At 35.9% G+C, this 144,179-nt stretch overlaps 2 protein-coding genes and 1 long non-coding RNA gene across 5 annotated transcripts in view; 2 read left to right on the top strand and 1 right to left on the bottom strand.

Moving 5' to 3' along the window:
* The window catches only part of tmx3a (thioredoxin related transmembrane protein 3a), an 11,654-nt gene extending 10,805 nt beyond the window's left edge, over positions 1–849 (top strand). Inside the window, exons 15-17 of one of the 2 annotated variants that reach the window (XM_087239435.1) lie at positions 26–155; positions 237–305; positions 475–849. In XM_087239435.1, the coding sequence (XP_087095561.1) occupies positions 26–155; positions 237–305; positions 475–699 (424 nt within the window). In that variant the 3' untranslated portion in view covers positions 700–849. 2 annotated transcript variants of the gene reach the window in all.
* Positions 850–3,359: 2,510 nt separating this feature from the next.
* dsela (dermatan sulfate epimerase like a) lies at positions 3,360–9,027 on the top strand. Its single transcript, XM_087240918.1, has one exon. It carries the CDS (start codon positions 4,117–4,119, stop codon positions 7,690–7,692), a length of 3,576 nt encoding a protein of 1,191 aa, XP_087097044.1. The 5' UTR covers positions 3,360–4,116; the 3' UTR covers positions 7,693–9,027.
* A 29,509-nt stretch (positions 9,028–38,536) lies between these two features.
* LOC147846376 (uncharacterized) lies at positions 38,537–119,336 on the bottom strand. 2 transcript variants are annotated; one of them, XR_015478534.1, is made up of 6 exons: positions 119,198–119,336; positions 118,008–118,097; positions 92,398–92,567; positions 81,991–82,070; positions 41,207–41,341; positions 38,537–41,124 (listed from the first exon to the last, which is right to left on the bottom strand). It is a non-coding gene; the product is annotated as an uncharacterized LOC147846376 (long non-coding RNA). The 2 variants fall into 2 exon arrangements; XR_015478533.1 differs by lacking the exons at positions 38,537–41,124; positions 41,207–41,341 and having other exon boundaries at positions 81,357–82,070.
* Positions 119,337–144,179: the final 24,843 nt, after the last annotated feature.

Genomic DNA, 144,179 nt, shown 5'->3' with positions numbered 1-144,179 from the left:
CCACAAATGTGTTCCATCTTCTCAGGGAACTTGCGATGCCTTCCATTATTGTGCTGAACATGTCCATTGATGGATACTATATACCCGAAAGCAGCATTGAGACCATTGAGGATTTACTTCAGTTCCTCAACAGTGTTCTGGATGGCAGCACAACGGTATGAGCAACAAGAACGCTTTCCTCAGTCTGTTTTGTCTTTTAATTTTCTCAACGCAATTCCCTTTTTCTCCCTAATTAGCTCCTCGGAGGAAATGGATTTTGGCAGTGCGCTAAGAGAATTTTCTATAAGGGGAAGAATACTGTGATGGTAAGTCTGACTAACACTAGATTTACACTTTCCCCCAAATATTTACAAAAAGCTTAACACATCAAAAACCAAAACACACGGCTGATCACATCCTCATCAAATATTTACTTGAGGCTAATATTTAGGTCACTGTTGTCCTAGTAACTAACATAACTCTCCCTGATCCCAGTCGATGGTCGAGACAGCACCGGTGTTCTCCTGTTTTGTGCTTGGACTGCCAGTGGGTGTAGTTGTATTGGTTATCTATGCTACATGTACTGCTGTACCTGCGGACGATGAGAAACCTGAGGAAGAAGCTACAGCCAGCCCTGCGTTGGATACACATGGAAAGAAGGCAATAGAATCGCAGCCTGAGAGCACAGAAAAGACCTCCGAAGCAAAGAAAGAGGATTAACATGGACTGTTTGTTTACTTTGTATTGTGTTAATCTTTACAGTATCATAATATGTAATAAGGTTTTCATTTTTTTATGAACTTGTCTATTAGTCTGCATTAAGGATATTGTGATTGTTTTGTTTATCAAATAAAGTTGAAATATCTTGGATGAAGCAGTATTTTTATAAAATCCATCATATGAAACAAGCAAATCAAATTAATATATCGCCTACCATATTTTTGATGGGATGTGTTCATAATTAAATTTGTTACATTTTACAAAAGTAATTTATTTTAGAGCTCCCTGTGTGTGTATCTGTGTGCATTTTTCTCTTTAGCATGTGCAAATGTGTGTGTACATATACAATTCAATTCAATTCACCTTTATTTCTATAGTCTTTTAATGTAGATTGTGTCAAAGCAGCTTAACGTAGACATTCCAGTAAACTGAAAAAGTGTCAGTCCAGTTTTCAGAGTTGAAGTTCAGTTCAGTTCAGTGTGGTTTAAACTACACTGCTGAAAGTCCAAACACTGAAAAGCAAATCCATCGATGCGCAGTGTATTTATGTGTATGTGTTGTGTGTATATGTGTGTGTTTGTTGTAACCATGTGTACATGCCGATGTGTATTTGTGATTATTCATCTACTGCGTCAATGTGTGTATACTCAAAAAACCAAGTATGAAAGCCCTTCACACACAAATTCTGCAGAATGATCCTAAATTACAAAGAAGAGCACCCAATGGTGGGTGCCACGGTGGCGCAGTGGGTAGCACAATCGCCTCACAACAAGAAGGTTTCGCTGGTTTGAGCCCTGGCTGGGTCAGTTGGCATTTCTGTGTTCGGTTTCCCCCACAGTCCAAAGACATGCGTTACAGGTAAATTGAATTAGATAAACTGGCCATAGTGTACAGGTGTTTTCTTGTGTTGGGTTGCAGCTGGAAAGGCATCTGCTGCGTGAAACATATGCTGGATAAGTTGGCGGTTCATTCCTCTGTGGTGTCCCCTGATTAATTAACTTAGCCGAAAATAAAATGAATGAATGAACACTCAAAACTGCATGTAGGGCAGAATTAGGCAGATTCTCATTGATTATTAATATAGAAAAAAAGATCTCTCTAATTCAGGATGCATCTAAAATCAAGTCCCACAGAATCGCTGCATTTTAAGGGTTGAATTCTGACCAGTACCAGACCAGCACTGCTTCTCACACAAACATCTAAATAAATCACATTATCAAACAATCTAAAAATACATATTTGGAACATATGGTCATAGAAACTAAAACACGAAGTAAATTGAAACTCTATCTGATGATCAAATTAAATTATGAATAGAAAGAATATCCACAAACAAAAAGCAAAGGCAGATCCTGACCAAATACAAGCTCAGTGAACACAGACTGGCCATAGGGACTGGTGTTGTCCTCGTCAGATTGTCCTACAGTACCTCCCATTTAAAAAGTAGGTAGCAAATTTTGATGATGCATCTTGCTAACGATCAGATTTTGCTACAAGTGTAATTTTAATGTGGAGTAGTGTGATATGAACTATAATATCGCCCTAACCTACCTAATCCCTAACTCCAACCTCAAATCCATTCGAATACAGTGTTGGTAGCATAATCTGATGGGTAGACTAAAATGTCAGGACACCAGCAGACACAGAAAGAGCTGGAGACCCACAGAACAAAGAGTGTGTGTTCATAAGGACAGGTGAGATCCAGACAGAGGTGCACTTTCTCCTTCACTGCCAACACTTTAAAGCAATCTGAGACACATATTTCAACAAACTACATTAAGAACCTTTCTAAAAATGACTGAAGAGAAACAAATGAAACAGGCAGGGACAGACAGCAGCACTGGCCGCTAGATACTTTTACACAGATAGATACTTTTTCTAGATACTTTTACACAGCTTAAAGTGACATTTAAATGCCCAACAAAGTTAATTAGGTTAACTAGGCAGGTTAGGATAATTAGGTAAGTTATTCTATAACGATGGTTTATTCTGTAGACTATTTAAAAAAAATTAGCTTAAAGGGGCTAATAATTTTGGCCCTAAAATTTTTTTTTAATTAAAAACTGATTTTATTCTAGCCGAAATAAAACAAATAATTCTCCAGAAGATAAAGCATTAGACACACTGTGAAAATGTAAAAAAATAAATAAAAAAATAAAAAGGGTCTAATAATTCTGATTCAACTGAGTGTGTGAATGTGATGTCTATGTACCACAACGCAATTACATTGCATTACATTTTGCAATAACAATGTGCACATTTTTATTCCTTACATTGTTTATTTAATTTTTAAATCATTATGATATTTTGTTTCTATTCTTTTATTTTGATATGTTATTGTAGTTTTATATTTGTCCTTCTATTTTAAGCTTTGGCAACATTGTATCAATTACAGTCATGCCAATAAAGCAATTTTGAATTGAACTGAAACAATTGAAAGTGAAAGAGGACACACTCTCTTCTTCAGAGTCAACATGACTCTAATACAATAAATCATACCTATTAAACTACTTTATAGTAGATAGTAATTCCATTTGATTAATTATTTATAAGCCAAGTGATAAAAATAGCGAAAATACTGGCTAATAGAGCCACTCAATGTGATATTACGACGCCATCTGTTGACCACATTAAAAATTACCAATGCAGAAGCAATAGTTAAGCTATTAGATTACTAGGAAGATAGGAAAAACGATTTGTCTTGATGAAGATGAGCCAGTTCTGTGGCGGACGATGAATATGATGGATAAAACCTTATCATTAAACCTACAAAGAGACATTGAAATGGCCGGTAAGCATTCTGAACTCTGCTTATGGTCTTTGGTCGTATGCTTAAAGAGGAAACATCACTACATTTGGATCTTCCCAGCAAGCGGTTTCCCTCACCTCAAAGTGGATTAATGGATTATCTCGCTTTTCGTGTCACAAGTTGAGTAAAAGGCGCTAACAGTGACATGGTGTTGTGAAGAGTTACTGACGAACGCAGCAACTTTCTCTGGAAAACTCCACAGGACTCGCGGGAAACAGGATACTAACAACGGAAGTTTATTTAACACATCTGCATTTATGCGATTTCCGTTGTCACTTCGCTCAAATAATGTTTTAAATATCCGCGAGGCTGATGACATTTCTATTCAAACAAATACAGCAGCGTTCAAACAAATGAGGAAGTTTTGCGTGGGTACATCAAGTTTTCACGGATGTCCATATATGGGAATGTAAAGCATGTTTTCTCACAGAATTGTGAGTAGTTCCTATTCACTGCCTATTCTTCTGTATTGACACTTTTTGTGCATGAAAATGAAAAATATCTGCAGCCCGACATGTGAGTTCAAATTGGACTAATAAAAAACATTTCTGGGCGCTTCAGAGGAGGAGCTTTCGAAGAGAAAAAGCACCACATCTGTTTCTTGGATCATGGAGAACATGCAGAGGTCTGCGTTTCTGCTTTGTGTCTTGGCAGTGGGACTTGCTTTCTGTGGAATTTCATCTGCCTCAGACAGATATGTGTCTCTGAATGAGCACCAAAGAGACAATGCCACATTGTCAGAACACCTTCACCCCAAGCTATACTTTGATCATACTGAGGTGCGTTTAATGAAAAAGAGGGCCAGCACTACACATAGACGCATATTCCAAGTGATTCGAAATGCTGTTTCTATTATGTTATCTAATGCAGCTGTTTACCAGCCTCCAGTGAACCATGAGGATTTCGGCAAGAAATGGAATGAGATTTATGGCAACAATTTGCCTCCTCTTGCACTATATTGCCTGCTTCAACCTGAGGATGCTGCCGCCTCTCAGTTTTTGATTGAGTACATGGACAGAATGGTGGAATATCCAGATTGGATGGTGTCCAGTGCTCCAAATGATGAGGTTCCGATCGCCCACTCTCTCACTGGTTTTGCCACAGCATATGATTTCATCTACCCCTTTCTTGATACCCAGAGAAGATTGCGATATCTCAAAAAAATACGTTCTGTTACCGAGGAGCTTTTCGAGCTCTCCAAGCACAGGGGATGGGGAAAGCAGTTTCTGCAGAACCACCAGACAACTAACATACTAGCCATCCTAATTGGTGCTCTTGTGGCGGGGGAACATAATGATCCCGAGACAATGATATGGAAACAAATATCAGTGAACTACATGGAAAAGACCATGTTTCTCCTCAGTCACATCGTCGATGGCTCTCTTGATGAAGGTGTTGCGTATGGTAGCTACACGGCAAAATCCATCACTCAGTATGTTTACTTAGCGTTGCGTCATTTTCAGATAGACAACGTGCAGAACAACTGGCTTAGAGCTCATTTTATGTTTTACTTCGCCACTCTGCTTCCTGGATTTCAAAGAACTGTTGGCATCGCAGACTCTAATTACAACTGGTTCTATGGGCCAGAGAGCCAGCTTGTGTTTCTGGATGCATACGTGCTCCGGAATGGCTCAGGAAACTGGCTGGCAGAGCAAATTAGGAAGCATCGTCCTAAAGACGGCCCCATGATGCAATCAGCTGCTCAACGCTGGGCTACTTTACATACAGAGTACATATGGTATAATTCTGAGTTAGCTCCGCAGCCTCCGTCTGACTTTAACAAAGCAGCCATGCATATTTTCTCCAACTGGGGTGTGGTGACATATGGAGCAGGGTTAACTCGAGCTCAGGGTAATACCTTTGTCTCATTTAAATCTGGAAAATTAGGAGGACGAGCAGTCTACGATATAGTCCACGCTCAACCTTACTCTTGGGTAGATGGCTGGATGAACTTCAACCCAGGGCACGAGCACCCTGATCAAAACTCCTTCACTTTTGCACCAAATGGACAGGTGTTTGTCTCTGAGGCCTTGTATGGACCTAAGTACAGCTATCTTAATAATGTGCTAGTATTTGCCCCCTCACCCACCAGTCAGTGTAATGAGCCATGGGAAGGACAGTTGGGGGAATGTTCAAAGTGGCTACGATGGGGAGAAAAGGAAGTCGGCGATACAGCCGGGGAGGTCATCTCTGCTGTGTCACATCAAGACATGTTATTTGTGAGTGGAGAGTCTGTGTCAGCCTATTCATCTGCCATGAAGCTAAAGAGTGTGTATAGGTCACTTGTACTTCTCAACTCTCAAACGTTGCTTGTACTGGATCACATCGAAAAACACGAGCACTCTCCTCTCAGTTCTTTTAGTGCCTTTTTTCACAACCTAGACATTGATTTCAGGTACGTTCCTCACAGATCATTTGGGAAATACAATGGGGCTTTGATGGATGTGTGGGACGCACATTACAAAATGTTTTGGCTGGACGTGCAAGGATCCAGTCCTGTTGCCAGGATACAAGAAGCTGAACAAGCTGCCGAATTCAAAAAGAGATGGACACAGTTCATAAACGTGACCTTTCGCATGGAGAATCCCATCACAAGGGTGGCTTACTTGATGCATGGCCCTTATGTCAAGGTCTCAGCCTGCAGATTCATTGACAACAGTAAAAACGGAGTTAAAATATCAGTGACTCTTAATGACACAGAGACTGTTGTGTCAGTTGTGACAAACTATGCTGACATTGAGGCCAGACAGGGCTACTTGGGATTTGCAGGATTTGCTAAAACAGAGGACAACCAAAGAATAGTTCAGTTTGGCAGGGGAATTCAAACCTTGGCAAGTCAAGTCGCAAAAGATTTTGTGTTTGACTTCGGATTTCTGGTTAATATCTCAGCAATACTGACTTTATGTTTTGCTCTAGCTTTTGTAATCAAAAAACGGAAGCTTCATGTGTCATTCAACATGCTGATTCATTGCACTCTTGTCTGTGTGCTGTTTTTGTGGGTGACTGAACTCTTGTCGGTCTTTTATGGCTGCGAACAGCTCTTGTGTAACAAGCCAAAAGACAGCAGCATATATCATGCATCAGACTCTAACATCCCTGATGTCCTCCCTGTAATCACAATCACATCCATGCCAGGCTCGGGAGCAGAGATCCTTCAGCACCTTTTTGATAACAGCTCAGACTTTTTATACCTCCGGATCCCTTCTGCCTACCTGCGGTTGCCTGTTTCTCCTTTCAGCTCCCTGCTTGATGCTTGTGAGTGGTCCAGAGAAGATGCGCAAAATGGACGCTTTCGAGTAGTTCAGGGATGGTTACACTCCATAATCCACAATGTGAAACTTCACTTACAGAATATTCAGTTGCACCAGATCAATGATGAAGCAGGGGATGATGTCAAAGTGAAAAGACAAAGAAAGAGAAGAATGTTGCTTTCAGAACGATCAAAGACTGAAGGAGGGAAGGGTGTTTCTATGGACATGGTATACATACAAGAGCTCAGGCAGCACCTGGTTAAGTACCCAAACGCAAGACCAGTGCTGAGCTTGGGCACTGGCGGCTGGTTCCTAAAGCTGCCATATCTTCAAGAGGTCATAGGTCATTCACTTCGCTCACTTCATGTGGTCAGAGACCCCCGTGCATGGATTTATCTAATGCTGTACAACAGCAAACCAAGCCTGTACTTGCGTAAGAATATAAAAAGGCACATCACCACCCTTTTTAAGCAGAACACAGATGGTGTGGATCAGGGCTGTGCTACACTAGATTCACAGTTTCATCCTTTAAAAATGATTCTCTCCCAGCCAGATCCCAACCCTGTACAACTGCTGGCTCAGCTATGGCTGGCTCACAATTCAGCGGTGCTCAAGGTGAGCTCAGGCCTCCCCACACAGACTTACCTTATAGTCAAATTCGAGGACATTGTACGTTTTCCCGAAGAGACGGCAAGAACGATACATAACTTTCTTGGAATACCAGTTGCACCAGCTGCATTAAACCAGCTGACATATGCTACTTCCACAAATTTGTATAATCTGATATATCAAGGAGATATATCACCAGCCAAAGTCAACATGTGGAAAGAGAACATGGCCGCCGATGAGATTCAACTCATTGAAGATACATGCTGGCCTGTGATGGAGAGGCTGGGATATAAAAGACACACAGTCAGTCATTCTTTTTTATAAATATTTTAAAGGTAATGCTGATTTATACTGAAGTGTCTGAATGATTTATTCAAAGGCTGTCTTTTTTGCAGACAGATTATTGCTTTCATAACTAATTTGTTTTGAGCTGTGATTCCAGTATTTTTAGGTAATGTTTAAAGTGCTCAGCATATAAGTACACCCCTCACAAAATCTATTTTTTAAATTAATATTTTTTTAAGAAGAAGCTATGCAATATTACAGTGTAAAAAATGCTGGGTTCTGCACAATTCCTTCATGTCCCAACACAAATCGATTTAGTTAACTTAATTGTTTTTACAAATTTAAGTTGGTTGAAAAAAAACTGATTAAGTTGTCCCAAAAAAAATCAAAATTGTGTTGTTTTAGCTCATTTTAAATAAGTAGTTTGAATAAAAATCAAATGTAATTTTTTTTCAGTGTATATAGTCCATATACATTAAATTAGTCAGTACTGAAGCCAAATCTGGAGCTTATCTAACAAAATAACTTAGATAACTGTCTAAAAACTAGTACACACAAATCTAAATGTTACAGAAAAATATTAAATACAAATTTAAATAATAGGAAAAATCAAGAGAAGCAAAAAAAAAGGAAAAATTTAGTTGAAATTTGGCGGTAATTTTTTTTTTGTTGCAATATTTAGCTTCAATTTAATTGTATTATCTTTCGATTTCTAAATATGTTTGGTGACTAAAATATTATTGTAATAAATATATCTGTTTAAGAAATCTGTTTTGTTTAAGTGCACCAACATACATTGCCTATATTCACTGAGAGATGAATAAAATGGGGTGTTTTCACATATGCTGAGCACTATACATATTCTGTAATCTAACAGACTAATTTGAGACTCGAACGTTTAGAAGTGTGAAAAGGACAAAAAGATATTGCTCACCATTGAAGATGAGAAACAGATGCAAGTCTTGGATCACCAGCACATTCAATTGAACTAAAAACAAAGATGATAGTTTCCCACCAGATGGGTGGCTAACAGTATTTTACAGTGTTATGTTGTGAGATGCTTGCGATTGTAATTATGCCATTGTGAGTGAACTGAATGTATTTTTAAGTTCTCTACACCAAGAGACTGCATTGTTTGCATTTAGAAGCGTAATGCTTGTAAGACTGCCTTATGATTCCTAGAAAAAGTTACTGAGCTACTGTATTGTAGGAGTAGATGATTACAAATGCAAACAGTGTTTACTTTGTGACTGCACAATCAAATAACTTCTCATTTGAAGGGAACATGTTGACACATCTATCGTCTTTTTTGCTATGTGAATATTTTCCTGTTGTTTCTATGCATCCCTATATAAAGTATATATCAAATATTAATAGCAAATCTGTCTTACTGTTCCCAAATGGCTTCTTTTGCTCACGATATGATCATAAATGGAACATTTAACATCCCAAACAAGTAAAACCACACAACATCATATTTCTTATCTTAATGTGGAACTATTTAAATGCAGTTTAAAGAGACTACTAATGTGAAATGTTTTAAAAGCCACAATGCAAATGGATTTTCCATGGCACCACATGCATATGGAGTGTAATCATCACCGTGGGATAACTGAAATGAAGGAAAATAATGACAATTCATACTTTTAAAACATTTGCAAAGCCTGTAGTCTAGCATTTGTGTCGTTTATTTCCAGCGTTATTCCTTTACGCACAGCATGCTTTTTAAAATAAAATGGTATTGACTGGCTATTCTACATAGAACAGTTTATATTGAGAATATTAGGTTCAATGCTAAATGCAAGCAGTCCCAGCATATCTAGAATATGGGTACTGAAAAAAGGAAGTGCAAGAATGGTGCAATGGATGTGATATTAACTGATAAGTCTTTAGCAGATGAATGTGTTTAACAGTATCAAACTGTACTAGTGGCAGTTCATTAATGAGCACATAGTTCTGTATGGTACACATGAACGCTTCAAAAAATTCTTACGAAAAAAGCTGCTAATGGAGTTTAATCTACCTTAATGTTGTAGTTTCTTAAAAATAAAGGTGCCAGGATGAACCAGGGTGGAGGGGGGGTTGGGGGGGGGGGTCTTTCTTTTAGTGAAAGATTCATGGATATCAAAGGTTCTTCATGGAACATAAATGCAAATAAAGATTTAAAAATGCAAAATAAATAAATAAAAATGTGATTTTTTAAGAGTGTAATATATTTAAAGATTTTTTTTTGTGCTCATAAAGTTTTAAAACCATGTAGGAGAGTAAATTATAAGGTAATTTGGTGGTAATCATAAGGTAATAATGGATATTATTGTATGCCATGTTTATATTTTAAAACATTCTTGTACAATTCTTGTACTCTCAGCTGTATAGTTTTGTTGTGTCATTTCTTTCTTTAAAAAAATTATTTTTTTCTTTCTTTTTGTGTATGTGTGTGTGTGTATGTGTGTGTGTGTGTGTATGTGTTTGTGTGCTTTTTCTTTTAGGTGAATAACACTGTTTCTTTTTCACATTTATGATTTGTAAATTACATATTCCCTAAGTACACTAGAGTTAAAACAGTGTTAGATAGTGGTGCTTTCTAATGCTTAAAATGGGTTAAAATTCAAGACCTCACAAAAGAAGAACGCACGGTTATTAGGTTCAAAACCTAGATTTCCTCATTAAAAGTTTCCAGCATGTTGTTTTTACTGCATATTATATTTATACTAATAAATGTATAATACACATCAGAAAAAAGGTACATATTTGTACCTGAAGGGTCCATAATGGTACCTCAAAGGTGCTTTTTAGGTACATTTGGGTACTAATATACACCTTTGAGGTACCACTGTAAACTCTTTGGGGACAAATATGTATCTTTTGAAAAGGTACTGCCCCAGTGACAGCTCCTGTACCTTTATTTCTGAGAGTGTATGATAAAATTAGTGTCTGAGATCAGACATCAGGGTTCAGGCCTTTTTGTTGGGAGATATTCGTTGAGATTCATCAAGATTCATGGATATAAAATATTCTTCATATAACCATAAATGCCAAAGTAGAATCTTTGTTTCTAAGATTTAATATATTTAAAAAATATATATGTTATTTGTGAGCTGATGCGGGGCCATGAAAAAAATGTATTTTGTGATCAGAAGTCATAAACCATGAGGGAGAGTAAACTTAGTCCCTTTATTAAACAGGGGTCGCCACAGCGGAATGAACTGCCAACTTATCCAGCAATTTTTTTTTTACTGCAAATGCCCTTCCAGCTGCAACCCAACACTTGGAAACACCCATACACTCTTTCATTCACACAAACAATTTAGCTTGTTCAATTTACCTGTATTGCATGTCTTTGGACCGGAGCCGAAGGAAACCCAAGCCAACACAGGAAGAACATGCAAACTCCACACAGAAATACCAACAGACCCAGCTGGAACCGGCACAAGTAACCTTCATGCTACCCACTGTGCCACCGTGACACTCTGGGAGTAAATTATGAGGTAATTTGATGTTTATAATACACTTTCAGGAAAAAAAGGTACACGGTGGTACAATAATGTTCCTTAAGGAATAGTTTTGTATTTGTAAAAGTTGTACCTTATATACAGAAAAGACCTCTTATGATACTGTTCTGTACTTTTTATTGTACAATTATTGTTCTCATAAAATGGTACATAAGTGTCGGACAAGTCCTTTATTACAATATCTATGGAAATAAACATTACTGGAAAGGCAAAGTGAATTTATGAATAATTTCCATATTAAAACACAAAGCATATGTTTAAATGAAATTCGTAAACATTAATTATTAAGTTCTATAATACAAAACAACTGGTGAAACAAAACCAAAGGTATTGTAAAATAAACATTTAAGGCATTTTGAATTAACATTTGGTAAGCATTTCCTTTAAAAATACATTTTCATCTTGATTTGATCTCCACACCCTTTGGCATTTGCTTTCCTTTGTTTTATTCTTTTTTTTTTCTTTAAAAACGAAGATCTTTTTTATTTTCCGTACATAAATGTTTCTCTTATTTTTGTGTGTGTGCTTTTGCTTTTAGGTGAATAACACTGTTTTTTTAAAATACACATTCCCTAAGCACACTAGAATTAAAACAGTGTGGTGGTGCTTTTATACTAATATAGGGGTGTCAAAACTTTATCCTGGATTCATGGAGATTCATCAAGATTCATGGATATTAAATGTTCTTCTGAATGAAATATAATCATAACCATCTTGTAAGCTGTTCAATCCTGTTAAATATTTTGTCTTCTTTAAAAATGAAGCTCTTTTCTGCTTTCAGTAAATGTTTCTTACATTATTTTTTGTATGCTTTTGCTTTTTGGTGTGTAACACTGTTTTTCGTTTTCACATTTATGATTTTTAAGTTAAACATTCCCTAAGCACACTAGAGTTAATATAGTGGTGCTTTCTAATGCTTAAACTTGGTCAAAGTTCAACAACAGACCTCACAAAAGAAGAATGAATGGTTAGCAGGTTCAAAACCTAGAATTACTCATAACAAGTCGCCAGCAGAGGGCAGCAGATAAATAAAGATCCCACAACATACGCATGACCAGAAATGTTTTATCAGTATCCAGTAATTCACTACAATCAGCAACAAATCACCTAAGAACTGGGGGGAAAAAATCTTGTTCATTGGTGGTGCCAAATCCACGTTTCCTCTTTGCACTCCAAAAGACGTGTCATTTACACTAATAAGGCTGAGATGAGTCAGGCCTTGAGCGGTGTGATGTATTGTGAATCTTACCGTAGTTTCCCAGGCGCTAACCTGATGCTTTGCAAATGTGTTTAATTCAGAAGGGCCACACAGTGACTGTGAATTACATTCAGCGTTTCAGTAACAGCTTGTGCATTTAAATGAAAAAAATAAAAAACCATGCCTTGATGTTCGGTAGCTCACTAGATTTTGCCAGAAAATTGATTCGTTTTCGGATTATTGTATTGAAACTCTAGAACCGTGGCCTTTTAATGCATCTCATGAAAGGGACTGATAGTTTTCCTGATTAGCAGACAGTTCTCATGCCTTCTAATGCACCGGTGCCTTCAGCATGAGCCAAAAGCCCAGCCAGTGTTTGATCATTCACACTGGGCATGTACCCGTGGCAGCGACTTTGATGAATTAGGTGGTGTTGTGAAACCAGTGCTATTTATTCTTCTTAATGTCAAGCCCTTGGAAAGAGCATACTGATAGGAATATGTTGTAGAATTATGCGTTGCGATGAAGAATGCACATGGGCTTCGGGAAGGGGAAGATGAACGAACTTCATTTGGTTTATAGTCATGCGGTTTTTAGTGGATGTTATATTTATACTAATAAAAGTATCATATGATAAAATTAGTATCTGAGATCAGACGTCGTGGTTCGGGCCTTTTTCCCAAAAGAGGAATCTCTGATGAAGTAGATAAATGGGCTGTTGCTACTATGAGCTAAAAATATTAATGGTGAGTAATGGCAGGACTTTAGATAACAGACCCGGGTCCCTTATTTAAAACAATGTGGGTTGAGGATGCACTGGCTTAAAAGAAAACAGGAACGAGTTGCGTGTAAACGCATCCAATTACTGACAGTTTTCAGAAATCTACTTCTAAATCTGCTGCTTTCGAACCATCTGTAGCCTCTCCTCCTTTGAATCAAACTAGATACAATCTAAATGCTAATCAATTTCAGCAACAAGCTCTTTTTAGGGCTGACGGATTTTCTGCCGCACTCTCTGGTGTCCAGGGGGAACCAAGTGATGAGGCTTTGTTGGTGTACTAGAGATCAGTGGACCTTTAACCCTTTCTCTCATGGAGAAAATAAAAAAGTTTCCCTACATGTGTTACAAGCTTATTCAACCCTGTGATGCATGAACTGTTAACACTGCAATTTTAAAATCATTAAAAATTTTTAAAATTATAGCTCACTACACTAGCAATGAAAAATACTATGGTTTCATTTAATGCTCATTTTACTATTTACTAATAAGCCACATCATTAAAGTCCAGTTGTATTTGTTAACATTAATTAATGTTCTGTGAACTAATATGAACAATTTCATTTCTACAAACAAAAATAAATAACTGTTGTAAAACTGTATTGCTCTATTTAATTCATTTAGCTAATGCATCATCTAACATTAATTAATGTTACCCTTTAAAAATGTCATGGTATTGTAGGGATGGATTTAAATATTCCTTGCAATAAAACGACAAGAACTCTGGAATCTGAGGAAAAAGGCACAGGATAGATTTGGCCCAATTCCAATTCTATTTTTGTACCCCTACCCCTTTCCCATGCCCCCTGAAACAGAGTGTAAAAGGGAAGGGTTTTAAAATATACCCCTAAGGAATGGGATAGCACTACAACATCTGCACTCTTTTTTTCTCATGAGATCAAAGGATCGCGACTGGCGTTGTGTTATTTTTTGGTATTTATCTTCAGGAAATCAAAACTGAAGGCAACTGAAGTTATCAAAATGATATAATGTGACAATAAGATCGTAACTGTACTGCGCATTTACACCGTGGCCATATTCACCTATGTAAACACACCAAAAACAACATTAACATTATAGCAGACACTGTTAAAAACTCATTCCCAGCCACTAGACTTTTCTGAAAGGTTATTCGAGAGTCATCAAGTGACAGAGCACTGTGGGACTGCTATACAGGAGTTATTATTAGGTTGATAGATAGCCAAATTTTGCGTTGTTTTTTTAAGCATGATGGTAAAACACAAACGCCGTTATAAATGTATAAAACATTTGCTTGTTTGTTGTAAAAATTTGTTATAATGAGAAAAAAACAAAACTAATTTGTGCATCTCATGACTTCCCTCTGCAGCCATGCTGTCATTGTAGATGGTGTATTCTGGGAAATTTTCATACCACTTAGTTTCAAGTGTGGTCCTGAAAAATCTCTATTTGAAGAGCCCTTTCCTTTTGCCCTACACCGTAAAGCTAAAGAGAATTGGGACAACCCTGTCCCTGTAACAACAAACAACAAAACAGCTTACAAAAGTGATTTAATGTACATTAAGTCAAACCAGAATAATGCACAAATATATATACAAAAAAGGAATATTTACAATAATAAACATAATGCAATAATGTAGCAAATTCAAACAAAGACTCAAACAAAATTAGCAAATTAACTCAAGAGTAAGGGGACGATAGTGAAGCCAAAGGAAATACAAAAATATTACAAAACAGTTCTAACTCATAAACAATCCCTTACCTCGCTAGAAACATGAAAAAAAAAGAAGTCTTTAGCGCCAAGCACCGTATTTTTCCCTATACTGAACTATATAAAAATGTGCAAAACAAGGGGTAAGGGTAAGGGCTAAGGGGTAAAATTGGGATTGGGCCAATTTGACATATTCTTGCCCTCTCTCCTGAACTTTCATTCCCCTCTGGTATTGAATACTCAAGTGTGACTGGTAATGTGATTTTGTTCACCATCTTTAATAAATTGATAAAACCCCAACTGATGGGTAAATCTTTAGGTCACTGGTTAACTTTGACAAAATAAGAATTCATTGTTCTCATAGGGTATTTAAAGAGAAGGACAAAATGTCTTGGGGTCGCAATTTTGTATCCAGACCAGCCCGTATTGCAGAGCTCTCAAGCTTAACACTATGTATAAATCGGACATCCATCTATACTCTTAGATTTATCTTCAGGGTCGGATTTAACTAAAAAGTATAAGGTAAGCAGCCGCTTAGGGCCCCAGGAAATCTGAGGGCCCCCAATAAATACCTAGAAGTATAAATGATACCTATAAATTATTTATAACATTGTTTTCTAGCATATTTTGTATAGTGAGGGTCCCCCACCTTCAATCATGGACCAGACCAGCAGTCAAATCAGTGAAGATTTAGTTTTAAAAATAAAATCACTCATTCATTATTTTTAGTTGCGAATTTATCTTAAGAAAACAATTGTTTCAAAAGTTACATAAGGTGTTTTATGTTACATTAAGATAAAAATTAGAACAGGAGATTGAATGATATTAGAAAAAACAGCAAATAATAATAATAATAATAATAAATTTTAATACAAAAAGGTGCTTTCTTGAACTTTTGGGCCCCATGGCTGGAATTGCTTAGAGCTCCAAAATCACTAAGCAATTGATGATTTACTTCTGGATTGGCTTTTAGTGTTTTATTCTGTAATTGGCATGATACATTTTAATCTGGAAAATAAAGTGTTAAGTTTTGATTCATTCCGAATTCTCCTGAAATCTTTTATATCCAGTAGATTAAGTAGAGGCTGGTGCTATGTTGATCTCTGTACATGATATCCAAACAAATTGCACAAAACGTTTGGAGCAGTTGGCACTTCAGCTCAAAGACTATTCGATTTCTGGTTATCGCTGATTTAGCAAGTTGTATGGAAATTACTAAGTTAACTACACTTTTAGTATGAGTGAGCAGGAAGACAACTGGACTAATTGGGTATTAGTTAACCCTGCAACCTCTGTCTAACCTCAGAATGTCGAGATCCTGTCCCCCGGGGCGTGAAAACTCTGTGTGGCAATAAACGAATAACTGAAGTGGATCAGATATGAATCAAAACTTTAACCCATGAATGACAACTGTGACCCCTTCCTAATTATAAATAGTCTAACTTTTCACTTAAAATTGGAGTCAGATTAAATTTGGAATTGAAAACAAATATAAATAAATTCTATTAAATAACGCGTAAGAAAAGGCTTAAACGCGGTCAACCTTACAGTAATTAATCAGACTCCATCATTAGGTCAAAAGAATGGGATCTTACGGTATTGATTGTGTTACCCATTCATTTTTACAAATGATTTAAAGATATATTTTTATATAGTATTATAATATAATATATTTTATATAGATTTTTTTTTTATTGTGATACATATTTTAAAGTGTTCTTTTATTATGTTCCTGTGACTCAAATTTAGTTTTGTCACTCATAGATGATGTACTTGTTTCTATGGTTACATTTTATTTGCATCTCTCTCTCATTAAGTTTACCTTGTATATACATTTATACATTTTGTTCTATTTTGTTCTGTTCTCTGCCAATTACCATCTTTGTTTTAGAGATATTGCTTAGTATTTCATGTGATCTCCTTTATGGCTCAGTGAACATATTTCAGTCAGATTTAGCATTGTGATTCCTATAAGCACAACAGACATGACAGCATTTCTCTTTCATTTCAGTTGTTGTTTTAATAATTTTAGAGCTTATTGTAAAATCATAACTAGTGGGTCATTCGCCCAGCCACCAGAGGGCACCCTCTTCTGAATATTAAACTATATGTGGGAAAATTGCCAACTTACTCCAATCAAAGTGACATGAAAACACCTAATGTAGCAATACAACTCTCCAACTCCAAATATGAACTTTCCAGAATTACCTAAATGCATAATTCCAAATGTATCCATTCTGAGAGCGTTAAACATATAGTGGTCACCAGAATCCTAGCAGGTTGACTATTAAACACATAATCATGAATTGTTTTGCATCCGAATCCCCATTATCACATAAGCAGCTCTGAATATCTAGTGTCGATGAAGGAACAGGCAGAACACACAAGGTGAGGCAGAGCTGTTGTAAGACAGTGGATAAAGTGGGATCCATACTCCATTTTGGAGGATCAATGCTCCAGGAGACCATGAGGAGAGAGGGATTACGTTAATAACACTAATAACCACGGCTGGCTCTTTAACTATGCCAATCTTTGAAACACAGGCCGGCACACATATAAAGCCCCTTTATAGTTGGACTGTATGTTTAATTTCATCTGTGCAAATGATGAACATTAATCTGAAGAGCTGTTTACACTGTTCAACTTTACGCCATCGATTTGCCTTCATTGTTTCTTAAATATGCTGTTTAATGGAGATCGCCAGCATTATTATTACCTAATGACTCGTCAAACCCCCCTCTGACATGGTGCATAACACACCCAAGCATTAATTAAATCAGGAGCCATGTCCTCCGGGCACTGTAGTCCAGCTCGGTCTGTGGCAGAAGAAGGGCAATTTGAGCATAACCTCAATCTGGGATTTTTCCCAAATGAAATAGTGAAACCTCCGCACACAGTAATTAAGGAGACGGTGCCCCCTGAGTGCCCTCACCCTGGCCCTGCATCAGCTCACAGGCCTTTAATATTTCATCAAGATCTCTCCAGCCTTCACCTGTGCGAGTAGAGACTATTGCAGGCACTAGAATAACGCTTTTCTCTGACACTCTCTCAAAACCACCGGATTGACCCCGGGGACTCAAACTGACACCCCTCCAATTTGACAGCAATTACTTGGTACACACATCTACACACACCTCTCTAACAAGACACACTTGGTTCTGTAAACCTTGATGACATATAGCTGAAAGACAGAGGTTTATGAGGAAAAAGTCAAAATAAAATGATAGTGAGCTCAAGTACTCACAGATTAAATGATAGGGAGTTCAAATATTCACTCAATTATTTACTTGTTTCACATTTTGATTCATCCAGGAAAAAATGAATACAAAGTTCTGTTGCTCCTTAACATATTAATGCTCAGTGTTGTACTACACTTTAATGTTGCAGGATGATTTTCAGAGACCCTCCTCCACCCCAGCTCCACCTGTGTTTAGATTTGCAACAGGGTTTTATATATCGTCGAATTATAAGGTTCTATCTGCTATCTGAATGATTTTGAGATAATGAGCTTTAAAGTTTCATAGGAAACAATATGTGTGTAACATTTGTCTTTTAAATAAAAAGTCTTCAAATGTAAACAACTTCTAAGAAACATCCCATTATGTAAAAAAGTTGTCATTTAATAAGAATATGAAAAAAACTCAATTTTGACAAAAATGTCAGATAGAACTTTATAATTCTAAGGTGACAATATTTATACAAGTTTGCTGATAGCCGTGCAGCATTTGTAACACCTCTTCACCCGTCACCCTTGTGTATTACTCCACTCACATACAACGACAAGCAGAGGACACTCTACAATTTGACAAATATTGCTGCTGTTGGGCAACATAATGTACTTTTGAGGCTTTTTTAGTGGAGTATGTAGTTGTTTAGATAGCAATTATGGAGTTTATTTATAAGGATTTAATCTATTTTAAAATATTTACAATTTTTAAGCAGCAGATTCAGTGCATCGGCCGCCATCAGCATGTCTGAGCTTACCAAAGAAAGTGACGTAGAGATTCCGCCACAAGATAGCGACATAGACCACATAATAAGTCCTTAGATAATAAAAACTGCATTTTTTCAGTGTAAGTTTTAAACTACAGCTGAAGAAATCATTATAAATCAGGTAAGTGACATTCTGAGTCGATTGCTCTCTTTTGTATTTTGTAGTGCTGTATTTATACCACAGAAATTGGTAGTGATTGCACTGCTTTGGCTTTTTTGGGTTAATTTTTGTGATATCCTGATTGCAACAGAGAAATACTGGGAAATCTCTGTATATTGATGGCATTTTTATGCTGTTTAGCCTTATAAACATAAAATATCAGCAACATTCATCTTTTTGTCAACACTTCAGATATTATGCTATAGAATCATTCAAATACTAGCTCTAAAAAGACGTTGCTGAATTAGTAATTGCTTCTCCTGTTCTGACATCAGCTGCAGATATGAATGTGTGACGGAAGAAAGTATTTCCTCAAAGGACTTTTGAGGCTCTCCGTGTTTGATTTAAAGACCACACACATCAACAAAACTGTATACATATTTACAACCATACTAAATCTCTATGAGAGTTGTCATGACAGAAATAAATATATTTTTGTGGACTACAGAATATTGGACTCACTTATTGAATCATTTATTTACTAAAAATGGAACAAAATTATTACTTCTTAACTCAGTCAATAAAAATAAATGAATAGATTTATGCATAATAATAATAATGATGTTGTTTTTAAACAGTAAGTGGAAAGTACTCAGGTGCATCTTCTGAAGAGATTGTGAAGTATGCAGTTCAGGGTCATTTCACTGTCACATTGTCAATGAAAACACAAGTGGCAACAGGACTATAGTACTGCCAAATTGCATACACACAGTTATAGTTGATAGGCTTATGATGGTATCAATTTTCTTGTTGCAGTAAATTTTATCATGACATAAAGAATTATCTTGACATAAGCTGCAAAAAAAACAAAAAACAAAAAAAAAAACAACAACGATATTTTAACAGATGTAGTAACAAAACCACAACAAAAATAATGCTTTATTGAATATTAATATTCAGAGTAAATAAATGTTTAATTAAATTGCCAATAATTATGTAGGATAATCAGTAACACTTTATAACAATGTATCATTAAACCTTAAATAATGTGTTAAAATTCACAGTAAAAAATAAATTACATTTATTACTGTTACTATGTTAGTTAAAAAACCCATTTGAATACCTTAATAGAAATTTACTAAAAATTAACATCACATTTAAATAAATGCTTTTGCAGTTTTCATCATGAGTTTAGTTCAATTAAATAATCCTAACAAGACTTGTTGTACAGTGTTAATGAACTAGAGGCCCTGATATACTGGGATGTTTCCACAATCTGAAATATTGCTATGGCTTTTTATTCTGTAGTCTTCATAAGATGCTTTGACATAATCTACATTGAGAAAGCGCTTTAGAAATAAAGATCACTTGACTTAATAGTCAGAGCATTTTCAATCAGTATCTATTACAGGTTATAAGGTAGAGCAACTTTTATAAAAATTACTTAGATTAAAACTTTACTGGTGTGTATCTTGAAATTATTCTATGGCACTGGCATCCATTTTGTTCATGTCACTCTAAGTTATTTTTTTATTTAGCTCTTACATGCAATTTTGTCTAGGACTAGCCCTGAGCCTTTTCTTCTAAACCAGGGCTAAAAGTTTAAATGATAAGTGTTGAAGTACCAATTTCCACTATTAACTTTACTGGCTTACTGCCTGCTTATTATTATAAGATATTGGCTACATTAATACTTACATAGTATGATATTATTATACACCACTAATCCTACACATTACCTAAACCCAGCTACTACCATACTATTAATAAGCTGCAAAATGGTTTATTGAGTTAAAAGTCTTAGTTAATGGTTTGTTAATAAAATAAAGTGTGACCCAAGTAATTATTCACTGTATGTAAGTGCTGATAACAATATAACACATGTTAGAATGTGTACACCCCTACTCTTTACGAGAAGTGCCATAGAAATTTTTAATGACCACAAAAAGTCAGGATCTTGGATTAACATTACATTGAAAAGACGGCTCTCACTGACAGTATTTTGTTCCCTTCAATCTACCGGGGCATTAGGACTCACACAGACCGCAGGTTTAGCGCCTCCTGCTGGCCTCACTGACATCACTTTCAACACCAACCTAGCTTTCCCACACAGGTGCTGACCAGGCTCAGCCTTGCTTAGCTTCATTGGATAAACGGTCTTGGGATGCAGGGTGATTTGGCTGTGGTTCATTACCACAATAAATTGCACATTTTAATTATGCTTTATAGAACAAACTTTTAAACTGTTTGTGAAATAAAATGTAAACCAAATGCAGTCTTGGTCTTTTATTTCCAGCACTGAGAGCATCTTTTTGAAGAAGTCACAATAGTTGTGCCTAAATTCAGAGGTTGTATCCTTCAAAGGACACAGACTACAGAGGTGTTTTCTTCGAAGTCCACAAAAGCTGAACTGAATGTTATGAATTGGGACGGTCAAACCTGTGGAGGACAGACCTTGTCGCCTAGCAACTGTGACATTTGACTTTGATGAGCAGCAATAACGTTTGTACTGGATCTAAAAGTAATGTAAGCTGAAATAAAATTGGCAGAAAACAAAACTGGATTTAAAACTCACCTAAATTTGTTCACCTTGATGAATTGATATTCATGTTAAAAGTATAAACAGTTTGTATTGGTAACATTTGAAAAATGCATTTTCCGCTGGGATGTTGAGAACTGTCCATTGTTGACCACTATATCACACATTATTTGAAATAAACAGATTCTTGCATTTCTATGCCTATTGTCATTTCCAAATTACCAAAGCACCCTACATCAAATGGTTTGTGCCAGAATCAGGCTGATATCATGTAGTCTGAACCCAGAATTAAGCGTGACATTTTTAGAATGCATCATGTGCGAAAAGTGAACAGAAAGGTCAAACACATCCATCTAGAAGAGTGCATGTTTACATAAAAATGCAATGGGAAAGTAGAGCAATGGGATGTAAATATGTTTAAAACATGAGATGCAGGGTAGTGGAATGAAGAAAATATTAGGTCTAGCATAGAGGTGCGCTTTTAAAAACGGTGAGTGCTGTGTCATGAGCTAGACCCTCAAAAAGACACGAGACAAACATGTCAGCTAGACGCATGTTTATACAGATACAAAAACAGAACCCCAGTGAAGTGGAATGCAGAAACGCATTGTGTCAACAAACCCTTAGTCATATGATACCTCTGCCATGATTTCTTTACCCTTTCATTTACACTTTTACAGAACACAAAAGGAGAGATGAAGAATGACTCTTTTCCATATAATGAAAGTGAATCAGTAACCATCAGTGGTTTTAAGTATCAAATGACAAATTAATGTAATGGAGTATTTCTCAGGATTTGTACTTATATAAATAAATTAAAAGGTGTTTTATTTTAGTCATTTTTAGTTTATTTTAGTGTTTTTTTTTATTTTAGTCAAGTATATTTTTAGTTCTGCTGTCATTACTTTATGTTTAATTTTTCTTGTCTACGGTGATTGGCTAAGTAGAATAATCAACCCTTGTGATCTGTCCAATCAAATCTTGCAAAGAAAAATTGCATCAGACAGACCAACCTCATGGATGCTTTATAAGAACACATACATTGTGGAAGCATTAAATGTGTTCAGGAAAACGCACAATCATTACACTGACTTTTGTTACTGACGAGAAGATTAAAGATGCCTACATGACCAACATAGTGTCATATTAAAAACTTACTACTATATACATTTCTGAAAATCGCAAATTATGTAACCAGAGGAACATATGACTGCATTTCGTCTATAAAATGAACGCTACAGGGCTGTATGACACTGTTCGGTTTCTTGTTTACCAGCTGACTATTAACCTCCGTATGGATGGCTTTTCCGCTGTCACCAGTTTAAGTCCACCATCGGTGGACTTAAGACGCAAAGCGGAGTTGATCATGATGAGAGGGTTTGAGTCTAGAGAAAAACGGTTCTAGCAGGTTAGACAGAAACAAAAGCTAAAAAATAAAACAAGCAGGTAAAAGCAGGGCGAGAATGTGGTAAAATCTGAAAACGTGGTACAAATCAGGCTGTTGCTGTCATGGAGCAGACGCAGATGCAGACAAAACACTGATGGATCCAAATGCAATTTATTAGTCGAGGTCGTACAGACAGAGGTCAGAAACAGGAGCAAAACAATAGCACAAGGTCCAATTCCAATAACCGTGGTCAAAATACAGGCAAGAGGTCCAAACTAGGCGGGAAGGATCAAAAAACACATATGTTCATAAAGAAGCAAGACTCGGCAATGTGTGAGTGAAAGTGACGTGTATAAAAAGTCCAAGTAATCAGTGAGGATAAGCAGCAGCTGTGTCTCTGTGTGAACGTGAAGATTATTATCAGCTGTTAAAGGAGTTGATTGGCACAAAGAGTTCTGGGAGTTGTAGTTTGGTGAAATGTAATCTCTAACAATGAAAACACCACTGGCGATTACAAGAGACTTCAGGAAGTAATCCCCAGAGGAGACAACAGCGCTGGCGATCACAACAGCCTCGTACAGCCCCACACCAGGGCTTTTCTTTTTCTGGATTGCTTTTGAAAACACTATCGGTTGAGTTTAGGGAAGGAGCAGGGTGGGCCAGTTGATCAGTCAGTTAGTCAGTCATACTGTGAGTTAGTCAGTCAGTCAGTCGAAATCGCCTTCTGGTTGATTTATGCTAGTGCTCATGTAGGTGCAAATGGCAGAAATTTGAGACCTCAAAAAGCGAACACAGCGGCCTCTGGTAGATTTGGAAAAACAAGAGCAGCAAAAAACCAAGCTCCTGGGACGTATTTGGCGCTCTCCAGAAATGTATTTACTGGTACATAATCAGAATGAGCCTGGGTTATACATGATCTATGCCTGTATGATGACTGAAATTGCAAGATGGCCTTAAACAATAACAATATATGCACTACAGAATGTTGCGTTTTCAAATATATCTACAAATTGCATGTGTATTATCAGTGTTGCACAAGTTTGGATTGCAGTGCCAACTACTGGACGCAGCATTTAAAATGCTAATTCAAAGCTTTAACATATTAGCACAGCTAGATTTTTGCCCCTTACGCTTCTAGGATTTTGCTCATTTCTCAATCTCCTCTCTGTTGGCACCAAAAGCAGCACGTTTTAAAATGAATTTAAAAACTAGTTTGACTATTGTTGTTATCCAGGAATTTTCAAATGTACTTTTTGAGTACCTTTTTGAGAGCCTAGAAAAAATCGTGAAGCTCTACATAATTTTTATTATTACTATGTTTAAATTTGTTTTAATTCCAATTCTGACTGAGGAAAGTTGAATGTTCTGATCATTTGTTATTTGCCTAACAAATGACAACCGGCTACAGTTTTTAATTGAAAAACATTAACAGATTCCTATTTTTTCCCTAATGACACATGACATGAAAATGTTTTTGGTTCAACAAAAAGTGTGGTTACACTGCAAAAAAATGCTTTTCTTTTTTGTCTTCTTTCTTGTCCAAATATTTTAAAAAAGTTATGTTAAGAAGCATTTTCTAGGCAAGTAAAACATATTGTCTGGTTTTCAGAAATTATATGCCAATATTAAAAAAAGGAGAGTTTTTTCCTTAAAACAAGCAAAATAGTCTGGCAATAGGGAAAGCAAAATAATATTGTTTTTCCTTTTGACATACAATTATTTTGCTTATTATTTTATTTTGACAGAAAATTCTTCTTGATCTAGAATGTTTAGATATTTGGACTAAAAACAAGACAAACAAATCTAAGTAAGAAACTAATTTTTTGCAGTGTATGATGACCACCAGACAAGCTACTCCAGCTAAAGATAGTGCTTAAAATGCCACTAAAATGCAACATTTAAACATTATTAAATAGAAAATCAGGTGAATAACTGCAAAATGTCCACTTTTTGAGAAAAAAAAACACCCCTTTCACCAGGCTGCCTACAGACCTCACTGGTAACCATATTTAACAACACTCAGGAAAGAAAGAAAAAATATCTTGTGCAAAAATAAGTTATATAAATGATAGCATTGTCATCAGATCTAAAAAAAGGAGAATAATAATAGTAAATGTATTCTAAAATGTTCTCTAGACTCTAGACAAAATATGAAGCATCACAGAAATGAGTCACCCTGACAGGTATTCTGCATTTGGTGAGCTGTAAAATGTCATGACAAAGAGCCACCGGTTGGTAATATTTATACAGCAACCACACAGCAATTTGGGGATCACAAGCGTTTGATCTCTAAACTGAGCTCTCTAAAAGCTTTCCGTTTGAAGAGAGCATCGGGTCTCAGCGGTGCAGTGGGAGCTAGTGGCGTTAGTAAATCATAAGAGTAAACAGAGATGCTGTGGGATGGCAGTCGTGTGAGTGAGAGCCGCACTCCTCTGGCCAGAACTACTCCGGTGAACCTATCAATCACCGTCTGTGATGAGTGCTGAACGCATCCACTCACTCAGTGGTGCCTCTGCACATCAAAGTTATGGGTCACTTGTATGGAGCACTCTTTCTTGAGAATATTGCACTTTGGAGCCATAATGCTGGCTTTCCCACATATGGTGGAACTGCCTGGCTACCGTTTAGACATATATGACCCAGATATTTGATGTTTAATGGAGAGAAGATTATTTCCAACTTATTTTTGAACATGATTTAAATAACTACTGTAATTTACAATTACCGATATATTTTGTCTTTGCCATGATGACAGTACATATTATTTCACTAATATTATTGAGAATATTGAGTTATTGAGTTGAAAGTAGACAAGTCAACCAACTTTTTTTAATCAAAGTATCTTTAATGTTTTCTACATTTTAAGAACACAACCTTACAAAAGCAACACCCCACAAATGGAGACACTACATGTATATCTACAAAACCTTGCCTTTGAATATTAATACTCCACTAGACATCTAAAGCATGTACTGCCAGGAAAGCATGTAATGGCCAGAGTGTCCCTTGACATCTTAAACCATCTCTGCGTGTTTCTGTTTCTCTAAAAGTGGAAAGCTCATGTCCTACACTGTCTCTGTGGGAAGCATAACCTCGGCCTGCTGTGCGACTAAGAGTGGGGCTGCAAAGACCAGAATTATGAGGACATGCTCTACAAGCTTGTCAATCCACAATATTACGAGCAAGCCTGCCTACTGCGTTTCAAAATATTGGAGACCTTTACAGTTTCAGTGCAGTGGAACATATCACAACATTTTGATGCTTTCGATGACATATGGTAGATTTTGTACATTTATCGCTTCAATTTTAGAGTGCTAGCTTATGGTGTCATGTTTTGCACATGTAGTTATAAGACCTTTAAAATATCAAAAAGACTTCATGTAAGAATTAAGTTGATGGCACTCATAGACTTCAACTGTTTTTATGGAAGTCGATGATTACAGAAATCCGTCTGCTTCTTCAAAACATCTTGTGTAACATAAAAGGTGAAACTTAAAGAGTAAATGAGTAACATTTTTAGTAATATGTCAAGATGAACATGTACTGAAATGAACCACCTTGGGTTAATGACCCATATATATTCATTTATTCATTTTATTTTCGGCTTAGTCCCTTTATCAATCTGGGGTTGCCACAGCGGAATGAACCGCCAACTTATCCAGCATATGTTTTGCGGATACACTGCCCATATTTTATATATACATATATATAAATATATAAATATATATATATATATATATATATATATATATATATATATATATATATATATATATACACACACACACACATACTAAATATATAGCATACCATTTTTTAAATATTTGTAGTGCCCCCATAAGTGAATTCCCAGCAAGCATTTTTTTGTTTGAGTTAAACATACACCCAATATACATCTAAACAGATATCTTAAGGCTAAATTTTGGCTGACAGTGAAAATTTAATAGACATCTAACAATATCAGTATTCAAAAAAAAAAAATAGACTAATTATCAAATACACATTAATTAATGACCACAGAGTTTGTGTAATCTGTCTATTTGATAACTAGTCTATTTTTGGACTATGGTTAGATGCCTATGGATTGGACTATAAGATACACAGCCCAAATCTATACTTGATTTAGCAAAGAATTTTTTTTGTATTTCTAGTAGACATCTTTTGGTGTGCAATTTTGTGTTTAAAAATTCCGCTGTTGTGGTCAACTCATCTCTGCGTCTCAAGTCTGCCTACGTACATGGCTGAGGAAAATCATGTCAGTTTTAATAAATTCATTCATTTTCTTTTCGAGTTCTTGACATTCTTATTAAATGACAACTTATTTACATTATGGGATGTTTTTTATAAGTTGTTTACATTTTAAGACTCTTTATTTAAAAAACAAAATGTTACACACATACTGTTTGCTATGGAATGCAAAAACTTTGAAGCTCAATATCTAAAAATCATTTATGATAGAACCTTATAATTCCAATTTCAATGTTCAGTTTTAGGTTTTTTCAATACTTATGCTTTATTACTATTATTTATTCAGCCTGTTTATTTGCTTGTTTATTAAACTAGCCTCATTTAACATTAGGGTAAAAAAGAAGATTTGCACATTGTCATTCAGGATGAACTCACAAATTGTAAACATTTTAAACTTTTTGAAGGGCGTTACAGTGGCTCAGTGGGTAGCGCAATTGGCTCACAGCAAGAATGTCACTGGTTTGAGCCCCACCTGAGCCAGTGGCATTTCTGTGTGGAGTTTGCATGTTCTCCTCATGTTCGCATGGGTGCTCCGGCTTCCCCCACAGTCCAAAGACATGCAGTGCAGGTGAATTGAATAAGCTAATGGCCGTAGTGTATGTGTGTGAAAGAGTGTGTGTGGGGGTGTTTCCCAGTATTGGGTTGTGGCTGGAAGAGCATCCGCTGCATAAAACATATGCTGGATAAGTTTGCAGTTTATTCTGCCGTGACCCCTGATTCAGACTAAGCCGAAAAGAAAATGAATGAATGAATTTACTTTTTGTACACTGATATATAATTGTAAATAGGGATTTGCATTTGCAAAATGTATTTTATTAATTTATATTTTTATTTTGAGCATGTAAACTGTTTTTGTGATATATATTTAAATATTTTGCACACATGAATTAAACTTTATGCATGTGATTTTGGCTCTGCATGTGTACATCATGTCTTTTGAGTGAATTACTTTTGAGACTTTTCTACCTCCCTTGAGATTAGTGGCTAGCACTGTTGTTTCACAGGAAGAAGGTCAGCGGTTCAAACCCTGGCAAGGACAGAAGGCCTTTCTATGTGGAATTTGCATGTTCTCTCTGTGTCAGCATGGATTTACTCGATGTGCTCAGAATTCCTCCTGCAGACCAAGGACATGCAGGTTAGGTGGACTGAAGATACTGTCCCTCCCCGTACGTAAAAAAAGAAGAAAAAAAAACACACTTTCAAATTGATTTTTGTTGAGTTGTTTCTCACCATGGATAAAGCAATAGATGCTTTTGAATTCAGATTTTTGACTTGTTATTTCATATTTCAGGCTGAAGCCAGACAGTTAATATATGTGGCCAGTCGCCACGGGTAGTTTTGCTTGCACCACTTTCTGTAATCATTGTTTTATTTTCATTTATTTTCATTATTGTTTTTCTCTCCCTCAGTTTCTGCTGTGCTGCTGCCAATTACCCAGCATGCCTTACAGGTGAGTATGTTTTAACCGGTTTGAGTCCAAATGCTGTGTATGTGTGTTCTTTTTCATGTGAAGGTGCAGAATGTTGTGTATGATAATGTTGACTGATTATGTTGAATATTTATTCAAACTTGTCATTATGTCTTTTTTATCACTGTATTCAGAATATTGGCACTATCAGTAAAATACATCCATGACGTTTCAGTCTTAGTTGCTATTATTTAGTCTAAGTTGCTTTTATTTTATAAACTATATGCTTTTTAAATAATGGTGGGTTAAAATAGTTTGGTTATAAATACCCCAACATATAACCCAACTTTTATTTTATATTATAGCACTATTATATTATAGTTATTATAGCACCTTCCCAACTATGGGTTATTTTAACACAAAGCGCACATTTGAATCATCAATTATTAAGAGTGCGTGTGAAACGGATAGAAAAAACATGACATGGAGAGGTAATTTAATAATAAAAAGCTAAATAAACTTGAGCTTAAACTTAAATAAATGTTATAATGCAAAAACAACATTGAGCACGCATTTTAATACAGCTGTTCTGTCAGTTAAATCTGTTGAAATTCAAAATTCTTAACCCAACTGCTTAAGTTATCAAATAAATAACCCAATAAAGGTTAAAAATAACCCAACAGTTGGTGCCAGTGGTGTGGCTGTGCACTCCGGTGGTCACGGCGACCCGAGTTTGATTTTGCTTTGCGGTCCTATGCCAATCCGTCCCCTCTCTCTGCTCCTCATGCTTTCCTGTCATTATTCTCTACTGTCTTATCCAATAAAGGTGAATTGTATGAATAATAATTATTGGGTGAATAATAATTATAAAAAAAAATGTAAATAACCCAACAAAGCACCAAACCCAACTGTTTGAATTATTAATAAATAACACAATTCAGGTTCAAAATGACCCCCAAAAAAGCATCACATATTTTTAACTCAACTATTGGGTTAAATTAATCAGCATTTTTTAGAGAGTACTTTTTGATGAACTATAGGATGTCAACCTGGAAAATATGAATAGGATAGTCACATAGGAATGATTGTCATAGGAATGTGTGTAAATGATGATTCTCTTTTAATTTCTAGTAAAATTATCACTTTAAACTTATTTGTTTCTGCTTATTTATAATCGCTGTTTGTTAACAAGCAGCCTGCAGGTGTGGCAATCATTTTGTGCAAGCATCATGGGCCGCAGGAAAATTGTGGATAAAACCCAGTCTCCTGCAGAACCCAGCAGTTCACCCGCTGTGGAGTTTCATACACTCCTTTAAAGCCCATCTGTAACGGTTGGGACTTTATCTGCTCTGCAGTGCTCAGGACCCTTCAGGTGATGACTCACCCAACTTGTAAAAATGAAATCTTTTCACAAGCCGTCCTATTGTCACAGAGAGCTGGCACAGGTGCTTTACTTCTGTGTGGTGGAAAAGTTGCTGCATCAGGTGTAGGCTACACGTGTTAGCAGGGCATCGTGTTTCTGTGTGACAATTACTCTGCCAAGACTTTTTCATTTTAAAAATGTGTGCTTTGTGCTTTAAAATATATTAAAATATCTAAAAATTAAAGATGTTTTCAAAACTACACTGTTATTTCTCAGTGAGGGTAGAGATTGTGTTTAGCATTTTAGCATCTTAGCATAAAGAACAGCTAACTGACAACAGGGTCATTAATCCTCTTGATAAGTTGGAATTAATGCAAAACTCCTACCTAGTTCAAGCTTGTTTAAACAAAAAAAAGCTCATTAACTGTTTATGACCACTATTTATTCATACCACACATTTAATTTGTTAAGCATTTAAAAATCACACTATGCTCTCTGTGCTTGTGGTGCTCTGGACACCAGTTTTTAACGATTCATAAAAGATGAAACACTGCCTGGCCATCTGAGATTTAAGTATGGAGATTAAAGTTTAGGATATTATTTTTTGGGGGGTTGTATAACAGCACACTGTTTATAGAAGCAGTATATTAGCATCATTTTTTGTTTGATTTTGGCATCTGGACCCAGAAACAGTGGCATCAGGATAAAAGGGAAAACTCATTCATTCATTCATTCATTCATTCATTCATTCATTCATTCATTCATTCATTCATTCATTCATTCATTCATCTTTATTCAGCTTAGTCTCTTTATTCATCAGGGGTCACCACAGTGGAATGAGCTGCCAACTTATCCATCATATTTTTTACACAGTGGATGCCTGTCAAACGGCAACCAAGTGGTGGGAAACACCCACACACTTTTATTCCCACTCGTACACTACGGTCAATTTAGTATATTTAATTCACCTACAGCGCATGTCTTTGGACTGTGGGGGAAACCAGAGCACCCAGAGGAAATCTTCTTGCTCTGAGGCGACAGTGCTAACCACTGTGCCACCATACGTCACCAGGAAAAACTCACTTCATTATTATTATTTTTTTGTTAATTTACTCACCCTCGAGTCGAGACATGCAAGATGTTGGGGACGTTTTGTCAGTGAATCAATGAAGGACATTTTTAGCTGAAACTAGTCTTTGGTGACTCATATAATGTAAGTCAACAACTATAAGCCCTTAAAGTGATAATTAAGCCAACATTTTTAATTTACTCAATATTTACTAGTGGTTCCAAATCTTTCTAAGATTCTTTATGTTGTTGAATATTGAAACATATTTTGAAGAAAACAAAACTACAACAAAAAAAGCATGAAAACAATATTATTGTAATCAATAGTTACAGGTTTCCAGCTTTCTTTCTAAAATCTTCTACTGAGTTCAACAGAAGTAGGAAATTCATACAAATTTGAAACAAGTGAATTATTATTAAATGATGGGAGAATTTTCAGTTTAGGGTGAACTAACCCTTTGAAACAGCTGATTTGAATGTTATCTGAATAAGCATTATCAGCTGATAGATGTGGGCCAGTAGGGGTCTTTTGCGCCAACTAGTGGGTTCAGAAGACTGTTATCATCCATCCACATGGTTAATCAGCTATAGATTACATACGGCTGAGTCTGTAAGTTACGGATAATTATTTATATTATTGATTAAACTTCCCATTATTGCATTTTATTAACGTCTACCTCTACCCCAACTCTAAACCCTACCATCACAGTAATGTAAAAACAGATCTGAAGTCTTCTCAGTACAGCTGATTAACCAAGAGAATTATTTATATTATTTATTAAATTTCCCATTAATTATATTTCATTAATGTCTACCCCCACCCCACCCCATAACGCTAAACCCAGCTGTCACAGTAATATAAAACAGATCTGGATCTAAAGCCTTCTCTATTAGTATAGCTGATAAACAAAGATAATTATTTATATTATTTATTCAATTTCCCATTAATTGTATTTTATTAACGTCTACTCCTACCCTATACCTAAATCCAACCGTCACAGTAATGTCGAAACAGATTGACCAAGTGGATGAATAATAACTAGTAGTAGGCGCAGAAGGCTCCTACTGGACCATATCTATCAGCTGATAACCACTGATAATGCTCATTCAATCGAGTCGCAAAATTTGATGCGGGTGCTTTAAAACTCATGTGAACTGATTGTGAATCAGTAATTATTCTTCATAAGAGTGCCAATGCTTCATAAAACCCCATGGTAACCCCTGGATCCACATGAATTCATTTTGTTGTCACAATATTTTGTTTTTGACAGATTGGTTACCATAACTTTTTTTAAATCAAGGATCATGATGTCTCTAAAGTAAAAGGTAATCTTGAATGATCTGAATGAGGTTGAATAAATTAACAGGAGACTCTATTTAGGGTGAACTGTCCCTTTAACAACCAGACAGGCCTTTTGCAAGATGAATTACTATACACGTATACAGAACTAATTCACATTCAATTAAGTACAAAACAGCAAACCACTTTACCTCATACTATATAAAATGTAATAAACATTTGACCCTAAAATAGACATTCAAGGTTAGTATAGCTTTTAAACCCTCAACATGAATGAAAGCAATAGCTGTGCAGTAGAACAACGGAGATTAAAACCTAATGTGTCTTCTGATCTGTACATCATGAATTTTACATTATTCCTTCTCTCTCTGGAACTCTGACGGTTGCATTTTTATATGGCATTTTGATTGGAAATCTGACGACTCTACAGCTTGCTAATAGGAGAATTTAGATTCTAGACCAATGGTTTCCCCAGAGCTCTTCATCGCTTTAAATATTTTGTCTAGTTTGTTCTCCATTTTGCATTGTTAGTCATGTCTTTCAGGGCTCAGCTCAGGAAATATGCCTCTATATATCTTGAGCTGCCAGATTATGGTCGTTCATTATGAAAATATGCATTTCATTCCGCTTTTTAAATCAAATTTGCTTGAGTAGCGAAATAACATCCATCCTGAAGAATGGTCTGAAGTGTGATTTTGCAGATGGAGTAGTAAAGACATCTCTTAAAACGCCTCGTTCCTCACAACCCGAATCAACAGCGAGCGTGCAGAGTAAATCAAGTAAGTGTCATCGCGCTGGAAGATGGTGCACAAACCCCAGAGGATAAGCAGCTACTCCAATAGATGCATTTTCATAAGTTCACAGCAGCTCTAAGCGACAAGTCTAATAGATTTGCTCAATCAATTTGCAGAGGCAGAAGATATTATCCTGAAGAGCATAATCTTATGAACTGTGATATGATAATAATGGCTTTTCTGTCTTATTGATCATCTGATACGTTCGGGCTTAGGGAGTAAATATAGAGAACAGTTGGTTTCCATCTGTTAGCGCGCGCACATTGGATCACTCAATCTTACAGTTCGACACGTTACACCAGAAACTCGAGACTTGGGATGGAGTTGCTTTACCAGTGAAAGGTTATTTATGAAATCAATTATGTTTTAAGGCATTATACGCTCTGTTAGTCTCTTTTGTGGGAGGAATTTTGATGCAGGCTAATGAACAGCGCTTGAGAAATGTCAGTGGTGAGATCTGGCGAACGCAACGCTTATTATACTGATGTGGCACCGGCAAAGAAGCGGTCGGTGTTTGTCTGTCTGACCCTTAACTGAGATGATTTTCATGCGGGTTACACTTTTAATTAGAGAGATTATACTGTAATTGAGCTGCTACGGGCCGTCACGTCCCTCAGCCGCAGAGCGCGCAGTGCAGCTTGGGCAACATTGCCCCTAGAGACAGGGGCAAATCACAGGGCAAACGCTCTAAATCCCCTCCAAAAAAAAAAAAAAGAGAAATTTAGACAGAAGGTAAAAAATGGGGGAGACAGAGAAATGGCCTTTGGAAAAGAAGGAGAAAAGCGAGGCACATGTAATTCCATGTGAAGTCTTGTACTTATTTCTATCAGGTGGCTTGTAAACTAACAGCTCCAGGGGGCAAAGAAGATGACAAATATTGTTCATAATGGTTGAAAACTAATGAAGCGTGAGATGCCAGCAAGAGCTTGGAGGGGGCCAGGGGCGATCTTACTCTGTTGTGTGCATCCCTCCTCTTTCTCCCTCCCATTTTCTTTACATCCCCCTCCTTTTCTGCATCTCTTGAGAACTGACGTTTCCCTCTCGTTTTTCATCTCCTTTCACTCCACCTTCACATGCAGTGTTTCTCTCTCCATAAGCAAGCTGCTTAGAGTGTAGCGCACCAGAAATGAATCGAGTAAAGCGTAGACAGCAGGGATTACCTTGCTATAATAACCATAAAGGTTATGCAGTGTGTGTGTGTGTGTGTGTGTGTGTCTGTATATAATGGTATATATTACCATGTAGAATATCATTCTTTTATTCAACTGAGAGTTCTGACAAAAAATGTAATGTTATTTTAATGCTGTCTTTGTTTACTTGCATTTTCATGCATTTTTTTTACCTGCAGAACTCAAAAGAAATATTATCTCATAGACCATACACTCACTCACTCACTCACTCAATCCCTCATTATTCCTCGGCTTATTTCCTGGTCCATCAGGTACCCACGGTGGAATGAACCACCTGTTACTCTGGTATATGTTTTATGTAGTGGATGCCCTTCCAGCCACACTTGACCACAAGGAAAGATATTTACAGAAAAAAATAAAAGAAGGTACGCATGTGAGTGTGAGTAAAGGGTGAGTAAATATTACATAAATAAAGGGTGAGTAAATCGTTCATACACACATGCTTGCACACTCATACTCGCACAAACACACAGATATGTATAGCGGTTAAAGTCTTGAATGCATTTTGTATTTTCCTGGGAATAATATTTCTAAAGGAGCTGTTGACATTGAATTGAACCCGATTTTGGTAAAAACCCAAACAATACGGACAAATTTGTGTGTAATAACAATGCAATGATACCAGGAGAAAGTACTGATCTACTAAAATGTATTTAATACGTTATCTAAACGTTTTCTTACTGATGGCAGTTTAAAGATGCCTCTGATATGGAGAATGAAGTCACATGCATTGCTCAGGAGTTTTTCACAGACTTCAACATAGTGTAAAAATCTGTATGGTTCTGTGGGTCTTGTCTATCCAAACTGATTTTTTAATTTGTATTTTATATTGGATTCAATTCAGGTGATTGGCTGGGCCATTCTACAGTTGGATTTACTTACTCTGCATTTGAGAGTTTCCTTGGCTGTGTTTTGGACATCATAGGCTCATTCTGAAAACGTAGCCCTATATAGGTTTCTGGAGATTGTGAATTATGTAGCCAGAGCTATGTATGGCTGCATTTATTTTTTAAGATGAATGCTACAGGGCGGTATGACGCTGTTCCTTTTCGCGCTTACCAGCTAACCGCTTACCTCCATATGGACGGCTTTCCTGCTGTTACCAGTTTGTCCTGTAAATACATCGGCGGACTTGAAACGCAGAGAGGAGTCCGGTGAAGAGCAGTTTGAGAAAGCAGGTAAGAAAAAAAAAAGAATGCAAAAATAAAATAAACAAGTAAATACCAGGGTGAGAATGTGGTAAAATTTAAAAATGTGGTAAAAATCAGACTGGATTCCTTGAAAACTGTTGGTTGGGTTTAGGGAAGTAGTTGTTTGGGTCAATCAATACAATTGTTGGGATTTAGGAAAGGAGGAGGGTGGGTCAGTTGATCGGTCAGTCAGTCAGTTAGTAAACAGCGATCTCTGGTGGTTTTACACGAGAACAGCAGGCACGAATGCCACTCACAAGAGAAATTTTAGATCTCAAAAAGTGTACACAGCATCCTCTGGTGGCTTTGCAAAAACAAAAACTGCAAAAAACAGTAGCTCCTGGAACGTATTTGGAACTTTCCTGAGGTACATTTTCAGAATGAGTCTGGGTTGGCTTTGAAACATTGTCTTACTGAAATGTCCTCTCTGGTTTTATTTTCATTATTGCAATAGTGTAGAACTTAGACTGAAGCAGCTAATATTAATTTACAACAAGGGTTGCAGAAGAACTACTGAGAGATTTCAGCTGTCTGGGCTTTCACTGTCTTTCTATATCTTACTTTCTTTACGTGTTCAACCCTTTTTCCTTGCGTCCTTTTATTTTATTATGCATAACTTAATTTGTAAACTAATTAGATTTGTTTTCTTTGCATATATGGATTTCTTTGTTTGTCACCAACATCCGGGGAAAATTTCAAGTCAACGGCACCTTTAGAAATGAGAAAATTGGTGACGTGTTCAATACTTAATTTTTTTAGTAAGTTTCTTTGAATTCATTTTTCCAGAACACCCAGAATGACACCACTTTTTCTTTTTTACATTACTATTGATCTCATCAGTTTTATATAAAATCTAATGTTGATAAATAATGTATATTGCATTACTTTGGTTTCATATGAGTTACCATGGTGGTGTTTAGTAGATGTGATAATGACATTGAGTGCCTTCCATATATTATTATGTTTTTCTGCTTGTGGGTATGCTGATTGTAAGGAGCATTGGCTTCTTTATATGGCTGTCTCATTATCACCTGCTTTGGTTGTGTTTTTGTCTGTGAAACAAATGAACAATGTGCAGATGTTAGTACATCAAATCATTGGTTTATTAACACTGTATAAATAAATAAAAAGTGGTATTTTACTGTCAATTTTAAAGGTAATTTAAAGGTAAAGTTCTAGCAGCCACAACTCAAGGATTTTTCTTTACAATGTGTTCACAAAGCAGCTCACATTTGTAAGAATGGCTATTTAACTACAGAAGTTCTAACTGTGATTCTGCCGCAACCGAATGACTAAAAAGGTTGGAGTTAAAAAACTAAGCATTTCTAGTCAAACCATCCCTCTGAAATCGTATACCAAAACAGAAATAAGTGCAGTTATAGTAGCTAAACATGTAGGAGAGTTTTGACAGAGATAGAGGGTAGGGCCCAAAGAAAGAGCCAGACAGCAGGAGAGCCAGAGAGAAAAAGAGAGAAAAAGAGCCAGAGCAGAAAAAAGAGAGAGCAAAAGTTGCAATCTTTTCCTTGACTGTGTAACCAAAGCCCACATACTGAGGCATTCAAATTGACCAATCAAGATAAAGATTTGTCAATATGTGACCACATAGTAACCGACCCGGAAATCCACAAACATTTCAGCCGGGCTCTAATTTTTGTCAGCACTTCTGCCTTTGGAATGACAAATACATTTAAAACAATACATTTGGAAAAACAACACATTTTCTTCCTTTCACATTAGCACCTTAAACACTAGCCCCTTTCACACAGTGATACCGGTAAATATATGGAAAATGTCCGGAACGACTTTACTGGTAAATTCAAAAAAGCGCTGTTTACACAGGCGAGGACTTTACGGAATTTTTCCGAAAAAGAGCATTCACACATCCATTACAAAATACCGGTAAATTCTGACATCATTAACCAGAAATTACCTCTAAATGGCAGCGCTTTTATTTGTAAACATTTGACTACATTACAAACTCTGTGGATGGATCAGTATTGTGAACAACTTCTATGAAAACATGAAGAGAAACACTTTCGCATGTCAAGATGTTCATATGTGTATGTGCAGGCGCTCACGGGCTGTTTCACGGGCACACGCAAAGCTTAAAGGTAAACAAACAACGGCTTATCATAAGAATCTTATCGATGATTATTTACACAGTTGGCATTAAGATGAACATATAAACATTATCTGACTAATTTCTAGCAGCTAAATGTGTCTGGGAAAATATTCAAAGGCTTTTATTCTCATAAACCACGCGGACGTGAATGCGTCTGACTGTTCTGATTGGCTAAAGCAGACGTCTCACGTCAGCATGTTCTAGACGTGCACGCGCTCTTTCCGGCAATCTTCCTTCTGCGTTTACACAGCGCAGCGTTCCGGCAAATTACTGGTAATGTTACAACTTCTCTTTCCGGAAAACAGCTAGAACGAATTTACCGGTATTTTAAATGGGCCTGTTTACACATACAACCTTTCCGGAAAATTACCAGTAATTTTCCGGAAAGGTCTGTATGTGTGAAAGGGGCTACTGTCTGGATGAATGCACAATTTGTCAACTTACCAATAGGTTATCATGTTATATGTACAATTTCATATGTAGCGTTTCACATGTTAAAGTGTGCTACACTGTAACAAATTTTGAGCCAGTACAACTACAACAACAACAAAACATAATCCGTATGTCCTTTCGCTTTTTCTTCCTCACTCAACTTTTGAAAATATCAGCTGCACTGACCTAAATTATTTGTCAGTAATACAAAAAACATTTAGTTAGGTAACAATAAGGTTGTGTTAAGACTATTTATTAGTTTTCTGGAGAGGTGAACCACTCTGTAAAAAAAAACGTTTTAAGTTGTGCCAACTGAACATTTATTGTCTGCAGAACTGGAATTTCTTAAGTTAAGTGAAAAAGAAAAAAACATAATCCTTATTTCCTTTTGTTTTTTTTCCTCAACATTTACTCAACATTTGAAAACATCAGTTGCACTGACCTAAAATGTTTGAAGTTGAGTGAACAAAACAACAACAACAACAAAAACTCTTGGCAATTGGTACAAAGAAATAAGACATCCTAACAAACAAATAGAGATCAATTGATAAAAAAAAACAAACAACTAAAACAGAGACAATTTTATTTATTAGACACAGAAATAGAAACAGGACAGGAGGTAAAACAACAATAACGATAAACAAGACAAGGATCAAAACATGGCAGGACAAACAGAGAAAACCACTTTGTAATGCTTCACAGGGAAAACAAGACTCAGCAAACAGTCTAGGTTTGTCCCAAATCATATACCTATGCACTATTCTATGCCATTTTGTTGTGTAAATAGTGTAAGAAGTGAGTTCACACTAAAAACTGTAAAAAAAAAAAAAAGTGCACTTTAATTACCCAGATGATGCACTTATTTAACTAGCCAAATGAAGTGTTGAATGTTGGACACTTCACACACTCAACAGCCACTGCTTTGCTCAAGTAGCAGAATGAGTGGAGCTTTTGATTATTAATGTTTGATTACTTTTTTTTTATTTTAGAGTGTGAAAGTAAAATTCTCCTATGAGAGTGATTATACCGTCTCCGGATGGTGAATGTGGTTATACTCACGGCAGGTATTATTTGATAGTTTGGTCATTTAATTGACTGATTTGGCAACCGTCAAACATCACCTGAGAAACGGTTTAAATTTCCACTTAGTAAAAACAGCACGACACTACATACATATACTATACTGTTGAGTGCATAAGTACATCGTGTATAGTGTGCCATCAGGGACACAGCTTGTGTGAATGAGGTGTCTTTATAGTCTTAGCAATCAGTCCATCATGAGCTTCCAGCTGTGTGAATGTAATCAGCAGGTTCCTCCATGTAAATTATAGTGTGAGCATTTGATTTGTCAATTAATTATTGCAGGATTTTACTGAGTTGTTCATGAAAATAAAATATCAAATACTTTTGATTTCTCATTTGAGAACGCATTTTGATTTATTATTTGATCATTTGATTTATCATTTGAGTAGTTGTTTTGAAAGTTTAATTTATTATTTGATCTTTTTAGGCATTGAAAATTTAATTTTGATTTTGTTAGGAAAAAACTTTCATACCTGTACACAACAGTTAAATACAAATAACAGTTCATACGGGCTAAGTGTTTCTTTTTGTAGTGCAAACTAGATGAATGTGAGATAAAAATTCACATTAAAAGTCTTTCTGCAGTTGTGCAGTGGCGCAGTAGGTAGTAATGTCACCTCACAGCAAGAAGGTTGCTGGTTTGAGCCTCGGATGGGTCAGTTGGTGTTTCTGTGTGGAGTTTGCATGTTCTCCCTGTGTTCGCAGGGTGCTCCGGTTTCTCCCACAGTCCAAAGACATGCAATATAGATGAATTGGGTTGGCTAAACTTTCCATAGTGTATGAGTGTGAATGAGTGTGTATGGATGTTTACCAGAGATGGGTTGCAAGTGGAAGTGCATCCGCTGCGTAAAACATGTGCTGAATAAGTTGATGGTTCATTCTGCTGTGGTGACCCCGGATTAAAAAAGTTACAAAGCCGAAAAGAAAATGAATGAATGAATAAACTTAAATAGCCTTTATTTATCCTCAAGTGAGAAGGTCTCAGATTAACTCAACTTAAAGTCGCAAGTTGGCAGAAGCTTTTTGGGTGAACTTGCAAAGTTTTGCTCACAAAACTAATCTTTTTAACTTAATGAAAACAATTTAGGTTTAGGTTAAGTAAATGTGTTAAATATAGCTGTACAGGCATTTTTACGGATTTTGCAACTTTTTTCAAGTTGGATTTTTTTAGTGTACTTGATTCAAGACACTTAAAATTCTCCCTTGTAACTTCCTGTTTAATAGTTACACTATGCAGAAAATATGATACCTTTAAGAAATAAACAGGAGGCTCCGGCTTGATGGTTTGCTTGGCTGCCTCATTTTCTGAAGGTTGCGAAGTTGACTTTTTGATCAGTGAATAACAGGATCCATCACTGTTGTGGCCAGACCTCAAACGATGTGCAGGGCAGGACGTGAGTTTGTCAGTTGCAGTATATAAGCTGTCATGGTAGACGGATTCTCCCGTGAGGATTAGGCATCACTCCAGTTAAAACGCTGCTCACTGGCCTTTTGGTTCACTGTCTGGTGCAACAAATGTAAACGTCCCAAGTGAAAAATGGTGTACAGAACAAAGATTTTTCTTTTCATGAGGATTATCTGATGCTATCAGGATAAATAATAATTGTGATGATTGGCATCTGAGAGGCTATCTGTTGCAATCTGTTGCAATATTTTTTCGAACCTCTGAGCTCAGACTGGGCCTGCAAATTAATAGATATTTATATAAATGATTTAATAACAATATTTTGGTGGCACGCGGTGGCACAGTGGGTAGCATTTTCACCTCACAGCAAGAAGGTCACTGGTTTAAGCCTCAGCTGGGTCAGTTGGCATTTCTGTGTGGAGTTTGCATGTTCTCCCCGTGTTCACGTGGGTTTCCTCCGGGTGCTGTGGTCTTCCCCACAAGTCCACAGACATGTGGTACAGGTGAATTGGGCATACTAAAATTGACCGTAGTGTACAAGTGTGTGTGTGTGTGTGAATGAGTGTGTGTGGATGTTATGAGTTGCGGCTGGAAGGGCATCCGCTGCAAAAAACATATGCTGGATAAGTTGGCGGTTTGTTCCGTTGTGACGACCCCAAATTATAAAGGGACTAAGCCGAAAACAAAACGAATGAATGAATTAGTTACAAAATAAATTTATGAAATTATAAAATAAATAATATTAAATGTAACCTTGGTGGCGCAGTGGGTAGCGCTGTAACCTCACAGCAAGAAGGTCGCTGGTTCGAGCCTCTGCTGGGTCAGTTAGCATTTCTGTGTGGAGTTTCCATGTTCTCCCCATGTTGGTGTGGGTTTCCTCCGGGTGCTCTGGTTTCCGCCACAAGTCCAAAGACATAAGGCACAGGTGAAACGTGTAAGCTAGCTAGCTAGCTAAATAAATAAATAAATAAAATAAAACCTGCCTAAATTGGCCGTAGTGTATGTGTGTAAATAAGAGTGTAAGGATGTTTCCCAGTGATGGGTTGCAGCTGGAAGGGCATCCGCTGTGTAAAACATGCTGGACAAGTTGACAGTTAGCGACCCCTGATTTATAAAGGGACTAAGCCAAAAAGAAAATGAATGCTTGTATGAGTAAATAAATGTAACCAGAGTTAATGTAAAAAAAGTTAAAGGGAGAGAAAGAGAGACAGAGAGTAGGGCCCAAAGAAAGTGCCAGAGAGAAAAAGTCGCAAAAGTTACAATTTAGTTTTGTCTCTTCCTTGACTGTGTAACCAAAGCCCAAATACAGAGGCGTTCAAACTGACCAATCTAGATACGAGATTCAATAATATGCGACCACATGGTAACCCCCCTAAAATTCACAAACATTGTATCCAGGCCCCGATTTTTTTCAGTTTTGGGAAAAAGACATGGTTTTTATTATTTAATATACACTCACCGACCACTTTATTAGGTACACCTGTCCAACTGCTTGTTAGTGCAAATGTCTAATCGGCCTTTATGGATGTGCAGTCGATAAATCTTTAGCAACTGCGTAATGGTATCATGTCAATACGGACAAAAATTTCTGAGGAACGATTTTCAGTACCTTGTTGAATCTATGCCACGAAGGATTAAGGCACTTCTAAAGACAAAACGGTGTCCAACCCGGTATTAGTGAGGTGTACCTAATAAAGTGGCTAGTGGGTGAAATTATTAAAAAGTATTACTTGACTTAATGGAATGATTCTCCCAAAAAATGAACATTTTGTCATTTACGCACCTTTGACTTGTTTCAAACAACTTAGATTTTTTTTAAATATTGGAAACCAATAACAATTGACATCCTTTTCGTGGAATTCATTGGTTATCATTTTCCAACATTCTTCAAAATAACTTCTTCTGTCTTCATGACAACACAAACAAACAAGTATAAACATATAATAGTGATTTCCGAAGAATCTTCAGATTATTGTAATACTAATAATAAAAACCACAAGATTAAATAATTTTTTATGTGGTTATTTTAAATTGAAATAATATTTCTCAATATTGCTTTTTGGTTAAAGAAATGCAGAAAATGCCCTTAAGTAAAGAGGAAAACTTTTCTTGAAACCCCATGTGCATATTGTGTTAAGAATTGCATAAGAAAAACCAAGCGAATATGCTTATATGAATTTCAAAGCAAATTTATCATGTTTTGGGCATATTGGATCTTGTGCCTGACCTCCATAATTTCCAGCTGCATTTAACACACAATATTTTTTATTTCTGTAAAGCAAAGACACCCGAATAATCAATAATAAAATTTGTAAAAGGTTATTTTCATTGCTGATGATGGTGTTTATTTGTCACGGTCCCTGTACATTAAGTAAGATAGTTCATTTACATAACATTGCACACTTTTAAAGGGAATTTTAAACCCTCATTAATTCTTAGTTGCTCAGGTTAACATTTGCTTAGTGTCACCAGGATTACTGAACATCACACCTTGGCCTATAATCCAACGCCCCACAGTCTCTGCTCGTACAACTTGTGCCTTTTATTTTTGCTTTCCACCTTCTACTCTTGTGTAGATGCATTCAATTCACGCCTGCACTTTTGCAAGCTAAAAAAGAGAGCTCAAGATGACAAAACAAAGCTGACTTTCACAATTCATTCATCTCTGCAGTCTTCAGACGCGAGAGCAAAGAGAGCTGCCTGTGTGTCTTGCACCTCAATGGCAAGGTGAATCGATTGACTGATTAATTCCATAATGTTTCAGAGTTTTCTCCAAAAAGAGCTCGCAATGGTCCTGCATTTGAAATTGTATCGCAAAGCATTACAATTTTATGACAGGTTTTGTATTCTGCGTGGCTTATAAAAATCTAATTGCATTATTTAGGTCTGGTCTCTTCAAAAAGTAATTGAATTATCCATCGGTACCTTGAGACAAAAAAGAAACAGAAAAAAAAAACTTTAATGCATTATTCATATTTTGCTCTGGAAGCTTATTAAGTGAAACAGAACACACCATGTTTACGATAGCGCTTTTTATTTGTAATTATGTATGCGCTGCTTGTTTCCAAAAAAAGAATATCTGCCGCAAAGTGCTGGTTAAAGCACAGTTTTACTTTTCATTTGGCTTGATCTCTTAAATGACTTTAATGACATAAATTGCTTTTTGCTTAGAGAAGAAAATATATTTGACAAATTGCTTTAGAGAAGACGATGAAAAAAAGACCTGAGCAATAAAAAAACAAAACACCCACACAATTGAAATGGAGATCCTAACAAAGGCTTCAAAAATATAACAAAGTGCTTTGTGCAGGTATGTGTGTATGTGTGAGAGATTGTTCAGTGTGATGACAGAGTTTCTGTAGGAGGTCAACACTAAGTCTGAATTCAGACGGACAGTGAGCTGTTGGGGAAATATTTAACAGTCCTGAAGGGCCGCAGCACACTGACCATCACAGCAAAAACGAGAGAAGAACCACTGTTACTAGGACAATCTGCAAAGCCCTGATTTTTTGTTGATGTCCTGCAAATATGCATAAATTTATCTTTTTTTTATGTTACTTGCAGGCTACATGCACACAAAAACTCACAAGCAAGCAAAAAGTGTCTTTAATCATGATGTCCATTCATCTACCGGTGAACATTTTTGTTTTTTAGTCTTCTGGGCACAATCATGCATTGACTATGAACAATTCATTCATTTATTTTCTTTTTGGCTTAGTCCCTTCATTAATCAGGGGTAATCCCAGGTGCTACTTTTTTTTTGCAGTTTTGATTTTTCGCAAATCTTCCAGAGGTCGTTGTGTACAGTACGCTTTTTCAGATCTCAAATTTCTCTTGCAAGTGCCATTTGCGCCTGTTGTTCTCAATGAGTCTGTCGACTCACAGACTTACTGACTGACCAACCCACCGATTCCCCCACCCTTCCTCTTTCCTAAACCCAACCAATAGGGCAATTGCCAATCTACTTCACACATGATGTCACATGGGTTTAACTGCGCATACCGGTCGCAAAAAAAGACTAATATTCGAGTCCTGATGGCGGGATAACATCTGATTCCAGTCGAGTCTGAAATCATGTGATCGTGCCCGATTTCTGTTCATGTGATTGGATCTGGACGTGTATTTATATATGTATTTATGTATTATTAAATTCGTTCATTCATTCGTTTTACATAGTTTATGTTTATACATTATGTTTACTAATAATGAGAATATATATATATTTAGACCTTTTTCTTCACTTCACGCAGAAACAGCAACGTATGTGGCAAGACATCACTTTGTTGCAGAGACGTTAACTTACTGGTAAAATGCCGGCAAATTAGAACACAGAAGCAGATTGAAGCGGAAAGCGCGAATATGTCTGCGGTCTGGATGTATTAGAAAGTTGATGGTTGATGAAGACAACAGGGTGACGCAGTGGTGCAGTAGGTAGTGCTGTCACCTCAGAGCAAGAAGGTCGCTGGTTTGAGCCTCACCTGGGTCAGTTGGCATTTCTGTGTGGTGTTTGCATGTTCTCCCTGCATTCGCATGGGTTTCCTCCTGGTGCTCCGGTTTCCCCCTCAGTCCAAAGACATGCAATACTGGTGAATTGGGTAAGCTAAATTGTCAGTAGTGTGTGAGTGTGAATGAGTGTGTGTTTCCCAGAGATGGGTTGCAGCTAGAATGGCATCTGCTGTGCAAAAACATGCTGGATAAGTTGGTGGTTCATTCCGCTGTGGCCACCCCACATTAAGCTGAAAAGAAAATGAATGAATGAATGATGACATATCATAGAGATTGCATAGCAAACTCTGAGATATGTAATCTTGGGATTGTCTGTCGGGTATTTCAAGTTGAGGTTCTATTTGTTTATATATTATAGATTTTTTTATATATATATTTACTGTTGCACTAAAGTTCAAAAATGAAAAATTAATTTTATTTACTATTTGATTGTTCATGCTACATCACAGAAGTGCTCTGTTTGTTAACAAGTTGTTAAATGTTAAATCAAGGTGAATTAAATAAAAAATAAGGAACATCCTGGATCTGGATCTGTGCATCATAGAAGCATTGGATCAGGTTTTGGTATCAGTAGATACTCAAAATCAAATGACTTGGACTCAGCGGTAAAAAAAAAATTAAAAAAAAAAACTCAGCGGTACATCCCTGATATATATACACATACAATAACATACAAGCATACATACTGTACATACATAAATACTGTACATACATACATACTGTATATACATGCATACATATATTTTTAAACACATACATATAATAACACACTCATAAAAAAGTGCATTTAAATCACTGTGTTTATAAATAAAAAAATTTATCAAGCTATTAACCCATGCAAGCATTTACTATTCTAGTTATTTTTAAAAAAGTATTTATCTCACAACACGGAAGATGCGTCATGGTAAGAGACACTTGACTGTGCAGGCTTAAACTATAACACATGCTGCTATTACAAACTTCAATATTAAAGTTTTAAGCGTAATAATGATCTATCTAAATGTATTACCGGGGCTCTGCTTCCTTGGCTCTGGTAATAGAATTGGTCCTGATAGAAGCTGGCAGAATGATACATGAATATGGATTGGCAGGATTACGGAGCAGTGTCACGCTTACAACCCAGGACACAGATAGCCGTAGATGTGATTTTTGCAACCTCATCCTGCCAGGAGTAATTCAAATTCAGAGTATAAATGCAGAAATGTATTTGCTATTCATAGTCCTCGTGGGCACCTTTGCCATCGATATCAGCTTGACACCTTTTTGGCGCCGTTACAGCCGAGGAGTCAGAAATGTCTCATAATTCTATCCTGCCCCTCTCGCCGACTTTATTAAGAACTGCTACATAAGTCCTGTTTTTGGTGACGTTTAGAGAAAAACAGGAGGGCAGCGGTGTTCGCATATATGCGCTCCCGACAGTTGCTCTACAGAGCTGGTTTTGTTTGCAGTTGACTTTTGGACAGTTTAAGACAGCACATTTCCATTGTAAGAGGAGAGGAAGATGTGCTTCTGGTTTTGTGACAAAACCAAAAGATATGCGAGACATATTTGGTGCTTTTAGCGCTTTACCATATGCTATTGACCTCATTCTTTCAATTTAAGAGATACAGTTCATGCTAAAATAAAAATTTGCTCACTATTTACTCAAGTCTCAAGTGGCTTTCTTTCTTCCATTGACTAGTTCCATCTAGATAAATAGCATTTGACAATTAAATCAAATTCTAATGTTCATTTGCAGTGCTCGGCATAATTGTCACAATCACCAGAGATCCAGGCTTGTAGATCACTGAGAATCATTTACTTTTACTCAGGACTACAAATCCTTTCATGCACCACACACTCACACCTGTTCCTGATTTAGCTGATTGCTAACACACACAGCTGAAGCTGTTCAAAACTGAATACATGGACTTTAATAGCAGCACAGACACACACACCAGTTGCTGAGTCTTGTTTAACTGTACTGAGCATTACGATACGATTTCCTTCCCTTGTCTTACTGTTGCTTTGTTTTATTGTTTATTCTTGTCCACTTCCTGCCTTTTACCATCCACCTGTTTATTGACCATGACTCTGGAGTTCCTGTATACATCTGTTTGCCCCTTTGTTGACTGTTGCCTGCCTAGCCATTCTTGTTAATAAACCTACTTTTGGATCGGCACTCCGTTGTCAGCATCCCCTTCAGTTACAGTAATTGAGTTCACCCCATTTTGAATATTTTTATCTCTCAGTGAATATAGGCAATGTATTACGGTGCATTTAAACAAAACTTATTTATTAAACATATATATTTATTAAAACAATATTTTATATTTAATAATATTTTAGTCACCAAACATATTTAGAAATTGAAAGATAATACAATTAAATTCGAGGTAAACATTGCAAACAAAAAAATTACAACCAACTAATTTTTTTGCTCTTGATTTTTCCTCTTTTATAAATTTGTTTTAATATTTTTCGATAACATATAAATTTGGGTCTACTAGTTTTTGGATCGTTATGGTAAGTTATTTTGTTAGATAAGCTCCAGATTTGGCTTCAGTACTGACTAATCTAATGTTTGTGCACAAATATAATATAGTATAGCTTCCTATTAAAATTATGAATTTAAAATATAGACTTGTGAGGGGTCTACCAATATATGCTCAGCATTGTATGACAGTGTACTCGGTACAACTTCTGCCTTCATTGTTTCTACTTCCACAAACAGTTTAAGCAAAATTCTTAATAATGAAAATAAAAGAAATTATGTGAAGTTTTTGTGTGTGACAATCTCGTCTGTCTGTGCAGTTGAGATATAGCATTTCTTAAAGTTCCTCTAATTGAAACGATTAAAAAACAGTCTCTGAAAGTGCCTTTATTTTCTTTCATCCAGCGAAGACTGTAGAGCAATGTGCTCAGGCTTTACTAAATGCTATTTTCCACTCGGTCTGATATTACTGAACGTATCGGCTAAGTAAAAGCGTATGCTGGCATTTCAAAATGGACTGATTGTCAATTGCTGTCTCGGTTTTCCAAACCCTGAAAACAACAGGGCTGTATGCCAAACATTGTATTGTCTGATAGCAGATGTTTACACGAACAGTGAAACATTGTGACATGTCACAGCTATTTCATCATTTCTCTATGCAGCTAAATCTGGCCAAGAATCACCTCCTGTGCCTAGAGAACAGCCTGACAATAGAACTAATACATAAAGTCCTCCAAAGAGAATGACAAACATGGAATATCAAATCTTGTGTTCTGCCTCAACAAAAGAGCAGCAAGGTCTGCAAGGAGCTCCAAGGTGACTAGATTGGATGATTGGACTGGAAACTTGCACGTTCCGAGCAAATGTACTGCCAAGATACTCAACAGAGGGCTTAAATTTGAGCGTGACGTGCCACAGATTTGCCAAGCAAATACCATTAGGTGTTGAGAATTAATTGTATCTTTTCAGGAGGGAGGATTTTCAAATGCAAATGTCAGCTCATTTTAGCAGGTAATACAAAACTGCCAGAAGGCACTCGGAACGCTGTCTCTCATCATTAAAGCAAGCTGCCGGATTTATTCTCATTCGCCCAGGATCTGCACTCTTCCCCCAACAGCAGATCTCCCTTGTCATTTTCTTCCCTTTTCCCAAACACGCTACTCTCGCTAAATTGATTTAGCTCGCCCGCTCATGACTCTTTGTGCTTCATCATTTAGAGCGATAAGTTTAATTTGTATGTTATCGCATTAGGGGCCTTATTATCGTCGCTTTTGCCAATTAGTTCACATAGTCAATGTGAAAAGACACAGTATTGCTTCGCCATTGCTTCTGAAAAATGACACTAACTAAATTATGACCTGCATCAAACGATGAGCAATGGCTGCACCTGATTAATAGATGCACCACACCTGTTTAGACATCATGCATAACCAATCCCCCACCCAAAAGGCTCGCTCTCTGAAAGATCAAGCCACGGCTGCCGGGACTGAGACTGTCTGAGCATTTTATCTGCCCTGGCTCGCAGCCAGAGTCACACTACAGATTCATTTAGGAGTAATGGCTTAGCCAAAGCGTGCGCGCGAGCCCGAATCCAGGAGGGAGGAGCCCCGATGACTGGAGAGGAGAGCTATCAGTTTAATCTCCCTTTTCATCAGGAATCGATTAACTGGTCCAATAAAATTAATTACATCCAGACTTCAGCATAATTACCAACATGATGGCTGTCTCCCGAAATTTGGATTGAATTTCGCAGACACAAAGAGAAAGTCAAATTAGAGTGGAAATGGAAATGAACATATAAGTAATGTACTGATGCGAGCGATACGGGGGGCTCTGCAAATGCACACAAGGGACGCTCGCAGGATCTCGGAGAAAGTGACACACGCTTGTTATCATATCAAAGCCGCCTTTTTCACCTGTAATCTATGCAAATGTATATGTGATGTGACAAGCAGGCCTAGATGTTTGCACAATGCGTTATCGCACCAGCTGGTGAAATATCCTGATGTGATATTGGATGCAGATTATGGAGGGGGAAAACATCCAGATGAGCTGATTTGATTTTGAAATGACTTCCAGGAGATGAATAATAGAGCTTTTTTTTCCACATTTATGGGGTTCTCAAAAGCAGAAGTCATCATATTTTGGGAAACTTCTATAGGGATGAATGGAAACTACAACAAATATGATTTTTGCATTTCCTTTTGCTGCAATTGCAAAATCAAAACAACAACAGTGCTTCGGTTACTAAAGGGAGGCGAAAACATATAGAAAGATTCATTATGTTGTTCAGAAGAGAGGAAGATTTCAAATTTGCCTCTACTCTCTCAGCCATTACATTCAGGGTGTGGAAGTAACTAGAAAGTCCAAATGTAAATAGCTGAAAGTAACCTTTTCACACATCGTTAGCGGTAAATATCCAGAAAACTAACAGAACGACTTCACCGGTAAATTCAAAAAAGCACTGTTCACACAGGCAAGGACGTTCCAGAATTTTTCTAGAAAAGACCATTCACACATCCATTCCAAAATACTGATACATTCTGACATCAATAACCAGAAATGAGCTCTAAACGGCTACGCTGTGTTTGTCAACATAGAAGTGGTCAGGCTTTTGTTGATGGTTTTACTTTTATTTAAAGCTTTAGCATTCATGCAGCTGCTTTGTCCATCCAAAGGCAAAAGCGCGAACCACAGGTAAATGTTTACACATTTGATGACTACAAATTCTGTGGATGGATAAGTATTGTCAACAATTTCAATGAAAACATATGGAGCAACACTTTCACATGTTGAGATGTGCATAATATCTGTGTGTGCTGGCGCTTACCGGCTGCTTCCAATAATATCAAGCTGCAGACCTGCAGACCCACGTTTCAATCTAGGCAGGAGCGAACCATATATGGTTATAACAGATGTTAATTATTAATGTCTTCTCTGACCTCATCATCAATATATTTATATGTATTGTTAAAAAATAGTGTAAACAATAGACAATAGTGAATACTATTTCACAAGTATGGCAATCGAGATGGGCGAATGGGGAACATTGTTTCCGATCGCCATTTGATATAATACACTGAAAAGTTTTCTATCAGTCATCATAGATGATCAGTCATTATTTATCTGACAATAGCAAACACTTGTTTGCTGGCTTTGCTGAACCATTTTTCAAAGAAATATAAACAATCTAAATTAGACAGGTTTAATTTATATAATGGATTCATTATAATAATGGAAATATTAGCAAGTTAATATTTGTAGGCTATAATAGATCTTTATATGTAATACAAATCTTTTTACATTTAATAAATGCATAACACTATATTAATATATTAATCCAGTGATTGAATAGTATTTATTTGCTGAATCAAATAATAGTCATTTCTGTTTTAACAAATAATTTTTATTTATAGGAGTACCAAAACTGCACAGATGTTAAAATGATCATTACGATGTAATAATGAAATAATGACTGAAATGAGAAACTCTAAAACAGGGGTGTCCAAGCTCAGTCCTGGAGGGCCTAGTTCCAACCCCAATTAAACACACCTGAACCAGCAAATCAAGCTCTTACTAGGTATACTAGAAACTATCAGGCAGGTGTGTTAAAGCAAGTTGGAGCTAAACTATGCAGGACGCCAGCCTTCCAGGACCGAGTTTGGACATCCCTGCTCTAAACTGTTCACTGATGGTCTTGATCGCCATATTTGTCGATTACAGTAAGTGGCGATAATTCTCCGGATCCATCATGAACCATATGGTTCGCCCCTGCCTAGATTGTGTGTCCTGGATTGTATGTCCTGAAATGTGTGTGGTTCTGCGTGTCTGCAACTGGATATATCTTGCTGATTCACGTGCACACGCATCTAACAACTGAAGCAGAGCTTGAAGGTAAACAAATAGCGGTTTATTATAGGCATTTTATCGATTATTTTTTCCACAGCTGCCAATAGTGAACGCACTCTTTCTGGCAAATTTTCTTCTGCGTTCACAAAAGAGCAGCCTTCCGGCAAATTGCCAGTAATGATACAACTTCTTTTTCGGCAAAATGGCCAGTATGAATTTACCAGTATTTTTAAAAATGGCCTGTTCACACATGATCCCTTTCCAGAAAAATTGCCAGTAATTTTCCGTAAAGGTCTGTGAAAGGTGTTAATGTAATCTTTTCAAGACAGACAATTTTGTAGCATTTACTTACATATCTATCTATCTATCTATCTATCTATCTATCTATCTATCTATCTATCTATCTATCTATCTATCTATCTATCTATCTATCTATCTATCTATCCATCCATCCTTCCATCCATCCATCCATCCATCCACCCACCCACCCATCCATCCATCCATCCATCCATCCATCCATCCATCCATCCATCCATCCATCTATCAGTTGTAAGTTGCTTTGGATTAAAGTGTTTGTTAAATGTTTCAATATTTAATGTACATGTAATGGTAAATGCAAAATTTAACAAACGTGTTTTTCAAATATTTGAATTGAATCAAGTTTTATTACATGGTTACTCAGTGTTGTTTTACATGGTCAAAACAGTTACAAAAGTGCATTAGAGTGTGTTGATGGTTCTTCTGCAACTTTGCTCTACAGTATGTATTGGCTCAGTGGGTGGTGTTTCACATTGTGGTAAGCTGGATCGATATTAGAACATCATATAAACAGCTGCTCACCTGTCTAATAAAACACATGCAGGATCAGCGTCTCTCTCAAGTCCAAGCTTGTTGCAATCTCTCTCCGTCTTGGAAATGCCAATATTGATCCTTGTTTTACGTCTCCTTTTTGTGGAGTTTTTTTTTTGGTGACAGATCTTATAGGAAACAATAATGAATGAATGGCAAGATGCTGAAACTAATAATTGTGCATTTATTTGAGACTTGCAGATGTGCTTTCATGGTTTATGTGAAAGTAAAACTGAATATAACAACAGTGACTACGTTTAAATGGACATCAGCAGTCAAATTATTTGCCTTAATCTGAATAAGACAATAATATGATTAAGGTGTTTAAATTATTTGATTTATGAATGTTCCTTTCAGGATCCCGTTTTACATAGCACATAATTCGATTAACGCCATTGCGTCACCACGCTATCCACATTTGCTCTGGAGTTTCATGTAATTTCGGGTGTTTCATTTTTAATTTGTCAACTTTAACTGCAGTTTGGCACTTTTACTTTCATTCAGGAACATTTCATTCATGCCCCCATGATAAGCGAGATATTGGATGCGAGTATGAACAGCTTGAAAAGTGTTGTTTAAATGGAATTTATTACCGCACACTGTATGTAAAAAAAAAACAAAAAACAAACTGGTTAGGTGCAGAAAATGAGGTTAATGCAGCAGAAGTTATTAATCTTTTTCAAAATTTCTTTATAAGTATTGGCCACAAGATGACACTGCTCCAAAACTTTTTCAGCATCTTAAGGGTATGGAGACGGTTGAAGATACATATCAATGTTGGTGACAATACCTAAATGCATTAAAAAATAATACATTTTTTAGTCATAATTCAAAATGGCTGACACTAAAAATTGGTTATCAACCGACTCAGAATGTCACTGTGAATGCAATGAGACTAATTTAATGAATTTTAGCCAAGGGGCTCACAATATATTTGCAAAGATAGCCTTTTTTTGTATCTCCTGACCACTAAGTGGTGCTGCGCCAAAACTTTGCAGGCAACCTTAGAACACAGTTGTCATAACACACAGCAAGTTTGGTGAGAAAACCCAAAGTGTTTGGAAGATGTTCCATTTATGACATCTTTAAACAATTTGTTGCGTACTATTTCACAACCATTTCACTTATCAACTTTCTTTTGATATGTTTTTGTCACCATAGACTGAAACTGATCTGGTTAAATTTTGGTGAAAATTGGACTAACTGTCTAGGACTAGTTTGAAAAAGTAGGTTTTACAAACAAACAAACAAAAAAAAGCCAAAAGCTTACGATTTTTGAAGTTTGGTGTCAGTTTTCATTGCCATATGCCAATGAATAAAGGTAAGAAAAGAATTACATACGGTACAAAAGTTAGTAGCATTTCAAAATTGCAACTTGCAATAGAGAGTTTGACTTACAGGGTCCAAATTTGGTCCATTTGAAGAATCCAATGTCAAAACGGTGGCAATCAATTCAAAACGGCTGCCAATCAATTCATGGCAGAAGAAGAATAACTATAATAGGTATAGATCTGGAACAATAACAATAGGTTTCCTTACAGCTTTGCTGCTTGGCCCCTAATAAAAGAGAGAGAGAAATACGAGTTATAAAATTAAACCTGCTCATATTTGTTTGGGATTCATACCTGGGATATGCTAATTTGACCCCAACACCACAAAGTAAATGCAAATTAACTATTTATGTGTATTTTAATGCCAATACATAACAAAGTACAGCATTATACATTTTAAAATTAAAGTATAAAAACTTTGCAAAAGGCGACGCAATGGCGCAGTAGTGCTGTTGCCTCACTGCAAGAAGGTCACTGATTCGAGCCTCAGCTGGGTCAGTTGGCGTTTCTGTGTGGAGTTTGCATGTTCTCCTTGCGTTCACGTGGGTTTCCTCTGCTTGCTCCGGTTTCCCCCACAGTCCAAAGACATGCGGTACAGGTGAATTGGGTAGGCCAAATTGTCCATAGTGTATGAGTGTGAATGAGTGTGTGTGGATGTTTCCCAGAGATGGGTTGCGGCTGGAAGGGCATCCGCTGTGTAAAAACGTGCAGGATAAGTTGGCGGCTCAAACCGCTGTGGCGACCCCGGATTAATAAAGGGACTAAGCCCTTTATTAAAAGAAAATGGAATTATAAGGTTTTATCTGCATTCTGAATAATTTTAAGATATTGAGCTTCAAAGTTTTTGAATTCTATATAGCAAACAGTATGTGTGTAACATTTGTTTCAAAATAAGAAGTCCTAAAACGTAAACAACTTATAAAAGAACATCCCAAGATGTAAATAAGTTGTCATTTAATAAGAATGTCAATAAGTTAATTTTGACAAAAATGTCAGATAGAACCTTTTAATTCTAAGGTGACGAAATATACAACTGTATATGCAACTGTACACATGGTCTGAAAGGCATCATATTATAGGTTTTTGAAGTAAAGTAGCTTGGTTTATAATGCTAAAATTTGTCAAAAACTCCCTGCATGTTCCAAAAATATGTAATATGTTGGAACTAAACTCTAAATGTTATGAATACATTAGCACAACCACCCATACATATCAGTCACACCTATTTGGTGTTCAGAAATTTAGTTATGCTGAAGTTAGAAGGGCGATACATTCATTCCTATTTTCAGTCTGGAATGATTCACCTGAAAAGGAAAATTTTGTCTTGTTTTTAAACAGAGAAACAAAATAACACTTGGAATATAGATATTTTGCATGAAACGACAATTCACTGCGTGTGAACAAAGGCTGTCAAAGCACCAAAACAAAGCAGCGTATAGATGCTGTAATATGAGTGTTTTCTCAGCTTTGTCATGTTGTAGCACATGGCCATATCTTGCCGCAAACGGTCGCTCATGTTGCCAGCTCTCATTGAAAATGAATGAGTTCAGGTCATATTATCGTCCAAGCCACTGAAGGTTTGAGCAGGGCTAAGAGTAAAAAAATGATCATATAAAACTAAATTACGACTGTTTTGGTCGCGAGAATCCTTGATTAGCATTATAAAATGTAAGACCTAGCCTCATTAGCTCTCTGGCTAAAACAAAAGGGTTTTGTTTTTTAAAATATGTGGGTTGAGTCAACAGAGAAACACAAGAGAGTGTTGATTTTTCAGGTCACTTCTTAAAGCTTGCCAGCAACAGCAATTATGGCACATGGAAATCATCGCAAGCACATAAAACAATCCCACAATGCCGTGTTCCTGGTTACATCTCTCAACAAAGTCTGTCCTGTTTGTTTATTCACACCAGATTTGGGACCGAAACAAGTACTTTAATTCGAGACCACAAGCCATCATGTTTCTGCGAGTATATTCATTATATCAGTGAGGAAGTTTAACCACAGGGCTGCTGTTTATGGTCATAATTCACAACCACAAGCTGTCATGTAGGAGGCTGCTCATTATATAAATGTGTGAGTTAGACTGTAAGAGAGATGGTTGCAGACACCAGCAACAAAACCCTGTTAATTATATTTCTCCTGACAGGAGTGTAGGCTGCACCACAAAATTAAATTAATAGGTTTTAGAGCTAGCTGTGAAAACAGCAGGACAGGATCTCAGACATGGTCAACATACACCTACACCTGAAGGAGGCTCAACTATATTTGCTATGCCCACAGCAAGTGTCAGCTTTAGTACTGATATACAAAAAGAGCCAGATTTCATGGCTGGTCCGAAAAAAAAAAAATCACATTATAATGTGGGCTTGAGCCTATTCAGTGCTTGTTTTATCTATCAGGACACCCAACAAAACAAAAACGCACTTCAAAATGTGGGTTTTAGGTGCTTTTGTCTGACAAAGACAGCATAAGGGCAGTGATAAGACTGTATGATGAGCCTGTGTTAATAGATTTGCACATACATGCTAAATTTGTGCCTGGCCAGCATGGAGTCGTGTCCTCTTTAGTCCACTTTATTTTCACTCAAACTGCACAGATGTAAAAACCTTCTCACCTCATTTCACATGTCTGTTGTTCCACATTTGTCTTCTGTGATTATTTTCATTTCTCATGATCCTCTTTCTGACCAAACCTGTGAGTGTTGCCACCTAGTGGCTAATTACTACTTCTGCAGGCACATGTGCAAATGACATGCTCAGGCATTGAAATATGACATACACACTGTGCAAGAAATGTGAATTATTCACAATAGAACTGTTTTCTAAATTGAAACTCTGCTTCCAGCTATTTTACCTGCTAACAGTTGTTGGTTTCCAACTTTATTGGGATGTCTTGCTTCCAGAACATTCTCAGTTGGTTAGCCAGGGAAGTTTTCTTTACATGAATAAGTAAAACAATGTTCTGGGAAAATTATAGTTTTTGGATACCAAAAAAAAAAAAAAAGAACAACAGAGAGCATTTCAAGAGCCATATTTTGGCCCGTTTCCACAGAGTGGTACGGTACAGTTCAGTTCGGTATGCTTTTATGGCCGTTTCTAGTTTTGACTCCCCAAAAACAATTGAACAGGTACTAAAATGAACCATGTGATTCAAGGTAAGTAGATTTGCTCTTGACATTGTTGGAGACATACATCCCTAACGCATGCATAGAACAGCACAAATTCTCTTTCATTCTTTTTTTAAAACAGGAATAAAGACTTTAGACACTTAATAATTCAAATAACAATTAATAAAAGCACGTCCCATGCTGCAAAAGTCAAAATTTTACTGCAATCTGGCTTTGAGGAGGAATGAATGTAGAGAAATTTAGACACCCATGTGATGTAATTTTATTGTTATATCATAATTATGGCGGCCTGCACAGCCTTGGTTAATATTATTGTGCTGGACTCATAGTGAACTTGACTTTAAGTGACGAAACGTTTCTTTTAAAAAGTACCTCCTTATGTGCAGGTCTTGCACAGTGAAGGAGGATTGGAAAATGTCCTTGTTTTGGGGCTTCTCACATCCAATAGTAACTACAGCCATTAAACACTTGACAGCAAAAAAGGCCCAGCCAATCAGGCTGTACTTATGTGTTTGGAGGAGGAAAGATGTGAGAAAAGAACATCATTTAACTCTTTCTGCATGTCTTACTAATGTTTGAAGGTGCATTATTTCATTTTGAAGGCAACTAAATTATTGATGGGCACATTTAAGTAATTGGTGCATATTGGTGGGGACACGTCCATGCCAATTCTACACCCATGATGTGAATAATAGGGGAATGTTTTGTGTATGGACATGATAAAAGCTTGCTATACTTCTTAATATTCCGAACTGGCATTTCTTACTGTATTACTGTGATGTATTGGCTTAATTATAAACAAACTAGTTTGTTGCACTTTGTTTTAGCTTAATGCTTCATTTCGTCATTTCCATACAGTGGCTAATAAATCGAAGACTCACCCATTTACAGAAATTAGCTTACTTCTGGATTGAAAAACAAGATGCAAAGGAGTGCTACAAATCACATTAGTGTACATCCACTTTTTCTGCACTTCTTTTCTGTCAGTTTTTTCCCATACATTTTCTCAAATATTATTAAAGTGAAATCAAACCAACCAGCTGCAAGATGAACTTTTTTTGCTCAACTAAACACAGTTTTTAAGTAAATGACAACAGATGGATTCAGCAAAAGAATGTAGCTTACAATCAATTATCTATTTTTTATTTGTTCTCATAGAACAGTAAATGTGTGCTATTTATGCATGATAATTATAATAATAAAAATAATAATAGTCTTATGGAGCTCCATTCTGGGGTGCGTTTCAGAAAACCATTGTTAGCCAACTAAGGTTGGTAAAACATGGTTTGTGGATTTGTCGTTTCGCAAATCCATCGTTCCAAGAAACATTGCAAACCGCATCACAAACTTGTACACTTGCAACTACACCTCTAGAGCTGTAGTTAGAAGCAGTTCCTGGTTGTGTTCTGTTTCCAGTTATCCCTCCTATGCCCTATTCCTTTCAAACGTTCCAACATTTAAACTTGGAATGATTAAAGAAAAAAGCATTAAATTCATCTCTCTTAGGTGTAATTTGCTTTCAAAGTACTTTTACAGTTAAGTTTTAGCGATCTTCATGTTGACAATTGCACTCCCTTCATAGTGCACTTTAAAAAAACATTTATGCCATTTTGAACGCAGCTGCGGTTCTTGACGAAACATATAGGTGACCTATTATTTAAAAGCAGAATTTACGTTATGTGTCCAAAGCTTGTGAAAACCAAAAATATATAGCATACGTTAATGATTTTATTTTATAAGAAATGTTATTTATTAAGAAATGTATCTGTACTGTGTATGACATGGGCCTATATTGGCTAGAACATTTCTGTAGTGGTTTGAATGTGTCAAATTGAAAAACTTCCAAAAATGAAAAAAATAAACAACTTTCTACTTAATAATAATAATAATAATAATAATAATAATTATTATTATTATTATTATTATTAAGTAGGATTTGTTTTCATTTCTTAATAACTAGGCTGCTCTAAATTAGGCAGACAACCATTAATTAATTAATTTATATGATTTTAATTTGAGATTAGAATACCATAGCTTAGTGATTTTATATGGAATATTCTTAATAATATTTGTAAAGGTGTCACAAGGGAGACACTAACAATGAAAGTGTGGATCCAAATGCAGGTTTATTGAAAAGGGAATGGTCAGGCAAGCAACAGTCACAATCAGAAAAAAGAGAAAACAAAGCAGAGATCAAACACGGATAGACAAGACAAGGAAAATGCATTATAGTTTTCACAAAGATAGATAAACAAGAATCTGTTTTAATTAGTCCAACTAATTAAGTCTTTAAGCAGCTTCAGCTGTGTGAGTGTAATCAAACGGGATTGGGAGCCGGTGTGTGTGTGTAGGTTTGTGGTGCATGAACTTGTAATTCTTGAAATGGCGGATATGTAGTCTGCTGATGATCTGTATGTATACCAGTGATCTGCAACAATGCGTGTGCATGTAAAACAATAAAATTTGTACAAAGTTTTTTTTTCTCGAAAGAAGTAGTTACTCCATCCCGTTTAGAGCGTCATTATGAACATTTTACATCATAACTAACGTGATTCAAATGATGCATCTGCTAAAGAGAAACTACAGTTTTGGGAAACACTTGTCACCACATATGTAGTTTTTTTCCCAAACGATGCATCGATGATAGTTGAACCGAGAGTTATGCCGTTGTTTGGGAAACGCACCCCTGAACAAAGAATACTAAAATGACTTTATTATTGCTCTGACAGAAGATATTTCCCCACACATTTTTTTTTTTCTGTCATTATTCATAATTAAATTTCTCATTATTAAGTTACACACCTCTGATTCTCTTCATCACCACATAACAAGTACATAAATTTATGATTGTTCAAGGTGTAACCTAAGCTCTGACACATTTAAACACCGCAAAAGGCAAACAGTGAGAAATCTAAGAGTTTTATTATTCTGTTATTCCAAAGCATACCACCATCGCAAGTATCTTTGTGTGGAGTGCTGTATTTTATTAAAGTACACCTAAAGTGTATTACAGAGGCGCAGAGCCAGTGCAACACAAACAATTTCATGTTTTATAAAAAGGCAGTTCAGAGCCAGATCTCTCCTCTTTTTCTTTTGTTAGTTTTCCCCCCAAGCATGTTTACTATAGCTACAAAAGACTGCAGTACAGCACACATCTAAACACAGACTTGTGTAAGCAGCTGTGGACGCCTGGCCCAAACACTGATGGAAATCAAAAAAAGCCTCATGGTGCTTTTCTGCCTTTATGGTACATCATGTATTATGTTGTAATGGGGAAAAAAAGGAACTCATGCCTCAGAGCTTGTAATAAAATGTTATGTGCATAATATTTTGCGCTGAATATCAAGCCGAACCAAAGGAAGGTGAGCGATGTCAGTAATACAGCCAGCCTTCCACCATCCGTTCCCCAGAGGATCCACTTGTCTTTTTTGATGTTGGCGTTGAGTTGCAAAGGCCCTACTCAATTTCAGCAAAACCATTTCGTGACCGCAATGTCAAGAGACAGCCATTTACTATTTGCGAGTTACCTCAGTACCGTAGGCTTCAAATAGATGGATAGACAGAGATCTGGGATTGACAAGCTGTACATGTGTCGCCGTATTCAAAACAGTGAGTTCCTACAGCATGATAGATGGCTTAAGACTATTACACAATAGCTAATGTGTGCAATATTCCGTCCTGAAATGGATTCTTCACACTCTGTGCTCGGTGCTCTGAGCCTGTTGACCTTGATTTTCAGTGTTTCAGAGGGAGTGTCAAACTGCCAAAGCCACCTAATTTCACTACACAAGGCTTTATGGCCTTACTGCTTTGAGTTCATGCTTATTTCAGTTTCAAAACAGTGATGTTACAATAATGTGCGAAAGTATTCAACCCCTCAACTTTGTCCCTCGTGCTAAACTACTTGAAATAATGTCTCCCCCCAATGAATTAACGCTGCACAGAGCAATATAAAAAGCAAACATTTCTGTCAACTCTGTGACAAAAGCAAATTTACAATATATGGACATCAACAAACATAGTGCAGAGAGATTTCCATTCCATTTAAGAGTAGGGATGCTCATTTCGGTTAATTTTGCCAACTGACAACCACCGCTCGTTAACCAAATATTAACGATTAATTGGTCAGATTAATATAAAATTATTATTAAATGTCTATTTTGTGTCTGACACATTAAATATTGCATTTTAAAATACTGATTTATTTTAACATGTGAACATATTAACAACAGAACACCTCCACACACCTGCAGTGTTTCAAACAGCATAGAGAACCAAAACAAAAAGAATCTAATAAATAGTCCTGCCTCAGATATTTTTCACGTAAACTACTAATTTAGATTACAAAACAAAAACACTGACCTGACTGAATTCTTTTCAAGAACCGGCATTTTCTCCCATCATATGTTTTTTCTTCCGTCAAAAATAGCAGGCTACCTCAAATTGATTGCTACATGAAAAATACGCCTATGCATTTAATTAATGATCCATATATGAACCATATTTTAATTAATGATTCTTATATCACACAAGCCTGTCAACATTTTAATATAGGTCATTAACGATTAAAGATTATGTTTTGAGCATCTGATTTTATCTTATGCTTGTGTATTTTTATTTCCTGTGTGTGTGCTGCATGTGATTAAAGACAAAGACAAGACTTTTATGTTGACTTTTTGAAAAGTATAGGCTACTATAGCATATCATAATTTAGTTGTTTACATATAATATTGCATTAATTTGCATACATGTTTTACAAGCTATCAAATAAAAGCCTCAGGTGGTGCATTTTTCATTATGCAAAAATCAAAAAAAATCTTTGAATTTGTTTGATTCGTAGATTATGTAGGTTATTTTAAAAATGGATATTTTATAATAACTATTAATAACTGTATTTTTCTAAATGGAAAAAAGTTGGTTTGTTGGTTGTACACTAAATCATCAATAGCCTATTTGTTGAGTTAATGACGCAGATTCAGGACAGAGGCGATCAGCATTAGCGCTGGTTTGACATCAACTTATCTGTGTCAAACTGTAACCAGCAATATCCTTCTTTCATTTTGCTTCTTTGGCAAAATAGTCTGGTCACGTGTGGTTGCACGTGTTATCGTTCCGCAAGTTAACAAATGAAGGCTTTCGTTGCAAAACGAGATTTATCCATTTTGAGAAATGCTGGTTATTTGACCTTTTTATTTAAGATATCAACAGTCAAGTTCATTCACAATTTTTATACATTAAACTATTACTTAAGCTCAGTGAAGGCCAGGAACACAATATTTTCAAATCCAGGATATTTTTTATTTAACTTTATGTCCATAAATAGTTCATAAATAAGTCAAAAACCAGGCCAAAATGCAACATATTTCTTTTAACATTGTCAAACATCTTAAATTGGTAAAAAACAAAAAACAATACATCATAAAAATATGGAATAGTATATACAAAGACTGATTAATAACAACAAGATTATGAGTTAGATTTGGCCAGAACATGCATAACATAACACACACACACACATATATATATATATATATATATATATATATATATATATATATATATATATATATATATATATATATATATATATATTATTTTATTTATTTATTTTTTATTTTTTTGCAAAACGCCATATATATCCACCTCAGGCTATATTCTACTACTGTAATACCATTAAGAACAGCTAGTGTATCAATGTTTTGTTTGATAAGTAAGATTAAGTTTGTTAGATACTACTTGTAGCTTGTTATAGAAGAAGTGAAGGCTCCGTGCTGAAAACCTAACCTGTATGATCAGAGCGGGTGGAGCCGCGGTGTCACAGTTCTTGCCTCTGTTGCACAGAGTCCGCGACACGATCGCTTCCCCCCGTCATATTTAATTAATTATTTCACTGTAATAATAATGATAATAATAATAATAATAATAATCATCATCAGGGCCTGACCAGCCACTGTGGCTATAGTTGCGTTTCTAGTCACAATTTCACGCAAGAAAAAGGGAGCGTGCATCACAACGAAAGGGGTCTGGATGCAGAACTGGTGCAGTGCAATCTGAGGTGCATTCGATGCTTTTGAATGCGCTCACCTAACCCCACCCGTCACAGTGACATCACTAGCTCCACTGAGTGCATTGTAGCGCGCAAAACATTTGCGGCCATTAGTAAACCATTCAAAAGATGCACCTCTCCACGTAAAAAGCGTGTTCAGTGATTGGCTCCTTATGCCGCCAAACCTAAAAAAATGTATAAAGTAATCTTGTTTAATCATTTAACTGATACCATTAATCTGTTAAAAATTCACCCTTTCGGTTAACAGTTAACTCATTATTTTGAGCATTCCTATTTAGGAGTAGTCATGAATGCCAGTCCAAGAGGTGTGAACTGCCCTTTCAAATACCCAGACACAAAAACTAGAACTGGTGGAAACGTCAACGTCTGTTGAAATATAAAAACATTTGGATCAGTTACAAAATGCTTTGTGTTGTATTGTGAGCTTTCTTTCAGTAAGAGAGCCTCAGTAAAGGAAGGGATGAGTTTAGAAATAATTTCAAATACTATCTAATTAAGAAACCGTGGCAAGCACATTTCAAGTGTAGTAATTTGAATGAATAATTGGACGAACATCCACAATGCCAATTTAATTGGCGTTTCATTCAAATATCCATTGTTGATCTCACTAGAGATGCAGACCGACTGCCCACAGGAGCTGCGCGAGTTTAGCAGTTCCCACTTCCCACAGCTTTCCCAAGTTCTGTTTATTATCAGCATAACACATGCATGACTCAGATTAGCCAGTTCACGGTGACAACAACTTAAGACACAATTAATCCAAAGGAAGCTGATGGGCTGCGCCAGAGGGATGACACTTCAACGAAACGAGAGCGTTCAGCGATACATCTGTCTGCACTTGTCTGGTCTGGTTCAGAGGAAGAGTGGCGCTCCTCCTTGAGTTAGTCACCTAGTTTTCACTCCATTTATTTAGAGGCTTTAGGTAGGGCTGTTAACAGGGTTAGACCCTTTCATCCTCACGAGTCTGTCATCACCTTTTACTCCCTGTCTCTTGCTGCTGCTCTCCTGCGAGCTATCCTACTTCTAACAGAAGCGCAGCACACATGCCTGCATCCTCACATACACACACACTAGCTCTTGTAGACAGATGAATGTCTTGCACTAGTTGTCAAATGGAGCATCATGTCTACTTTGACCTTCATTGAAAAAAAAAAAGAACATCTAGGGAATACATATCTAATGTAGCTTGTCCGTTATTAATGAGTCCATTCAGGTAGTCTTTAGTCTATGAGAACCATCATGCAATGGGAATTGAACATATGTCAGAAATATCTTCAGTGGTTTGGGGAGTGCATCGGCGCTAGCAAAATTAAACAATAACAATTTCAAGTCCTTTATCGTGAGACATGACGGCTGTTTATGTAAGAGATAATCAACGGATTGGCATGCAGTAAAGGATTTAAACCCCTTTAACATATGGCAGGCAACACGGTGGCTCAGTGGTTAGCACTGTCGCCTCACAGCAAACAGCAGCTGGTTCGAGTCTCAGCTGGGTCAGTTGGCATTTCTGTGTGGAGTTATTCTCCCCGTGTTCGCCTTGGTTTCATTCTCTAGTTTCCCCCAAAGTTCAATGACATGCGCAATTGGTGAATTAAATAAACTAAATTCCCAGTAGAGTATGTGTGTGAAGGAAAGAGTGTATGGGCGATTCCCAGTACTGGGTTGCAGCTGAAAGGGCATCCGCTGTGTAAACATGATAAGTAGGTGGTTTATTCCGCTGTGGTGACCTCTGATTAATAAAGAGATTAAGCTGAAGGAAAATGAATAAACGAACATATGGCAAATCATTGATTATGAAACTTATTCAATGGTCATTTGCCAAGTTATAGACAAGTTAAAGGAGTTTTGCTTATTGCAGAGTAATATATGAACACATTTTCATCAGTTACATAGTAACATGTAAGATCTCCTAGTCCTACTTTTGAATCAGTCCCTGGAGGACAGGCAAGGAGTGCACATGCAAGATAGAGAGAGAGAGATCGTGTCTGTGCGTGTAAATCATATGAGCATATCTAATAGCTATAGCCCACACAGAATCGGCACACACCACACAAATCTGCTGAATTCCACAAATCTTTTATTTTTTTATTTTTTGTCCAAAGGCAAAGCTTTCAATTCACGCTTAATCTACGGTCACCTAGTGGCTGAAATTAGGTTCCTCCACAGGGTGGCAGGGTGCCTTCTCTAACTTGCGCGGCCCTAAATGCACCTTGCAAATTTGGTACTGATGTTCCTATGTTTCCTTACTGCTTTGTTAGGTCTAGACTTTGGCATGTGGATGCTATGTCTAGGGCCAGATAGAATCTGTGGACATTGTTTGCTGTTTCTGCGCATCATTTTGTTGAAAATCGGAAGATTTATACAGAATGATTTTGGGAGTATCGTAACTAAAAACAACACTTTTTTAAACTTTATTTAAAGTTTACAATGCAATTTAAAATTTCAATTAGATCCACTTATCTGGTAAACAAAGCAAGTCTCTTCTATGATATCTCTACTAAAAAACGGACAATATTACTTTATAAACTCTATTGAAAAAAAATCATATCAACATTTTCATATTAGTCAATAATAATACTAAAATTCATTTAAAACTGAATAAATATAAATTTCCACAAGTAAATAAATAGACTCAATGATGGGGTAAAAATCTGCAGAAGTCTGCACAGGCATATTATGTGTGGACCTAGTTCTGTCTTTGTGTATAGATGTGTGTGTATTCATTTGTAGATTTTATATTAAATGTGTACACACCAGTGATATCACTAAAGGAGTGCTTCTCTGTTGAAACCAAAAACATTTGTTGAATATTTCGAGAATTAATAAGTACATGAGCTGATTAAAGGCAAGGGGTTCAATACAGTGTTCTCATGCAACATGTATGTCTTTTTTTGATATTCATTAAAATGACATATTACTTCATTATTAAAACCTTATGTATTTATCATGAGTTCTTAGAAGTGACTTCTAACTTTGACTACCACTTTATTGATAGCTTCCATGTGACATCACAGTATTCGGAGAATGACCCCTGGCAGGCAAAGCAATGCTACATTGTAACAAATATCCGTAAATTAGCAGTTTTCAGTATTTAGTGACTCATGTTTTGATTTTTTGATTTTCCCCTTTTATTTGTGCTTTTGAATCGCATTATGAGACCTTGATCTTTCTTCTGACAACTTTTAACCTTAAAAGGTTTTTAAAAAGTGACATTTATTGATATTTTTCATAGTTTAAAGTGATATATTGTCTGGGTTGTTGTTTTTATATTATGGTACAAAAATCTTGTGATAAACTGCCAGTACTGTTTCTGCTATTTTACAGATTTATTTTTCAATATAGTATTTATTATACAATATATTTTTTCAAACTACTAAAATGTCAAAAGTCGTTTTGTTAAACTGTAGAGTTCAATTTTCAACATCAAAAGTCAACAGGAATGGAAGTGGAAAACACAAAATACAGAAACTGTTAATTAAAATGTATTTTTAGTGCCTGTGCGGGGAAAAAAAGTCATGATTTAAGTATCTTTTAATAAAATTTTTGCCACAATATCAGATAGTTGTTGTTCAATAGGATTCAATAACTGACAAGAGGACACGGGACAGGGTAAATCTGTGAATTTGTCAAATGGCACAGCATTAAAAACCCACACTGTACTATACTATATTTGTTTATATGCTTTTAAAGTTTGTATTCTAATTTGCTGTTAGGTTAAGTTAAATTATCATTTTAAATCCAAAGTCAAAGTATAAATAGTTGAAGTGAATAAATAAATTTTCCCTACCAACAAATAGTAATATAAGCAAAAGAAACATAGATCAAATATAAAAGCAGGCACATATGTTTTATGCCAACAGTGAATTGCTGAGAAATTCTCCACAGGAAACAAAAAAAATAAAAATAAATAAAAAAATCAAAAACATTGCTGCACTGGAGCTTTGAAGGAACTTAATGGTTTTTAATAAAGGAAAAACAATCGGAGATGCTGTATGATCACAAGTGGCTAAAATTTGCAAATATTTGTAGCCTGCGCCAAATGGATATCTAGCCAGCTTGTGTATGGAGATCCCAGTGTAAGCTGCCATTATGGCCTATTGTTTTGCCTACCAGGTTTCTACACAGGTCATGTGACTAAAAACTATTAATTATGTGTATCTTGCTTGTACTGATTTAACTCTAAGATGGATAAAAATAAAATGTTGAATCCTTTTTTTAGCTTTAAAAAAGTTCCCTTAATTTTTGCCACAGACTCAACAAAAGTTATTAAAATATTTCTTGGAGATTTATCCCTATATGACCCACATCCAGAGCACATGGACTGAGATCAGCTGACAGTGGAGGTCATCTGAATATAGTGAACTATATGAACTGAATATACTGTAGGTGACAGAGTAATATATCAAGAAAGTAAATGACTACAGTATATGTCATTTTTCAAGAAACCAATATGAGATAATTGAAGTTTTGTGACATACCATGTTACCCTGCCAGAAGTAGTCATCACAAGATTGGCACACTGTGGTCATAAAGGGATGGACATGGTCAGTAATGATACTCGGGTAGGCTGTGATGTTTAAATGATGAAACCATTACACCACCAGCACCAGTCTGGACCGTTAATACAAAGCAGCATGGATCCATGCTTTCATGTTGTTACACTAAATTCTGACCTTATCCAACACCGTTGCAACATAAATTGAGACACATCAGACCAGAAAACCTTTTCCCAGTCTTCTGTTGTCCAGTTTAGGTGTGTCTGTGTGAAATACAGCCTCAGTTTCCTGTTTTTTTTGCTGACAGGAGTGGCACTAGTGTGGCACTGCTCTTGTCGTTCTGTTAGCTGAACTAGTGCCTACAGATGGTTGTGTGAAAATCCCTGATCAAAAGTTTCTGAAAATACCCTGACCAGCTCATCTTGCGCCAATGACCATGTCATGTTCAAAGTCACTTTCATCACCTTTCTCCATATTCTGATGTTCAGTTTCATCTTTATTATCAAATGTATTAAATGGCTGATTATATATTTGCATTAATAAGCTAATGGCTTTTTTTAGCTTATAAAATTTGGTAGCCATGGTAATTTCAGTTAGCACCTCATTTTGGACAAAATCCATTACAGAATAGCATTAAGAGAAGTTTCTCATCTTAACTAGAGACAGGAAGGGGGTATTACAGAAACTAAACTCTTAACTTTTGGGCTGCCAGACAGCTGTCCGAACTTTTAAATTATCATTCATTTTCTTTTCAGCTTAGTCCCTTTATTAATCAAGGGTCGCCACAGCAGAATGAACCCCCAACTTATCCAGCATATGTTTTACGCAGCGGATGCCCTTCTACATGTAATAATAATTCACCTACAGTATAGCATATTTTTTTGGACTGTGGGGGTAACCAGAGCACCTGGAGGAAACCCACGGAGACACTGGGAGAGCATGCAAACTCCACACAGAAATGCCAACGGACCCTGTCGAAGCTCAACCAGCGATTATCTTACTGTGAGGCAACATTGCTACCCACTGCGCCGCCCACTTTTAAAATATTCAAAAGAAAGAAAAAAGCATATAATTGCTCACTCCAACAATGGCATCACATTTTTTGATGTTTAATTGTAAAAAAAAAAAAAAAAAAAAAACTCTTGGAGAACCCTGAAGATGTGTTACATTTCAACACAAAAACACTTATATAAGTAATTGTGGACTGTCACAGAACTTGATATGCACAGGAACTGAGACGACATTACAGAGACCAACAAAGCTTGAATAAGCACTACCGGTTATAGAGCACTTGACTAATGCATAACATTTTCTGTGTTTTTTTTTTTTTTTTTTTCATTGTTTTTGTTTATCCATTTTGTTTACACTTACTCACTACATATTGCACAGTCGTGATTACTTGGTTACAGACCTAAGAGTGGACTGAAACTTGATGACACAATTTAGGATTTCCTAAATAGCTTTACAATAACAGTACATGAATAATGATGTGTTAATATGCAAACTAAACATTATGGATTAATGATAAGGTAAGTGCACACTAATCATGAACTAACCTTAACTGCAACAGGAGTAACAAGAGTTCATGAGAGAATAACAGCTACCTTAATTACTTGTTAGTACATGTTGTTAATGAATGTGTTAATTACCACATTTACGCTTAATTTAACCATCATGAACTCATGATATGTTAACGTATAATTATATCATGACTTTACTTGGAGAGGCACATCGTTCTCAACCCATTCTTAACTACTCGTGAATTCTTTATGCATGTCTGTCTAGTGTGTTTACAATGAATAACAATAGAAAAGTGTTCTGTCAGTGACAACATGTACAGTTTAAACACAGGAGTTCATGAGTAGCTAAGGAAGAGTTAATGGTGACGTGCCCCTCCAAGTAAAGTCATGACATACAGTAATAATACATTAACAGCTCAGAGTTCATGTTGGTTACATTTAGCTTAAACTTGGTGGAGACCTCTGATAAATAAGGGCCTAAGCCGAAGTAAAATGAATGAATATCTTAAGTTAAGACCTAATATTATTTATGTGAATAGCCAAAAATACCATGTATGAGTCAAAACCATTGATTTTTTTCTTTTATGCTAAAAATTATTAGAATAATAAGAACAAAATAAAGTTTTATTAAGATGTTTTGCCCACTGTAAATATATCAAAACTTAATTTTTGATTAATAATAAAGACTGCTTAGAGGTGATTTTTTCAGTATTATGTCATATTTGTCTATTTCTGATCTTCCAATGAAAATGGTTTCAAAGTAAACAAAATTAGGGTAGCAGGGGTGAATGACTCAATTTGTTGACTTCAGTGATTCACTCAAATTTGCATACTTATGCACTTTGTATTATAAAATGGCCACCTGCCGCCGTATTGATGTAAACTGGAAAAATCCCACCACTAATTCGCAAATTAAAGGGCCAGCTTGAAACGTGCAAACACAGAAAAGCGGAGAGTTATAAACAGCGAAAGGTTCCAGTTCTGTCAGACTGTATATCAGCACTCCAGGAAATTTGAAGGCTTGAACTGCTTTATAAAATGAGTTATATAATCAAAGTATGACTTCATGAATAATACCTCAGTTGCAGGCAAGAGCCATATTTCTTCCATCATTCCTGGGCAGAAGAGCAGGATGCTATATTTCAGCGGCTAAATTTAGGTGAATGTTATTGATGGATGAGTCTTTATGCGTCTGGCCTCTGAAGGCATGCCTGGGTTCGACACTGAATCAGTCGGTTAGCGATGACCCAATTTCATTTCTTATTCCAATAAAAGATTGTTATTATTATTACTAGCATCAGTATTATCCGCATAAATCATCTGCAGGGGACCCCGTGGCTATCACAGACACAAACCCCATCGAGTGATGTAGTGCTCCCTACAAAACAAAACACACAATGACCCACTTAGATATTCAACAAGAAGCCACTCTGCCTCGCTGCGAAACTGCAATTAACTCAGACCAATTCAGCGGACACAAACCATCAGAGATTAAACAGATGCTGCCATGGCTGAAAGGTGCAAACGCTGTCATTCCAATAATGATTTAGCTCAAACCACGGCAGAATTTCTAGGGCTGTTCTTATTGGACAATTAGAAGATTTTCGGACCAAATTATGAGCGCTGTGGGGCACATTTTGGTCTGAATATTAAATGTATTTCTAAAAGGTGGGAATTAATTAAAGCTATATTTTAAAGAAATGGCAGTATCTAATTTAAGGGCTAAAATCAGCTCCTTTAAACTCCATGTAATCCGTCAGGATTTTTTTAATATAAATATAAAAAAAGGATACGTATTGTCAAGTAAAAAATACCTCACTGTTATTTTTCAGGGGCTGCATCATTTCACCAGACTCTCATTAGGGAAGGAAACTGCCACCCATTAATTAGTGACAGTTAGCATTAACATGAAAAGGGAAAAAAAATCATTAATTAATACCACAAATGATCCAAACCTCTGGAGATTTCTCTAACCTTACTAAAGGTTTCAAATGTCTTCTCCTTTTTTTTCAGAAGCCACCCAGTCTTGTGATTTGCTGAAAATAGCAGTCCCCTTTCCTCATCCATCTACCCGTGATTAGTCATTTACGACAGCGAGCTGGATGAGCCACATGGCGTAATGAATGATGAACAAACTGTGTGGATACATGATTGGTGTTGTCGCTGATTGAGTGTCTCCACTACAGCATTGCTGATTCTGTTAACAATAAAATAATTACTTTTGAGGATATTGACAACACACACAAACACACACATCTGGGAACGGTGCTATAAATGAACTGATATAAACAAACTGATCTGATGAAAGACCACTGAATATTATGATCTGATTCTTTGGTGTAATTCAATTGCATTTATGCAATAAATATATAATATACACTCACAAAAGTCCAAGTTTTAGGAACAACAAATAATAACGACTCTAGTTGTTTATTTGGTATCAGAAGTGGCTTATAAGAAAGAAAAATGCCTCTAATATGATCATGCTTTGATTTTTAAGTATTTAATTAGGACAGAAATGTCTGACTTTGCTTAGACAAAAGTCTTGTCATGTGACTTTGTGGTGACTCCTATGAGTTTGGAGGACTGCATCCATACATGTCTGCAATGACTCAAATAATTTGTTAATAAAGTCATTTGCAATGGCAAAGAAAGGGTTCTTGCAGGACCTCCAGAGCTCATCAAGATTCTTTGGATTTATATTTAATGCCTCCTCCATCTTACCCCAAACATGCTTAATAAGGTTCATATCTGGTGACTGGGCTGGCCAATTCTGAAGCACCTTGACCTTCATGGCTTTCAGGAACTTTGACATGGAGGCTGAAATATGAGAAGGAGCGCTATCCTGCTGAAGAATTTCCCCTTTACCGATGTTTGTAATGTAATGGGCAGAAGAAATGTCTTGTTATCTCAGGCTATTGATGTTTCCATTCACTCTGCAGATATCTCGCACATCCGATACTAAATGTAACCAAAATCATAAATTCTCAGTTTATCAAAGATGTAGGTACCTTTTTTTTTATTTCTTCAGCAGAATTTCAAAAACATTTTTTTTTTCCTTAAATGGTAGTCCTGACTTATAAAATACAATTCAAGAGCTACAGATGCTCTGATAGCAAAAACAAAACAAAACATATACAGTCAAACAAAATGAATATCATTGGCTCCTGACAATACATTCAGGTCTTACACAATCCACAGATCTGGAGCACAAGCTTCTTTTTGAATAATTATTGTACAGTTTGATGCACATGAATGTCACCACAAAGTCATTATTGCAAGTGTGATCTCAAAATTGTCAAAAAGTTTTTGAGAATATGGGGTATGTCAGTGATAAACATGGCAGAATCACTGGTCTATATTAGACAACTATATATTTACCATCGTAATATATAGATCAGCGGATGCAATATCAACTCTTGTTGGTTGTCAGTGACAAAAATCTTTTCTGTTCATTATCTGGAAGCAGAATTTACAATCCCTACTGTATTTTTTTTTTTTTACGATACAACACCTTTAATTAGGTACAAGGACAACACCATCTTGTGCCAGCGAAAGTGACTTGAATGCACCTGACATCATTATTACATTATTACAACTAAGTAGGAACATCCCAGGAAGAACACAGCATTAGTTTACAATATGAGGGATTGTGCATATATTGTCTGCTCATTAAAATAAATGGTATTTGAGGTCATCCTGGATGCTACAACCTTCTGTATATCCAACTGTAAAGTTACAAAAAAGGTTTCTCTGTATTAGTTTAGTTTTTCCTGCTGTATATATGTTTTTTGCCAACATTGACTTTGTATTGGCATTATATAAATCACTACAGACCATTATTTCACAAACAAACAAAAAATCACTCAAATTATTTGTATTATGTTCAACTAAATGGCTAAAAAAGTCATCTACATTAAAATTTTAGTTGAAAGTAATTTCATCATAATCAATATAATCTTATGGCACTCATTTTACAGCGATAGCTACAGTATGTTTCAGAGTGGAGTTGGGGTGGGCCTGTGTGCTTGCTTAAAAAAAAAAAAAAAAAAAAAAATTCTATGAATTCATATTAAAAAGCCACTAATTTAATAAAACATAAATAACATAAATCCCTTGCAAAAATTTTTTTTAAATAAATAAATAATAAAAAATTGGTGCCAGATGGGATGGTCTGAGTATTTTTTAAACTGCTGATCTACTGGGATTTTCACGCATAACCATCTCTAGAGTTTACAGAGAATGGGCTGAAAAAGAAAAAAATATCCAGTGAGTGGCAGTTCTGTGGGTGCAAATGCCTTGTTGATGTCAGAGGTCAGATGAGAATGGCCAGACTGGTTCCAGCTGATTGAAAGGCAACAGTGGCTCTAATAACCAGTCATTAAAACCGAGTTATGCAAAAGACGTCTCTGAATGCACAACACGTCCAACCTTGAAGCAGATGGGCTACAGCAGCAGAAGACCTTACCAGGACCATGCCCATCAGCTAAGAAAAGAAAACTGTTCACAGCCTCACTAAAATTGGACAATAGAAGATTGGATAAGCGTTGCCTGGTCTGATGAGTCTTTAGATCTGCTGTGAAATTCGGATGGCAGGGTCAGAATTTGGCAACAACAACATGAAAGCATGGATTCATTCGTCCTTGTATCAACGGTTCAGGATGGTGGCGATAGTATAATGGTGTGGGGTACATTTTCTTGGCACTCTTTGGGCTCATTAGTACCAATTAAGCATTGTGTCAATGACACAGCCTATCTGAGTATTTTTGCTGACCATATCCATCCTTTTATGACCGCAGTGTACCCATCTTCTGATGGCTACTTCCAGCAGGATAACGCGCCATGTCATAAAGTGTGAATTATCTCAGACTGGTTTCTTGAACATAACAATGAGTTCACTGCACTCAAATGGCTTTCACAGTCAACATATCTCAATCCAATAGAGCATCTTTGGGATGTGGTGGAATGGGAGATTTGCATCATGGACGTGCAGCTGACAAATCCGCAGCCACTGCGTGATGCTATCATGTCAGCTAGAACCAAAATCTCTGAGGAACATTTTCAGTACCTTGTTGAATCTATGCCATTAAGGATTAAGGCAGTTCTGAAGGCAAAACATGGTCTAACCTGGTACTAGTAAGGTGTACCTAATGTAGTGGCCGCTGAGTGTATGTATGGAATGAAAAAATGGAATAGCCTTATCTCAAACAAACTGTAATACAGAGCGTAAGAAAGCTTTTTATTAAAGAATACAAGAGCATGTGTTAAAAATAATGATCTGCAGAGTTAAATAATGTATGACAAATACTGCAATGTTCTGTGAAACATAAGAATGTTCAGTTTTAAATCCTTAATGATTTGAAACATACTGCTAAGAAATAAATCTGCTGTAAGAATCAGCTCTTTGGTTTAAATCATGTTTAAACTTTGGGGATTCGAATCAAAGATTCGAACATGATTCACATAGAATTATTTAAAGCTTTACACTTAACTTTAGTATTTGTCCAGCAAATAGAACGTTTAGTGTAAAGCAATTCTGTATTATATTATTACGTGGCCAACAATAACAATATAAAAAACAGTATCTAATTATTTAATGAGCAAGGTAGCAATATCTGAAGCTGAGGCATTAACTTATAAAGCACACAACACACCAACACGGATCTTAAAACGAAACAAAAGTTTATTGCTACTCTATAACACAAAGTACTAATCTACGTAAAACAAACAAATGCACATACATACACACACGCACAAGCAGTTTGAGGAGAGTTTTGGCTGAGTGGATTCAACTTCTAGCCTTTGCTAAGTTCTTAGCATTGTAACCTGAGAGAAACCATAAAAGCAGAGAATTTTGCTATTCTTTACTACTTAAACATAATTCACACCAGATTCAGTAATGGGTAGAAACCTTGTTTGTACTACTTGCTTTCTGATGGAATTTGGTTTCCTCGACTGGTCCAAAGGGAAATCCCGGCGAAGCTGATTGGTCAGCGTAGCAACTTCAGTGACGTGATGGAATTCCCTTGTCGGTGAAGAGGGGTTTCCTTAGTCGGTTGCTAGGGATACGGATGTTGGACAAGGCGGCGTTCGAAGTCCTTCCTGGGTTCCTGTAGTTATGATGAGTTTCAGAGTTTGGATGTGTTGACCCGATGGCTTGTTGTTGAAGCGGTTGCACAAGCAGATCGGGGGTCGAGCCGGCAGCAAGTGAAGGTCGCGGTCTGCTCCGTGATGTAACGAGGCTTCCGGCGAGGCGATGTAACGGCCACAGCACGAGGAGAGCGACGTTCGGGCAGCGACGGCAAAACGACTGGCTACCGGCAAAGCGACCGGCAAAAGACGACGATGAAATTTCTTTGTTCAAAGTTTTATAGGCTTTGGTAGAGGCTGGGTCTACACAATACTTGTCCAATCAGAGAAGGTGCGGGGTGGAGTCACACCCCAATTCTGCCCTCTAGAAGGCCGGGTTGACAAATTGTGTCGGTGCTGCTTTGATAGCATAGTTGTTAAAATAAAGTCTCATAACATGGACACCTTTCATAATATGGTTTCTTCATATAAACCAATGCATTTGAAACTTTCCTAGCTTTCAATCAATACCAAACATGAAGTATGTCATAAACATTCTGTAGATTTCATTTGTCACTGAGGGCTATTACTCAAGAACTATCTATAACAGTTTTGTTAAACACATGGAACATGTACACACAAAAACCTACAGAAACATAAAGCAAACATACATTACTCAAATAAACACAGTTTTACTGTATGTCCATTAAACTTTGGAAGCGTTTCTGATCGCTTCTGTGTCTGCCTGAGAATGTGTATTCCTTGCAGACGCCAAAGGACACGCGAACCAAAAGGTACTTCTCAAAAACCGGTTTGGTGGGTTTTTGATTGTAGAGCCTCTTATTGTTTTAAGGTGTAAAGTTAATTAACACGCAACTGTGATGTTGACTGGATAGTCATCCTGTGGATTGCCTTTTGCTGGGTGCCTGTGGATTGCTTTGAAAATGAAATCAAAGCTCAGATCTGTAGGCACCAACCAATCTTTTAAGGATAACATGGTCTGTGGCTTGTTCGGTTCTGGAACGATCCGTTGACTCCCCACACTGCTTTCCCAGAATGCTCAGCTGTTGATGTGGTACACAGTCTTCATGTTTAAAGAAGAGTTTGTACTGTGCACAGGAACTCTTAGCATTACAACAGAAGCATTCTGGAGGTCAAGGTCCCGCTGGAGTGATTGAAGTGTGTTTTCTCTGGACCATAAACAGCAAGAAACAGAACTGCGATGTGAGAGTGTTGGAGTATAATAACAAAAAAAAAAAAATAAAAAATCATATTATTTTGTTTTAGCATTAGTGCTGCTATTTCACAACTTTCTTTGACAGGCCTTATTACTGGCTATCTAAGGGAGTTTAGCTTAAGTTATGTAGCAGTTTATTTCGCTACCGCTGACTGTGTTTGTGAAAGCTTTAATGTTTAAGCTCATCCAGAAAACTAATGTTATTGTCCTCATTGCAGCCTCATGCTGCTTAATGTTTTGTATTTTATCACCACAAGCCTGCTCTCACATTCCTGCTTTTGTATTATTTTAATCCATCATTACGTGATTCACAAAGATAAACTCGTGTCTTCTTTTTCACGTTATAATCTCAATTCAGTATATAAAAATGTGTAATGCCCGTAATTCATGTATTTTACTAAGACAGCTCACAGTGTCTTAATGGTAAAGATTTAGGGCTATCTCTGACTTCCAAAAACAAATGTGTTTTGAACATTTGTGAGTGTAAAATATTTTTCAAGATAAAAACATGAGCTAAAAATGTTGTCTCTGTGTGGCTGTGAGCTTCTGGGAAAGACGATGGAGGCCATTTATTGTTTAAGGGCTGTTTCCAAAAGGCTGAAAAATGCTGCTACCCCAGGTAGTATATAGAGATATAAAGGCAATAAGGCATGTCCAAATCCACTGATTGTGCCAGATTCTGTCCTCTGAGATTCTTTCATTTGATCCATTTTTTAAGACAGCATAAAATAGACAAAATCCCACAGTCCTGCACATTCAATTACATGACAGTGAGCTAAACAATAAATATTCCATGTGTTTGGTGGTTAGCTTGTGTGAAAAAGGTGCCTATTTCCACTTTTTTTAAAAAAATTTAAGCAAGAAATGTATAGTTTAGTGATAAATATTCACTTAGTTATGACCTTGTTCTGTTTTGTTGCAGATCATTAAACTTTTATGTTGCCTCAGAAGGTTTGTGAGACGTCTTCAAGCACAAATACTGTTTGTGAAGTCATTGTATGATTGGGCAGCAAGCTAACAAGAGCTTAGGTGAATCCAAACATATTAGCCACAGCCATATGACCCTGCAGCCCCAGACCGGTTACTCACTGAAGCTAAGCAGGGCTGAGCCTGGCCACTACCTAAAGGGAGTCTAAATGAGAAAACTAGGTTGCTGTTGAAAGAGGTGTTAGTGAGGTTAGCAGGGGCCGCTAAATCGGTGGTCTGTGTGAGTCCTAATGCCCCAGTATAGTGAAGGGGAAACTATACTGTCAGTGAGTGTCGTCTTTCGGATGAGATATTAAATCAAGATCCTGAATCCCATGGCTCTTCTCATAAAAAGTAGGGGTTTAACCTCAGTATCCTGGCCAAATTCCCTCCATCGGCCTTACATTGCCTCCCAATCATCCCCATCCACCGAATTGTCTTTCCACTCGACCAATAGCTGGTGTGTGGTGAGCGCACAGGTTCCGTTGTGTTGTGGCTGCCGTCGCATCATCCAAGTGGATGCTGCACACATGGTGGTGTTGTGGAGAAACCCCCCAAACCCCAGCCAGCCCCTTTCCCCCTCCTGACTGTTAAGCGCTTTGGATGTATGGCCATCAGTGTTGGGGAGGTTACTTTGGAAAAGTAATAGATTACAAACTACAAATTACCGTATTTAAAATGTAATAAGTAGTGTACCTTTTCAATTACTTGATACAAGTAAAAGTAACTTTTAAATTTCTTATAGATATTTTCAACTAAATCGTTTTCAAGCATTTATACCAAGCAGGTGTGACCTTACAGAAGCTCTGTTTACTTTTAAAATTTCAAAATCTTTCATCACTTTGATTGAGATTATATTAATTTAATTTTAAAGTACAGCCACCACAAAACCAGACCTTATGTAAAAATAAATAAATAAATAGTTTACTGTTGTTACAAAATCTAAACTTTAGCTAGTTGTGCAGGGTGAATTTAATGACATTTGCAATAAAAAAAAAATACATCTAAGCAATTTTTGCAATTTTTATTTTTAAATCAAACCAACCTTAATCCAAGATAATCATATTTTAGTGATCAATAAAACTGTCAAAGACACAGATGGGGGATACTTTCAGTCATTTACTGTAAATAATATGCTGTTCCTAACAGAAACATTAATATATACAGTTGAAGTCAGAATTATTAGCCCCCCTGAATTATCAGACTGCATGTTTATTTTTTCCCCAATTTCTGTTTAACGAAGAGAAGATTTTTTTCAACACATTTCTAAACATAATAGTTTTAATAACTCATTTCTAATAATGTTTTTTTAATCTTTGAAATGATGACAGTAAATAATATTTGACTAGATATTTTTTAAGACACTTCTATACAGCTTAAAGTGACATTTAAAGGCTTAATTAGGTTGGTTAGGTTAACTAGGCAACTAGGTAATTAGGCAAGTTATTGTATAATGATGGTTTGTTCTGTAGATTATCGAGGAAAATTTTAGCTTAAAGGGGTTAATAATTTTGTCCCTAAAATGTTGTTTAAAATATTAAAAACTGCTTTTATCCTAGCCAAATTAAAACAAATAAGACTTTTTCCAGAAGAAAGAATATTATTAGACATTCTGTGAAAATTTCCTGGCTCTGTTTAACATAATTTGGGAAATATTTAAAAATAATAAATAATAAATCTGACCTCAACTGTATATATTAGCAAAAACAAAATCCAATAAAACCAGGTGTCACACATTTAAAATACTATAGTAATTTATAGTAAAAGAAAATGTTTAGGAATAAGCATCATATTTTATAAATATATATTTACAACTCTTCATTAATAAATTACACTACATAATGTAGTATCATTAGTAACTATCATGAACTAATAGTAATTGCCATAGTATACTTTAGTCTTTATATAAATATATAGACCTCCTCTCCCTCTGTCATCTTTCCATCAAACAAGTTTCTTGTGTTAGCACAATGATTGGTTATCAACATCATCGACAAGATGGCATTACCAGGTTGCAGTAACGCACTAAAAGGTTTGTTGCCGACCACCGTAAAACAGGAAGAAGAAATCACCATTCTCGATATTATATGGATTTCTTTCATCAGCTAGACACTGGCCTCACACCTTTGTGAATGTCAGTGCTGTCACTTGTTGATTCGCGATCAGTAAATGTAACCCATGTGAATGCTACTGCGCTACCTCACTAATAAAAAGTAGCGACGCTACTGCCCAACACTGTTAATGTGATAAAATCGCTTTGGCCAGAGGAGCCTGTTGGTGCCCTGAAATTCACAAATCGATAACACAGTCATAATATATCATTCAAAATGAAAGAGTATGTGTTTATTTCTGTACACTCACGATAATGTCAAAAACCATTTGCTTTTATAAAATAAAAAAGGCTAGGTTGCATACCTGCAGATGCTTCCTCAGGCTCGATATTGAAGCTAAAAGTATTTTAACAGCTGGCAAACAAATTTTGCACTAACCTGTTATATTTGTGTGCCCTTTTCGGATTTCAGGGTAAAATTATTTAAAAATTTCCAGCAACGAAATGCATTTTTTATCACTCGCCATGATGGCAGCTTTCAGACTGGTTGTAGTAGCCTAATCATGCTTTCAGCGACACATAGGATTAATGTAACTGCTAGACATTGTGCGCCGCTATCAAACCGGAAAATCAGTCAAAAGCATTATAGCACCACTTTAATAAATGGCTTTAGCATATAACAAAAACAGGCAAAGCAACAGATAAATATCATTCAACATAATTAGATGTAACTCCATTTGTAATCTTTAATAATTTTATGAGAAACTGTAATTTAGTTACACATTTTTCTTAGTAACTGTAATGAGTTACTGTTTTATTTATATTTACATAAATTACGTATTGTCGTTACGTCACTAGTTACTCCCCAACACTGATGGACATACATGATCAATGCACTATATAAATACACATTACATTACAATGAGCAATGGAGAAAAAACAATTGTAGCCTTTTATAGCTAAACGAGTCAAGGGCTGCATCTAAAAGCTAAAAATGCGCCTTTCCACGCAACATATGGTGGTATAAAGACAACAAGAGAGTTCCAGATCCAATCATGTAGTCACATTTTGATGTGTATTCATTTGTTTAGATGTATTCATTTGCAGCCTAAGATTTCACAAACTGTGATTTTGATTCTGTGACAGTTGGCCTAAAAATAAATGGAGATATTATCTGAAATTTTGACGGGTGGTCAATTTATGTGTAAATTTGCCTTTTTGACCATTTTTTCCACTTTTGATGTAATTTCTAGACAGAAACATTCACTTAGTGTTCTACATTCGGTTATTTATCACCAAAGTCTGTTTTGTTTATCATTCGATCAATTTTATGCTGCCTCAGAAGTCTGTCCGAAATCAGTTTGAGGTGCCTTTGTGGACAAAGCTGCATGTGAAATGATTGTCTGATAGGGCAGCGAGGTAACAAATGAGCTGCCTAAGATTGCGGACAGAGATGATAAGCGTTTGTGAGAGACAATTGATAGTTGCATTCAAAATGTTGCAACAGACAGCAACAGTAGCCTGGTTTCCATTACAGATTTGCACAAAACTTTAGCAATATTTTCTAAAAACTATTGTGAAATGACAGCATTTCTTTTATCTATGGTTAAGTAACTAAAACTTGATTCTTCAAAATAAATAAATATATAAAATCATGATGACAAATGTTGATATGCTTACAGTATATGGCAGACACTCCACTAGCCATTATTTTAATCATAAGTAGGTGTGTCCAAGCATTATTACTCTGCTTTCTGGAATACTGGATTCTGATTGGTGAACCTTTAAAGGTAGGTTATTCCCAGATGCAACGCTGAAACTAATAAGAAGCTCATCCGGGCACTATGAATTACCTCTACTGTCAATAGTTTTAACATTATATGTTTATCTCGCCACTTTTCTTGACAGTTTGATGCCATCTTGTGACCAAATAAATCGTAGATTAGTTAGCTGAATTGATCTGTTTTTCTTTCTTGCTGCTAATAGCATGTTGGGTTGAATTCTGCGAGAACAAGCACCTAGATGTACATTATCCATAATAGCAAAAAGAAAACATCTGGGAGTGGTCTTGTATGAGATGTTTCTGAGAGCTTATAGTACACAATTTCACAGATGATCTGAATCAAGAATTTAGAATTTCAGTAGAGCATGCACGATCAAGGGAGCCGGTTTCTGCAAATAAACATGCAGACACAGCCTAACCTTAAAGATGACTATGTACACCAGGAGACATGCAATCAATCAATCAATCAATCAATCAATCAAGTTTTCATTGCAGTTTTATAAAAATATTCATTGTATGAATTGTCTGCTGAAACACTTAATGCAAGCATAAAAATGAAAGTTTTACAACATTAACATTTTATGGTTTATTGTCAATTAGAAGTTTCGTTTAGTGCAGTATGAAGGATATTTTCAGCTAATGATAATTTTGTGTACTGATTCCTTCATCTGATTAATCTTTAGATCAGCACTGATTTTACCTCTACTGCCTACAATATTACAAAATCCTGCAAGTTTGCTTCTGTGACAGCTGAACTGCAATTTATGCCTAAAACTTGGGTTTATGGTCAGCTTGTGTGTAAACGTAACATCTTTGTGTGTGTGTAAATTAATATTGTAGCAGTTAACCCTTTTATTACACTGGTATGATCAGTTTTGGCTGGTCACTGAATCGAACAATTACAACAGTGTGTTCATAACGTTCATTGCTTCACATCACCAGTTGCTAAGTTAAAATGTAGTTCCCATGCTGAGTCACTGAGCGCTTTTCATAAATCACACATTTTTGATGTTTTCAAACAAATTCCATTCATTTTAGAAATCAGACTATTAAATATACAAACTCGCAAAACCTAACATTAATGCTTTGTAAAAATACACACTGAGGACTATGAAGATAGCTAAAATAAACATTTTACATATAATCTGATCAGATACACACTGTTTAGGTGACAAACATTTACTGTATTCTTCTCCAGTTAAACAGCCACTTACTGTCATGTAGTTTAGAAGTTGATCTTGTAACATGTTGTAAATCCATCAGCTCCCTCCATTAACATGGCAGCGCCCATGACCTGTCATAAATTAAATAAAATTATCAGTATTAGGCTGACAAACACATATTTGAGAATGTGTATATATATATTAGATATTTTGCAATACAATTAGGACATTTGTCAATATTTGCAGAAAGGGAAAAATGAAACAATTCTAAATCATCAGGGCTGTGTCATGTAAGAAACTTCATCGCCATGTAAACTTTAAAGGGCACCTATGTTACATTTTCTTTCAAGATTTAAGAAAAGTCTTTTGTGTCTCCAGAATGCGTCTGTAAAGTTTCAGCTCAAAACACCCATCAGATTATTTATTATAGCTTTCGGAATATTGGAATTTTCTGTTTTAAACATAATGTAGCTATTTTCGCTGCTTGTGCCTTTAATGCTATTTCTCCCCGCCCACCGTTCCCACGTGCCTGTCAGAGGGTGCCTCAATCTCCACCTCACCTGCGTCAGATAAACAGCACAGTGACAGACATGAACAAAGCAGATCTCACGTAAAGTTTGTGAGAAATACTACAGTAATACTGCGTTCACACCAGATGCTGAAGAAGCGTCAAGCGCGAGTGATTTACATGTTTATTCAATGCAAAGGCGCAAATAGAAAAGACGCAATTCACGCGAATAAAGCGGCGTGATTTGAGCGTTTTGTGCGATTGACGTGCGTATCACGTGTTTTTCACGTCGAACGCTCAAGGACAAAAATCTGAACTTCAGTGGACATTCGCACCGCATTAACCTATCAGGAGCTAGCTCTTGTAGGGGCATGATTACAACATAGCACCTGTTTATCAAATTGGGCTCGGCTCAGTCAGAAGCACCGCTGAATGCTTTCATCATCCAGGTTAATTTTCTGGAGGAGTTTCCGCTTCTGTTGTGAAGTGAATTTGATGCACGAATGAAGCAAGTACACTCAAAATGTCCACGCATTTATTTAAGCACGAATAGCGTGATTTTTCTGTGTGTTCTGTGGCATCTGGTTTGAACAGCATTAGAACTTTCCCAATGATTATTTGATGTATTTGTTGTAGAGTTATGAGAACAATGAGTCAAACACAATCTCGTTACAAAGTTGTTACAAACTTTGCACTGTTTTTGCACAGCAAATGTGACAGGATACACATTAATATCCACTGCTGTATGGATATTCATTATGTTATTGTATAAAAATAAACTTGAGTTAACATTCATAAACCGGGATTGAAGCATCTTCTTTTATAATTGCACTGACATGCGGCTGTGAAGATAAAGTAAAGCTGAAGTAAATCACTGTAATTCAATACAAACATGCACTGTTTTAAAAACATTTTAAACTTGTAAAACTCATTCCTGATCACATTTAATCTTTTAATCCCAGTTGCTTTGCGCAAGTCCTGTCTTGTTGATTTTATTACGCATTAAGCTGCGGTCAAAATAGAGTTTGTGTGTGCGAAATTCTGTTGTATGGCGCTGCAAAAAAGGGCGGGATTAAACAAGATTATTAGACATTAAAAAAAGCGAGCTATTGCTCCATGTTTTAAAATTTCTGTCCAGAAAGGTCATGTTTTGATCCTCGATTGGTCTCACGCAGTCAAGTGATGCAATTTCGCAGGTCAGAGTATGAACGGAAGTCTATGGGGAGGAAAGTCAAGTGTGACCGAAGCTTACCTATAGAGACATCTTAATATGCAGCTGTCAATCAAATCGGTGGGTGGGGAAACCCACTCCTACATCACGTTGGGCCTCAAAATGGAAGGGATTTGGATCCAATTTTAACGTCAGGCAATTTTAAAAACAAGGCTTATTGTTTTTATATCATCCTAATATGACTGTGGACACACTGCGCCAACATGCAGCTCTGTCCAAACAGCTCCAAACCAAAATCCTTCTCGGAGTTTAGGTCCCTTTGTGCACAAACGCTGCTTGTAAAGTCATTGCCCGATAGGGCAGTGAGGCAACACGTTTTCGGACAAAGCCAACCAGACATCTTTGGCTTTGCTGGTCGGCACCTGAGGATCTGAAATGGGTTGATTAGGAGATGCAGGTGCAGCAGTAATCAATGAACACGAGCAGGTGGATTGTAACACAGGTGCGGTTCTTTTGTATGGACAAGTGAAGGCAGGGCTTTTGACTAGAAGGTAAAAGAGCTCCAGCTGGTCAGAGAACAGCACGTGCCTTTGCCAGGTGCTTTGACAATAGTTTTATACAACCTACCAGACCTACATAAAAGAAGAGGTTTGGTTCAAGCTTGTCTCCAGCAGCTGCGAAAAGTCACATGATTTTTTTATTTTTCACAAAAACAGCGATTAGGAGCTGACATTGAAAAAAAAAACAACAATAAAAAAAGCTGAGTGACAATATATCAGGGTTACATTTGTGTTTGACTTAATGGGCAATCACTGGTAATTAGCATCCTCGTCTAAATCATTAGTCAGGACAATTAATCTTAATGGCTGACCTCATAAACTTAGCGTTTGAACCACATTATGACTTTTTACTGTCGAAAGTGCCACACTTCATGTACTCCCTGACCTCTGCTCAACTATTTTAATGGAGTGGCAATGAAATAAATTAATAGCCGGAATTAAATAAATAAGAACAGACCTCATTTTGCGATCAAGCATGTGATCAATTTCATGTCTACCTTGGAGAGAAGTATCAAGTCATGTACTCAGCAAGCATGCAAGCACGTCTCCGGAGGAGCCCGATTTACAAAATGGCATAAGATCAAACACAGAACTTGAGATGAGGTTCAAATGCATTAATTAGATATGAACTACAGAGCTTTCATTGAATATTCAACAACTCTCAGAGAAATTCCTAGAATTATTCAAGAACGTATTCATGGTTATGTCCCACTGATATTAGATGTACTTCTCAGAAATACAGAAGTCAGAGACAGTTCTCACAAAATGCACTAATGTTGAACATAATGTACGACACGGAGACATGCGTGACTGTCAAATATCACATTTCGTTTCAAGGGCCGTGAGTCACAGTGTAATGGAACAATCATCACATCTCTTGACGGGGTCTTTCTTTGGCTGTTCGGGTCATTCTGTGTAATGATCCACAAATTCAGTCTTTTGAGCAAACTGACCGCTCTGTTGACCAACCACAAAGGCGACGAGAATATTACCACAATTGAAGCAGAGACATACTGTATCTTTTCTTCTGTGTCCAGATGAGAATGAGAGACATGCTTTATATCTGAATGAGTAGAATTAAAAGCTACATCATTGCTTTTGTAATAGAAATAAAACCTTAAAATGTATTTGATCTGCATACTTATTATACGTTTATCTGTTCTTATCTTTCTAGGTACTGGGTCAGTAAGCAGTGCAGAATAATAATGCTTCATACAAACGAATACTGTTTTTTTTTCCTCTATAAACCTTTTATGAAAACGTCTTTCTCTTTTGCAGCTAAAAGCTACTGTAGCTTACTTTAGAACGTCACATTGGAGCATTGCTAATATTAAAATGAAAGCTTTTTTTCCATCCAAAGTTGGCCAAAAGTTCAAATTATGTATGTACATTATGCTTGTATGCGTTTCTGTATGTATGTATGTATGTGTTACGGTCACCAGCGATTCAGCCTGTGTAGATTGTTGAAGAACTACAAATCTGAACTACAATGAATGAACTACAAATGCCACCCAAATGCATTCCACTCACACACCTGATTCAGATCCCTAATGATTGCAAACACTGGCAGCTAAAGCTGTTTAGTACTATTTGGCACAGGCTATTTATACACCTCTCAAACACACACATTGCTGAGTCTTGTTGGTTTCTAACCCTGTAACATTATGAAGCATTTACTGGTTTAGTATCTCTGTGTTTTGACTCTTACTTTGCTTCATGGTTTATCCTGCTTGCCATCTAGCATGACCTTTGCCTGTTTTAGACTAAGATTTTAGATTACCTTTGTGCTTCTGTTTTACTCCTGTTTTGACCATTGCCTGCCTGGCTATTCTTTGTACTGTATACTGCACAAGGATCCCCAACTCCATTGTCCAGTGTGCTTCAGTTACAGTATATATATATATATATATGTTACATGAGAATCATGTTGGCAGTAGCTAATAATACAAAAAATGGGTCCAAATGATTTTTTTATGCCAAAACTGTGAAAAGACTTTTTTGCAAACTTTCTACAATAAATGTAGCAAAATAATGTATGTAAATTATGTCCCGGTGTGCGGGAGACGCAGAGTAAAAAACATTCCTTATTATACCCTGAGCAAAGCATTGTCAAACATAAGGGAAAACCAACCCCCAAAACCAGCTGGACATGATAGCAAAGTTGAGTAGATAAAGTGGGGGAGAAGAACATTAGCATACTCTCCTCAGGCCATGACTCAGCAATAGTAAATATATTGTATATGGAAATACAATCAATGAATGTTTCTGTTGATTTCATCACTACAACGCTCAAGTCATAAACTGTCAAATGACACCAAACATGACAAATATATATAAAGGAAGATCACAAGCAGATGAATTGTGTATGGTGAAAGGCACATGGTTACTGTAAGCAAATGGTAGAGATGTGTATTGGAGCTGTGATGAACTGCCACGCCAGGAGGACTCCCATGCTTGGAATGTCTCAGTAGTCCTTCGTTAGCATAAAAGGAGTAGCATATAATATTTTCTCAGCTTACACATCCTTTGCAATGCTAGGTTCATTATTTTCAATGGAGAGATCGTGGGAGAGATGGGCACATGGCGTGCAAGCTCACTCACATATTCCAGATTTCAATGATTAAACATTTGAGTGTTTACAGTTTCTCAGACATGGTAAGCTATGTGTTTTTCCGACTATGAATGTCAATGGTTAAAGGTATTAAAAGAACAAAAAAAGACAATCAGGTTTGTAACAAGTGAAGATTAAGTAAATGATGAAATAGTTCATCCAAAACTTATCTTTTGAATGTATCAAGCTGCTGTGCTAAACCCATTATAATGTTTTCAGTGAATATTAAACAACTGAAAGTGATGCAGTTTATTTAGTATTTCTTAGATTTGATATGTTTTAAAAGTAACTTGAAAGTAAATCTGATTACTTTTTACATTAAGTAATTAGTAATGTAATCAGATTACAATTTTCCAGTAGAAATCAGTAACTTGTAATCTATTACTTTTTTAAGTAACTTACCTAACACTGGCGACTGAATAAAGTTAGATTTTCCGTCTGCTTGTTCATGACTATGATTTGTTTTGAATGCTATTATTTCCCAGAAATAATCATAATACAGTATACATCACTTGATTTATTTTATTTTTTTTTTAAATATGCAGTTAGACCAATCTAAAATGTCCCATAAAAAAACTGTATTAAAATCTCTATTTCTCATCCTTACAGAAATGGCAGTCGACATCAGCTGCCCAGCTAATATAGCTTCACATAAAGTAATAAGTGTGAAACGTTTTGCAGTAAGCTTCATACAGAGGAGCGCTGAATCCAATCGCATTCATTCACTGCATCTCAAACAGAATTTTTATATATAACTACGGGCCAAATATAATAACTGTCTCTGGCCACTTTCTTTGAGTCTGTAGTATTTGAAGCCTATCCCATTTGCTGCAGCGGTTCCAGACAATGCCTCAGAAAACCAACCATGACTTCATTGGATCTCTGTATGCTCCTTCTCTCCCCTGTCCTCTCTCATAGCTGTTTGTGTGATGTGATGTGTTATTGAGATACTGAAGTGCAGGGAAGTAAAACTTGTGGTGTGATAATGATCAGACTCCCTTCCTGGTACGGCAGAGGGGGGCTTGACAGGCGGTGAGGGTGTGAAGGAAGCACTTGATGAATCCGAGTACTTCCTGCACAGTCATACACTTCGATAAACAGATCAATAGCGTTGTATGAGCATCATAGCAAATGACACGGAGCCAAAAAAGCATTGTTGATTTTTGGGGGGGTTTGTTTACAAGATGAGACGGCGATGCATCCAACACATGGTCGATGACCTTTGAAAGCGTGCCCACTAAAATATTAGTGTCTTCGACTCCGGCTCATGTTCCACTTAAAATCTGGCACAACAAGGGAGGCCGCCGAAGTTCAGCATGGTGACAGTTATATATGAGTAAATCATAACCACTTTAGGGCGTAATTTTCTCCACTTCGGCTTTTGCTGAGAATCCATTCTGCTGTCTTAATTGCCAAGCGGCACCACTTACATTAAGTGCACTGTGCCCTTGTCACGGTAATGCTGAGGCCTAGTCACTCTCCGTGCGTGCAGGAACAGTTTGATTGCCATTGTTATTTCTGACTCTCTTTACCAGCCCCGCATTCTGGCCACAGCTTTGCTTGCGGTATAATCAGAGCTTCTGAAAAGTGCTTGGTAGACAGTATCATGCTGTGTGTTGTCGGATCTGTGAGCTTTCTTTCTCCCACTTTCCATCGGCTCCGTCTTTGGTTTTGTCGAGGTTATCGGTGCTCTCTGTTTACCCCCTGTAGAAGTGCATCTTCGCCTCGATGCGACCAGCCCCAGCTTGCCAAACACCATTACTGAGTCTAAGCTTCAATTTCTCTCAGTAAACACCTGAGACTGCAATGTGTTTATATTCCCAGCAGTGTGTCTCGCGGTGCTGCTTGTTGAGCTAAATGCTCCTCACGTTTAAACAGTCAACAGTTCTGTAAAATTTCCCTCACGTTTCGACGAAAACATCTCTTTACATGCAACTTTATGCAATGACAAGGACTTTCCATCAGCTGGTTGCGGTAAATCAATTTGCAGTGTGGTAAATACAAACCCGATTGTTTTCCAGTCAGACACGCTGTCAACGGCGGCATTAATCTTGAGGCTTCGCTGCGATCTGACAGTTTTGCTGGAATTTTTCTCCTCACCATGTCAGGAGGAGTACAAAAAAAAAAGGGAAAGCCCTACGATGGAAAATGAAGTTAGAATATGAGGAATGAAAGACCTTGGTGGAGCAAGGGCACTTAAAACCAGCAATTCAATTTTTGGGGACAGATCTCCCTTTTTCTTGACTTATTCTAATCCAATTTCTTTTATTCCAGCGCATCGCTCTCATTCCCTCCTCCTCTTTTGTCATACGCACATTAATGTGGTGGCGTATGGAAGGCAGGGATTATGGAAAGTAATGATTTTTCAGGGCCTGATTTTCTCCCGCTGGAGTCCGAGGAGGAATTAACCGGCATGGGGTGAAATACCTGCCTACAATGACACGCGCCGGGAGAGGTGACCGCGCTGGGATTTCAGGACGTGATTGAATTGTGGCGTGCGAAAAACCTAATGGTGCACATTTTCTGTGTGAATGATCCCATAAATCCTGGGAAAGGATTCCAGGTAGAAAAACACGGCTGGCACAGACGGGTGCAGGATTGGATATTAATGCTGTAGTAATAAAGTGTGTCTTTCCCTTCAAAACCACTGTCCTTTTAAAGTGCGCAGTCTGCTCGTGATGAAGTAATGTCAATAAATTTGAGGGAAAACCTGATAAACATGCTGTTAAAGTGTTGATTTTTTTTACCGATGGGGTCAATATGTAAGTCTGTTTCTGCGCCAAAGTATACAGAAAAAAAGCTGTACTTCCTATAATTGCTACTATATCTCACTCTGTATTCCACAGTTGTTGCTCTTATTCATATTTCTGCAAATGCAGATCTTGCTACAGCAACTTTATATCACAGAATTGCTTATTGTTTGCAGTTGCTTTATTTTTTATGCAGCATGGTCCTTTTTTATTTTAATTAAATTCTTTATTACCTAATCATTGCATAGCTGTGTCTGTTTTACAATTGAGCTGTATTTCATAATTATAACTTATCAAACATATTCTAACATTTGTAATGTCTTTATAATAGCCATACCTACACTATTTTCAAAATTACATTTGGGTGTTTTCATAATTGTGTCTCAATTCCTCTTAATTGCAAATTTATCACAATATACCGATTTGGTAACACTTTAACTACACACTATGAATAATTTATTAAGCATTGGAAATTAGTAATTCATCATCTGTTAAGTATTAAATATGCATTAATAGACATTAGTTAGAAGGTTATAACTGCAGACACAAAAACTATTCTTGACTTATCAGCACATGTACAATGCTTATTGATTGTATTTTCATACTTTGTTAATAATTATTAGTTCATTGGTAAAGTAAGTATTGCATTATTTACAAACCAGTTATTTAAAAATTGTTGGTGCTATTTTAAGATCATTCAGAGGGAGTGAGTAAAATATTAATAAAGTATTAAAATTAACATTTATATATCTTATTATTCAGGCATATACTGAAAGATAATTTGTATGTTAATAAATGCTTTATTAACTCAACTTCATCCAGTTTTGTGACCTAATCTAAAGTGAGGACTATGTATACTTTATAAATTCATAATAAAGACAATTAAAGGCAGTTATATTGCAAACAGAAAAAAATAAAATGAATGACTTTATTAATTTCTATTCGTTTGAAGATGCACAAATAAAACTGTATCAAATGAAAAAATAAATCTTTGCAACCTTATCTACAATAAAATTACTGTACAGTATAAACTTGGCGAAATAACTAAATTGAAATGTTGTATCGTAATATATTTTTATGTTATTATATTGTTGTTGATTTATTCAATTTTATTTAGTTTTATTATTTCTAATTGTATTTTGACACTTCTGTTATTCGGCAATGTTTTATTTATTTATTTATTTATTTATTTATTTATTTATTTATTTATTTATTTATTTATTTAACCTTCAAATAACAGACAGGCATTTTCAACTTCCATTGTTAAACATATACTGTATAACATTACATCTAAGCACCATAAAATAAACTAAATAAAATAGTACAAATAATAATAATAATAATAATAATAATAATAATAATAATAATAATAATAACAATAATAAAACCTTAAATCATTCTAATACAAATGAAAATAAATTCAGTGGGGTCAATCCATATAAGCTGACAAAAGTTTCTAGAGCTTTGAGGGACTTTTTGTTTTTTCCTGTTTTATGGATTTAAATAAAATGCTACAATCATTTTTAAATGCTTTAAAACAGGGAGAAACTTTAACATTTGTGTATAAAAAAATGTTGCTACAATCAACATATTATCACACAAAAATTCTATTTCTTCGTTTTCATAAAAGAAAATCAAAAGCAGGTACTGTATTACCATATTCTTTGAGAGGAAAGGATGAAGTATTTAAAAAGATTTGGAATCCATTTTTGAACTACATTAAAACAGTACCACTTCATTTGATTTGACAAAATGTTTTTGTTTCTACTAGCTTATACTGTATCTTCTCCCTTTTTATTTATTTATTTAATTTTACTTATTTATTTAATATACTGTGTATGTTTTAATTTAGTTTTTTTGCTGTTTTGTTTTGATGTTCTGTATTGTTAATTCTTGAAAAAGCGAAATAAAAATATATAATAAAAAAAAGCAGGTATTACTTTTTTTGTAATAAACCTCTCATTTAATGTCATTCGACAATGTTTACAGTTTACTGTAATTAAATTTTTAAAATAAGAATGCAAACATTTATTGTTTAATTGATACTAAGCCTTTAATTGTCATTCATAAGGGATTTATAAGGCATAAATAGTCCTCACTTTAGATTAAGCAATAAAACTACATGAAGTTGAGTTAACAAAGCATTTATTAACATACATTGTAACTATTAATATAAGCCTAAATAATAAAGTATATAAATGTTGATTTCAATAGTTTATTAATCATTTACTAACTTAAAGCTATTTACTACTCTAGAATATAAATGGTTTGTAAATAATGCAATGCTGAATTTAGTAATGAACAATTAACAAGTAGTAAAGTATGAAAATACAATTATTAAGCACATTTGTAGCTGTATTTATAAACTGCTTACTTACGTCTATATGTAAAGTTAATGCTTAACAAATAATGAGTTAACTATTTGCTAATGTTTAATAGATGATAGATAGTGTGTAGTTATAATAAAGTGTTACCTAAATCTTTAATTATAATAATAGTTTTAATTGTGACTTTAGTTTATGAGTGTTGTGACTACAATGTGACTGTAAGTAATAACCATACATTAACTGTTTTTGCCAATATTTGCTTTATATCTCACAATTGCTACTTTTAACAACTTACACAATTAAAAAAAACTAAACTATTGAACGTATTTCTTGCAGCAGACAAATTATCATTGTGCATTTATTACCCACAATGTGACTTGTATCTCTATTTCAACCTCACCCTTTTTTCTTCTCAAATTCTTAGGCAAGAGCAGACTTCCACAGATCTTGAGCACAATATAGAGCGAGGGCCTATATATAGGGAAGAAAGGGAAGTGCAAGCTAATAATAGTGTCTTAACATAGTACTCACCCCCTTTCTCAGTCTAGGAGTCTTTCATATCCCTTCCTTTATTGTAATGCTTTCCTAAGAAAGGCTTTGCTCTTCTGACAGCTTCCTATGCCACCTTCTACATCGTAGGTGGAAGTGTGTGGTAAATCCTTCCTCTGGACTCACCATTCAGTCCCAGCTTTTTTCCTCTTCTGTGGATTAAAAGAGAAACGTAAAATAGACAGCAATTCAAAATGTTAATTTCCATACAGTAAGCAATAAGTGTCAAGTGTCTGTGTTGTGTTCCATGTACTTTAGTTGATTCCTTTGTTCTGATTTCCGGCCGTTTTCTTTCACCCCTGTTTTATTCAGTTCATCAGGTGTTGTGGATTTATACTCCTGTGTTTTGTTCAGTCTTTGGTCCGGTATTGTATTGCCACAATCACTGTCCAGGGTTTGATGTTTCCTGTTCCTGTTGTGAGTGTTAATATTGTAAATAAATACGTGTTTTGATAATTCCTGCGAACCAGTGCTTCTCTTTATAGAGAGAATGTGACAATAAATTTGACTTGTGCCTACATTGATTTACCAGTATCAGTGCAAGTGCTAAAAACATAGCATGATGCTATCGGATTTCCACAGCCCTGGTGGTGAGCTTGTTTTGTGTGAAGAATTAGGTCAGTGTGACCATAAAGGTTGGTGTCTTCACTGCCACGGTGACTTTCCCCTGAGAATATTGCCAGCCATGCACTTTCGAGCATTAGTTAAACCCTGGACAAGGCCAAACTAAACGCATGGCGGTGTCACAACTGTGCTGACAGCATAGCCTTTTCCATCAGTTTTCGGTAAAAGCAAACAGAACCTCTGCTCTCTTAAAGCCACCTTGCTTCAAATGAGCATGAGATATTAAAAGCATTTTTACAACCCAATTAATTGCCTTCACATTGTAATAAGTACAAAATGTTTCCCTCTGGATTTCAGAGGACCTAGTTAGCTGTTAAAACTAAAATTAAGCAAAGCTATTAGAAACTGTTCCAAAATTATCTTCAAACTGCACAGCAAGTGAAATAAACCTAATTTTGATGAGCTCCTACGGCACAGGGAACAATACAACTGAGTTTAAATCTCAAAATCAAAAGATATTTCCAAGAGCTGACATTTAGCAGGCCTAATGTGATCTTGGGGTTTTCCTTCAGGATTCCTTCGCCTCTTGAACACATATAATAAGGTTTCTTTCTTCCATAGCAAAATAAATTCAACCCATTTATGAGTCTTTTTAAAGACTGCTGAGGATGGAGTGGTGGCAAATCCTCCCTGGGTTTCTTCATTCCTCCCAGCCAAGCAACTTCTAACAGAGCAGAGCCGAGCAGGAGGAACATACAGCAGCGGCATTGTGGTAATGAGCACCCTTTCACTAGAGTGATTTTGGGTTGTTCGTGTGTTATGTTGTCAGTTTATTTCTTGTAGTGTAGATGTTGCTGTCCGAGGCTTGACAAGGAAAGTGGTCCAGAAAAGAGGGAACCATTTAAGAGTTTCTTAAGCAGGAAGTTTGAGTGTTGAAGCTTAACAGCTGTTCTAGTGTGGAAGGCAGAGCACGACTCATTATCCGACTGTCTGGCGAGAGTGTTGTTGGGGAATTATTGGCACTGGCATATCATTAACAAGGATGCTTCAGTGCAGTGCACCGCTGAAAGACACATTCATAAGGGCCTTCAGCAGTCCTGCAACAGCTCAAGTCATCTTGCCTTTGCATGTAGATGTAAATTTCGCCACTTGTCTTTATATAACCTGTGGGTTTGTTATGCGGCAGCTGGAGTTCTCTTACTACACTGGTTGTTGTTGTGTTTCTGTCAAGTGGTTGCCTTACTTAGCAACAGCCTTGCATTCAAACATTGGGTATCAACAATAATTGTCTGCAACTTTATTTTGAGTGTTTGCTTATGCAGTACTGAAACAAGAAAAAGTAAAATGAAGAGTTTTACATTTATACATAATAAAGCATATTGCAAATTGTCACAATCACAAGTAAGCCAGACTTGTAGATCGCTGGGAATCATTCACTTTCACTCAGCAGTACAAATCTGTCAACATTTGGACAACAAATCCTGTCATGCTCTTCACACTGACACCTGTTCTGGTTTTCCTGCTGATTACTATCGCACAGCTGAAGCTGTTCAGAATTGATTACATAGACTTTAAAAGCAGAACACAAACACACACACACCCACCCACCAGTTGCCGAGTCTTGTTTTACTGTTTGTGACATTACGACACATTTTCCTTTCCCTGCCTTTTCTTGCTGTGTTAGAACCTTGCCTTGTTTTATTGTTTATTCCTATTTGCTGCCTGCCTTTTGACCATCCGCCTGTTTACTGACCACAACTCTGGATTTCCTGTATACATCTATTTGCCCCTGTGTTGACCGTTGCTTGCCTGAACATCCTCCAAAAAAAATCTACATTTGGATCTGCACTTCTTTGTCAGCGCCCCTTACATTACACAAATATTAGTTTTGGAAAATTTTCTGATTATCCAAAGTTCTGAAAAAATGGGTTTTAAACATTGTCTATTAAACCTGAACACCACATTGTTTTTTATCATTAATAATAATAGGAAATATTGCTTCAGCATCAGATCATAATGTTAGAATATTTTCAGAAAGATCTGAACACTGAATAAATTACATTTGAAACCAGGAATCATTTAAATTGGCAGTAACATGTCACAAAATTACCTTTTTTTTACTGTGAGTGTAAGAAAATTAAAAACATTATTAAATCTTAAAAACCACATGTTGGTTCAGTAGACTTAGTAAAGTTTGATAGACGAAATTCAACACATTAATATGCCAATATAATGCTTTTGTGTCAACAGATTGCAACAAAACTTACATAAAGAAAAAAAAAAGAATACTGATGAACGAGCCATTTTGTAATTCATTCATTCATTCATTTTCTTTTCGGCTTAGTCGATTTATTAATCTGGGGTCGCCACAACGGAATGAACCGTCAATTTATCCAGCATATGTTTTACGCAACGGATGCAACCCATCATTAGGAAACATCCATACGCACTCATTCATACACACATACTACAGACAATTTAGCTTACCCAATTTACCTATACCACATGTCTTTTGGACAGTAATGGGGTTTCCCAGTACTGGGTTGCAGCTGGAAGGGCATTCACTATGTAAAAAATATGCTGGATAAGTTGGCGATTCATTCTGCTGTGGCGACCCCTGATGAATAAAGGGATTAAGCCAAAGGAAAATGAATGAATGAATGAATAAATGAATGAATTTGTCACTATTTCAAAGATTCTTTCCTATTGACATTATGGGGTTATTCTTGAACAATTTTGACCAAAATAGTGAATTGAATCACCCCAGGCTCACTGGAGATATGTGCCCAGGACTACGTTTTTTAGAACCGCCAAATATGTACCCTTGGCCTACATTGTCTTGCCATTTTTTCCCACAAATCCACTAGAGGCCGCTATGCATATTTTTGACAATTTCAAATTAGTTACTGGGGCACATTTTCGTAAATGTGCCATTTCTTGTAAATCCACCAGAGGCCACTGCATACATCTCTGAATATTAACGTATTTCTCATGTGTGTCCGTGAGGGAACAAAATGCATAAAAGTTTTCAAAAGCAAACTAGATGAAAAAAGCCTCATGGCCACATGCTTCTATCACAACCTCATTTGCAATTTTTTGGTCTCATTTTACCTGATTTCTGAAACCATCCTTCACCGGATTCATAACCAGTTTGTGCCATATGGTGTATGGTGCCGTACATTTTGGAATAAGGCTGTAACATTATAAAATGTGGAAAATGTGAAGCTCTGTGAATACTTTCTGAATGCATTGTATATGTCCCAAAAATTCCAGATACAGACAATTAATATAATCAGCTGTTTGAATAAATCAAACAAATTAATGAGTCAATGATTTAAATGATTCTTTAAGACAGTTAGCACCACAGGGTGGCAATTTTACTTCTTTATTTGAAGAAAAAAGTATCATATTACCATATTATTAAAAAAGAGATAGTTCACCCAATAATACATTTATGTAATCATTTACCTCCCTCCATGTTGCTTCAAATCAGTTTGAACTAAATTGCTTAGTGGAACATTGAAGATAATTTGAAGAATGTTGGCAATCAAACTGTTTTGTAAAAGAAGTAAACATCTGTACAAATAAATTCAAATATAACTTGGTCAATTAAGTATAAAAATATTCATTCTTTCATTCATTCATTTTTTTTTCAGTTTACTCCCTTTATCAATCTGGGGTTGCCACAGTGTAATGAACCACCAACTATTCCGGCATATGTTTTATGCAGCAGATGCCATTCCAGCCACAACCCAACAATGGGAAACATACACTCTTGCATTTACACACATAACTACAGCCAATTTAGCTTATTCGATTCACATATACCACGTGTCTTTTGACTGTGGGGGAAAACTAAGCACCCAGAGGCAACCCACGCCAACATGAGGAGAACATGCAAACTCCACACAGAAATGCCAACTGACCCAGCCGGGGTTCAAACCAGCGACCTTCTGGCTGTGTGGCAAAAGCAATGCCCACTGCAGCACATTGTCACCAGTATAAAAATAATTGTGTAATAAATTCTGGGTTTAATAAATTTAAGCTGCTTCTGGCGATGCGGTGGCGCAGTAGGTAGTGCTGGTGCCTCACAGCAAGAAGGTCACTGGTTCGAGCCTCGGCTGGGTCAGCTGCCATTTCCATGTAGATTCTGCATGTTCTCCCCGCATTCGCGTGGGTTTCCTCTGGGTGCTCCAGTCAAAAGACATGCGGTACAGGTAAATTGGGTTGGCTAAATTGTCCGTAGTGTATGAGTTTGTATGGATGTTTCCCAGAGATGGGTTGTAGCTGGAAGGGCATCCGCTGCATAAAACATATGCTGGATAAGATGGCGGTTCATTCTGCTGTGGTGACCCCAGATTAATAAAGAGACTAAGCAGAAAAGAAAATGAATGTATGAATGAATGAATGAATGAATGAGTTATTTCTAAAGTTACTTTTTGTAAAGTCTATGCTTTTCAAATTTATCACAATGATGACTTTAAACTTTCTTTGGGGGTCATTTGGAAAGCTACTATTCAAAAAAGAAAAAAAAGAAAAAGTAATATTCCCCACAGTTTCCACTGTGCTTTGTGTAACATTTAGAGTTTTTCCTGCTGGCAGATATTATGCACATTTCAAAATACGACTTGAAAATATCAAATGTCATCCTCATCAAAGATGAATTAGAAGCAACAGCATCTTTTGAATTTTGCTCATTTCAATAACAGATTATTTGTCCTTTTTGTGTAATTATGCTTCACAGATGTTCTCATGTGGGACGGGATAACAAGCATGAGATTTGTGTGGAGCCAGATAACCTGTCCCAGCTGTTCAGATCAACAAGTTCTGTCAGCATTAATGCAAATAGAATCTTACCAACCAATACAACCGCAGAGCACAGAGCCGGTGTGAGTTTCAGACAGACAGTGCAGGTCTGCTGGGAGAACTAACAATAAAAGCACAGTCCCAATGGACTGACAAAGATGGCGGCATTAAGTCTGTGAAAACACAGTGTACAATGTTACCAGGATGTTTCTGGAATTAACTGTGATTAACTCAAGCATTGCGGAAATAATGGCCGATATTTAATTTTGAACTAATAACACTTAATTTATGTCAAATTTTATGTTTAGTGGAAAAACGTAAGACTTGCAAAGGGTTCAGTCACTCTCAGTTAAAGAGAACAGTTTCCTTCCAGGGGTGCGTTTCCCAAACCATCCCCCTATCCATCGTTTGAATCAAGTTAGGTATAACATAAAACGCTCATAATGATGCTCTTAATGGGGTCAAGTAACAACTTCTTTAGAGAAAAAAAACATTTTTTTTTTTGTGCAAATTATTGTTTTACATGCACTTGCATTAAAAAAAAAAAAGTTTTGGCAAAAACATGCACTCATTTTCCATATTAATTAAATTATATGTAAATGACACATATTGGACCTATATATGTTTCCATTACAAATATTATTAAAATATTCCACATAAAATAACTAAGCTAACATATGTATTCGAATCTCATATATAAATCATATAAATTATGAATGGATGTACAGATGTTACTACTTCAATGTGTTCCTTGTACCGCCATTCATGCCGCGGCGACGGCGGTGCTTGATGCGCCAGCAGCATTTGACCGCTGGGTGGCACTTTAACCACAGATATTCAGCTTTGCCTTTTCACAATGCTAAACAGACTGTTCTGTAGGCGTAGCTTACTGTATGTGATGTGATGTGTTCAATTAAAATATAATTTTAATTTAGTTTTTCTGGTAATAGACATGCTCTTACACTATACTATGCTGTAGAAAAGATACATGGTGAGAAGTCAAAAAGCTAATATAAGAATTAAGTTATTAGCCTTCAGTGCCCGATTAAATTGCGTTGGGGTGAAAATAATGTTTTGATTTCTTTGACTATCATGGCAATGTTATAATCTCAAATCTTAAACGTGCGCATATGAAAAACAGCAAAATAATATAGATTATCCTGCCGATAGAGCACATCACCTCACAGTTGTGAACTTGCGATCACCTCAACTTACATTTAATTTTTTTTTTACCTGGTTTATTGTAAACTTATTAAGTGCAAAGAGGATTCGTTTTGGAAAATAGAATTGAAGAAATGAAAGACAACTAAAATGAAAGCACAAACATTCAGTACAAATAATTAGTCTTAAATAAATAAATAAATAAATAAATAAAGCAGTCTTTTAGTCTAAATATAGAGAGATGTAGTGTTTGCTATTTTGATAGAACTAAGACTAGACATGTTCATTTATATTTTTAATTTACGTTTTTATTTACATTTTCGTTGTTGATTATATTTACGATCTCATTTTATGTTTCAATTATAGTACATAATAATAAACGAATAATGAAAATAAATGAATAATGAAAATATTACATAAATTAAGTCTGGCAGGTTTATTTTTAATAATTTAGTTTCAGTTCCGTTTTTTTGTTTCAAAATGTCAATGTTCTGCTTTAAAGTATAACTGTTGTTTTGTTTTGTTTTTTTACTTAATGGCTCAGTATGTTTTGTATTTTATTTTCATATTCAGTCACCTTGCATATGCGTGTGAAATATAATGCCGCATAACCGCGGAAAAAGAAGAAAAGGCTGTCAGTTAAAGCTAATTAATCAAAATAAGCTATATTAAAATACAGCATTTATGTTAATACAGGCAGAGTGTGAACAAACGGCTAAGATATGTGCTTGCCTTGTCCCGCAAGTTTATTTTTAATAATTTAGTTTCAGTACTATTAATTTTTTTCTCAAAACGTCAATAGCACCTTCAATAATCTAAACATTAAAGATGGACCGCAAGATGTGTTGAGTGGCTATATGTGAAGAACAATGGCAAAGCTAAGTGTGATTATTGTAATAAACTAATAAGTTATAAAGCAGAGTCCCGACCAACAGGACTGACTAAGCATATGCGGTTGGCTCATTCTTCACGAATATAGAATTAAAATTATGGCGCGTTAGGTTCATTGTGCATCCTGCAGGTGCAACCAACAAGGGTTGTGCATTTGAGTTTAACTTTTTGAGCGTTATAAGCAGCTCGTTGTTAGTTTTTATTTAAATATATCGAGCCGAAACTAAGCAGCGCATTCTCTCCGCCTCCTCGTTTATAACCAGCGGGACACGCCACTGAAGCAGTGGAGGACACTCCGTCGTTCATAATCTTTGCTGATGTGTCGGAGTCGAAAGAATATATCAAAGAGGAATGTTCTTTTGACAGTCCCGATATGTTCAATCTTTTTTTCCCTGTCATTTCTCTTCAGCAAATTATATTTTTAAAGCTGCTTGATTCTTTTAAAACCGAAAGCAGAGCCCGTCAATTGGTGTTTTTTCATAAGATACTCCTCTATCAAGGTTTTATTTTATGAGTATTCTTTAATGTGCTTTTTAATAGTTTTATTTTATTCAAAGCAGCACCTAAAAGCGAATTTATCCTCAAAACGTGGCATGAGAGCGATGCATGTCATGTGTCGCATATTGCCTTTTTTTCTGATCTTTTTGCATAAAGGTTTTAATCAAAAGACAGGTAATTTAATTACTTTCGATGTGCTAAAATATTTGTTAAATAAATGTTATTTCAAAAAAAGCATATGCAATGTGCTCTGACAGGTAAAATCCGATTCTTTCTCTCTTTCAAGTTCAAAGCAAATTTGAATGCCAAAGGATTTTAGATATGCATATACAAGACTATGTAGTATATTAACATCAACAAATTAATAAAATAAGTAGCAAATGAGAAATAAATGACAGACAAGTTGAACAGACATTATCTCTAATTATCAGAATTGCAAGATTAAAACAGCTGAATATAGGCCTAAATAATCTAGAAAGCAACTACTGCGCGCTGATATTTCTTCTTCTTTTTTTCGGAATAACGAACAATTTCAACCGCGGGGAGATACCGACAGCTTGATTTGCAGTATTTTCTAACATGTTAGAAGCGGGCAGCGGACATCAGCTAGCCGTAAAGACGGGCCCGCACAAAAAAAAAACATGGCTGCCGGTGGAGAAGCGGCTGTGCCCTCAGCAGCTGATTGAGACGGAGCTGCATATCCCGAGTGCACTAAATACTCCGAGATCCGGGAGAAATTCTACCCGATAATCCAACACATACAAAACAACTTTGAGTCCCTGTCGAACAGAACCCATCTTACTGGGGGAGTGTGTGTGCTGCTGTGTGTTCACCCAACAATACCCGCTCCTGTCTCCAACACACAAATACTGGAACTCTTTATGTGGACTTACTTTTGATAATAGGCTACTATTATTACCTTTATCCTGTTTAATGTTATCAAAAATCTATTTTTATTTTTATTATTATATTTTTATTTTTTATTCTATTTTTATTTTTATTAATCATTTTTTTATTAGCCTATATGTTATTTTCATATTTGTTTGCACTACTGCCCTTTTTGCACTGTCTTGTTTGTGAGACGCGCACTGCTTTGGCAAAACGAATGTACAGTTACTTGTCATGCCAATAAAGCACCTCAAATGTGAAAATAGCCTAGGCAACAAATAACAAATAGTAGTGTAATAATAACAAAAAATGCCCTTTTTATTTTCATACAATAGGCCTATGTGTGGGTTTTGACAATATGTGTTTAATTAAGCTATAAAGATCAGATGAAATGCATAGTGAAATATGAAATAAATGTCTCTTTTGCTGAAAATTTAATTAATCTATATATTTATTATTTTAAAAATCAACTCATTTTTGCCCAGAGAAAGAGGCGCGCGGCACTAGCGGACATGGGGTGCTTTTCCAAAAAAAGACGTACAGTAACTTGCAGCTGAACTATGCACAGTTTGGGGAAAAAAAGGATATAGTGATGCATGTCCCCCAAAACCCCTAGTTTCTCTGTCGCAGATCCATCATTTAAATCAGGTTAGTTATAAGTAAAACGCACATAATGATAAAGCACACCATCATCACGAGGGCAATTAAATAGACAACCTAAACATATTTTTAATTGTTTATTTATGTAATGTGAGTTTTTATAACTTTGTTCTTTAAATTATTTATAACTTAGGCTATTCTATCGAGATGACACCATAAAAGGCCTTCAATGCATTGATATAGGTAATAGGGATACAATGAAAAGCCGATTTTCACTATTGACCCTGTTTTTATTCATTGACGGCTTCCCAACGCCGCTTTTCTGTTGCGCGAAAAAAAGCTGCTGCAAATAAGCAAATTTATGACAAAACAATTTTAATAGTTTCATAGTAGTAGCTGGTGTGCTTCATCTGCGTGATTCTGATTTGACATTCTTCCGCTAAACTTGCACTGTGTTGATGTGTAAATGGACTATGTGTTGATGTGTTAATGGGCTATGATCTTTGCTATTGAGTTCTCTTTGCAACTTTCAATTTCGAGGTGGGGGAAGTGGGAAGAGGCAATTCAAATGTACCATCTCTAAAAAAAAGGCCGCTTACGCGGCATTTGTGTTTATTATTACCTTATTTTTATTTTATTATTATTAATTTATTCATTCATTCTTCATTCATTTTCTTTTCGGTTTAGTCCCTTTATTAGTCTGTGATCGCCACAGCGGAATGAACCGTCAACTTATCCAGCATATGTTTTACGCAGTGGATGGCAGGAGGGCCAGCTGGGGCTTCGGGACGGAGTGAAAGGAATTTGCCCCGAGTCTGGGAAAGATGGCTTGCCGTAATTACACTATAGTTTTCCTATCGCACACATGCGCCAAACAAATAAACAAATAAATAAAAAGGAAAAGAAAACATCTAGACTTATAGGCTGAGGTCTTTTTGCTTAAAATCGCCCTTATGTTTCCGTTTTAAATGTAAGGCTGTTGCATAGAATAATACAATTTTAATTTATAAGTGATTTTGCTGCGTCCCCCTTGATGTTTCAATAACGCATAATAATCTACACACCATATTAAAGACACAGCAGACATAAAGGTTGTGTGTGAGAGACCGAGCAAAAGAGCGCTCTCTTCACAGCTCTGTGGATGCTGCTAGCGGCTTCTTTCTTTTTGTTATTTATTTTGCAGATAATACACCATATGAATACAACAGAAAGACATAACACTTTACAAATTACCTTTTGTAGACTCAAAACAAGTGTCATATCTTGATAAGCCTAAGCCACATTGAAATATAATTTAAAGAATTACATTATCGGATATAATAAAATCGCATTAAATAAATAAACCAATATAAAACAAGCAAAAGCAAGCTATAACAGTTTAGGTAGGCCTATACATAAATAAAACCGTTAAAGCCAAATCAAACTTTTATTTTACAAGATATTTTCTTTTAAAAGATTTTAGATATTTTCTAAAAACAATAAACACCAGAGAAGGTTAATAATATTATTTATAAAGTATTTGGATATGATGATAATAATCAAATCGTGCAAACAGAGCATTTTTGGGAACACGTTTCAGGTCTCTCCAGTGCATTTGGGCTGAATGTTTGACTGTGTCTAAATGAGGATGTTATAAAATACATTTTCTACCGAGTTATTAACGGATGCACGATGCCAACACTCGGGGGACGTTCTGGGGGCTGGGTTTGCGTTACGCGCTGCGAGCTATAGGCCGACAGTGGAAATGCGACATGACTTCGGTCTCGATGCCCATTAACACCTGAAAGACAAGCTTTTGGTTATGAGACGGGGGAAGGGGTATGTCTCCACCCTCAAGTGTTTTCCACAAACATGGTTACACAAAATCCAAAACTCCCGAGGACGGATGGCGTAACCGTAGCAAAACCTATGCGTTTTAAAACCAAACCGCAAATGGGGCCTTATGAAAATGAATGTTTCTATGCACAGCAACTTCTGGACTGAACTATACTTGTTATTTAAAATATCTCTATTACGCTCTAGCATTCGCCAAAACGAATTTGTACATACAAACACCGAACATAGCCTAGCTGAATAGGGTGTTGCCTGCTGAGCCATGACAGCAGCAGACAATTCCGCACGACCATAAAGCCTTCACCCGACAATTATTTTCTAATATTCACAACGCGAGCCACAACAATAGACATGCCATGCCCATCATCCTTACAGACAACTTCGCTTTAAACTGTATTAAGGTCCCATTTACACTGCACAGCAGTTTTATATAAAACGTTAATGATACATATAACAGGCTACATTTTGATGGTGAAATAACCTTTTAAACGATGGCTTTTTATTTCAGTATTCAAACATTAAATAACGAATGCATCAAGTGAAATAACGAATATGCAAAAACACATGTATATAAATATAAAGGACTATTATAATTAGCAAAATGCTGCTCTATAGACAAATACTGCTTGACATTTTAGAAAATGTTTTGCGTATACCCAGTACCGAGAACAAACAAACAAAAGCACATGGCTTGTTAATCAATTTAATCAAGTTCTAGCCATGAATAAAATAATAGACTATTTTATTATTTTAATATTTTAGACGACGGGTTAGTAATTATATTATAAATGGTTATGTTCAGATCAATGAAATAATAACTTTAATAATTCTGCTTTGCATTTTTCTATGCATTACTAACATCACTAAACCATACATTTGTTTTATAAGTTAACCAAATATTTGCAGAGATTCAGCGGTTTTTTTTTTCTGACGCGTCAAATTCAAATACAAAACATACTGAGCCATTAAGTAAAAAAACAAAACAAAACAACAGTTATAGCTACTTTAAAGGAGAACATTGACGTTTTGAAAAAAAAAACTGAACTGAAACTAAAGTATTAAAAAAACAAACCTGCTAGACTTAATTTATGTCCTGCGGCAAAAATATTTTTATTATAATCTGCTTAAAATAGGTCAAATTATTTTATTTTTTTCTGCTTTTGATGAAGCTGCATTCAACTTAAGCTCAATGTCGGCAATGTCTTTAAATAAATAATATATCTAGGCCTATTTTCATTATTCATTAATTTTCATTATTCGTTTATTATTATCTATAATTGTTGAGACATAAAATGAGATAGTAAACTATAATCAACAACGAAAATGTAAGTAAAAACAGAAATAAAAACATAAATGAAAATGTCTTGTCTTAGTCCTGTCAAAATAGCAAACACTGAACATCTCTCTATATTTAGGTTAAAAGACTGCTTTATTTATTTATTTATTTATTTATTTATTTATTTATTTATTTATTTAAGACTACTTATTTGTACTGAATGTTTATGCTTTCATTTTAGTTGCAAAAAGATCAGAAATTGATCTCGCACGCGCAGGGAAAAAAGGCAATTTTGCTACACATGACTTGCATCGCTCTCATGCCAAGTTTTGAGGATAAATTCGCATTTAGATGCTGCTTGAAATAAAATAAAACTATCAAAAAGCACATTAAAAACTTTAATAAAAAAATTAAAACATTCATAAAGGAGTATCTTATGGAAAAACACTATGGGCCCTGCTTTCGGTTTTAAAAGAATCAAGCAGCTTTAAAAAATATCTAATTTGCTGAAGAGAAATGACACGAAAAAAAAAAATAAAATAAAAAGATTTAACATATCGGGACTGTTAAAAGAAAATTCCTCTTTGATATATTCTTTCGACTCCGATACATCAGCTAAGATTATGAATGACGGAGTGTCTCTCCTGCTTCAGCAGCGTGTCCCGCTGGTTAAACGATGAGGCGGAGAGAATGCGCTGCTTAGTGAACCTAACGCGCCATTATTTTAATTCTATATTCGTGAAGAATGAGCCAACCGCATATGCTTAGTCCTGTTGGTCGGGACTCTGCTTTATAACTTAGTTTATTACAATAATCACACTTAGCTTTGCCATCGTTCTTCACATGTTGCCACTCGGCACATCTTGCGCTCCATCTTTAAACAAATGTTTACATTATTGAGGTGCTCTCCGGCGGCGAAGTTTCTGGCAGAGTAGCGAGTGAAAAAATGTGCTTGCAGAAATTGGAATCAAAATTTAAATTATATATAACAAGCATCGTATTCTTTCTAATCCTCGCCCAGTTTTAATACAAGTTGTTTTTATATTTGTGGCTGTGAAGTTTATTAAGAATATATATATATAGCCTACTTTATTTTTTTATACTTTAAGTGATCTGCTTGAGGTAGGTCACGTTTATCAATGGTAAGTTTTAGCCTAAGTTTACATCAATAACATAATGTGTATTGTCCTTTATCATACAAAAAAAAAACAAGAAAAAAAAACATTATTATACATAGTTTCCTTTAGCCTATAAAAAGGCCGCAAATGCATTAAAAGGCAAGCGCATATCTTAGCCTTGAGTTTGTTCACACTCTGCCTGTATTAACATAAATGTTGTATTTTAATATAGCTTATTTTGATGAATTAGCTCTAACCTTCGACAGTTTTTTCTTCTTTTTCCGCGGTTATGCGGCATTATATTTCACACACATTTGCAAGGTGACTGAATATGAAGTTAAAATACAAAACATACTGAGCCATAAGTAAAAAAAAAAACAAAAAAACAAAACAACAGTTATAGCTACTTTAAAGGAGAACATTGACGTTTTGAAAAAAAAATGAACAGAACTGAAACTAAATTATTAAAAATAAACCTGCAAGACTTAATTTATGTCCTGCGGCAAAAATAATTTTATTATACTTTTAGTGATCTGCTTAAGGTAGGTCAATTTATTTTTCTCAGTGTTTCACGTACTGTACGGCAATGTCTTTAAATAAATAATTTATTTAGACCTATTTTCATTATTCATTTATTTTCATTATTCGTTTATTATTCGTTTATGTACAATTGTTGAGACATAAATAAGATAGTAAAATATAATCAACAACGAAAATGGAAATAAAAACAGAAATAAAACATAAATGAAAATGTCTTGTCTTAGTCCTATCAAAATAGCAAACACTGAACATCTTTCTATATTTAGGCTGCTTTATTTATTTATTTATTTATTTATTTATTTATTTATTTATTTATTTATTTAAGAATACTTATTTGTACTAAATGTTTGTGCTTTCATTTTAGTTGTCTTTTATTTCTTAAATTCTATTTTCCAAAACGAATCCTCTTTGCACTTAAAAAGTTTACAATAAAGCGTGTTAACAAATTTTAAATGATTAATGAAGGAATTATAATGCTTTGACTTATTGTTTAATATCATTTACAAGCACAGTAGCTGTATGATCTATTTCTGTCCGTTCGCATCCCGTCCCTTTGCGCCCCCTGGCGGCTCATTCACAAACTGCGGTCATACACTAAAAACAGAGCGGCACCTATTTCAAACGGCGGCGGTACCAGCCGCGGCGTTAATAGCCACTTTGAACTCTCACCTACTGTAGGCCTAATTTACAGAAGGCTATTTATTAAGAAATGAAAAAAACCTACTTAATAATAATAATAATTATTATTATTAACTAGGATATTGTTTATTTATTTTAAAGTCTACTTTTACTATTTGACACATTCAAATCACTGCAGAAATGTTCTGACCAACAGGCCCACAGATACATATACAGATATGTTTTCACAACATTTGGAGACATAATATTCCACTTTTTAATAATAGGTCACCTAAAGCTTTCGTTATGACCCAAGGCTGTGTTTAAAATGGCATAAATGTTTCCAAAGTGCACTACGGAGGGAATGCAATTGTGAATATAAAGATCGCTAAAACTGAACTGTAAAAATACTTTGAAAGCAAATTACACCTAAGAGAGATGAATTAGATTATGTTTATTTATTTTTATTTTTTTTAAATAATTGCAAGTTCAAATGTTAGAATGTTCTAAATGAATAGGGCTTAGGTGAGATAACGGGTAATAGAATACAATCATGAACTATGCTTCTAACCAAAATCTCTTTAAGGCAAGTCATTTCACTCGGCGTCCATCTTTAAAATGCCTCTCGGGCAGTATGCTCATGCATTCTGTTTAAATAGGGAAATTCTCCAAAACTGCTTGCCAAGCTTACCATTGAATTTCATTTTAAGAATCACCAGTAAATTCCCAGAGATGGGTTGCGGCTGGAAGGGCATCCGCTTTTTCTAATTACAGCTCCAGAGGTATAGTTGCAAGCGTACAAGTTTGCCATGCAGTTTGTAAATGTTCGTTGAAACAATGGACTTGGGAAATGCCAAATCATTGAGCCATAATTGTAATGATAGAACTTGAGACCTTGGTTAGCTAATGGGGGTTTTTACCACTTTAATAGAACATAAAGAGAGAACATAAGTTTTTGTTGTTGTTGTTGTTAAAGTTGTTGTTGTTGTTGTTGCTGCGGCTGAAACCATGGTTCTTGGAGATATTACAATATTTGGCTGAGATATTATTAAAACTATTTGAAAATCATATGGATATATTGAAAAATCTTGAAATCTTGAGAAAATCATCTTTTAATTTGTCAAAATGATGTTCTTAGCAGTGTGACAACTGATAAAAAATGAAAAAAAAGTTTTTATATACAAGGTAGGAAGTTAACAAAATATCTTCATGAAACTTGATTTTTACTTAATCAGTTTTTAAGTCAATTTTTGCCCGGCGGCTAAAAACATTTTTTTTACAAAACACAAAAACTTGAGACACACACTGGCACACTCCAACACTCACACACACAGCCTCAAACACACACACATGAAGAATATGCGTTTATGAATACTGACTTGCTTTTTTAGATTTGCACATAAACTTAGCAGTAGAAAAGATAAACCTTTACTTTAGTAAAAAAACAAGTGGTGATCACTAATTAAATATTGATGAAATACTACATATCGAAGACATTCTCTATGTCTGGATGCAAAATAGATGTGGGAATTGAAATGTAATTGTGTTGCTTTATTTTAGAGGTTTAGTGTAGGCGAGTCCTTTTAACTCCTATAGGAAAAACAGAATATGGAGAATACTAAGACCACAGAAGGGTTAAGACTGGATTTGTGGTCCTGGGTCACAACTACAGTCACTTTCAGCTGAAATTAACATTTTTTGATTTAAGTGTTAAATATCTCAAGAGTATTATAACATGATCTAGCTGCATCAACAGCAAGATATAGCCTATATTTGGTTGTGAAAGACAAGCTTATGTTTTTATGAGCTGAATATTATTGTAGGGTCTGTTAGTGAGATTGACTAATTTAGCTTTGTCTAGAATATTATCCTGACATTTTATTTCAACAGTATCTGGATGCAGTTTTTACGATGCAATCTGAGATTGCATCACTCAGCGATACAATGTCAGACACAATGCACTCAATGGAGCTAGTGACGTCACTGTGATGGGCAGGGTTAGGGGTAGGGTTAGGTGAGCCCATTGAAAAGCATTGGATGCGGCTCAGATTGCACTGCACCAGGTCTGCATCCAGACCCCTCTTTTTTATTCTGGAGCAAGACAGGAAATCAATAACTTTCCATATCATAGAAAAAAGAGGAATAGAGAGTAGAAAACAAAAGCAACAGTTGCTTCAATATATAATAACAGATTTTGAGTTTGATGCTAACTGGTTGCATAAGACATCCAAATTCACAGTAATGTTAATAGTAATTGTAAATTAATAGACACTCAGATGTTGGAAATCTTCAGTTAAACGCGTTTTGATACTTGATTACTTTAGGGTATAACATTCCTCGTGTAATTTAAAAGATATTATACACTCTCGGAAATAAAGGTACAAGAGCTGTCACTGGGGTGGTACCTTTTCAAACGATATACATTTGCACTTAAAGGGTCCATATTGGTACTTTAAAAGCATATATTTGTACCTAAATATTTTAAGAGTTACACTTTTGTACTTTTTATGTACATGTATGTACCATTGAGGTACATCAAATGTACCATTTGAGAAGGTACCACGGCAGTGACAAATCGAGTACCTTTATTTTGAGTATTCAGAAATGGATCAATATATTGTAGTATCAGAATTTATTATTAATCGTCTTATCAATTAATACAACTGTATGCTGTTGTGCTCTTTGTAAATGTTCACACAGACATATTTATTTGCTATATTTTGTACAAATGAATTTTCTTCCAAATTAAGAAATAGAAATGTTGTCATTAAGAGGATTTTTATTTATTATTCATTTTTTTTGTTTGTTTATTATAATTTTTTATTGATTGGCTGGTTGATTGATTGATTGATTGATTGATTGATTGATTGATTGACTGAATTGATTGCATAAAAAAATAAAAGTGTCACATTTTCAGATGTACAATTGCAATCAGAATTATTAAACCCTCTTTGATTTTTTTTTCCTTTTTAAAATATTTCCCAAATTATGTTTAACAGAACAAGGACATTTTCACAGTATCTCTGATATTTTTTCTTCTGGAGAAAGTCGTATTTGCTTTATTTTAGCTAGAATAAAAGCACTTTTGAATTTTTTTTTAAATATTTTAAGGTCAAAATTATTAGCCCCTTCAAGCAATATATTTGTTTTCGATAGTTTACAGAACAAAACATTGTTATACAATAACTTGCCTAATTAACCTAACCTGCCCAGTTAACCTAATTTTAAACAGTTAAGCCTTTAAGCTTAAGTTACACTTTAAGCTGTAGTGAAGTGTCTTAAATAATGTGTAGTCAAATATTATGTACTGTTATCATGGCAAATATAAAATAAATCAGTTATTAGAATTGACTTATTAAAACTATTATGTTTAGAATGTGCTAAAAAAAACTTCTCTCCGTTTAAAGGAATTGCAGAAAAAATAAACAGGGGGGGCTATTAATTCAGGGGGTTAAATAATTTTGATTGCAACTGTATATTCTTATTGTAGACAACCTAATGTCATGTTTTAACTTGAAAAGAAGTTAAAAAAATAAAATATGGTGGAATTAAACCAATTCCCAATTTCAAGAAATTAAAATATTTGTCATATTAACCATTTGTCATTTTCTGAACTAAATATGCAAAAGAAAATTGCTTTAAATCACATTAATATTTATTTTTTTTGAATGAATGTAAGCTCTTTACAGAATAAAACAATTTTTAAAAATGTACTCAAACTTAATAAATCCAATAGGTCCAAAAACTGTCTCTTAATTTCCTCCCTCCCATAGCTTCTATATACTAAATAACTTTTAAATGACTTTATGCTATGTTGGCAGAAAGTATCATCCTAATTTGTGTAGCGAAATAAGAATGCCCCAGCGGCTGGGTAAGGGATAAAAACAATGACAGCAGTTGAAATGTTTTTTTGTTTTTTTTTCAAAATGTAAACATCAGGCTTAGTCAGCTAAGTTCATATAAGCTTCCTTATTGTGTCTGCTAGGCCCAGTTAAATGTCAGGTAGTTTTCATTATGTCAGGATTGCTGACCATATTGCTTTGTAAGCCTAATAATAGCAAATAACAACAGATTGCTCTTTTTACGGATGTAGTTTCATTGCTTCATTTTCCCCCCACATCTGTTCTCTCTAGATCTGCAAACAAAAATTTGATTGCGAGCTGTAAATTACCCGACTTGCAATCTATTATTTATCATAATTATGTTAAGATCACAATCCACCTTCTTTGCAAAAAAAATCCGGAATGGATTTTGCAACTGAATTTATTGACTCATAAACATGTTCATAATAATGAGCTAAGACGTTATGCTCTTTGGAGCCATCTGAGAACACTATGCTGCTCTCTAAATCTTACTTTTATTTCGTTTTTTTTTTTTTTTTTGTCTTTGTACATAGTTTTAGATATGTTATCATCACCTTAACACCAATAAAGTGATCAGCCCACCCCGCAAAAACATATGCCTGTGGCAAAATGATATTATATTGCTTCTTGCACGTTTTATGACATAAACGTGCGAAATGTCCAGTGAATAGCAGTAAAAGCATGTTCGTTTTTATACAAAACAGATGAACATAAATCTGGAAAAGTTTTAATCTGCTTGCTTTTTGTATATACTGCAGCGGTGGGGATATAAATGTACAGAAAACGGTGCTGAAAAGTTGAATTATTTATAGTTTTTTAATTTTTTTATTATTATTATGTATAGTGGTGGGTCGTTATCAGCGTTAATGTGCTGCGTTAACGCAAGACTCTTACCGTGTGATAAAAACAAAATCCCTGTTAATCTATGCTCAAAGTTGGGTTGGGAGCTGGGTCTATTCTACACAAGCTATGATGACTTTCACCTTGATATTTTAGCAGGCATGTATACCTGACCGGTGAGCCGTCTGACAAAAAAGTGCCTTTCTGAATCAAATCAGCAGAATGCCCTTCTGGATGTTTCACTTACTTTGAAGACACTACAGACTACGTTTACATAGACATCTGAAATCTAGTTATTTGCCTTAATAGACAATAATATAATTAATAAAGTTTATGTGAAGTGTTTTCATGTAAGAGTTTCCTGTTATTTTGGCTGACTTTAACTGCAGTTCGGCAGTTTCACATTCACTCATGAACATTTCATTCATGCCCCCATGACAAACTGGGGTATTAGACACAAATAAGGAGTAAGGAGTGGTGAGAGTGTTATGGAATTTAATAACCCACGCTAAATGGCAAGAAAAAAACCTCTGTATTTCGCAATGTGTGTGTGTGTGTGTGTGTGTGTGTGTGTGTGTGTGCGCAGTCATTTACTGACAGCCATGCACTGAAAAAAATTATTCAAAGATGATTCCTTGAATTTACTCAATTTTAACGTTAAGTAGTTCTAAACAATTTATTTGTGTTAAATTATAACAAACAAATTAAGTTGAACATTATTAAACTTAATTTGTTTGTTTAAATTCAACACAAATAAATTGCAACAGTTCTGCATGCAACACTTTTTTCAGTGTGTGTGTGGATCTTGTTGAAAAATATGGCGAGAAGTGCTACATGAAGGTAATAGTTTGATTTCGGTGTTTACTTCAATAATTCCACTAATATCTGCATACTCCACATGCCTTAATTCCATTTCTGTTTAGTTCAGTTATGACTTTAGTTAGATTAAAGTGATCAAAAATCGCTGTTTCGAGTTTATGTAGGCCTACAGTTAAAAATTCATGTTTTACTAAATAAACAGTAAACACAAGTACATCTTACTGAACATAATTTATCTTCATCACCACTTACCATAGTAGAACAGTTTCACAAGCAGTTTGGTCTAATGCACCACCTGGCTAGAGAAACCCGTACTCAAAAACTTATATTTGGTCATTATTTGGGTAGCACACATATTCTAAATGCCTTCGGCAGAATTCAAATAAGCCATTTTAATCTTGATTAATCTAGATTAATTCCAATATTACAGTGAGATTAATCTAGATTTAAAAATGATCCTATGCAAACCTATATTTATGTACCATCTATACTCTAAATATTCCATATACTTAAATCATTGTTATTTTTTATTATTACTACAAAACAAATTAGCTGAAGCAATTATGCCATTTCACCTATTTTCACATGTTTTATCCCAAATTATGTTTTAAAAAGCCATACATATAGTTTCCTATATGTATAGACTTATAATTCTTCCTCAAACTGTATACAGGCCCGTAGCCATGGGGGGTTCGGGTTGCTTGATAGACCCACCCCCCACTGATAAAAGGTCCAGGATTTGTCCCCTACTTGAGCTCATTTGTCTTATTTTAACTGCTATGCCATCATAAATTGTGAAAATAACCCATCAAAGAAGGCGTCCGATAAATGCAAACAATTATTTTTCATAGGTTCAACATCCAGCTGTGCAAGAAAACATACAATATGATGAAAGTGAAGTCATCTTTTACTAATCTTCTGAAAAATACCAATAAAAAGGTTTGAAGCACCAAAAGTGGTCCATATTAAAGTTAATTTTAACACTAATTAGGCTATTTTTGTTATTCATGAAATTTCAAAATATACTTTTTTTACATAAGAGACAAAAATCGTCAAGCTCTACATTATTAATATTATTATGTTATAATTTTTTTATTATTCAGATGGCCAAATTCTGACAGAGGAAAGTTGAATGTGTTGGCCAGTTTGTTATTTGCCCAATAAATGACATTTTTTTTTCATTTAAAATTTTAACTTTCCAATAATATATGATGTAATAAATTTGTATTTAAAAATAAGTTTTTTTATTATTATTATTTCTTGTGTGGTTATGTTGACCTCCTGACAAGCTAATCCAGCTTAAAATGGTGCCTAAAATGTCTCTAAATTGCAGTATTTAAACCTCCTAAATGAATAAAACATTAAGCAAACTGCAAAAAGGTCCACTTTTTGAGAAAAAAGAACACCCCCCCCTTTCACTGGGCTGGCTATGGGTCTGTTATATACAGTATTGGTTTCTTAAAACATTTTAAGAGCTGCTGAAAATTCATTCAATCATTTTCCTACCGCTTAGTCTCTTATTTGTCAGGGGTTGCCACAGCGGAATGATCTTCCAGCCGCAATCCAGTACTGAGAAACACCCATACACTCTCGTATTCACACACGCACGCACTCATGCCCTAAGGCCAATTTTGGTTACCCAATTCACCTATAGAGCATGTCTTTGGACTGTGGGGAAAACCAGAGGAAACCAAAAGAAACCTTAGCAAACATGGGGAGAACATGCACATTGCACACAGAAATGCCAAACCAGAAAAATAGAGTAACAAGAATGTGTATCTGATGTGAATGAAACAGCTAATGTTTTATGTGCATTTAATAAGAGTATGATGTATGCATATTAAAATGAGTATCAACTGAGCCCTAAAATACTCATTATGTGAGTATTAAACTTTGTAAAGGTGTGATAAATGACAGAAGCTGAGTGCATGTGTCTCTGGCACAGCAGTCTCTGAGTTTAGCAGATGAACACATGACACAATGAAGGTTGTAATCACAGCTGTGTTCTGACTTTGAGCTCTTCCCCGGAGCGCACATCACTGTGTCATGTGATCAACTGCTAGAAGAGTCAAAAAAATACCTGCTGCGTTTGAATTCCCCCACCTAGACTATATACTAAAAGTACGTATGTGAATAAAAGGTACATGCTTTGAGCATGTAGTGAGATTTAAGATATAAACTACTGTCATAGTGTCTTAAAGGGATAGTTCACCCAAAAATGAACATGACCTCATCATTTATTCTTCCTCATATGGTTTTAAACCTTTGTGAGTTTCTTTAGTTGAAGACAATCAACTAAAGACAAGTTATTTTAAAGAAGGCTGTATGCTGGCACACATTGACTTGCATTGTCATTGTTGTTGAAGTCAATGGGTGCCTGCTACCAGCATTCTTCAAAATATCTTCTTTTGTGTTCAGATGAAAGAAACTCAAATAGGTTTTGAACGAGGGAAGGGTGAGTATAAATGATGACAGAATTTTCATTGTTGAGTGAACTATCCATTAATAGTGCAATCTGTCTCAGTTTAAACTGCCCTGTCAATTATCTTGTCACAGTAAACATCCATTTAAACATCATTTCTTTTATACCCATACTATGTGGCTGTTGAAGGCTTGATTTTGATTGGCTGACGAACATTCTAAGGCACACAGGCAGATTTTGACTGCAATATTTTCAGTTATTTCCAATTACTATATAGCCTACATTAGTCAAAACTCTAACTAAAGACACATGTATTTTTCTAATAACTGCATTAGTCTGCTGGCAGTGCTTAAGGCCTCATTATTAGCCCTAAAATTATGTTTAAATATGACTATTGGATGAGACTATAGTCTTTCACACAAAAGTGCTTTAAAGACAAAACCCCTGACAAATTTCTTGAAACGTGTTGAAAAATTTTTAGAGCATAATGCACACCTCAGGTGTAACTCTGGCTTACATTATGGCATTATGTTCCAATAATTGAAGGACCCATTTGTTGATTATACATACCCAATTGGAAATAAAGTATAAAGTGTAAATCTGCCCCTCACAGGCTTCTCATAAGTTGTTGTGATGATGAATTCAAAGGGTAATGACAAATATCAAAATATTTTTGCAGAATAAATATAACATTGTTGTTTTGGGACTTTTTATTAATCATATAAACTTTTTACCTAAAAAGTTCTTCCCTACTGTCTGTTTTGCTCATGTAGTTTGAGTTTTTAGCAGTTATAAATCATTATACTGGAAACAGTACTGCACCTGAGTAACTTTGCAATAATCCTTTCAACCTGTGATTTTGGACAAAGCAATTCAAACACTATTTGAAACATACTATTTAAACATTTTCATACCTACATGTTTGCTTTAAATGCTCAGTAAACATAAATGACATTAATTAGAAAAAGGATTTAAAGTGGTTCATGTTTTACTTGTATTAATTTCAACTGGAAACTGCAGTGAATTGTGTGTATATGTAAGTATATCAAATGAAAAACTAATTGTAATGTATAATAAATTGTACTTGAATTATTTGGTTGTGGTAATTACAAGTTACGTGAAATAATTATATTAGATTCTAAGTAATGAGTAAAGTACTACATTACTTTTAAAAATTAATTGTAGTAATAATATTTGAATTTAATTAAAATTAAGGGTGAGGCAGCAAGAAGGTCGCTGGTTTGAATCTCGGCTCAGCTGGCGTTTCTTTGTGGAGTTTGCATGTTCTCCCTGCCTTCACGTTGGTTTCCTCCGGGTGCTCCGGTTTCCCCCACAGTCCAAATACATGCGGTACAGGTGAATTGGGTAAGCTAAATTGTCCGTAGTGTATGAGTGTGTGTGTGTAAATCTGTGTGTGGATGTTTCCCAGAGATGGGTTGCGGCTGGAAGGGCATCCGCTGCATAAGAACTTGCTGGATAAGTTGGCGGTTCATTCCGCTGTGGCGACCCCGGATTAATAAAGGGAATAAGCCGACAAGAAAATGAATGAATGAATTAAAATTAAAGTAATCACAATGAATCACGTAGTCAATGAGAGCATGTGCTCATTATTTTGATCACATTGAAGTAAAGGAAAAGGGGATTGTCTCAATAGACAGTGGCTTTACTTAAGACAAATAGTACAAAAGTAGCAAACACATTGCTCTGAACTTTCAGCAATCTGTATACACGGCATGCAGACCTCTAGTGTCAGGAAGTCCTCAGATAACATTATCCAAAACGGGTTTTTTAAAGGTAAATGAAGATGTAGGTTATACAGTGTGTTGTCAATTGCAGAGCTCCTCTATTAAAAAAATAGAGTAAAAAAACAAGCTCTGAAAGAGATCAAGCCTCTGCCACATACTAAAAAGTAACGCTAAAATAATTCAAAAGTAACGTAATGCATTAATTACGATAAAAAGTAACTAAGCAACTAGTTACTTTTTTGAGAAGTGCATTACTTAATTACTTAATAATGCATTACTTTCTAAGGTAATTTGCCCCAACACTGGCGCTAGTAATACAACAACTATAATAATATAATCAAATAACCCAATGCTGTAATTTTCTATAGGTTTACGGTATATTCTACTACAATATCCAACAGTTTATTATAGTAAAAATTAAAGTAAACTACGGTATTCACTATGGTCTACAAAATACTGGAGCATCAAATGATAAAGAGTTGTGAATACTATAACATCTACTGTATAATAGTTACTTTACTGTAGCCTACTGTATGTGTTTACTATAAACAACGATAACCTTTTTCTCTGCGTGGGCATTATTTTCTAATGTTAAGAGTCACGCTGAAGCATACTACTTCACTTTAGGTCAACAGCGCAGAGGTCAATCTTAAGTGTGTTCACCTGCCTTACAGTCAGGTAGAGCTAAGAGTGCCTGAATCTGTGGCTCCTCCTGCAGCCCGGGTCAGCGCATGAAAGAGCAGCGGAAAACAGAGGGAGATGGACAGGTACTTGCACACTTGTTTGCCGAGTAATCGTTAAGTGAGGAGCTGAGTGTAATGTTATGTGTGATGCTGACTAGGCAGCCCCTTTAATTACACACTCTCCTGAGCATGTCATTCCCATTCCCCAAGCACAGGCCAGGCTGCCCTTTATAGAGAGCACCTCCTGTACCTCTCCCTGTCCTCACCTCAACCTCCGAGGCACATTGAAATGCAAACACACACACACGCACGCTCCCGTGCGCACGCTGTCTGATAGACAGCAGCTACACACACACATTCATACGGATAAATATGCAGACATCTCTCACGTTGCCCTTTATGAGGACAGATTATATTAACTCCTTACCTGCTAAAATTGAGCTTCCGTCTGAAAACTGACAGATCCACGGGCGCTTTTATTAAAGGATGTGTCTGCAGAGCCTCTCTCAGGATTAATCTATAAAACATAACACAGCTGGATTAAAAGGTCTTCGCGAGCAAAGAGGAATGTTTGGATGAGCTACCGAGCTTTCAGGAATACTTGATACTGATTGGTCAAATGTGAAAGTCTGTGGTCAAATATGTCCAAATATTCGACGATGTCCATGGCAACAATGTTAATCCACTCGTTGGGTAATTGCAATCTGCGGTCTATCACGTCTGTTGTATCAAACGGCAGACCGGCTCTTGTTGCATACCAATGCAATCTTGTTATCGCATTGTTACCTTTTTCACTTTGTTGCCAGCCAGAGAGTTACAGGACTTTTCAATACTATAGAACTGTAAAATATTGCAAGACAATAAAAGAAAAAAGATCTGTACGTTTAGTATTTACAATGCCACTATGCAGGATTTATGTGCATATGCAACTGCATTTAATTAGATCTGTCAATAGATTACATTTTTTATGTAAATGCAGTTCAGATGTATTTATTTTGATTCAGATTTTCAACCAACAGACACTGCTTTGCTTTCTCCAGTCAAGAACTGTAGTTTGCATACATTCACCTCATACCTGTCAACATTGGGATGTGAAAATAAGGGATATGCCCAGTAAGGGATTCCCCAACCCCTCCCGCAGCCCCACTCCCCCACCCCCGCCATTAAAAAAAACCAAATTACTAATTATGTTCATTTTTAGCTGTTTAATTGTAAATAAACAGTTAATAGTCAGTAATATGTTTTAAAATTATTATTAACAAAAGAAAAATTCATATGCATTAGCAGCAAACATTAGCAAACAGTTCAGCTTATTCAATAGCTATTATAATGAAACAGAATCAAGCTATCAATCTCATTGTCGTTTCTCCACTGTATAACCTAACAATACACATTCTGATTAAAGAGCAGCGAATGAATCTCGCATTTAATAAGATTTTTTTTTATTACATTATATAAGAGGTGTCACTTTAAAAGTGCACACATCTAGCTATGATGAAAGCATTCGACTGCTTTATTTAAGACGAAATTAGTTGTGTTTGGAATAAAAACACCAAGATCGACATCCTTATATGTTATTATTATTAATTATGTGTGTATGTCTGTTTAAACACGCACCCAAAAGCCAGACTTTCTCTCCGCTTCAAATCGCGTGTACAGAATCCGTTTGCGAAACAGCGTCTGTTTATCACTATGGAGTGCGTCAGCTGACAGTCATGCACCATTATATGACTGTTTTGAGGATTGTATAGGATGGGCGACGGCACCTGTAATCAAAATGGAATAGAATCGCGCCGCTTTTAATAATTATTTATAAGTGTTTTCATTCCTAAACAAAGCCAAAGCACAGACAATTCACGTTTTAGAATAAGGGGCGACCCCTGGTGGTTCGGCGGTATGGATTGCGTATAGGGAGGATCGGCTGTTCAGACAAAAGACTGAAATTAAGGGAGAAATATGGGAAAATACCTTTACGGGATGATAGCGGGATAGAACAGTAAATTACGAGAGAATCCTGGAAAAAACGGGAGGGTTGACAGGTATGATTCACCTGCCACTTTATTAGGTACACCTCACTTGTACCGAGTTGGACCCCGTTTTGCCCTCAGAACTGCCTTAATCCTTCGTGGCATGGATTCAACAAGATACTGAAAATATTCCCCTGAGATTTTTGTCCATATTGACATGACAGCATCAAGCAGTCCATAATGTGAATCTCTCTTTACACCACATCCCAAAGGTTCTTTATTAGATTGGGTTTTGGTGATTGTGGAGGCCATTTGAGTACATGAACTCTTGTTTAAGAAACCAGTCTGACATGATTCGCACTTTATGACATGACGCGTTATCCTGCTGGAAGTAGCCATCAGAAGATCGGTAGGCTGTGGTCATAAAAAGGTGGACATGGTCAGCAACAATACTGAGGTACTGTAAATTATTGCATTGACACGATTCTCAATTGGTACTAATGGGCCCAAAGTGTGCCAAAAAATGTCCCCTACACAATTACACCACCACCAACCTGAATCGTGGATGCAAGGCAGGATTCATGTTGTTTTATGTTGTTGACGCCCATAGATATTTATACTAGATGTCGCCTCTCCTGTTGTTGCCTATTTAAAGAAATGGATCAAAACAGCTGCCATTTTAGTACAGGGAAGCGCTCCTTTGAAATCAATGCGCGACTAATGTGCAGTGGAGGACTGGCCATCCAGAGCCAAAGATATATACACATATACATATATCTATAATCGGTTTTCCCGGTGGTCAGTATGCAAATTTTTTTTAAATCATGAAAATTATCATTTTACAACAGTTTTCTATACCGATGGATAAGTGACCGCAAGGCATGGTATTTTCCTCCCTACCTGTTAAATTGGATCTAATCTGTGTCCTAAAACATTCCTGCTTTCACTTTTCATTCTAACAGAGGGAGCAATTTGTTTGTGAATGAATTTCCGTTATGAGCGACTCATTCACTTATGTCAGGGGTTCCCAAACTTTTCAGCCCGCGACCCCCAAAATAAAAATGCCAGTGACTCGCGACCCCCAATATCCTCTGAGGTGGTTATAAATACAGAAACCTTGCATGCAATGATGCAGACACACCAATGAAATTTGTGTCAGTGCTTTAAATGTGCCAGAAAGTATAACCTGATGTTATAAAATCAAAATGCATCTGACGCTATTGCTGCCTTTAATATAATGTTACCCCAGGGGTCGCAATCCAATAGAACTAGTAACTATAAGCTACTATAGTAACTATATAGTATATAGTAACTATAAACGACTATTCTTATTTTCAGTATAGTTATGAATAAAATGTGTTAATTCTTATGGTTTAATAAAAATAAATAGATTTTTGGAAATCACCAGGCGACCCCCTTTCATTGCCCCGCGACCCCTCAGGGGGTCCCGACCCCCACTTTGAGAACCACTGACTTATGTAATTAGCCAACAATAATACAAATTTCTGGCACCGCAGCATTTTGTTGTCATATTTATTTTTTATTGTCTAGCATAAGTCTAGAATTTTGTGCAAGTTGGTGCGCCTTATGGTGAATGCAGTAGCTTTAGTGACTTTATTATCATAACGTTACTTGTTTAGTACAAAAGTCAAAAATCTAAAAAAACTAAATCTTACCTATGAATAGTTCTGCCTTTTTGCTTTGTTTTTTTGTTTGTTTGCTTATTAATAAACCCGTACACAGCTCTTAAGTCCAGCACCTTCAGAGTGGCTTTAGTCTTGACTAGTACAGTTGAATGATGTTTGTCCTGGGAGCACTATACAAATGTGGCGGCATTATTGATGCATTCTCAGGACCCGTATGCGATATCTAGTGTATATATCTTTGGTTGATGCCAAATTCAGACCCTACCACTTAATTGTCGCTGCATAAATCGAGACTCATTAGACCAGGCAATGTTTTTCCAAATGTTTGTAATGAGTGGTTATTTGAGTTACTGTTGACTTTCTATCAGCTTGTACCAGTCTGGCCATTCTCCTCTGACCTCTGGCATCAACAAGACATTTGTGCCCACAGAACTGCCGCTCAACTGGATATTTTCTATTTTAAGACCACTTTCTGTAAACTCTAGAGATGTTTGTGCATGAAAATCCAAGTGGATCAGCAGTTTCTGAAATACTCAGAACAGCCCGTCTAGCACCAAAACCATGCCACGTTCAAAGTGACTTAAATAACCTTCCTTCTCCATTCTGATGCTCAAATTGAACTGCAGCAGATCGTCTTGACCATGTCTACATGAATACATGCATTGAGTTGCTGCCATTTGATTGGCTGATTAGAAATTTGTGCTAATGAGCAGTTGAACAGGTGTACCTAATAAAGTGCCTGGTTAGTGCAATTTAGCCATGCAGTGGTCAGATGTTAGGTTTTGTCTGAACAGCACAGAATATAACAAAGCTAGTGTTTTAAAGCAAGAAAATAAACGTTTGTCGGAGTTGCAGGTACATTGCCTATATTAATAAATGATCATTTAATTAGTCATGATTTCCAAGATTATCTGGCTGCATGATAAAAATATGTTAATGCCATTAGCATCTATCTCATTTACTTTACTTGCATCAATAACTTCAACCGTTATGAACTTTTGAATTAAATGCATACAGTATGTTAGAATATATCTACGCAACATACTATCAATTATATAATATCATTGTTAATAACCACCTATTTAACATTTATTAGCATTTTACTGCAAACTATTTTTAATTCTTTGCTTTAAAATGCTCTATTATTCAAAGCTCTAATCAGATCAGAAATTTCTGAACCCGATTCAGGTTCAGTTACTTCAAAAACTGTAAGATGGCTTACCAGTCCACTTTTTCCTCGTATAGCTGTTGAAGATAAATATACAAAGCACTCTTTCAAATCTTTAGTCACTATATGAACAATAGAAAAGTATATTCTTTGAATGATTCTGAGGTATCTTCATATTTTCCATTAAAGAGAGTTGTTTGTTTTGCCATGCGCTATTTTATATCACCCATAACCAGGAACTAATTAGCCCTCCCTGATAAAATCAACTGTTTGACCTCAACCCTAATTAGCAATGCTGCAAAGCATGCGACCAGTTGTATGAAAGTCAATCTCAGATTCAGTAACCTCGGGTTATAACACTATACATGACAATAAAGGAAAGTAAGCCTCTTTCCAAATGGTTATTACTCACTTTTTCAGACAAACTCCTTGGTGGCTGAACTATTGTGAATGCAGAGAAAAGTAGAGAAAATGCAGAGTATCACAAATGCCATTTGAGATAGTTATCTATGCATTTGCTACCTTGATTGCCCTGAAAATTAATATTTTAGGCAATTGCAAGATTATATATTCATATTATTAGATTTGCTCAGCACTGCACATGTAAAAGTTGTATTTAAGGGATAGTACACTAAACAATTGAAAGTATGTCATAATTTTATTTAACCTTTATATATTTATCAATACTTTTTCCCTCTAGTGGGCTGTTAACTGCAGAGACTGGGTCAATGAATCAGTAAACTTGTGAATGACTGTCTCAGGCATGGTTTGTGATCCCGATTCGTTGAAAAGATCCATCTAAAAAGAATGAATTGCACATTTCTGCTTCAATAGTAGTGAATGACAGACTTACTAAAAAGGACATTCATTTCCACTAGAAGTAGAAATATCTGACCAATTTTAGTTAACATGATCCTGCAATGACAACATTTAGCTGTGGTCTCATGGCTTAATGCTATGAACATTTTTCTAATACATTTGTGGCCTTTTAAAGGGATAGTTCATCTCCAAAAAAAAAAAAAAAAAGAAAATTACCTCATCATTTACTTATTTTATATTACTGACTTTTGTGTTGTTTTCTTCTGCTGAACATAAAATAAGGTTGCTGGGATTCATCGACTTTCATGGTATAGGACAAAAATAATAATATGGAAGTCAAATGGTCCTAGCTACCATCAACTTTTGTATTCAACAGAATAAATAAACTCAAACATATTTAGAACAAGTGATGGGTAAGTAAATGATGACATTTGGTGGTGAACTACACCTTTAATGTTAATTCCTTGGGGGGGGGGGAAAGGGGTCGCCGCAGTCTTCAAAATTTCTCCTTCTGTGTTCCACCATTCCCTTAAGTCACACGGGCTTGGAATGACACGAGGATGAGTATATAATGACAGAATTTTTATTTTGGGTGAACTATTCCTGTAATGGTTGGAATGGAATTGTTTGCCTGTAGTGCAGTGCAATTGAGAATAGATAGCTGCGGACAGCTTGTCTTCCTACCGTGATTGACATTTCCATTATAGTTAATTAGAGCTCTGCTGCTCAGACAGGTCTGGACAGATAGCATTACCTTCCTAATGATGAGACACTAAAACCACACCCACCAACCCACCAATCTTGGACATATAAACAAAGGCACAAAAGAAGACGAATGAGAGGAAAGGATGAGCTGAGGGAAACCAACCAATTTACAGCAATCTTTGAGTTGTCACTTGTGTGCCAGAATGGCTCTTCAACACATACTCTTATACTTAGCAAAATCCTGTGCAGATAAGCAAATATTTACTGGAAAATACTCTTGCAAACTTGCTAAACATGACATTAAGTTAAGACTAATTTTAATTAACACGATTCTGCAAGATATATGACAGTATAACGGCAATGCCAAAAAAGTCTAATATCGCAAATGTTTGTGTTGAAAAAAAATTTCCATATGCTCAACTGAAGAGTCAGATGTGTTTTTTTTTATTTATCTGTTATGTTAGCTGTCTTGCTGTCTACCGCCTACATAGGAAGCATCCTCACTAAAGGAGCATTTATACACACAGTTTTACACTTTAATCTGAAAAACTTTGTATGTGTCATGATCATCAATTCACAAAACAACAGCATTTCGGATGCATGAAAATGCAAAGTACAAGTTATCAACTACCTTTGTAGGTAAACAAATACTTATTGGAAAATATTCTTGCAAACTTGCTACACATGACATAACATTTTGAGACAGATCCACAAGAGTTACTTTTAAGTATAAGAATATCTGAGACATTTTGATTAGCTAAATTCTGCAAGACATATGACAGTAAAACAACAATGCCAAAAACGTCTAATAGCACAATTTTTTGTGTTATTAAAAAAATCCATAAGCTAAACTGAATAGTCAGTGATGTGTGTGTATGTTTTTTCTTTTTAAATATTGGTTAAGTTAGCTGTTTTGCTATCTACCGCCTACAGAGAAAGCATCCTCACTCAGGGAGCCTTCATACTACTGATTTTAACTAAAATCTGAAATCTTTTATGTGTCATGATCATTCATTTACTAAATGATAGCATTTTGGATGCATGAAAATGCAAGTTATCAACTTCCTCTGTAGATAAATATAAAAATAAATAAATATTCTTGCAAACCTGCCTAACATGACATTCAATTTTGAAACTCTTCCAAAGTGGTTACTTTGAAGTAGAAATATTGCACAAATGTTAATTAACACAATTTTGCAAGATTTATGACAGGATAACGACAATGCCAAAAAAGTCTAATAGCACAAATGTTTGTGTTATTTAAATTTTTTTTCCATGTGCTCAACTGAATATGGGGATGTGTTTTTTCATATATTGGTCACGTTATCTATCTTGTTGTCTACCACCTACATAGGAAGTTTATACACAGTTTTACACTAATATCTGAAAACTGTGTCATGATAGATAATTTACAAAACAATAGCATTTCAGATGCATGGAAATGCAAAGTACAAGTTATCAACTAGCTTTGTAGATAAACAAACACTTACTGAAAATTATTCTTGCAAACTTGCTACACATGTAATAACATTTTGAGACACACACATTGGTTACTTTGAAGTAGGAATATCTGACAAATTTTAATTACCACAATTCTGCAATATATATTATACCTGTATGACATTTTCAAAAAAAAGTCTTATAACACAAATGTGTGTGTCATTAAGGAATTTTTTTGTACTTTATATTGGTCTAGTTAGTTGTTTCGCTGTCGACTGCCTACAAAGGCAGCATCCTCACTATATTGGTCTTTACACATCAAAGTTTTAAACTAAAAAACACATTATTTTTCTCTGTGTTATGGTCATTAATAAAAAAAAAAACAAATATAGATAAATATAATTTTAGGTAACAAAAGCATAAAGTGTTAAACTACAAAAATGTGATTTTCAGGGAAACAGTAATGTCACGTGAATTATGTTTCTTTATAGTCTTGTACAAGAATTTGACTTAAACAACAGTGGAGGACAACAGGATCATATGTGCGCAAACATGTTTTGTTCACAGTGACATCTCCATGTACTGACCTGGCATGCATAATTCCAACCCAGGCTCATTCTGAAAATGTACATCTATATACATTTCTGGAGAGTGCCAAATACGTCCCAGTAACCACGTTTTTATTTTTATTTTTTGCAGTTTTTGCGAATCCACCAGAGGCCGCTGTGTCTTTTGCAATTGTCATTTACGCCTGCTGTTCTCAAATAAATCCACCAGAGGCTGCTGTCGACTGACTGTTTGACTGACCGATCAACTGACCCACCCTCCTCCTTCCATAAACTCAACCAATAGTATTTTCAAAAGCACCGATTGACCCGCCCACCCTCTTGACTAAACCCAACCGACAATATTGAAAACAACCCAGAAAAAGAAAAGCCCTCACCTTCTACGTACTTCTGGCTACTGGCTAATTAGCTCAAACATATCAGTTGCATTCAGTAGTGACCAAAAGTGATGTCCAGCTTTGGAAAAATAATATTTTTGCCATTTATTAAAACTTACTGATGGTAAATTAATGCAGATTTTCTAACTATTATGGGTAGTTGGGCGGCACGGTAGTTTAGTGGTAAGCATTGTGGCCTCTTAGCAAGAAGGTCACTGGTTCCCGGCTGGACCAGTTGGCATTCTGTGTGGAGATTGTATGTCCTCCCAGTGTTTGCGTGGGCTTCCTCCGGGTGCTCCGGTTTCCCCCACAGTCTAAAGACCTGCGCTATAGGTGAATTGAATGAACTAAATTGGCTGTACTATGTGAGTGAATGTGAGAATGTATGGGTGTTTCTCAGCACTGGTATGTGGCTGGAAGCGTATCCGCTGTGTAAGACATATGCTGGAATAGTAGGTGCTTCATCTCACTGTTGTGACCCCTGATAAATAAGGGACAAAGCTGAGGGAAGATTAATGAATGAATTGCATATTGTGCTTGGAGAGAAACTGTTATATTTGCTTCAACTTTCTATAATTTGATTACAGAAGGAAGCATGCTTATTGAGGAATGCACAAGAGAATGACTGCTAATCAAATACAAGGGAGAAACAATAAAATGTTAATAACTGACTATATTGCTGTCATTGTATGCTTTATTTCCTGTCAGCTCTTTGTTTTTCTATGATTTTTATTATTAATATGTGTGTACAATAACACCCATACACCAGAAAATGTTTTCATTTGCTTTTTATTTACTCAATTTATTTGTTTATTTATTTATTATAAAACATGCTAAGTATTAAGTGCATGTGTGGGTTTCTTCCATTAACATACACATTATTCAATTGCATTATACAGTAGCATGTTTCATATATATGTTAGAAGGTTTATGTTAATGTGATCCTAGACAACAAAATCCTGGTATTTTTAGGCAATAGCTGACAAAAAAACATTTTATATTAAAATTATAGATTTTTTAGTAAAGATCATAAGTTAAGAAGCAGATCATGTTCAATAAAGATATTTTGTAAAATATTTCAGAGTTAAATATAGTTGTATCTCAAAACAATTCTATCCCAAATATTGTCCTGTTCTAACAAAGCATACATCATGAATTATTTATTTAACTTTCAATCTTGATAAAAAAATAAAAAAATAAAATAAAATAAATGATTGGTTTTGTGATTCAGGCTGAACATTTTATGTTTATCCATTTAAGGGAATAATGGCATCTACTGCATCACCTCTTCTGCTAATGTACCTATAGGTTAAACAATAAATTTAAAGTACACTGTGTCCAATATTTAATGTTTGTTTTCTAGGATATTACAATTACAGTTCAACAAACTAATAGTTTAAATCAAACTACATTTACGTTACTTACTTGAAAATGTATTTGGCTACTCTACAATCAACCTCTCAAAAAAGCTGCCTGTATATTGCAGCCATAAGTAATTTTTGATGTATATATAACTGCAATATGCTTACACCAGTGAGTTTGCACTTACCACAGCTAAACCTCAGCGTTTGAAATGTTCGACAGATATATTTCATGCACAGGATACTGCCCGCATACAGATTAGCAATGAACCAGCAAACACGTGCCACCAAAAAGTTCAAGAGAATGTTACTGAAATGCCAGTCATGCCATTAAAATCTGAAACTCAGACTGAAGCAGAAGGGGAATAGCCAACATAACCTTGATTGACAAAACATCTTTTCTGGAGTTCAATTTCTGCAGAAAAGTTTCAGTCGGAGAACCTTCAGCACCACACTTTGTCAGACTAAATCCCACCCGAGCTGTAGGGACAGATTTAATAAGGCTGGGATCAGAGACACGGACTGACCGCCTCACGTGCCGCACGCGCCGCAGGAGAGCTGAAACATGAGCTCTGTGAAAGTGGGATTATATTGGCCTGATGTTAAATAATGCATGTCATTATCTGACTACAGGGAGTGATTAAGAGCCGGTGTCTGGCCAAAACAGGACGTCCCTCTCCCTGCTGTCACCTCTGCCCTCTCGTCATCATAAATCACTTCCCAAATCTGATCATCCCTGGGCGCCCTTCATTATTTAAAAATGTTTATCATCTGGCCTTGAAGGTGAAATAAGGTGAGCACAGTCATCTGCACACAGGGGTTTGAACTGCTTCCCCTCTCAGGCCACAATCTCAAAGTGACCTTCTGGTGATTAAAAAAAAGAATGATATATAGTTAAACATATTATAACGTACAATTGGGACCGTGCCCTCTAAAGAAAACTGTATTTACAGTTAAGTTCCAACATAGATACATGCATGCACAGGATGGTAATGCATTTTACTGTTAGGAAATTAAAATTCACATTTGAGAATTTAGATGTTATGTTGTGAAGTGAAAACCAAGAAGGTTGAATTTTAAACAATATTTATTTATGAATGTAATTTAATGTAAAATGCTTCTAAATCCACCCATCCTATTACAAATTGACTGATTATTTGAATATGCATTATCATTTACATTTCTAATTAGACTATAGGTTTTATTAAAAGCATATATATCTGAATGGAAATACTGATTGATAACAATGCAATCACAAAATAATTCTGATATATAAAGCAATATCACATGAGTAGCAGTGTTATATGGCTGTATATATATGGTGCGCGAAGTGAAAGTGGGGGGTGGGGGAGGTTACAGTCGTAGTGAAGAGCGGGGGGTGGTGTGGGCGAAATGAAGAGGGGGCTTGGGTGGGGCGTGAGCGTTGTGCTGCGCGTAAACTGAAGTGTGGCGAGCCGATATGGAGATGGTTGGGGTTCGATGTGGGAGATGGGTCTGAAATACAGTAGACTCAAAAAAAAAACATGAATGTTGGCAGATATGATCAGTCTACAGAGATTTCCCAGTTTTTCTCTGTTGTAATCAGGATATCACAATAATTAACCCCGAAAAAGCCAAAGCAAAGCAATCACTACCAGATAACAGTTGTGTTTGTAATAAGGAAAAATGGTAAACACATGCGAGCTCTTTCTTTTTACTAACTAGTCTGCAGTAATGAAAACAGGAGACTCATTAGAAACAAGCAGATGGCCAACCAAAAAGTAAAAGTTTAGACAAAGAGTGGCCAACACAAAATACATACATGTCTAATATGTGAGTCTCATCTCACACTCAAAACACTACAATTATATGGTATAAATAGAGATATAGAGTTTTTCTCCTCTAAGGGCTTATTATGCAGTCTCTGTCACCATCTTGTAGATGTACAATGTCAACCGTCTTTGCTCTGCTCAGTATGACGGGCTAATGGCTGCTGACGCGCTGTCTCTCAGAAATTATAAATATTTAAAATAGGCACTATCCATATGAATAAACTGTATAGTTGCAATCTAAACAACTACATTCTCTAAAAAAGCCTCAAAAGTACGTTATGTTGTCCAACAGCTGAAATATTTGTCAAACTGTAGTACGTTAATTGATCTATTGATTTTTATGTAGGTGGAATAATACATAAGAGTGAAGAGGCTGGTCGAGTTCTGATATTGCAGAATATCACACAGCTATCAGCCAATCAGATTCAAGAACCAGACAGAACTGTTTATATATATATATACTTTTTTTTTATTTTTATTTTTTTAAGAGCACTTGCTCCTTTGACATGTTTGCTTGTTAGTTCTGGTCTTCAGGGGTCTAATTTTACTTAAAGGGATTGTTCGCCAAAAACTGAAAATTCTGTCATCAATTGCTCACCCTTCACTTGTTCCAAACCTGTATGACTTTTGAACACAAAATAAGATATTGTGAAGAAAGCTGAAAACTTTTAACCATTAACTTTCATACTGTTTTTTCCTGCTATGGAAGTCAATGCTTTCTGGTTTTCAGTTTCAAAATATATTCTTTAGTGTTCAACAGAAAAAAAAATAAACTAATGAAGCTTGAAAACACTTTAGGGGGAGTAAATAATAGGTATTTTTTTGTGTGTGTGAACTATTTCTTTAAAAATAATTTTGGAGAAAAAACAATCACGCACAAGATACGTCTGCAAATCTTTCATTAATAAACACATGTAGTAAACTTTGAAATGAAACGTAATACAGTTTAATATATTTTTATATTTATTAATAAATATTGTTTTCCAGAGATACAAAATAAAACTAATTAACCTCAGACCATCAAAGTTTAAACCTATGGTTTCAGCAATAATGAGAGAATTTGATTCACAGTAAATGTATACGCATAACGTAGTTCCCATCCTCATTTTATTATCCGGATAAATCTGGATTATTCTGATTCTAAGGCTGCATGTGCAGTTTGTCATTAGCATAACACATGCCCAAATCATCTCCATATAAGGACTCTCTGCATAACCTGCACCTGTACAGCCATTTGTCACTCTCCTTATGATCAACGAAGCTGCATGCTGCATACTGTATGTACAACATACAGACAGCTTCATTGATTATAATAGGGCCATTTATGTGACATTGCTCCCTTCCAGTGTTCAAGTCTGAGATTAAATTCTGTGAAAAGATGACATTTGTTTTCTACAGAGATTGTCACTTCAGATGAAAAGGTCGATGAGGTCAGACTTGAAGCAGCACAGAAGAGAGAGGGTGATGATGAGCCTGTGAGTTAGGAAGAAGAGGTGAGAGAAGATACAAGACGAGAAATGAGACAGAAAAAGAAAGATAACTAAGTCACAGGAAAGGGAAACAAAGGAAAGAAAGTAAATATGATAGATGAAGAAGATATTAAGCATCAGGTGCATTCCATAAGGATTTTTAAAAACCAAACAGACAGAAAAGTACTACTTAGGCTACTATAATAATGCCAATTGGTGAAAGTAAAGCATGATTTTGAAGCAAATTAAGTTAAAAGGTTTTTTGGTCATGTCAGTCACTGTGCTGATTGTAAATAAACCTAAAGCAAGTGTTAATCCCTAACCTATCATAGATATAGCACACCAAGAAAAATCGCATTGCTATTTGTCATTATTGGATCCATCCATGATTTTTGACAGTGTGACCAATGAAATCTTATACAGGATGAGAATTTGAGGTAAATCTGATTGGGAAAAGTAACAGACAACCATACCTATAGCCATCAATGGGGTCACAGAGGTTTGGACCACTGTATTTTTTATGTTTAAACATAAAATTGTAAGTTTTATAAATCAAAAACTATTTAAAATCATGTTGCTGAATAAATTCACATCTCTGACTCACAGCAGCTGTCAGATGCCTGAGTGACGGAACTTGTACGGGTGGGGCTGCAGCCTTCACTTCTCCATGTTGCCAGATCTAGTCATTATGAACGTAGTTTTAAAGTATTTATGAAGTACATTATAAAGAATTTTGGCCATTAATAAAGTTGGAAGAGGGAGTTGGGGATTAGCAGTTCCATATCCTATTTGCAAGATATATTATTCAATATTTGAACTTATAGTTTTTTAACTTTTAGCTTTAACTTATATTTCAATGCAATACTTGGCAACATATCTATGTTCAGTGTTAGGGAAAGTAACCTTTAAAAGTAATGCATTAAAATATAAAGTCACTCCCCCAAAAAAGTAACGAGTGGCGTTACTTATTTACTTTTTATAGTAAGTAATGCATTACATTACTTTTGAGTTACTTTTGCATTACTTTTACCTGGCTTGATCTCTTTCAGAGCTTGTTTTTTTATCTTTCTTTTTTAAATAGAGGAACTCTGCAATTAACAATGCACTGCATAGCCTACAGCTTTATTTACCTATAGAAAGCACATAAATAAATAAATAAATAAATATATATATATATATATATATATATATATATATATATATATATATATATATATATATATATATAATTTATTTATTTTTTAGGATAATGTTATATGAAAACTTTCTGACTCCAGAACTATACATGTTATATATACAGATTATTGATTAATGCAATGTGTTTGCTTCTTTTGTACTATTTGTCTAAAGTAAAATCACTGTTGAGATAATCCCCTTTTATTTTTCTTCGATACGTTCAAAATAATGAACACATTTTCTTATTGACTGCGGGATTCATTGTGACCACTTTAATTTTAATCCAGCAATTTATTTTTTAAAAGCTGATTAATTAAACTAAAAAGTAACTCAAAAGTAATGCCATACTTTACTTGTTACTTAGAAAAGTAATATTATTATGGAACTTGCGTTACTTGTAATGCGTTACCCCAACTCTGTCCATGCCATTACATTATGTGGCATAGCCTGTTGCTGAGGAGACCACATTCAGTATAAGACAAAATCCATCATGATATCATCTGAAAGAAATTTCAAACTCTATCTAAATAGTAGCATAATAACAGTACAACTGATCTGTAGAGTAACTGAAACGTAGAATGGTATATACTTAATTTTAGTTGGTGACAATTTAGAGTGGAAGTCATGCTAAAAATCATTTAGAGCAGTGGTTCTCAACCTTTTTTTACCAAGTACCACCTCAGAAAAAAAAATGTCTCTTCGTACCACTATAATGACCAGTATTAAAATAAAGCGTAGTTGGTCAAATTAGGCAGCTACAGCACTGCACGGTTCGAAAACGAGGCAGAGTCCAATTTTTTCAACAAAATTATATTCCATACAAAATATGAAGCTGATTAGTCGGTTTTTATCACATGACTAGTGGTGCGACATTCTGAAAAGTTAAGATGTTTTCAACTGAGGGCGCTTGGAATACACAAGCGCTTCGTGCTGCAGTTTTTACTAATTTTGCTAGCCTGTGGGTTAAATTTTGGCACTTAAGTGACCGAGATGTAACAAGAGAATATGGTCATTTTTTAAAATAAAAGATTTTTCAAAATAAATGATCGTTCAGAATCAGATTATAAATAAAACTGAAATAATTAATGATTTTTTTTGTGTGGTCCGGAACCAATTGATCTATAGACCGGTGCCAGTCTGTGGCCCAAGGGTTGGGGAACACTGCTCTAGCCCGTACAGTATCTGCTCTGCAAGCACCATGCACCTCTTTCTCTAGTTCTGCGCCAATTGAATAGATTTTTAGCAGCTGATGACGCGATGCACTATAGTAAACATTCTAAGCACAATGCTTTGTTCATAGGCTTTAGAGAACAGCCAATACTAATCACATTGGTGTTATCGTACGCATCAAATTATTAAAATTGTATAATTTTTTTGTTTTGTTACTCAGTGATTCCTCCGCGTACCACTAGAAGTAAGCCCGCGTACCAAAGTTTGGGAACCACTGATTTAGAGGATAAGTCAATACAGGCTCATTGAGGACACGTACCGCTATCTACATTTCTGGAGATGAATGAATTATGTAGCCAGAGTATGACGTTAAAAAGAATGTTTACAGGGTGATATGACGCCACCGACAGCTTGTTGCTTTTAGAGCTACCAGCCGACTGCTTACCTCTGTATGGCCTTTCCGTTGTTAGCAATTTGCCCAGTAGCTCGCTGCATACGCTGATAAACTTGGAACGTGGACCTGAGTTTACCGCAATGACACGGTTCAAGTCTGGTGAAAAATGTTTTAAGAAACAAGGTAAAACAAATAAACAAAAAACAAATTAATTAATTAATTAATGAATTAATTAAAAACAACAGGCTGAAATTGTGATGAAATCAAGCGGCTGCAAGACCTTTTCTTTTTCTAGTTTGCTTTTGAAAATACCATCGGTTGGGTTTAGGGAATGGGGTAAGTCGGTCAATCAGTCAGTCAGTCGACAGCAAGTGGGCCTGGTCAGGTGAATTGTATGATGCACCCTCTGGTAGATTTATGCAAGAAGAGGATGTCAAAAAAAATTTGAGATCATCAAAAAAAAAAAAAAAACGGCCTTTAGTGGATTTGTTAAAACAAAAACTGCGAGCAGACGTACCTCCAGTTCAGGTATCCCCAGAAATCTATACCTGGGTACATAATGAGCCTGGGTTGGAATAAGTTGTCATTCATTCTTACATACAACCAAGACTTAATTTGTGCCGGAACACTGCGCACCTCAGTTTACTGATCCCCCTCCTCAACCGCCCTCCTCCCCCATCTGCTGTTCACTTTCACTTCCTTCCACGACTTCCTAACCTTCTTCACTTTTGTCCTCCTCAACCCCCCGCTCTTCACTTTCATCCTTCATCTGTGACACCCCTCCGCCATCCAACGCCACCACCAACAACCCCCGCTCTCCACTTTTGTGCGTGACAACTCTATCCTCAGGTTATATGTCGGATCCCTTTCCCTGATCTGTTCCGGGACCTCGGAATTCACAAATCAAGCAGTGCACACGGCAAAATTATAACAGCAAAAATATTATTGCTGCATGAAACAAAACTGCATACATTTTATTTGTAGGAATTTATATAGCATATTTTTTAACAACCCCAGAACCACACTAATCACCAAACCCTGGCTACGGTCATCTTTAAAATATCTTAAATCTTAAATCTTTAAAACATTTACCATACCAAAATGTGCTGCTAGTAGATACGGTATCTTTATACCTAACTCTGCAGAAACATATTCTTGTTGTCAGGGTTCTGCCACTCTGGTCTTGTAAATTCTTGTTTTGGTGGCAGAGCTCTGACACTACCCATGTCTGGTCCTGTTTCTGTCTCTGTGTGCGCGCGCGCCGTCGTGGGTGTACGCAGAGTGTGTGCGCTGCCGCTTGATGTGGCCCTCAGACGCGCGCGCTCTTGTATTAGTGTTTGTGTTTGTTCTGTCAGCATCGCGCTGCTTTATTCTCGGCGCCTCCGTCTAGTTGGTTTCAGTTTTGGTTGGCGCTGAGATGAAGCATGCGCGTTGCTTATGTGTGAGCGCACGGTAAGCACGGTAATGTTTCTTGTCAAAGCACATGGCTCGGTGTTTACATTGTGGTCACGTGCTTTTGTCGTGTGCTTCAGTGTTGTGCATGTCTTGTCATGAACATGCGGTTAATGAGTTCTCTCATTGGCTGCATGTTCTTGTCCTGTTTTATGTGAGCGCATGGCTTGTGTTGTTTCTCTGTGTCATGCACTCTCCCGTCTATTGTCTAGTCCCACCCTCCTTGTTAACTCATTATTAGTTAGTCATGTTCACCTGTGTGCCAATTTACCTTTTGCTTTATAATCCCCTCATGTGTTCAGTAGTTGCCAGTTCGTTGTCTACACTCCCCTGTGTTCCTGCTCCAGTCTTGCCTTGTCTTGCCAGCCAAGTTTGTGTGTTTTGTTAATGTTTTCCCTCTCGGGGTAGTTTTGTTTTGCCTTTTTATTTTATTATTAATAAATACCCATTATTTCTTTGCACTTGAGTCCTCGCTCCCTTTCCCCACCACGAACGTGACACTTGCATTCTTTTTTAACCTCAGTATCACATTCATGGCGAAAAGACACATTTTGCTCAGTTCTGCCACATTGGAAATAGATTTAATGTATATTTTCAATATTTCAAGTACAAAAATGAGACGAAGATCCAATCATTCATGTGTTTTTGCTTTATGTTTCTATAAAACGGTATTCAAACTGAATCATCTTGTTTTCTAGCTCTGCAATTATTTGTATTATTTGCATTTATATTGTACTCTTAATATGTGGCAAATGCAAGTTTTAGCAATAAGAGACAGCAGTTTTATCGTGACTATTTTTCATTTTTGATTGAGAGACTATTCATAAGAAGGATAAAAGTGTTTTATTTTTTATTACTGCTGCAAAAGTTTATAAAGAAAGCAACACAAAAGGTTAATAATTAAAATGCCTTTTTCTGTCTTCCCATCCTTTTCCTTTAGGGAGGTCTGTGTATGCCACAGGACAAGTGCATTGAAAAAAAAGCAAGAATGATTGAGAACTGAATCTTAGCGAAGGAAACAAGCAGCCGAGTTCGTCTGTACAAGATCTCCTGTAACTGTACGCTACAGCAGACAGAGAGGCACACGGATACACAGGCTGCAACAAGCTGCCTGAGGCTTTTTATGTTTGAAGTTGTTGAAAATTGACAGGACTACTAATCAGAAGTGTGGTCAAGCTGTAGGAACAGCAGTCCGGCTGACAGCTCACAGAACTGCATGTGATGCTGCAGCTCGAGAGGAAAGGCGGAAAGCCGGCATTTCACAATGCATTCGACAGTCTTTCAGCGGTTTCTGCACCTCTCCAGCAGCGATCCTCCCCTACTGACTCAATAATGGAGATTTAGCATCTGACCTCAGGTTAGTCAATGCATCCAGAGGAAAAATAACGGCTGCATCGCCCCGGCTGTCTTAGCGTTGCCTCCAGTGACAAAGTTTCTCTTCTAATTGGTACAAGGTGGGAGGAAAATTTGCAAGTTGTCCAAACATCTGCTTGAAAACAACAGGATCAATAGTACTTGTGCAAAATAACAAAACAACATACTGTTAATAGCTGCTTTCACATAACTGTAAAAAAATGTTTCAGAAGGTCGATGCTTATAGATTATACATGCGCACATATCATTGCCGTCTCGGAACAGTGACTAGCATGTGATCAGCAGAACATAGTCAGTCCGGTATAAATAGACCGTAGCGTTTCATTATCCTCTTGAAAGCGGTGCGTTATAAGCAAATAATCAACTGTATCAGGCCATCTACTCGCCTCATTCAGCAGTGTGGCATGATCATGCTCTCCGATGTGAAAGGGCACGCCATAAAAACCACTAAGTATGATAATTTGAAGTCAAAGCACCTTTCAGGCCAATTTGATACAGAATTAGTATCTATTGTCCTGCACTGAGTCAGACCGCTCAGATGTGGTTACACCACATACATGTACACCAGTGGTTTACCTGCAGTCTCGTTCAAGTTATGGTCATTTTTAGTATTGGAGACTAAGTAAAGTAAATCAAGGGGTAATAGTCTGGCTTTCAAAGTTAGCACCTGCTGCTGTATCTGAATGTTTCATTAATGGCAATTCACGTTTGTTCTCTCTCTGAAATTGCTCATGTAAAATATAGTCATTTTGATAGAAATCAAGATGTTAGGCAAGTTTTTTTTTTTATTTAGAGTATGTAATGTTTTTTTTTTTTTCTTCCACACTGCTCTAAAGAAAGCTGCTTGCTATGAAAGTGGCCTGTCATTCATACTTTGCAGCACTAATGTTGATAATATAGACTTTTTTGCCCTAAAGATCTAGAATTTTCATTCAATTTAGCTTGCAATAGAATGGAAGTAGCGATATGTGTCATTCATTCATTTTCTTTTCGGCTTAATCCCTTTATTAATCTGGGGTCGCCACAGCGGAATATACCACCAACATATGTTTTATGCAGTGGATGCCCTTTCAGCTGCAACCCATCACTGGGAAACACCCATACACACTCATTTACACACATACACAACGGACAATTTAGCCTATTCAATTCACCTACAGCACATGTCTTTGGACTGTGGGGGAAACCGGAGCATCCGGAGGAAACCCACGCAATCACAGAGAGAGCATGCAAACTCAACATTGAAACGCTAACTGACACAGCCGAGGCTCGAACTAGTGAATTATAAATAAAATTCACTATGATTATAAAAATATGATCAATAAAAAATGTGCATCGGTGTGTTTTCACTTTCTTTTATTTTGACTGCTTATGAATATTTTGAAATCTGAAAGATTCGGTGACCGAGAGAGCTTAGCGTGCTGCAATTTAAGAAAACACATGCAATTGCAAAAAAACGCCAGCAAATTCAGGTAAGATCTTTATCTGTTTGACAGCACACATGCTGTAAATCTTCCCAATGCAAACACATTTTCAAAAAACACACTGCATTTTCACACAAAGCAAACAAATTGACAAAAATGTACAGCATTTTCTCACAACACTTTCACATAGCAGGGAACACACGGGCTATTTCGGTTATGGTTATTTAGGCTAATGAAATACAAAAGGCAAGGTAATTGCTCATGTTCTCTTAATTTGCAGCACGCTTAACTCTACTTCTAGGTGATTTTATGTGATTTTGCATATACTGCAAAGAGCTAATACAGAGAATATTCAATGCTCAACATAAGTACACCCCTAACAAATCCATCTTTTAAATTAATATTTTTAATAGGAAGCTATACAATATTTTTTTGTGCATATACATTAGATTAGTCGGTACTAAAGTCAAACCCGGAGCTTATCTAACAAAAACTAGCACACCCAAATGTATATGTTATAGAAAAAATATTAAATACAAATTTAAAGAAGAGGAAAAATCAACAGAAGCAAAAATAATAAATAAAATAAATAAATAATAATAACATAATAATAATAATAATAATAATAATAATAATTTTATTAAAATTTAGTATGTTGTAATTCTTTTTGCGATATTTTTCCTGAATTTAATTGTACTATCTTTCCATTTTTAAATATTTTTGATGACTAAAATATTATTTTAATAAATATATCTGTTCAATAAATCTGTTTTGTTTATATGCAACAAAATCCATTGCCTATATTCACTGAGAAATGGATAAAAATATTCTGTGTGTACTCAATTATGCTGAGCACTGTACATTAGGTGTTAATAAAATGTTAGAATGTATCATGTTGTTTCCATGCTAACAGACATTTGTGGACATGGGTTTCTGCTCAGTCTTGTTATTTAGCTTTAGCTTATGGCTTTATATTAGCTTTAGCGTTTCATTATTCAGTCACATTTTCAGTAAAAAGGAAGGCTGAGTATACGTACAAGCATATTTTGCCAATTTTCCTCCAATGATTTACAGCATAGCTGTTTTGAAAAGTGTAATGTTTTTCTGCTTGATGAATTACAGTTTCTAACATTCCCAAAGACATCACCATGATGAACATGTTTCAGATTGAAATAACAACCTCGAGAATGCCAGCAGAAGGTTCTCCTCTCTTCTGTCTTCCTCAGACTTTGGCTCGTGTTCTCCAAGACTTACAGTGCACACACAGAGAGAAGATTACGTCGTTCTTAGAGTTTCATTACAATGCAAGATCGGTTTAGCACTCCGGAGGATTACTGTGGCCCCAGCCAAATGTGGCAGTCAGATAACATTTTAATACACTGTTCTTTTTTGTTTGCTTTTTTCTTTTGCACCCTACCCCAATCCACTAGAACTGAAAACATCTAAATCCAAGGCAGGAGGTAAACAGGAAAGAGACGATGGGGGGTTGAAAGATTTTTCTTGAAGGAAGGCACAATGTTAGCTCCAGAGATAAAACATTTATTCTCTTCCTGGAGGCTGATGGGGAATTCCTAGCCAATCGAGACTCTCATCCCACATAAAGCTCAGCTCCTCCGGTTTGTCCACCTCAGATGACCTTTAATACTGAGACAGGTGTCAGCAATCGACATTCATGTCAACTCTTATCCAGGGTGGACTATAACAACGGTTAAATTTTTCAAGAAAGATTACTTTGTTATTCTTTCACATACGATGTCCTATTCATATCAAAAATATTTCAATTATACATTTGATCATTGTACATGCATGGTGCATGAAAGACACAATTCTGAATGTCCAGTTAGTATAATTTATTTCTCCTGCTAAAATGTTTGAAAAAATTTGAAGAATAATAAAGTACAATACAGTTTAGTGTTAAAAACCTCTTAAATTCATTTTTCAAAAGGCAGCTATGGTATGGACATGGCAGCAGCGTATGTTTTACAGCTGTAGCGTAATATTTTTTAATGGATACAGTGTTGTTCCCAACCTATAAAGCTAATCAAAGCTTTTTTTTTTTTACAGCATAACAACTTTTACAGATGCTAGATATACTAATAGAGAATGTTTATAGCACATGATACTAAAGTAATGCAATAAACATGAATTTAACAACATTTGATGTAATCTAAAACAATATTGTTCACTACTGAAAAGAAAAAAAAAGTAAAAAAAAAAACACAAACATAGGTGTAAATGAAAAGATCTAAATGTATATATATAACCAATATTTAAGGTCTGAAAACTAAATTGTATACTGTACACTGAATATTTTATACACTAAATCTGTATCTGTGCCTACGCGTTTTCAAAAACATTTCCGAAATGAGGTTTAACAAAGCAAGAAGCTTCATTCATTCATTCATTCATTAATTCAATGATTTATTCATTTTCTCCCTTTATTAGGTCCCTTTATTAATATGCGGTCACACACAGCGGATTGAACCGCCAACTTATCAAGCATATGTTTTATGCAGCAGATGCCCTTCTAGCTGCAACCCATCACTGAGAAACAGCCATTCACACTCATTTGCATACATACACTACAGCCAATTTAGCCTACCCAATTCACCTGTACCACATGTCTTTGGACTTGTAGGGGAAACCGGAACATCTGGAGGAAAAACTATGTGGACACAGGGAGAACATGCAAAATCCACACAGAAACGCCAAACCCCCTCAACTTAGCTAAGGCTCGAACTAGTGGCCTTCTTGCTGTGAGGCTAACGTGCTACCCATTGTGCCACCTTGTAGCCAGCAAGAAACTTTTCACACTGTAATATATATATATATATTTTTTTCTGGATAGAGCCTTATTTGTTTTATTTCGGCTTGAATAAAAGCAGTTTTTCTGTTTTAAAAAACATTTTCGGGTCAATATTATTAGCCCTCTTAAGCAATCTTTATTTTCGATTGTTTACAAAACAAACCACTATCAAAACATGATTTGCCTAATTACCCAACCTGCCTATATATCCTAATTAACCTAGTTAAGCCTTAAAATTACACTTTAAGCTAAATACTAGTATCTTTAAAAATATCTAGTCAAATATTATTTATTGTCATCACGGCAAGGATAAAAAAAATTAGGTTTTAGAAATAAGTCATTAAAACTTTTATGTTGAAAAATGTGTTTTGAAATCTTCCCTCCGTTAAACAGAAATCGTGTAAAAAAAAAAAAAAATACAGAGTGCTAATAATTCAGGAGTGCTAATAATTCTGACGACAAATGTCAAATCCAGAAAAACTGATTACAGTTTGAGGTGCTCTCTTAAATTTTCCAGATATCTTACCATCCTTTGTTTCCTACATGCTCATGTTCTGTATTTCAGCTGTTGCCAGGGACAACAGTCAAATCATACAGTTCAGTGGAAGATTCTCTACTGACCAATCAGAGTCAGCTATACATTTTCTTTAACAAAAGACAGACTCGTCAAAAGCAACAACAACAATTAACTGGTCTGAATTTAGCATTTCCTTGACGAACCCTTCAAATTTGGCAAGAATATCATGTTGCTGTGTTGGCATTTCACTCTGTGTGAACAAAGAGGACAAGAAGACAAAGTCGTAGCACTCGTCAATCCAAAACACCTCGGAGAGGACTCTCGTCAGCCTTTCAAAGGCCTTTCATCCAGCGCTGCTATTCAGGGAACATTGTTATTGTTCTCCACTGCATTTCATGAACCACTTCCTGCTTACTAAATGACATTCTCACTCTAAGACAAAGAGGAATAAAATGCTGATGTTTAGAAAAACGAGCCACGCTAGAGTGTGGAGCGCTATGTAGAGCGATGTTTAGTTTTAGAAATATTGCTAGAGAGCAACAAAAGATCTTAATTTCCCTCTGGCGTCACAGAGAGTTTTCTTTTGTTTATGATGGATTGGCATCTCGGAGCAGCAGGACAGTGCTTGAATTATTAATAGTGGAAAACACATCAAATAATTGCTGTAATGTGTCATATTAAGCTCAAAGAGTTCCCAAAAACGAGTTTGTCCTTCTAATTTCAATGAGACTCTCTGGCCATTCAGAGCCTCAAGAAACGAACACGATACATTTGGAATTTTCAATTTGTATGCGGCTACTTGGTCATGCAGAGAATGCAAATGCATGTAAGGGAGTCAGGAATAAGAAGGTTTTTATTTCATCCTCCATTGTTAAAATAATTAGAATTTGAGAATTTCATCCGAATTTTCATCGCAGCTGTGTAATAAAGTGGAAGACAGTTGACACATTTTTTTCACACCATCTTGACTCCATACGCAAATCTCAATTAATTACGAGAAAATGACCACGTTTGGTTTAGAAAAATAAAACCATGATTACAAAATAAAACTCTGATTACAAACTTCCTCGCGCAACCGGTTCATTAACCTCTTAATAAGACGCTGATATATTTAAATGAGAAAGTTAGACTGTGAAATACCAAAAAGGATCTAATGGGAGGGAAAAAATGACAGCTAAACCCTCTTGACCTTTCACTCAGCCCATTAAAACGGACTGCCAGCACCTGCCCGGTAATTAATGTGCAAATGTGACTGTGTCCGTCGCCTGCGCCCCTCCCTCCGCGACTCATTCTCCGACTGCTCCAGCCCTCGATTTTCCTCCCTCACTTTCTCTCAATTAGGCTGGAGCTTCTAATGGAGATTCTCATTACTGAAAGCAAATTGGTTTTAAATTCCAAGTCCATCAAAGACTAAGTTATCTCAAGTCTATACAGGAATACAAACTTGCCACCGTGTCATGCGGAAACTTTTTGGTCATTGTTGTTTATTCACTTCCTTAGTATATAAAGGGCTGGAATCGGCTTTGGCGTGATTATTTAAATTGGCCTTTTCATCAGCAATAATAAACACAAAGCAGTGGAAAGTTTTATACTGTATAGTAAAAAGGCAAAACTGACAATATATCTGCTATAAACAATACAAATGAATTGTATAAAATGGAAAGTCATCAAAAAATGGGATCAAATTCAGATTTTTGTCATTTTGAATATTACTGTATTTTTATATATAGAAAACGGTGGAAAAAAAACACTAAATAAAATGTAAATTAAAATATAATAAAACAAATATAAAGGAAAATAAAATAAAACGTAAAATAAAATAAATGTAATATAAAATACAATGTAAAACAAAATAAAATGAAACGCAAAAAAATAAAACTTAAAATAAAAATGTAAAATAAAATGTAAAATAAAATGTAAAATAAAATAAACGCAAAATAAAATAAAATGTAACACAAATTAAACTAAAATATAAAATTAAATGTAAAATTAAATAAAATGCTAAATGAAATAAAATAAAATATAAAATAAAATGTAAAATAAAATAAAATAAAAAATAAAATAAAATGTAAAATAAAATAAAACATCAAATAAAATAAAATGAAATGAAACGCAAAATAAAATAAAATGTAAAATAAAATAAACGTAAAATAAAATAAAATGTAAAATAAAATAAAATAAACCACAAAATAAAATAAAACGTAAAATAAAATAAAAAGTTAAAATAAATTTAAAATAAAATAGAATAAATTTTTAATTTAATTTTCTTGTCGGCTTATTCCCTTTATTAATCCGGGGTCGCCACAGCGGAATAAACCGCCAACTTATCCAGCACGTTTTTATGCAGCGGATGCCCTTCCAGCTGCAATCCAGCTCTGGGAAACATTCACACACACACACACACTCTCTACGGACAATTTAGCCTATACCCAATTCACCTGTACCGCATGTACCACTGTGGGGGAAACCAGAGCACCCGGAGGAAACCCATGCGAACGCAGGGAGAACATGCAAACTCCACACAGAAATGCCAACTGAGCAGAGGTTCGAACCAGCAACCTTCTTGCTGTGAGGCGACAGCACTACCTACGGCGCCACTGCGTCACCCTATAGAATAAAATGTCAAATAAAATAAAAATGTAAAATAAATTTAAATAAAATGTAAAATAAAATGTTAAATTCAGGATTGGTAGAGCTACGCATCGATGAATTGGCTCTTCAGTGTTTTAACTCTCAGTAATGATTAAATCACACTGAACTGAGCTAAACTGAACTGAACTTAAACACTAAAACCTGAACCACACTGTTCCAGTTACTGAACCACACTGTTCCAGTTACTATGACCATTTATGTGAAGCTGCTTTGACACAATCTACATTGTAAAAGCGCTATACAAATAAAGCTGAATTGAATTAAATTAAATAAAATAAAATGCAAAATAAAATAAAATTAAATAA

The sequence above is a fragment of the Danio rerio genome, chromosome 2, assembly GCF_052040795.2.
Source record: "Danio rerio strain M-AB ecotype USA chromosome 2, GRCz13ab, whole genome shotgun sequence".
Classification (NCBI taxonomy): Eukaryota; Metazoa; Chordata; class Actinopteri; order Cypriniformes; family Danionidae; genus Danio; species Danio rerio.
This window is presented reverse-complemented; position numbering and strand designations above follow the sequence as displayed.

What these genes read in the sequence shown, in the direction of transcription:
- dsela (XM_087240918.1), top strand. Translation starts at nt 4,117, where the DNA reads ATGGAGAACATGCAGAGGTCTGCGTTTCTGCTTTGTGTCTTGGCAGTG.